Raw genomic sequence first — 121,896 nt, forward strand, 5'->3', positions numbered from 1 at the left:
ACATTTGTCCACACCACTGCCACCTCCCCCCCCAAATAATCCACCTCCTGACCCACAAGTGTCACTGACTGACCAACTTCCTCCTCCTGACCCACAAGTGCCAGCTCCTGCCCCACAAGAGCCACTTCCTGCCCCACAAGAGCCACTTCCCTCCCAACAAGTTCCAATTTCCACCCCACAAGTGCCACCACCTGCCCCACAAGTGCCACCACCTGCCCCACAAGTGCCAGCTCCTGCCCCACAAGTGCCAGCTCCTGCCCCACAAGAGCCACTTCCCTCCCAACAAGTTCCAATTTCCGCCCCACAAGTGCCACCTCCTGCGCCACATCATCCACCTCCCGCCCCACAATTGCCACCTCCTGCCCCACAAGTGCCACCTCCCGCCCAACAATTGTGGCCACATGACAAACAAGTTCCACTTCCGCCCCACAAGTGCCACCTCCAGCCCAACAAGTGCCATTTCTTACCCCACAGTTTCCAAATCCTACCCCACTGGTGCCATTTCCTGCCCCACAAGTGCCATTTCCCCCCCCACATGTGCCAACTCCTGCCTTACAAGTTTCACCTACCACCCCACAAATTCCACCTCCCACCCCACAAGTTCCACCTCCTGCCCCAAAAGTGCCAATTCCTGCTTCACAAGTGCCAGCTCATGCTTCACAAATGCCAGCTCATGCCCCACATCATCAACTTCCTGCCCCACAAGTGCCACCTCTAACCCCACAAAGACAGCCTCCTGCCCCACATCATCCACCTCCTTCCCCACATCATCCACCTCCTCCCCCACAAGTGACAATACCTGTTAGACAAGTGCAACCTCCAGCCCCACAACTTCAACATCCCGCCACACAAGTGCCGACTCCTGGCAACGTGTGCCACATCCTGCCCCACAAGTGTCAACTCCTGCCCCACATCGTCCACCTCCCATCCAACAAGTGCCACCTCCTGCCCCACAAGTGCCAATTCCTGCCCCCCAAGTGCCAGCTCATGCTCCACAAGTGCCAGCTCCTGCCCCTCATCATCCACCTCCTGCCCCACAAGTGCCACCTCCTGACCCACAACATCAATCTCCAGCCCCACAAGAGCCGCCTCCTGCCCGACAAGTTACACCTGCTACAAGTTCCACAAGTGCCACCTCCCTGCTCACGAGTGCCACATCCCGCCCCACATGTACCACCTCCTGCATCACAACTTACACCTCCCGCCCCAAGAATGCCACACCCTGCCCCACAAGTGCCACCCCCCCCCACAAGTTCCACCTCCCGCCCCACAAGTGCCACCTCCCACGCACAAGTGCCACTAGTCCCTATGTGTCTCTATGGGTCTCACTGTCCCCCACTGTAATCCATGGGATCCCTATGTGTCCCAATGTCCCCCTATGGGTCACTATGTGTCCCTATGTGTCCCAATGTCCCCCCTATGGGTTTCTATGTGCCACTATGGGGTCTCTATAGGGTCTCATGGATATCTCTGGGCTCAAATGTCTTCTTATGGGTGACTATGGGTTTCAATGCAGTCCCTATGTGCCTCTATGGGGTCTCTTATGGGTCTCACCGAGGTCCCTATGTGTCTCTATGGGTCTCACTGTCCCCCACGGTAATCCATGGGGTCCCTCTGTGTCCCAATGTCCCCCTATTGGTCCCAGTGTCAGCCTCTGGGTCACAATGTGTCCCTATGTGTCCCAATGTCCCTCCTATGTGTTGCTAAGTGTCTCCATGGGGTCTCTTATGAGTATCTCTGGGCCAAAATATCTACCTATTGGTATCCATAGGTTACATTAGGTCCCTATGTGCCTCTATGGGGTCTCTTAAGGGTTACGGCGGAGTCCCTATGTGTCTCTATGGGTCTCACTGTCCCCCACTATGGTCCCTATGTGTCCCAATATACCCCTATGGGTCCCAGTGTCTCCCAATGGGTGACTATGTGTTCCTAAGTGCCGAATGTCCCCCCTATGTGTCCCAATGGCCTCCTTTGGGGTTTCTATGGGGACTCTTATTGGTATCTCTGGGCCCAAATGTCTACCTATGGGTATCTATGGGTTTCAATGAGGTCCCTATGTGCCTCTATGGGGTCTCTTATGGGTATCAGTGGAGCCCCTATGTGTCTCTACAGGTCTCACTGTTCCCCACTGTAATCCATGGGGTCCCTATGTGTCCCAATGTCCACACTATGGGTTGCTATGTACCTCTATGGGGTCTCTATGTGGTCTCTTATTTGTATCTATGGGCTTAAATGTCCTCCTATGGGTATCTATGGGTTTCAATGTGGTCCCTATGTGCCTCTATGGGGCCTCTTATGGGTCTCAGCAGAGTCTCTATGTGTCTCTACGGGTATCACTGTCTTCCACTGTAATCCATGTTGTCCCTATGTGTCCCAATGTCACCCTATGGGTCACTATGTGTCCCTATGTGTCCCCATGTCCCCCCTATGGGTTGCTATGTGCCTCTATGGGTTCTCTATGGGGCTGTATGGTGTGCCTATGGAGCTCTATGGGGCGTTCTGAGGTTTCTATGGGGTGTCTATGGAACGCTATGGTGTGTCTATGTGGCAAAATGAGTTTCTATGGGTGGCTATGGGAGCTCTATGGGGCACAATGGGTTGCCTACGGGGCTCTATGGGATGTCTATGGGGTTCTATGGCGCGGCTATATGTCCTTATGTGGTGTCTATGTGGCACTATGTTGTGCTATGGGGTGCTCTGAGGCACTATGGGGTGCTATGGGGCTCTATGGAGCAGTATAGGGTGTCTATGGGTCTCTATGGGGTGCAATGGGGCGCTGTGGGGCACAAGAGAGTGTCTATGAGGCTCCATGGGCTGCTATGGGGCACTGGGGAGGAGCTATGGGATGATTTGGGGTCTCTTTGTACCCCTATGGGTCACTATGTGGTGTCTATGGGGCTCTATGGGGTATCTTTGTGTTCCTATGGGGCGCTATGGGTGACTATGGGGTTGCTATGGGTTTCTTTGAGGCACTATGGGTCTCAATGGGGTCTCTATGGGTCTCAATTTATCCTTATGGCTCCCAATGACTGTCTATGGGTCTCTATGTGTCCCTATGGGTCCCAGTGTCTCTCTATGTGTCCCTATGGGTCCCAGTGTCTCTCTATGGGTCCCAATGTCTTCCTCTGGATCTCTATGGGTCCCTATGGGTCCCAGCGTCTCTCTATGTCCCCCTGTCTAGGTGGTAACTATACAGATGGTAACAAAGATGGTAACAAATGTACAGAGGTTCTAAGCGAGAGAGAAACTCACCAGTGGTGATGCCTTCGCTGAGGAAGCTGGGGCGGTCTTCACTGCAGAGCGATGTCCAAGAGATGCTGCCTCACAGAATCACAGAATTCTCAAGGTTGGAAAAGGGCTGCCAGCTTTTGTAGGAGAATAGCATGGGAGACAGTTGTGAAGGCTTTGCTGAAGTCCAAGTAGAGCACATCAACAGCCTTTCTTTCTTTCCTTCATCCATCAGATGGGTCACAGGATCGTAGAAGGAGATCAGATTGGTCAAGCAGGAGCTGCCCTTCACGAACCCATGCTGGCTAGGTCTGATCTCCTGCTCATCCCACACCTGCCGCATCTGTCATCTCCCTCAAGACAATTCGTTCCATTCCCTTCCCTGGCACCGAGGTCAGGCTAACAGGCCTGGAGTTGCCCGCATCCTCCTGACAACCTTGCTTGGAAATGGGAGTCACGTTGGCAAGCCTCCAGTCTTCTGGGACCTCACCCGGTAACAGGGAGCTCGGAAAGATAATGGAAAGCGGCTCGAGTGAGGGTCAGCCCTTAAATGAGGTCTCAGAGGAGGTGGAGTCGAGCTCCAGCCCTCCCGGGAGCACAGCTCCATTACTCTCACCTGTGCTCCCGCAGCTGACCCCACACTTGCCTCAGCTGATTAATCAGAGGTTCAGGCTGTGATTACCAATCTCCCATGCAGCCCCTATGGGTCCCAATGTTTCCCTATGGGTCTCTAGCTGTCCCTATAGGTCTCTATGGGGTTATTATGCCTCTAAATGGGTCCCTATGTGTCTCTATGTCTCTCTATGGGGTCCCTATGTGTCCCAATGTCCCCCTATGGATCTCTATGTATCCATATGGGTCCCAGTGACTCCCTTTGGGTCACTAATGAGTCACTATGTGTCCCAACATCTCCCCTATGGGTTGCTATGTGCCTCAATGGGCTCTCTTATGGGTGTCTCTGGACCCAAATGTATTCCTATGGGTACCTATGGGTTTCAATGTGGTCCCTATGTGCCTCTATGGGGTCTCTTATGGTTCTCAGCGAGGTCCCTATGTGTCTCTATCGGTCTCACTGTCCCCCACTATGTTCCATGGGGTCCCTATGTGTCCCAATATACCCCTATGGGTCCCAGTGTCTCCCTATGGGTCACTATGTGTTCCTCAGTGCCGAATGTCCCCCCTATGTGTCCCAATGGCCTCCTTTGGGGTTTCTATGGGGACTCTTATTGGTATCTCTGGGCCCAAATGTCTACCTATGGGTATCTATGGGTTTCAATGAGGTCCCTATGTGCCTCTATGGGGTCTCTTATGGGTATCAGTGGAGCCCCTATGTGTCTCTACAGGTCTCACTGTTCCCCACTGTAATCCATGGGGTCCCTATGTGTCCCAGTGTCCACACTATGGGTTGCTATGTACTTCTATGGGGTCTCTATGTAGTCTCTTATGGGTATCTCTGGGCCCAAATGTCTTCCTATGGGTATCTATGGGTTTCAATGTGGTCCCTATGTGTCTCTATGGGTCTCACTGTCCCCCACTGTAATTTATGGTGTCCCTATGTGTCCCAATGTCCCCCTAAGGGTCCCAGTGTCTCCCTATGGGTCACTATGTGTCCCTATGTGTCCCAATATCCCCCCTATGGGTAGCTATGTGCCTCTATGGGGTCTCTTATTTGTATCTATGGGCTTAAATGTCCTCCTATGGGTATCTATGGGTTTCTATGTCGTCCCTATGTGCCTCTATGGGGTCTCTTATGGGTCTCAGCAGAGTCTCTATGTGTCTCTACGGGTATCACTGTCCCCCACTGTAATCCATGGTGTCCCTATGTGTCCCAATGTCACCCTATGGGTCCCAGTGTCTCCCTATGTGTCACTATGTGTCCCTATGTGTCCCAATGTCCCCCCTATGGGTTGCTATGTGCCTCTATGGGTTCTCTATGGGGCTCTATGGGGTGCCTATGGGGCTCTATGGGGTTCTATGGGGCGTTCTGAGGTTTCTATGGGGTGTCTATGGAACGCTATGGTGTGTTTATGTGGCAAAATGATTTTCTATGGGTGGCTATGGCAGCTCTGTGGGGCACAATGGGTTGCCTACGGGGCTCTATGTGATGTCTATGGGGCTCTATGGCGCGGCTATATGTCCTTATGTGGTGTCTATGTGGCACTATGTTGTGCTATGGGGTGCTGTGAGGCACTATGGGGTGCTATGGGGCTCTATGGAGCAGTATAGGGTGTCTATGGGTCCCTATGGGGTGCAATGAGGCGCTGTGGGGCACAAGGGAGTGTCTATGAGGCTCCATGGGCTGCTATGGGGCACTGTGGAGTAGCTATGGGATGATTTGGGGTCTCTTTGTGCCCCTATGGGGCGCTATGGGTCACTATGTGGTGTCTATGGGGCTCTATGGGGTGGCTGTGCGGTGCTGTAGGGTGGCTATGGGGTGCTTTGGGGTATCCTTGGGTTCCTATGGGGCGCCATGGGTGACTATGGGGTGCTATGGTTTGCTATGGGGCTCTATGCGGAAGAATGGGGTCTCTATGGGGCGCTATGAGGTCCCTATGGGGAGTCTATGGGGTGTCTATGGGGATCTATGGGTTGTCTGTGGGGCTCTATATGGGGTTCAGTGGGTCTCTATGGGGCTCTATGGGGTGTCTACAGGCACTATGGGGCGATATGGGGTGTCTATGTGGTTCAATTGGGCTCTATGGTGTGGCTGTAGGTCCTTATGTGGTGTCTATGGGGCACTGTGGGCAGCTATGGGGTGCTGTGGGGAACTATGGGGTGTCTATGGGGCTCTATGGAGCAGTATGCTGTGTCTATGGGTCCCTATGGGGTGCAATGGGGTGCTCTGGGGCACAATGGAGTGTCTATGAGGCTCCATGGGCTGCTATGGGGCACTATGGAGTAGCTATGGGGTGCTATGTGGTCTCTTTGGGCCCCTATGGGTCACTATGGGGTGTCTATGGGGCTCTATGGGGTATCTTTGTGTTCCTATGGGGCGCTATGGGTGACTATGGGGTCGCTATGGGTTTCTTTGAGGCACTATGGGTCTCAATGGGGTCTCTATGGGTCTCAATTTATCCTTATGGCTCCCAATGACTGTCTATGGGTCTCTATGTGTCCCTATGGGTCCCAGTGTCTCTCTATGTGTCCCTATGGGTCCCAGTGTCTCTCTATGGGTCCCAATGTCTTCCTCTGGATCTCTATGGGTCCCTATGGGTCCCAGTGTCTCTCTATGTCCCCCTGTCTAGGTGGTAACTATACAGATGGTAACAAAGATGGTAACAAATGTACAGAGGTTCTAAGCGAGAGAGAAACTCACCAGTGGTGATGCCTTCGCTGAGGAAGCTGGGGCGGTCTTCACTGCAGAGCGATGTCCAAGAGATGCTGCCTCACAGAATCACAGAATTCTCAAGGTTGGAAAAGGGCTGCCAGCTTTTGTAGGAGAATAGCATGGGAGACAGTTGTGAAGGCTTTGCTGAAGTCCAAGTAGAGCACATCAACAGCCTTTCTTTCTTTCCTTCATCCATCAGATGGGTCACAGGATCGTAGAAGGAGATCAGATTGGTCAAGCAGGAGCTGCCCTTCACGAACCCATGCTGGCTAGGTCTGATCTCCTGCTCATCCCACACCTGCCGCATCTGTCATCTCCCTCAAGACAATTCGTTCCATTCCCTTCCCTGGCACCGAGGTCAGGCTAACAGGCCTGGAGTTGCCCGCATCCTCCTGACAACCTTGCTTGGAAATGGGAGTCACGTTGGCAAGCCTCCAGTCTTCTGGGACCTCACCCGGTAACAGGGAGCTCGGAAAGATAATGGAAAGCGGCTCGAGTGAGGGTCAGCCCTTAAATGAGGTCTCAGAGGAGGTGGAGTCGAGCTCCAGCCCTCCCGGGAGCACAGCTCCATTACTCTCACCTGTGCTCCCGCAGCTGACCCCACACTTGCCTCAGCTGATTAATCAGAGGTTCAGGCTGTGATTACCAATCTCCCACACAGCCCCTGTGGGTCCCAATGTTTCCCTATGGATCTCTGGCTGTCCCTATAGGACTCTATGGGGTTATTATGCCTCTAAATGGGTCCCTATGTGTCTCTATGTCTCTCTATGGGGTCCCTATGTGTCCCGATGTCCCCCTATGGATCTCTATGTATCCATATGGGTCCCAGTGACTTCCTTTGGGTCACTAATGAGTCACTATGTGTCCCAACGTCTCCCCTATGGGTTCCTATGTGCCTCTGTGGGGTCTCTTATGGGTATCTCTGGACCCAAATGTATTCCTATGGGTACCTATGGGTTTCAGTGTGGTCCCTATGTGCCTCTATGGGGTCTCTATGGGTCTCAGCAGTGTCCCTATGTGTCTCTATGGGTCTCACTGTCCCCCACTGTAATCCCTGGGGTCCCTTTGTGTCCCAGTGTCTCCTCATGGGTCACTATGTGTTCCTATGTGTCCCAATGTCCCCCCTATGGGTTGCTATGTGCACCTATGGGGTCTTTATGGGGTCTCTTATGGGTATCTCTGGACCCAAATGTCTTCCTATTGGTCTCTATGTGTTTCAAAGTGGTTCTATGTGTCCCTATGTGTCTATATGGGGTCTCTATAGGTCCCAATGGGTCTCTACGTGTTCCTATGTGTCTATATAAAGTCTCTATGTGGTTTCTATGGGTCCCAGTGTCTCTCTATGTGTCACTATGTGCCTCTATGGGGTCTCCATGGGTTTCTTTGGGTCTCTATGTCTGTCTATGGGTCCCTATTGGTACCAATGGGTCCCTATGAGTCTCTATGATGTCTCCCTTTGTCCCCATATGGGTCCCAGTTTCTTTCTATGGGTCTCTAATGTACTCAGTGTGTCCCTATGATGTTTCAATGGGTGTCTATGGAATTTCTATGGGTCCCAGTGTTCCCCTATGGAGTCTCTATTGGTCTCTATGTGGTCCATATGTCTGTCTATGGGTCTCTATGGGTCCCAGTGTCCCCCTCTTTGTCCCAATGTCTCCCTATGGGTGTCTATGTGCATCTATGGTGTCTCTATGGGGTGTCTATGGGGTGCTATGTGTCTTTATGGGTCCCTATGGGATGCTGTGGGTGTCTATGGTGCTCTATGGGGTAGTATGGGGTGCTGTGGACTGGCTATGGGGCACTGTAGGGTGCCTATGGGGCTCTATGGAGCAGAATGGGGTGTCTATGGGGCTCTATGAGGTCTGTATGGGGTTCAGTGGGGCACTGTGTGTCGATGTGGGGCACTATGGGGCTCTATGTGATGTCCGTGGGGCACTATGGAGTGGCTATTGGGTGCCTGTTGGGCTCTATGGTGTTCTGTGGGTGGCTATGGGTTCTCTATGGGGCTCTATGGGGTGCCTATGGAGCTCTATTAGGTTCTATGGGGCGTTCTGAGATTTCTATGGGTTGTCTATGGGGCGATATGGTGTGTCTATGGGGCTCTAAGGGGCACTATGCATGGATATGGTGTGTCTATGGGGCAAAATGATTTTCTATGGGTGACTATGGGATCTCTATGGGGCACAATGGGTTGCCTATGGCGTTCTATGGGATGTCTATGGGCACTATGGGTTGTCTATGGGGCTCTATGGCATTCTATGGTGTCTCTATGGGGCGGCTATGGGTCCTTATGTGGTGTCTATGTGGCACTATGTTGTGCTATGGGGTGCTGTGAGGCACTATGGGGTGCTATGGGGCTCTATGGAGCAGTATAGGGTGTCTATGGGTCCCTATGGGGTGCAATGGGGTGCTGTGGGGCACAAGGGAGTGTCAATGAGACTCCATGGGCTGCTATGGGGCACTGTGGAGTAGCTATGGGATGATTTGGGGTCTCTTTGTGCCCCTATGGGGCGCTATGGGTCACTATGTGGTGTCTATGGGGCTCTATGGGGTGGCTATGGGGTGCTGTAGGGTGGCTATGCGGTGCTTTGTGGTATCCTTGGGTTCCTATGGGGCGCTATGGGTGACTATGGGGTGCTATGGTGTGCTATGGGGTTCTATGCGGAAGAATGGGGTCTCTATGGGGATCTATGGGGTGCCTATGTGGCTCTATGGGGCACTGTGGGGTGTCTTTGGGGATTTATGGGTTGTCTGTGGGGCTCTATGGGGTCTGCATGGGGTCTGTATGGGGTTCAGTGGGTCTCTATGGGGCTCTATGGGGTGTCTACAGGCACTATGGGGCGATATGGGGTGTCTATGTGGTTCAATTGGGCTCTATGGGGTAGCTGTAGGGCCTTATGTGGTGTCTATGGGGCACTATGGGTGCTATGGGGAACTATGGGGTGTCTATGGGGCTCTATGGAGCAGTATGTTGTGTCTATGGGTCCCTATGGGGTGCAATGGGGTGCTGTGGGGCACAATGGAGTGTCTATGAGGCTCCATGGTGTTGGAAATATCCTCAATAATTTTTGGTCAGGACGGTATCTCTGATAAAAGCAGTTTTTATTCGCGATTGCAATGGCGGGCGCCCTGATGGCAGAAGAGCGCCTATGGACATGTGTCATGGTTTTGTAATTTTGTAATTTTGCTATCAGTATTCCACATCATAACATCATGTCAAGTATGGATACTTCTATTGAATGTGCAGTCCACAGAAGAAGACTACATATCCCAGAGAACAACAGGGTTAATGATAAGTCACGGGACCAGGACGCTGTATAATCTCGTTCCCAGGCTGGAGTGCCCTCCTTCTTCTCTCGAACTTCTCGGAGAGTGGGAAGCGTTCCAGCCGTGTCGCCTAGAGTTCACAGTAGGCCTCTCGGTTTTCGGGGACTCTCTCTGTTTCGTTCAATTTGTTAGCCTCAATTATATTATATTGTGTTATCTTGTATTTCGGTATCATATTTAGTAAAATAAGTTTTTCCTCCTTAGATTGTCGCTGTTTTATCCCACTCCCTTTTTCCCCCTCCTTTCCGGGCCCCGGGAGGGGGGGCCCACGGGGTGGCTTCCCCTGTCACGGGCATAGGTAAATCTAAGTAACCCGTGACAGATTTTTTGGTGGAGAATGGGGGCATAGAGCTTTTTAGCTTTTAGAACGACTCTCTCTTTACTCTTAAAGAGCTTCGTTAGGGGAGTGTTATCTTTTCGTAGCTGTTCACTGAGAACGTGACCTTGAAATACCAGACAAATTGTCAACATTAAGGGCTGCTGTACATTCTCAGCACTGCTATCTAACTTTTGTGTAGAAAACAAAGGGATTTCTTTCTCCCTTAGAGCAAAGCTAGCTAGCTCTGACTTTTACAGAGCCTGCCAGCTATGAATCCACTCTTCATCCCAGTTGCTCTGTTTAAGGGATTGAAAGCAATTATGATCTTCTTAAAGTATTGGTCAACTATTAACACCGTAATTTGGTGTTGTGGAATTGTGCAGGTATATAGCCTAATAAGGTGGATACTGATGGAGACACCTGCCTGGTACTTTTATGAGATGTGGTATGGTCAGAATTTTGGCACCTACATCCCAGATGGAATTGTGAATCTTACAAACACTTGCATCCCAGATGGAATTGCGAATCTTACAAGTACTTGCATCCCAGATGGAACAGGCAATTTTACAAACACCACCATGTTTAATTCATTGTACAGGCTAAAAAAACCCTTTTTATTTAGGTTGTATTCTCAGATTTCCACACGCCTTTCAATAACTGAGATAGGGTTCATACTTGCATCCATGTTATCACTATTAATGAATGCATATATGTTCCTATGCATTCGTTCTATGCGGAAGTCTCCTCCAGAACCAGAGAATGATGACTGGCAGGGAATATGGAAAGGTTTAGGAAAAGTCTTAGAAGCATGGGGACCCGCAGTGTCATGGGATTTCACTCTTGAACACCTAAGGGACCCTAAGACATTAAGTGAGTATTTGGGTCAGAGATCTAAGGAGGTAAACCTTATGTGGGGTTTGGCTTATGCATACCGTGCTTTGTATCATACTATTCTGGAGAGAGAGAGTTTCCGATCTGAGATTCAAGCCCAAGTTAATTCTGATCAGTCACAGGAGGCATCAGTAGCAATATCAGTTGCCCCTGTGGAAGGCAAGAAATGGAAACGGGTGTCCACGCGTCTAGAACGAAAAGAAGGAGAAGCACAGGGGGGGGCTGCAGAAGACCCATGTGCCGGGCATGGAGCAGTACCGAAAAAAGCAAAGGCAAAAACCAAGAGGCATGAAGAAGAGACTGATGATGAGGAAGAAATCACCTATTGTCGACCTCTGAAGCTGACTGAAATCCAAGGCTCAAGAAAGGAGTTCACACGGCGTCAAGATGAAGGTATCCTTGCTTGGTTGCTTCGCTGCTGGGACAACGGGGCCAACAGCTTGTCTCTAGATGGTAATGAAGCTTGCCAACTAGGAAGCATTGCCCAAGATGCAGGTATCGACAGAGGGATTAGCAGATGTTCGGATGGAGCTGCCACTCTCTGGTTGCGGCTGTTAGAAGCCGTGAGAGAAAGGTACCCCTATAAGGATGCTTTGAAGCCTAAATTTGATAGTTGGAATACCGTTCAAAAAGGTATTCAGCGCTTGAGGGAATTGGCCATGGCGAAAATGTTGTACAGCCCTGATCCAAGCGAACTTGACCCTGAGAGAGTGAGGGCCGATCCTGACATGTGGCAGAAAATCACAAGTACAGCACCAGAGAGAATGGCACAGTCATTGGTAACAGGTTCTAAAGGGTTCGTGGACAGATGGCCCCGAGTTGTTGAGCTGATTATAATGCTTCAAACCACCGATCAGCAGCTCCCTCAACTGCATGCCGCAGTTTCTGCCATCTCACGGCTAGAAAACCGAGTAGATGAAATGTGCAAGAAATTGTTTCCATCAACTAATTGCAATGATCCCGTAATAGTATCAGAAACAACTGATGAAGGTCAATCCTCGTACGGGCCACCAGGTCTAATGAAGGATCTGATCAAAGTATTCCAGTCCTACTCCTCACCTGCATCATCAAAAGTCTCAGCTGTTAAACGCACACGCTTCCCAGCTCGAGCAAAGAACAACAGTACGATTGCACCGCGTGTTTCCATGTGGCGCTACCTACGTGACCGTGGAGAAGACATGAGGAAGTGGCATGATCAGCCTACGTCTGCACTACGAGCACGGGTGAAAGAACTACTAGACATACCAACCACCAGTGGAGTTGCTCCAGTCATCACAGGTAACCAATAGAGGGGCCCTGCCCTCAGTCAGGGGAGGGAAAGGGATAATAGAGTTTATTGGACTGTGTGGATTCGATGGCCTGGCACATCAGAACCACAGGAATATAAGGCGCTGGTGGATACCGGTGCACAGTGCACCCTAATGCCCTCCAGTCATGAAGGGACAGAATCAATCCATATTTCTGGAGTGACTGGGGGCTCTCAAGAATTGACTGTGCTGGAGGCTGAAATAAGCCTCACTGGCAAAGACTGGCAAAAACATCCTATTGTGACTGGCCCAGGGGCTCCATGTATACTGGGTATTGATTACCTCAGAAGGGGGCATTTCAAGGATCCTAAGGGGTATCGATGGGCCTTTGGGATAGCTGCTGTAGATATGGACAACATTAAGCAGCTGTCTGTTTTGCCTGGCCTGTCAGAGGACCCGTCTGTTGTGGGGCTGCTACGAGTAAAAGAGCAGCAGGTACCGATTGCTACAAAGACAGTGCACAGATGGCAGTATCGCACCAACAGGGATTCCTTGCTCCCCATTCATGATTTGATTCGCCAGTTGGAGAATCAGGGAGTGATCAGTAAAACTCACTCACCTTTTAACAGTCCCATATGGCCAGTGCGTAAAGCCAGTGGAGAATGGAGGCTGACAGTAGACTACCGTGGCCTGAATGAGGTCACACCCCCATTGAGCGCTGCTGTGCCAGACATGTTGGAACTCCAGTACGAGCTGGAGTCAAAAGCAGCCAAATGGTATGCCACCATTGACATTGCCAATGCCTTCTTCTCTATTCCTTTGGCTGCAGAATGTAAGCCACAGTTTGCCTTCACCTGGAGGGACATTCAGTATACTTGGAACCGTTTGCCCCAGGGGTGGAAACACAGCCCAACCATTTGCCATGGGTTGGTCCAAACTGTACTGGAACAAGGTGGTGCTCCTGAACACCTGCAGTACATTGATGACATTGTTGTGTGGGGTGATACAGCAGAAGAGGTTTTCACAAAAGGAGAGCAGATCATCCAAATTCTTCTACAAGCCGGCTTTGCTATTAAGCGAAGCAAAGTAAAAGGACCTGCCCAGGAAATTCAGTTCTTAGGTATAAAGTGGCAGGATGGACGTCGTCACATCCCAACAGATGTGATCGACAAAATCACTGCCATGTCTCCACCAACTAGCAAGAAAGAGACACAATCTTTCCTGGGTGCAGTAGGCTTTTGGAGGATGCACATTCCAAACTACAGCCTCATTGTAAGCCCCCTTTATCAGGTGACGCGGAAGAAGAACGATTTTGCATGGGGCCCTGAGCAGCAGCAGGCTTTCGAACAGATTAAACAAGAGATAGCCCGAGCTGTAGCTCTGGGGCCAGTACGGACTGGACAGGATGTAAAGAACATCCTCTATACTGCTGCTGGAGAGAAAGGCCCCACTTGGAGTTTGTGGCAAAGAGCCTCAGGAGAGACCCGAGGCCAACCCCTGGGATTCTGGAGTCGATCATATAAGGGGTCTGAAGAGTGCTACACTCCAACTGAGAAGGAGATCTTAGCCGCGTATGAGGGGGTTCAGGCTGCTTCCGAAGTAGTCGGGACTGAAACACAGCTCCTTTTGGCACCTCGACTGCCAGTGCTGAACTGGATGTTCAAAGGACAGGTTCCCTCCACTCATCATGCTACCGATGTCACCTGGAGCAAGTGGATTACGCTGATTACACAGCGAGCGCGAATGGGAAACCTCAATCGTCCAGGAATCCTAGAGGTAATCATGGACTGGCCTGAAGATAAAAAGTTTGGAACATCACCAGCAGAAGAGGTATCACGTGCTAAAGAGGCCCCACCATACAACGAATTACCAGAAAATGAAAAGAAATATGCCCTATTCACAGACGGATCATGTCGCATTGTAGGGAAGCATCGCAAATGGAAAGCTGCTGTGTGGAGCCCCACACGACAGGTTGCAGAGGCCACCGAAGGTAAGGGAGAATCAAGTCAGTTTGCAGAGGTAAAAGCTGTCCAGCTGGCCTTAGATGTTGCTGAACGGGAGAGGTGGCCAATGCTGTATCTTTATACTGACTCATGGATGGTGGCAAATGCCTTATGGGGGTGGTTACAGAGGTGGGAACAAAACAACCGGCAACGGAAGGGTAAATCTGTTTGGGCCGCTGAATTATGGAAGGACATTGCTGCCCGAACAAAGAATATGGTTGTAAAGGTGCGTCATGTGGATGCACATGTGCCCAAAAGTCGGGCTACTGAAGAACAACAAAACAACCATCAGGTAGATAAAGCTGCCAAAATTGAGGTGGCTCAAATTGACTTGGACTGGCAGAATAAGGGTGAATTATTTCTAGCTCGATGGGCTCATGAGACCTCAGGTCATCAAGGAAGAGACGCAACATATAAGTGGGTCAGAGACCGAGGGGTGGACTTAACCATGGACGCTATTGCGCAGATTATTCATGATTGTGAAACATGTGCCATAATTAAACAAGCCAAAAGGATGAAACCTCTCTGGGAGGAAGGGCGGTGGCAAAAGTATAAATATGGGGAGGCATGGCAAGTTGATTATATCACCTTGCCACGATCTCGCAGTGGTAAGTGTTATGTACTCACCATGGTAGAGGCAACCACTGGGTGGCTTGAAACATACGCAGTACCCCATGCTACTGCTCGAAACACCATATTAGGTCTTGAGAAACAAGTCCTGTGGTGACATGGCACCCCAGAAAGAATTGAATCTGATAATGGGACACATTTTAAAAATTCCCTTATAAATACTTGGGCCAAGGATCATGGCATTGAGTGGATTTATCATATTCCCTACTATGCACCAGCTTCTGGTAAAATTGAACGATATAATGGGTTGTTGAAAATTATGTTGAAAGCAATGGGTGGTGGAACATTTAAGCACTGGGAGAAGAATCTGGCAGAAGCCACTTGGTTGGTGAATACTAGAGGATCTGTCAATCGTGATGGTCCTAGTCAATCTAGCCCCCTACACACTGTAGAAGGAGATAAGGTCCCTGTTGTACATGTAAAGAACATGTTGGGAAAAGCTGTTTGGGTCCTTCCAGCTTCTGGAAAGGGCAAACCTATCCGTGGAACTGTCTTTGCCCAGGGACCTTGGTGCACTTGGTGGGTAATGCAGAAGGATGGGGATGTTCAATGTGTGCCACAAGGGAATTTGATGCTGGGGGAGTGCAGTCAATAATTTTATGTATTTATATATATATGTTTGCATGTGTAGTGTATTTTAGTTATTATAGTTGTACATTTAGTTATGTTACATGTAATTCTACTGTTTAGCTATCATAATTTTACATACGTGTATATATATGTATATATATATTTACCATGATGTAATAATGTAGAATAAGGGGTGGAATGGCATGGTTTTGTAATTTTGTAATTTTGCTATCAGTATTCCACATCATAACATCATGTAAAGTATGGATACTTCTATTGAATGTGCAGTCCACAGAAGAAGACTACATATCCCAGAGAACAACAGGGTTAATGATAAGTCACGGGACCAGGACGCTGTATAATCTCGTTCCCAGGCTGGAGTGCCCTCCTTCTTCTCTCGAACTTCTCGGAGAGTGGGAAGCGTTCCAGCCGTGTCGCCTAGAGTTCACAGTAGGCCTCTCGGTTTTCGGGGACTCTCTCTGTTTCGTTCAATTTGTTAGCCTCAATTATAATATATTGTGTTATCTTGTATTTCGGTATCATATTTAGTAAAATAAGTTTTTCCTCCTTAGATTGTCGCTGTTTTATCCCACTCCCTTTTTCCCCCTCCTTTCCAGGCCCCGGGAGGGGGGGCCCACGGGGTGGCTTCCCCTGTCACGGGCATAGGTAAATCTAAGTAACCCGTGACAACATGTTGTTACAGTTTTTATACTTTTTCTCCCATATGTTTTCCCCTCCTGTTTCCCCTTTGGTTGGGTATTCCAGGTTACAATTTTACTCGAGATTTGCATTACATTCCGACATTTGTTGATTCCCGCGTTATCTTGTGATAGTCAGTCGCCATCCTGCTGTTTCTGTTTCCAAGATGTCTCGGTACTCTTATCGCATTGGTATGTTGATTTCCTTCAAAGCTTCTTTCATTCTGTCCCAGACACCATCGTTAAACAAAAAGCCTGGGGGGGGGGGTGATTCCAGTCCTTCCCATATCTCTCCAGGCACATCCTTAGGTATGGCATGACTTGTAGGTTTTACAGTGTATACAACAAAAAACGTTAAATCATATATTATTGCTAGTTTATACGGTTATATTGTTATTTTAACTTATCCTCTTTGGATCTTTTATCACTCAGGTCCTATTTGTCCAGCACCAAAAGTAGTTTTATTTCAGATAGCTGGACAGACAGGGGCTGCGGTCATTATAACTATGATTTTTACCTAATAACTACAAATTTCTTCACTTATATATTCATATTTTGTTCTAAATGCAGAAACAACATTTGATTCCCATAATCCCCCCTTTTCTTCTTTATACACTGTTGATTTCTGCAAGCTTTGCTTTTTCTTTAAGGTATTATCTTATAGAACTCTTCCTCTTCATCACTTCCTTCATTCCCCATCTCCTCTAATATCATTATTTTCATTACCCATCTCCTTTAATATTATCATTTTATCTGAGTATGGTGGTCGTTTCACTGGTGTTTGCTTAAATTATGCTGTTTCAATTGATCTCTGTACCAGGCCCCTTACACAGGGGATAATACAGCATCCTATGGCCACCAGGACTCCTGCTACTATCATCAAAGAAGTAAATATAGAAACAATCATCCCTTTCCATTTACCAAACCACGAGTCCATCCATCTAGTGATAGAGGTATCTGTTCCTGAATTTTCTGCCAATTCATTCGCAAGGGTAGTAAGTCCCTGCAATGCATGAATTATTGTGCCGTCTGGATCTGTGTTATTGGGGATGAAGGTACAACAGTGGGTTCCCAACATTGCACACACACACACAACTTTTCAGCTAGCATCATATCTAGAGCAATCCAATTTTCCCAGGCCATCCTACTCGTGGCATCTAGCTGTTCTGCAATTCCCTTAATTGCACCTTTTGTATCATTTATAAATCGCGGTTAATTATAATAGATGTAGTTAATCCAGACTACATTCTTGTTGATAGTCACCCACCAAAACAGTGACTCAAATCCTGCAGCATTTTGATTTCTTGCCTTAAGTTTATCAGGGACACCTCTAGGTACCTCAATTGAATCTATATATATATTGCATCATCAAATGATACCCCTAAACTCCTTTTGGTTCTTCCAGAATTTTTCATATTCCTTTTTCAAATGCCAGGGTGAATGGTATAACTGATTGAACAAGTGCACAGGTGCCTCCCCAGTTAGATGGTAGGGTGGACCATAAACCCTTTCCCCCACAGTACCACCAGAGATCTGCCCTGGAGATTCCCAGTCTTGAATAATTTCCTGCTGAATCCTCCATAACATTCAAGACCTCACTGCACAAGGAAAGGTTTCCCATAGGCCTGGTAGCCTTCACACCCTGCCATGAGAGGCAAGCTGTATGGTTACCTACCGCTGTAGAGACTGCAGGAGGGATCTTGACATCTGTATCAGGCATTGGAGGAGACAAGGGGGATAGAGATCTGCAGTCTCTGTTTCCCCAGGCAGTTTTCTCTTGGTACAGGGCAATCATGCATCACATTCTCTTGGGGTCCTTGGTCCATCCCAGCAGAATGGGCACCACCTGAGCTATGAGCCATCCGGATGCACAAGCATAGCAATTGCTATGGTTGAGACTCTGGACAGTATACTTAATCCATTCTACCCAGGCATTAATGTCCCCATATCCTGTTTTGATTTCAAATGTTTATCTAAGATCTTTTATCTCCTTAGCTGTCACAATTACAGGGTTTTTAGGAAGATTTTCTAAACCCCTTTTTAAGCTCTTCCCTAACCTGGACAATTTGGATATTTTCACAGTGTATCCCACACAGCTATCTGGAATCTCGCTGTTGAATCCTTTCCATGCATATCTACCCCAAGACCAAAAGTGGTATTAACAGTGCTATCAGTCTTGTTAATTTTACCGGGTTACACTACAACGGTTTGCAATCTCACTGGACAACTCCCTTATGTGCTCATGAAGTATCAAATATTCCAGGTGTATATGTCCAGCCTCAATAGGTAGTTGCCCACCATACATCATTCCATACACTACAAGAGAGTCCCTTATTCATATCAAAAACTACCAGTTGGTCCCTCCCCTGCATTATTGTCAAATTTTACATTTTCCAGAACAGGATAACGAATGGGATACACTCTGTTACAGCAGTAAAAACTTTTTGTTACAACATGGAAAACTTTTTCTGAGCATTAGTTCTATATAGGTTATAATATTCTCCCACTTACGTATATAATTTATTCACCTATTTGAGGAAAAGTTAAAGGTTAGTTAAAATAATGATTAAAAAATATATGCATATAAAAAAAACTTTTCATGATTTCCTTCTAATTCTTATCTTTTAAAGATTTTTCTGTGGCAACAGTTCCCACGCCTCAGGGCTAGTGGATGCCTTTACCAGTGTGTAGTGAGTCCATCCTTTCTCGTCTGTCCTCATAGCTGTTTCAGTCATTAAAAGTACTTGGAGTGGTCCTTCTCAGTCAGGCTGCAGCTTTGTCTCCTTCCCCGTCTGGATCAGGATCCAGTCCCCGGCTTAGAATTGGTGAACTGGAAGAATAGTCCTTTTATCCTGGTCAGTAGCAGTTACTGCATAACCTGCCTTACCTCCCTTGTAGCTGTTGGTAAAGCAGGCATCTTTTGCATCTTCTAAGGGCTTGTTCTTCAGGTCCAACTGACTGGCTGCAATATGCAGCTTCAGTTGTTTCAAAGCAGTCAGGAGATACTGGTTCTCCAGGAGTTCCGCTAAGGAAAGATACTGGGTTGACAATATTAGTTACAATTATTTCTACATCATCCTGCTCTATCAGGATGAGCCTGGTATTTTGGGAATCTTTGTGGTGAGATCCAATGTCCCCCTTTTGCCTCCAATACAGTAAACACTGTATGAGATATTAAAACTGATATCTTTTGGCCCAATGTAGATTTATGGGCTTCTTGAATATTGAGCACCAGTGCAGCCACCGCTCTCAGGCACCCTGGCCATCCCTTACTCACTTTATCAAGTTGTTTGGAGCTTTACGATCAGTCCATAGCTGTGTATCCACAGTCAGCACCATCCTGTCATTCCTGGGAACGTATGGAGTTCCTTGGCAGTTTGTGGCTCAGGGGTTTGGCAGATGGCTTCTTTCCTGGCAGTCCTTAAGGTCCAAAGTCCAGCTGTAATCTCCCGAATATGTCTCTTGCTGTTAGAGTTATTTGTATTTTCTGTAAACCAAGAAACTCAGCAAACTCACAGTCCATTATACAGTTCTCTTTTGTTGCTGTGGCATTCATGTGCTGCAGTAAAGTTCCACCCTGGGATGGAGGATCCCAGATCTCAGGCTCAGAGCTGACCAGTTCTCAAAAATCATTAAGCTGTTCTCACAACCCTGGGTAACACTGTCCTGGTTAACTGAGTCTCTTCTCCCCGTATTGGCCAAAGCAGGCAGAAGAAACATCCTTCAAATCCAGAAAGTAAACACCACCTATTTATTCCTTAACTGGGTTAATAAAGTGCATGGATTTGCCATCACTGAGTGTATGCATTCAACAATTCTATTACTTGCCCTCAAGTCTTGTACCAAACTATTGTACTTTCTATCAGAAAATTTTGCAAAATAGGAGTCCAAACTCCAAAAAGTTATCTATTATTTCTTCTATCCTTCTACAGTTACATATCCTTATAGGGCACCGCTTTACCCTGACTGGGCAATCTCTTGCTTTTAACTTCTATTCAGGGCTTCATGTGTGGCCCTGATGCCCACACCCCTAAGTGCATCATATTTGATATTGCTGTGACTCCTGGGGTACAACACTGTTTTTCCCCATTTGTGCTAAAGTCAGACTTACAGTTTTTAATCAGTCAATATTGTTGGACCCTTAGCTCCAGTTTTATTAAATTTCTTGCCAGAGCAACCTGGCAGGTACAAGAATTTCTGTATTCCTACTTAGTTTATATTTAATTAATCCAAAAAAAAACCGTAAACCTTTTCTTGTTGGGCTTCTATTGGGCTTCTATTTTCTTGTTGTAGCTTCTATTACTGTTACAAAACCATCTATGAGTAGTAAGAAGCACCCATATCCACCAGAAAATAAATCTCTTTATCCTGCTTCCCTAGGTGCAATTTCCCGTTGTAGTTTGCACACTGCTTTCCTTTCAGTGGGGCGGAGCCCTCCCTGGGCACTTCAAGCCCCCACTCCCCCCACCTCTCCCTGAGGGGATCTCTGGGTCCTACGGCCCTATTCTGGCACCACAACAGTAACAGCTGTTATTATCACCAATTCCCTTACTATCTGTTTGTCAATCAGTTTTGTTTTGTTTTCATATCATTCACCTCTTTTCAGTCCTGACATCAATGTTATACCTTGACAGTTCTTCCTCCTCCAGCCTGTGTCTGTCCCAAACTTTCTCACTTTCCAAACTCTCATCATTACATAAACTACTAACATCCTATTTCAGTTTCACCTCCTTCTCTCCAGATGTCCAGTGCTAACACTGGGATTTCAGGTTTCCTACATCTCTGCACATGAAGGCTATTCTCACTTCCATTGCCCCCTCCTCCCCACCTCCCCCTTTTGCTGCTTACAGCAACAGTCTCCGTACCCGGCTCTCTCTCACTCCAAGAGTTCTTGCAAAGGGGGGGGGGAAACAATACAGGGGGTTGCTCTCATACCAGCACAGATAAACTCACTTTCTCTTTAACCCTTTTTCCTTTGTACACGATTTCGCTATTTGTACCTTCAGTTACACTTTGACACACCCTCAATTATACTTCTGTATACCAATAGCAATTACACTTTCTTATACCATCAAAGCAGTTTGTCCCATTCCCTTCAAAACCTACATATCAAACAGTACAATTTTTCAGTTTCCACAAACACCCTTAATACCATATAACTTTCCCTTAGCAATCCATATCATTCAATTCCTTGGGCTGTTCCACCCTTATCTTTATGGCCTTATTTCATGTTTTTTTCTTGATTCCCAATTTCATCTTTATCCCTATCCTTTTTCCTGGTCTTGGAATCATTTTAACCCGTCCCCCAACTTAGACACTAACCACCAATTATTACATTATTTGATGAGGGTGTTCTTGCTTAGAGTCCCTCCCGGTTCCCCCGCAATATCCCTCCAATTTGCCAATATACATCCTAAGAGATTTTCTTAGGTATCTCTTTCCCTTATGTTCGTACACACACGAGGAGGGGGAACAATGGTTCAAAAACAAATTTCGTAAAGTTAACATGTTAAAGCGGAGGTAACACAACCCCATTGTTTCTCTAGTCTGGATCATTATCACATTTAAACCGCAGTATTTTCTACAACAAAAGCAACAGGTTCTCGATACTAATTGTGGTTTGCCTTTTGTGGGCTTTTTCCCCCACCCGACTCCATATGCACTTCACTAATATGTGTGTTACAATTGCCACAATACTAACAACAATTAATAAGACAAAAACATCGTAACAAATACAAAAACATCGTAACATATAGAACATAGAGGCCTTTCGCATCGTCCGTACCCGGCCGTTTCCCTCGCGGGAGGACGGAACCGCGGGTCGGGACTCCTCACTCGCCCCGCAGGCAGCATATTCTGATTCTTTCTTTGAAAAGGGGTTTTTGTTCTTTACACATAAATTCAAGATCTGACAGACCCAACCTTTATCAGATCCATATTTTGGCCAAAATATAGATTTTCCCTGTAGTGGCTCTCTAGGCCACATCTGTGCACAATATTTTAAACATCTTTTCCCTATCCTTGTCCATGGTTTTGGGATCATTTTTTTTTCAATTCTGTAGTATCTTTCCCAAGGGGCTATCTTTGGGCACAGTGTTAGGGACCTGTTATACAGAGCTCTTATTACCCATCCCTCCGGAGTGCTACACAGAAAATGATTTAGTTAGAATAACAAGGAATGGAGACAGTGGGTCTGGGAGAGCAGGAAGGATGAAGATTAAGGAGTGAGAACTCCCTGAGACACCTGGCGAGAAGGGGATTAGGTGTTGCAACTCCTCTTTTGATATTTGCATCTCCCTGACAAGATGGGCGATAACAAGAGGGGGTCTGCATGATAAAGAATGTGTATTAGAATTAAGGGATGCATGTTAGAATTACGGGAAATCATTGACTATGCATGAGGTGTACCTATATCTGTATCACGGTTTTACAAGTTGGTGTGCAAGTTTGGAGGAGCTATCCCCCTTGCACCCAGCGCTAGAATAAAACATACCTGCTTTATAACCCATCTCTGGATTATAGAGTTTGATTCCGCAAGTCACCAGGTTACAATTTTACTCAAGATTTGCATTACATTCCGACATTTGTTGATTCCCGCGTTATCTTGTGATAGTCAGTCGCCATCCTGCTGTTTCTGTTTCCAAGATGTCTCGGTACTCTTATCGCATTGATATGTTGATTTCCTTCAAAGCTTCTTTCATTCTGTCCCAGACACCATCATTAAACAAAAAGCCTGGGGGGGGGTGATTCCAGTCCTTCCCATATCTCCAGGCACATCCTTAGGTATGGCATGACTTGTAGGTTTTACAGTGTATACAACAAAAAACGTTAAATCATATATTATTGCTAGTTTATACGGTTATATTGTTATTTTAACTTCTCCTCTTTGGATCTTTTATCACTCAGGTCCTATTTGTCCAGCACCAAAAGTAGTTTTATTTCAGATAGCTGGACAGACAGGAGCTGCGGTCTTTATGATTTTTACCTAATAACTACAAATTTCTTCACTTATATATTCATATTTTGTTCTAAATGCAGAAACAACATTTGATTCCCACAATGGGCTGCTATGGGGCACTATGGAGTAGCTATGGGGTGCTATGTGGTCTCTTTGGGCCCCTATGGGTCACTATGAGGTGTCTATGGGGCTCTATGGGGTATCTTTGTGTTCCTATGGGGCGCTATGAGTGACTATGGGGTCGCTATGGGTTTCTTTGGGGCACTATGGGGCACTATGGGTCTCAATGGGGTCTCTATGGGTCTGAATTTATCCTTATGGCTCCCAATGACTGTCTATGGGTCTCTATGTGTCCCTATGGGTCCCAGTGTCTCTCTATGTGTCCCTATGGGTCCCAGCGTCTCTCTATGTCCCCCTGTCTAGGTGGTAACTATACAGATGGTAACAAAGATGGTAACAAATGTACAGAGGTTCTAAGCAAGAGAGAAACTCACCAGTGGTGATGCCTTCGCTGAGGAAGCTGGGGCGGTCTTCACTGCAGAGCGATCTCCAAGAGATGCTGCCTCACAGAATCACAGAATTCTCAAGGTTCAAGAGGTGTAAGAGGCCATGCTTTTTACATTACTGTCTCAAAGTTTGCTGAAATGGGCAAGTTCAGGCAAGTCCTGGCCAAGGTTGCAGGACTCCCTTTGTCTGATACACACAGGAACCAAGGTTCGAGAAATCCCTTTGTTTAAGAGATGGACAAGTCCGGGAGCTACGAAAGGGAGATAAGATGCTGATTAATGGCCCTAAAGTGGTCTTTTTGTGTGGGCCTATCTCAAGGAAGATGGCCATCTCCGAGGAATTCACGACTCTGACCCAAGCCTTCCAGAAATGTCACGAAGGCTGGGAAGAAGTAGGATAAAAAAAGCACGGACAAACCCCGAATTTAGGTTTTCTGACACCAGATGAGTCACTACGGAAACAAGGAGCTTTTCTGTCATCAGATGCCTCTCTACGTGAACGCCTGCATGCTGAAGAAGATGCCTGCATGCTGAAGAACCGTTTAGGTAACTGACCTCAGATTCCTCCACCGTTGTCCTACTGCTGCCTACTGTCTCTCCTGGGATTGCTGCTCGAGACTCTGCTCCGTGAGACCTCGCTGCCCGACACTCCGCTTCTAGAGCCCACGGTACTCTGACCGCCTGCTCTGTGCTGCACCAATCTGCTGCTTGTGGCCTGCTACTCTGCTGCTGCTCTCCCCTACCAACGTAACAATGTACTACGGGTCGCTGCTGCATCCAGGAGGTGACTATTCCCCGCTTTTAAGCAATTCTTGCCTCTTTTCTACCTTTTCTATCGCCTACTTTTCCGTCCCCATCACACTAATTTTGGTATTCGTCGCTCTCCCTTCCCCATCCCCTCAGTTGTCTATCATTTCTAATAAACTGGTCGGATCAACATTTGAATGCTCTTCTTAATCTCACGCCAGGCATAACAGATCAAAAGAACCTTTGCCTCACTCCTAAATTTTTTATTGGCGTAGTCGGCAGGATACTCGTCGTGAGAGTGTTGTCCTTCCAGTTTCTCTAAAACTTTTCTGTTTCTCCTGGAGTTGCAAGGAGCGATTGTTTTGATAACTTCATTTAACTTCATTTTCCAGGAAGACCGCTCCACATTCTGAAACTTTCTCTCTTACGTGTCTACCTCTCGGGGACGTATGAATTGGACTGTTTGCTTTTGTTTTACACCTGTGTGCCTCCCTGGGGAGACTATTTTGCATTGTGGTGGTTTTAAGAATCTTGTGACGTACCTTTGATTTTAAAAAGTTTTGTGTGTGCGCTTCTTGGGGAAGTGGTGTCTGCATCTCCAAGAAGTTTATTACTTTTGAGAAACTTAGAAGTTATTTCTGTGGGAATCAAATGTTGTTTCTGCATTTAGAATAAGATAAAAATATTTTATTTCAATGTCTTGTTGGAAATATCCTCAATAATTTTTGGTCAGGACGGTATCTCTGATAAAAGCAGTTTTTATTCGCGATTGCAATGGCGGGCGCCCGGATGGCAGAAGCGCGCCTATGGACATGTTGTTACAGTTTTTATACTTTTTCTCCCATATGTTTTCCCCTCCTGTTTCCCCTTTGGTTGGGTATTCCAGGTTGCAATTTTACTCGAGATTTGCATTACATTCCGACATTTGTTGATTCCCGCGTTATCTTGTGATAGTCAGTCGCCATCCCGCTGGTTTTGTTTCCAAGATGTCTCGGTACTCTTATCGCATTGATATGTTGATTTCCTTCAAAGCTTCTTTCATTCTGTCCCAGAGACCGTCCTTAAACAAAAAGCCTGGGGGGGGGTGATTCCAGTCCTTCCCATATCTCTCCAGGCACATCCTTAGGTATGGCATAACTTGTAGGTTTTACAGTGTATACAACAAAAATGTTAAATCATATATTATTGCTAGTTTATACGGTTATATTGTTATTTTAACTTCTCCTCTTTGGATCTTTTATCACTCAGGTCCTATTTGTCCAGCACCAAAAAGTAGTTTTATTTCAGATAGCTGGACAGACAGGAGCTGCGGTCTTTATAACTATGATTTTTACCTAATAACTACAAATTTCTTCACTTATATATTCATATTTTGTTCTAAATGCAGAAACAACATTTGTTTCCCACAGTCTCATTATATAAGTGAAGCAATTTGTAGTTATTAGGTAGAAGTCACAGGTACAAAGACTGCAGCTCCTGTCTGTCCAGCTGTCTGAAATAGAACTACTGGTTTTTGGTGCTGGACAAATAAGACCTGAGTAATAAAGGATCCAAAGAGAAGTTAAAATAATTAACAATATGCCTGTATAAACTAGCAACAATGTATGTTTTAGTGTTTTGTTGTACGCATTGTAAAAATACCTAAGGATGTGCCTGAAGAGATATCGGGAAGGACTGGAATCACCCCCCCCCCCGGGCTCTTTGTTTAACAAAGGCCTCTAGGAGAGAATGGAAGAAGCTTTGAAGGGAATCAACATATCAGTACGATAAGATACCGAGACATCTTGGAAACAGAAACAGCAGGATGGCGACTGACAAGATAGCAAGTGAACTAACAAATTTCAGAATGTAATTAACAAATGCAAACCTCGGGTAAAATTGTAAACTGTAATACCCAACCAAAGGGGAGAGGGCAGGGGAAAACATATGGGAGAAGAGGTATAAAAACTGTAACAACATGTCCATAGGCGCGCTTCTGCTATCCGGGCGCCCGCCATTGCAATCGCGAATAAAAACTGCTTTTATCAGAGATACCATCCTGACCAAAAATTATTGAGGATATTTCCAACATTTCTAACTTTTGTTGCTCGAAGGTTGAAGTTTTTCGTTGTGGCTTGCCAGGATAGCCAGGACCGATTGAGGTGTTTACACTTTCTCTGGAAGTGTTGAGTCGTTTGGTCTTTTGTGTAAAGGAGTGTTTTGAGCAGTTGTTGGTTTTGTTCAGTGTTTGCCTCTCTGAGGAGATAAGGAATCACCTCCTCCTCCCTCAGCGCAGATTTCGTTGCCTGTAGATTTTGTTGTGAGTAAAATTACATTTGCTATGGAAGGTGAAAATATGTTGTTTGATATCCTTGAAAAGCACGCGCCTCGGCCATTGTCATCAGGGATGGACTGGGCACGTGAAAATTGGTATAACTTGCAGGCTGTTTCTGACCGCATTTGCGTTTTACAACATGGGGCTCGTACCCGAGCCGGGAAAGGCAAATCATTTATTTGTGCGGTACTCGGTGCTGCTTTAAAAGCAGCCGTGGAGTTCGGAGACCAGCAGTTTGAGGCGGAAAACCAGACTACACAGTCGTTACAAGAAACAGTTAAAACAACCCAGGAACTCGTGAAAGCCTTGCAAAACCAAATTGGAAATCTAGAAATACAATTGGAAAGAGAGAGACATCATTCGGCCTTGTTACAGATGGCTTTTAAGGAAATGTTAACATATAAAGATACGGGTGACACTGATATTCATGGTGCACCACAAGAAAAACTGGATCCTCAGGAAGAACTGAAAGAAACGAAAGGAAGTTTTGATAAGACTGAAACCCCAATAGCCCCTTTGCGCCCTCTAATAAAAACAGAAGATACATTTGATAATGGTGAGGACCTGGATCCTCAAATGAATGTTAAAGAAATTCCCTTTTCTGCCACTGAATTAGCAAAACTGAGAAAAGATTTTAGCCGCTCTCCAAAGGAATCGGAAACAGAATATGTGTGGAGAGTCAGTCTAACTGGTGGAGACCAAATACTGTCAACTGAAAAGGAAGCTGAAGGTTATTGGGGGCCAGGAGTATTTTTAACTACTGGTAATAACCGTGTTCCCTGGTCCCTAACACAAAGGGCTGCCTATTGGGCAGGTGGTCTTAACCCTTTAGAAAGGGGAGACCCTCTTGCCATTACTGGGACAACTGATCAATTGGTTGAGTGTGTTCAAAAGGCTGCTTGTCCGTAAATGATGTATGATAGAAAGCTGCAACCACATCATGAATCACCTATGATGGTGCCTGTTGATCCTGAAAGGATGACTCCTTTAATCAGGGGGCTTCCAGAATCACTGAAACCTATAGGCATACAACTACAAGGAAAGATACAAGCTGTGCCTCAGGGAGAAAGAACCCGGCCAGCATTAGAAGGAACTGGCACCTCCGGCCATTTGCAGTCAGGGTACAATGTATGGACATGGGGGGAGGTTGCCCAAGAGTTGATTAATTATGAAAGGAAGTATGGGCCTGTGGCTTCTTCCAGTAAATCTGAGCCAAGGGAATTAAGGCTCGCAGCAACCACCCTTGCTCCTAGGCCACCTAGCCCAAACCTCAGTGGAACTGGAAGGGTCTCATTGCCAGTAAGAACAAGTAGGAGAAATATTGATCATAAACGTAATTGTCTCTGGACACTGGGCTGGCAAAAGGGTGTTCCACGAGATTTGATGAATGGATTACCCACAGTCAGGCTAGAGAAATTAGTTAACTTGTGGCCAGAACAAAAGCCCAAGGAAAGTTGATACTTTCGCCCCCCTCCAGATGGGGGGGGGGGAAGGTAGTGAAGGGTGGTTGTGTTAGAAAGCTCACAACAAAAGGAGAAGATAATTGTATTAATAAAGCCCCCAAAGGGCGAGTTGTCTTGTTTTATTTTACAGAAGATCCCCATAGGACCTTCATGGAACAGAATGACTTGTAGCTGATTTGAACCATTTGTGTTTTGTGACAGAAAAATTGAAGATGTGATCACGCTAGAATACTGATATACCTCTTTATTACATATTTGGTTGCAATAGTATTATGTTTTTGTTTGCTGTAGTTGTGAGTTGTGATTGATATCAGTCTTTGGATCTGTTTAAACTTCACAATTGGGTTCAGAGGTTTTTTTTCAGGTCATCCAGGCTTTCTGGTCCTCTTTGTACAGTGATAATCATTCCTTTTGACCCCTTCTTTCATCTCTTTTGGTCTAACTTGATTGTGATTTGCATGTCACTCCATGGTTTTCCAAATTCCTAATGAATTGGGAAATGAGCAATGGGACCTATCTAATATCTGTTAGATGTGGTCACTAAAGTGAAATTTCTCATCAAACACTTTGCACTGATGCTTTCCAGTGTCTCATCAGTCCAGGAGTTCCATCCAAAACACGGTTGTTGGAAAGTGTCTGAGTTTTTTATAAGAGATGTGTATGTTTCTAAGATTGCTCCCTATGATTTAAATTGTGGGGTATCCTACACTATGTTGTGACTATAACAGTTCTTAAACCTGCCACACTAGTATTTATATCTCTCAACAATTGAACTGCTTTGGAAATGCTCAAGTGGAAAGCTGTCCTGATACAGATATCCCTATTTTACTTGTTTATTTATTACTATTGGTTATTGTTAAATGTATGGTTGTTTTCAGTGTAAGGCTGTTCCTTATCACTTTCTACCTTTAATTCAATATGAAATATTTGTGTCACCCCTCCTGAAGAACCACAGGTTGGTGTCTGTAGCAAATTCAATGATTCCACCTGGTCAGATCAACATTTGAATGCTCTACTTCCTAATCTCACGCCGGGCATAACACATCAAAAGAACCTTTGCCTCACTCCTAAATTGGAGCAAGACAACAACTTCCACCTCCTGCCCCACAAGTGCCATTTCGTGCCCTACAAGTTCCACCTCCTGCCCCTCAAGTTCCACCTCCTGCCCCAGAAGTGCCACCAACTGCCCTACAAATTCCACCACTTGCGACACAATTACCAACTTCTGCCCCACAAGTGCCACCTCCTGCCCCTCAATTGCCAAGTCCTTCCCCACAATTGCCACCTCCTGCTCCACAAATTCTACCTCCCGCCCCACAACTTACATCTCTTGCCACCACCCGCCCCACAACTTACATCTCTTGCCACCTCCCGCCCCACAAATTCCACCTCTTGCTTCAAAAGTGGCACCTCCTGCCCCACAACGGCCACATCCTGCCACGATTTACACTTCCTGCCCCACAAGTGACATTTCCTGCCCCACAAGTCTATTTCTTGTCCCACAATTGCCACCTCCTGCCCCACAAATGCCACCTGCTGCCCACAAGAGCCACCTCCTACCTCAGAAGTGCCACCTCCTGCCCACAAAGTGCCACATCCTGCCCCACAACTTCCACCTCCCGCCCTACAACTACCAACTCCTGCCCCACACGTGCCACATCCTGCCCCACAACTTCCACATACAACCCCACAAATTCCACCTCCTGCCCCACAAATAACAACTCCCACCCCACAAGTGCAAACACCAGCCAAACAAGTGCCAACTCCTGCCCCACAACTTCCACCTCCTACCCCACAACTGCCTCCTCCTACCCCATAATACCAACTCCCGTCCCAGAACTTCCACCTCCTGCCCCAGAACTTCCACCTCCTGCCCCACAGATGACAACTCCCGCCCCACAAGTGCAAAGTCCTGCCAAACAATGCCAACTCCTCCCCACAAGTGCCACCTCCTGACCCACAACTTCAACCTCCAGCCCCACTAGTGCCAACTACTGCCTCACAACTTCCAACTCCTCCCCACAAGTGCCACCCCCCGCCCCACAAGTGCCACATCCTGCCCCATAAGTGCCACCTCCTGCCCCACAACTTCCACCTCCATCCCCAAAACTACCTGCCCCACAAGTGCCACCTCCCTCCCCACAGCTTCCCACTCCTGCCCAACAAGTTCCACCTCCAGCCCCACAATTTCCACCTTCTGCACAAGTACACACTCCCACCCCACAAGTGTAACCTCCCGCCCCACAAGTTCCACCTCTGGCCCCACAAGTGCCACCTCCTGCCCCACAACTTCCACCTTCTGCCCCACAAGTGCCACCACCCGCCCCACAAGTGCCACCTCCCGCCCTACAAGTGCTACCTCCTGCCCCACAAGTGCCACCTATTGCCCCAAAAGTTCAACTTCCTACCCCAAAATTACCACCTCCTGCCCCACAACTGCCACCTCCTGCCCCACAAGTGCCACCTCCCGCCCCACAACTTCCAACACCTGCCCCACAAGTGCCACCTCCTGCCCCAACACTTCCACCTCCTGCCCCAACACTTCCACCTCCTGCCCCAACACTTCCACCTCCTGCCCCACAACTTCCACCTCCTGCCCCAACACTTCCACCTCCTGCCCCAACACTTCCACCTCCTGCCCCAACACTTCCACCTCCTGCCCCAACACTTCCACCTCCTGCCCCACAACTTCCACCTCCTGCCCCACAAGTTCCAACTCCTGCCCCACAAGTTCCAACTCCTGCCCCACAAGTTCCAACTCCTGCCCCGCAAGTTCCAACTCCTGCCCCGCAAGTTCCACCTCCTGCCCCACAAATTCCACTTCCTGCCCCACAACTTCCACCTCCTGCCCCAGAAGTACCACCTCCCACCCCACAACTTCCAACTCCTGCCACACAAGTTCCACTTCCCGCCCCAGAACTTCCAACTTCTGCACCACATGTTCCAACTCCCACCCCACAAGTGTCACCTCCCGCTAAACAACTTCCACCTCTGGCCCCACAAGTGCCACCTCCTTCCCCACTACTTCCACCTCCCTCCCAACAACTTCCACCTCCTGCCCCACAAATGACAACTCCAGCCCCACAACTACCAGCTCCTGCCAAACAAGTGCCACCTTCTGACTCACTAGTGCCACCTCCTGCCCCACAACTTCCATCACTAGCCCTACAACTACCAACTCTTGCCCCACAATTACCACCTCCTGACCCACTGTCACGGAGTTCTCTCTAGAGCTCACTCCGGGACAGTGGGCACAAACCCGGGGCAGCAGGAACAAAAGCCCCCCCCCCCCCCCCTTTTCTCTAGCGGCAATGCGGCGCGGCCCGGCCCGGCCACGTGTGTTTAGGGAGACGGGGAAGGGAAGGGAGATTGCGATTAGGTCTAACAAAAAATGAGGGAGAAAAAAGGTGATCTGAGAACGAATGGCAGTTTAATAACCTAATAACACTAAACAACAACAAGAGAGTTTCAACAAAGAGAATACCAAGTCCCCAATCTCACCGATGGAGCTGTGGAAGGCAGGAAGCTCTGACCATGTTGTCTCCTCGCAGGGAGCCGGTCCAGCAACGCCGTCCCCTTCCTCACTTCCCTTCCGGTGCCCCTCCCCACATGCCCATTAAGGCAGTTACAGAAAAAAAACTTGTCCCCTTTACTCCCATTATTAGGCATGGTGTTCTGATGTGGAATACCAACACCAACCAAATTGCAAAACCATAACACCCACAAGTGCCAACTCCCACCCCACAAGTGCCACCTCCTGCCCCACACGTGCCATCTCCTGCCCAACCACTTCCACTTCCAGCCCCACAACTTCCATCACCTAACCCACAACTTCCACCTTACGCCTTACAACTACCAACTCCTGCCCCACAATTACCACCTCCTGACCCACAAGTGCCACATCCTGCCCAACAGCTTCAACCTCCTGCCCCACAAGTGCCAACTCGTGCCCAACAAATTACACCTCCCGCCCCACAATTTCTACCTCCTGCTTCACAAGTGCCACCTCCTGCCCCACAACTTCCATCTCCTATCCCACAAGTGCCTTCTCCTGCCTCACAACTTCCACCTCCTGCACCGCAGCTTTCACCTCCCGGCCCACAAGTGCCACCTCCTGCCCCACAACTTCCACCTTCTGCCACACAAGTGCCACCTCCTGACCAACAAGTGCCACCTTGTGCCCCAAACTTCCACCCTCTGTCCCAGAGGTTCCACCTCCTGCCCCAACCACAAGTGCCACCTCCTGCCCTACAACTTCCTCCTCCCGCCCCACAAGTGCCACCTCCCGCCCCACATCATCCACCTCCTGCTTCACATGTGCAATCTTCTGCCCCACAAATGCTACCTCCCGCACCACAACTTCTACCTCCCTCCCCACAAGTGCCACCTCTGGCCCCACATCATCCATCTCCTGCCCCACTAGTGCCACCTCCCGTCCCTCAATGCCACCTTCCACCCCACAACTTCCACCTCCCCCCAACAACTTCCATCTCTTGCCCTACAATTGCCACCTCCTAACTCAGAAGTTCCACCTCCTGCCCCACAAGTGCCACCTAATGCCTTACATGTGCCACCACCTGCCCCAAAATTCCCACCTCCTGCCCCACAAGTGTCACCTCCTGCCCCACAAGTGCCACCTCCTGCCCCACAAGTGCCACCTCCTGCCCCACAAGTGCCACCTCCTGCCTCACAAGCGCCATCTCCCACACCTCAAATGCCACATCCCACCCCACAACTTCCAACTCTTGCCTTACAACTGCCAACTCCAGCCCCACAAGTGCCACCTCCCGCCCCACAATTGCCACCTCCTGACCCACAAGTTCCAACTCCTGCCTTACAATTGCCAACTCCCGCCCCACAAATTCTACCTCCTGCCCCACAAGATCCACTTCCTGCCCCACATCATCCACCTCCTGCCCCACAAGTGCCACCTCCAGCCCCACATGTTCCAACTCCCGCCCCACAACTTCCACTTCCAGCCCCTCAAGTGGTACCTCCTTCCCCACAAGTGCCACAAGTTCCACCTCCTGTCCCTCAAGTGATACCTCCTCCCCCACAAGTGCCACCTCCTGCCCCACAAATGCCACCTCCTGCCCCACAACTTCCACCTCCTGCCCCAAAAGTGCCACCACCTGCCCCAAAACTTCTACATCCTGCCCCACAAGTGCCATGTCTACATCCGGGTAACTATAGGCCAGTCAGCCTCACCTCTGTTCCAGGGAAGGTGATGGAACAGCTTGTGCTGGATGCCATCTCCAGACAACTGGGTGATAAGGAGGTTATCATAAGTACTCAGCATGGGTTTACCAAGGGGAGGTCATGCTCCACCAACCTGGTGGCCTTTTATGAAGATGTCACTAGCTGGGTGGACAGGGGGAGGGCGGTAGATGTAGTCTACCTTGATTTCAGTAAGGCTTTTGATACTGACATCCTTATAACAAAGCTGAGGAAGTATGGGATAGATGAGTGGATGGTGAAGTGGGTTGAGAATTGGCTGACTGGCAGAGAGCAGAGGGTTGTCGTTGGCGGTGCAGTGTCTGCCTGGAGGCCTGTAACTAGTGGCGTCCCCCAGGGGTCTGTGCTGGGTCCGGTCTTGTTCAACATCTTCATCAACGACCTTGATGAGGGAATAGTGACCACCCTCAGCAAGTTTGCTGATGACACGAAGTTGGGAGGATTGGCTGATACACCTGAAGGCTGTGCTGCCATTCAGCGAGACCTGGACAGGCTGGAGAGCTGGGCAGTAAGAAACCGGATGAGGTTTAACAAAAGCAAGTGTAGAGTCTTGCACCTGGGTAGAAATAATTGCATGCACCAGTACAGGCTGGGGGAAGAGCTGCTGGAGAGGAGCTCTGCTGAGAGGGACCTGGGCGCCCTGGTGGACGACGCATTGGCCATGAGCCAGCAGTGTGCCCTTGTAGCCAAAAAAGCCAATGGCATCCTGGGGTGTATTAAAAAGAGCGTGTCCAGCAGGTCGAAGGAGGTGATCCTCCCCCTCTACTCTGCCCTGGTGAGGCCTCATCTGGAATACTGTGTCCAGTTCTGGGCTCCCCAGTACAAAAATGACAGGGATCTCTTGGAAAAAGTCCAGCAGAGGGCCACTAAGATGGTGAAGGGTCTGGAGCATCTCCCCTATGAGGAGAGACTTAGGGAACTGGGTCTGTTTAGCCTTGAGAAAAGAAGGCTGAGAGGGGACTTGATCCAGGTTTATAAATACCTGAGGTGTGGGAGCCATAGTGGTGAGTCTGGTCTCTTTTCAGTAGTGCGTGGGGATAGGACTAGGGGTAATGGGATGAACCTACAGCATAGGAAGTTCCACACGAATGTGCGGAAGAACTTCTTTACAGTGAGGGTGACGGAGCACTGGAACAGGCTGCCCAGGGAGGTGGTGGAGTCTCCTTCTCTGGAGATATTTAAGACCCCCCTGGATGCTGAGCTGTGTGACATGGTGTAGGGAGCCTGCTTTGGCAGGGGGGTTGGACTCGATGATCTCTAGAGGTCCCTTCCAACCCCTACAGTTCTGTGATTCTGTGCGATTCTGTGATGTCCTGCCACACAACTTCGACATCCTGCCCTTGAAGTGCCACATCCTGCCCCACAAGTGCCACCTTCTTCCCCACAACTTCCACTTCCCACCCCACAAGTGCCACCTCCTTTACCTAAACTTCCACCTCCTGCCCCACAAGTGCCACTTCCTACCCCAAAAGTGCCACCTCCTGCCTCACAAGTGCCAACCCCTGCCAAAAACTTCCACATCCTGCCCCAAAACTGCCACCTCCTGCCCCACATGATCTACCTCCTTCCCCACAACTACCACCTCCAGCCCCACAAGTGCCACCTCCTGCCCCACAAGTGCCACCTCCTGCCCCACAAGTGCCACCTCCTGCCCCACAAGTGCCACCTCCTGCCCCAAAATTGCCATCTCCTGCCCAAAAGTTCCACCTGAGGCCCACAATTGCCATCTCCTGCCCAAAAGTTCCACCTGAGGCCCACAATTGCCATCTCCTGCCCAAAAGTTCCACCTCCTGCCCCACAATTGCCACCTCCTGCCCCACAACTTCCACCTCCTGCCCCACAACTTCCACCTCCTGCCCCACAACTTCCACCTCCTGCCCCACAACTTCCACCTCCTGCCCCACAACTTCCACCTCCTGCCCCACAACTTCTACCTCCCGCCCCACAACTACCAACTCCCGCCCCACAACTACCAACTCCCGCCCCACAAGTGCCACCTCCTGCCCCCACAAGTACCACCTTCTGCCCCACAAATTCTACCTCGTGCCCAACATGTGCCACATTTTGCCCCACAACTTCACAAACTTTTTACTGGAGGTAAAAAACAGCTGGGACTCAGATCAGCAGCACTGCTCTTACCAGCCTTCCTTCCCAGCAAAGCCAGCGTGATGGTGTTCTCCCTCCTCACCCTTTCTTTCCTCCTTTCTCCCACCCTCCTCCCACAGCCTGGCGTAGGAAGACGGCGAGCAACACTCCTAGCTAAATCAGATTAATGATCACAAAACTGACTCAAACTGGGAGGCTGAAAGAACTGACAGCAGACTTCTGCCTCAACAACTGAGGGCCACTTGAGCATGTGCCTAAAAACAAAGTATGACAGTGAGTCAATCATCTTAACACCAAAACAGAGCAGCACAAGCACCTCTTAAGCTCTCCTGCACAGCAGCAGGCTGCAGGACAAGCTCTCCCCTTGAGCAGGGATGCCTCTTGAGGTCACACCTACACAGAGATCCTTTCTAACTTGATATCAAGATACCTCGCTGATATGGATCCTTAGCAAGCAACTAACAGCTTGGTTTGAGCTTTCTTAGCTTTGCTAAGGTTCTATCTTTGTGCACACAGGATCTCTTAGACGCAAATTCTTGAACGCGTCTGGGACTAGGAGCGGATTCAGCTGTGCTGAGGATCCTTACCTCTGTGGTTTGAAGAGGTCAGACGGCAATGGGGTCTGCTCTCATCCTCATGACACAGCAGGAGAGTGAACTGTAGGTGACTGTTTAACCCAGCCCCCTATGTGGGAAAATAACCAAGCGTATCCTGCCATCTCCAGTCTTGTTATATCACCCTTATATACTGAAGTACAGTATAGCTACCTAACATCAATAAGCACATTCCTACTTCCCCCTTAGGAGTGTGCATTGTAGCTGTATCCAAAACGACAGAACTTACAAACACAGGAGCTAACATCCTCATAGAATCCGCAGACTTTAGAATCCTAGACTCTAATAACCTTGTAGTAACGCTACAGTATTGAATCGCCACATTTCGTTTCCTCACTCCCACAAAGGGAAGCCTCTGAAGGAGCATACTCACAATTGATGGTATCAGTCAGCATCACCCAGCACCCCTCACGGAACAGCTTATCTAGAATATCAAAACACTGACAGTTGCAAGTGCTCAGAGATTCTTCCTCAAAAGATGAATACCATTTAATACCATTTTTCATTCTGGTTTGGACACAGGAAGGGAACTGAGGTCTAGAATCCTTACAAAAGGAATCTAACACCTCAGTGCCCTTCATGAAACCTCTTCCCTTTGCCACAACACAGGGGAATGAGGAAAGTGAACCTTCATCCTGGTTTTCCACTACCCCTCAGGTCAGTCCCTGGGGACATCTGGGACCCTCCTGGAGACACCAGGACCCTCACTGGGCCCGCCCCAGGCATTTTGATGCCACAAGCCCACTAGCACCCAGGGTGTATCTCTAGTATCCCACAGAGGGTGAGAGCCCAGGCAGGATGCAGTGTGATAGACCCACGTGGCTCCATTGTGCGTCATGTGTGCTTCTCACTGTTCCTGGTTGAAGTTCTCAGAGGGGCACACAGAGCTAATAGCAGGCTGAGGACATGGCCAAGGGGCACTCAGGGTGACAGGATGTAGCCACAGCTTGGGGACAGTGGTCAGGTGCCGGGGACATTCATACGGCAGGAAAAGACACAGCCACAGCTTGGGGACATGGGGGGCAACAAAAGGGACCTTGCTCTGACCACTGGGAGCACAGTGCCATGGGTGAACACACTGCCTCCCACCTAGTGAAAGTCACGTCCTTATTGCAGCTGTGTCTCCAAAGGGCTTTATTCAGTGCCACAACCCACAGATCCCCTGAACAGGCAAAAACCACAGAATTCTGGACCAAGCAATTGTCAGGAGCTTCCATTCGGTGACAGCGTTACAGTGAGGCCAAGGTCCCCACAGGCCAGGAGACACAGGAACACTGCTGAGACACTGAGTGATCAGTAGCGGTGCTGCTGATGGCAGCATCAACTCAAGGGGACACTGCGCCGGAAAGGCAGCGACAATAAGAACGCCATCAGTGACAACCACAACCCTCAAGTCCACCGGACACAGCGCTGGAGGTTACCGGCAGTAACACTGCGACAACGAAGCCAGGAGCTCCCCACGGCTGCCAGCACTGCCCCACCGGGGTCCTCACTCTCACAGCACCCCACAGATGTCAGGCAGCAGGCGGCAGGTGGTGACGGTGGCTACGGTGGCAGCCACAGCACGCAGATCACGGCGCACCAGGCACAGGCAGTGTGCGGTAGCAGCTGCCCCAGCTTGAGCTTGGCCCAGGGGTCCCCCGAGGCCTTCCAGCAGCCGCGCAGCCCCACTGAAACCGCGTCCCAGCGCCTCAGCCATCGCACCCCGCAGCCGCCCCTCTCCCGCCCCCAGCCGCTGCTGCAGCAGTGAGGTGCCCCCCCGGGACACCCCCGGCAGTGGCACTCGGGACACGCCGTCCTCTTCCTCCTCCTCCTCAGTCTCCGACGCCTCCCCAGGAACCTTCAGCCCCACCGCACGGGTCCCGGCTGCGGTCCCCCCCGGCTCCGGCTCCGAGTCGCTCTCCGAGGCCTCGCCCAGCACCAACGCGGGGGACAGAGGGGCAGCCATGGTCTGCAAGAGCAGAACGAAAGGGAGGAGGGGGAATCGCAGGGAGAACAGCCCCGTCGGGCACGGAGACCCCCGGCCCCTTCTCCCGAGTCTCAGGGGAATACCCCGCATAACAGCCCCGCATAACAGCCCCGCGCTCCCCCGGCCTCACGAGACCCCCCGCTTCCCCGCCCCCCTCCCAGCCCCACGCGGACCCCAAACACGTCCAGGCACCCGCAGCTCCATCGGAACGCCTCGCAGTCCCTTCCCAGCCCTACGGGACCCCCCACGCCCCGTAACGCACCGCCAGCCCCGCAACCACTCACTCCCCTCAGCCCCGCACCGCCGCGGCCCCGGGTCACGTGACGCTCACCCCCATCCACTGCGCGTCGCGTCGAGTGACGTCACGCCTCCACGCGCCCGGATGAAGGGCGCGTCAATAATAGGCAGCAGTGAAAACCAATAAGATGGCCGAACGGGGAAGGGCTGGCCAATAGGAGGGGCGGAGGGGAGGGGCGTGCAGGAGGCCGTGCAGGGCCGGAGCCTGTTCCTGCTGCGCGTTCGTGTGGTCCGGCGGTGCCGCCCGGTGTCCGCTGCTGCTCGGGGCGGCGTGTGCCAGGGCCCTCGTCGGGAAACACTGCGTCCTTCTATGGAAGCCGCCGAGCGCCTCGGCCTGCACTCTGTACATAAGGACGCGGCGATGACCGACTTGGTGTGCGCAGGGCGACGAGTCCGCTGCTGGGACACTGTCAGGGCGCGTAAGAAGTCGCGGTCCCTCCGTGTGTGAGCTCCCTCCGAGGACGAGAAGGCCGCCATCAGGTCTCCCCAGAGCCTTCTCCGGGCCGCACGAGCACAGCCATCTCAGCCCTTCCTGTCGGGAGAGGCTGTTCCTGGGCAATGGGGCGCAAAGCCAGGAGTCGGATGCAACGGGGGCATCCCCTGATGTTCCGATCCATCGCCCCGTGCTACCCAGAAGCGAGCAGGGACGAGGGAAGGGGAGAGCCTCCACTTCTTGTCTGAGGAGAAGAGGTGCACCGAGAGGCCTGAGAGAAGGGGGAGAATGTGGGGTGCGGGAGTTGCACCGCCACAGTTGACGCAGGCACTCCAGGCTTTAGGTGACGACTGCCCGAGACATCCAAACACCAAACCTTCCTTCCAAATGAGCCCCACGCTGAGTTTTACCAAGCAGAGCGAGGAAGGAAGAAGCATGACATTTGGGCCTTGCAGGTGGGCATCTTTCTGTGCCAGAAGTTCTTTGTCCTCTTAATAGTGAAGGGAGTGATGTGCGGAATCAAACTCTCTAACCCGCGTAATCTTATAAAGCAGCTATGCTCGTCATGGCGCCAGATGCGAGGGGGATATCTCCTCCTCCAAGAGGACTCGCACTCCAAGAAAAGCTCTAGGTACATATTTACAGACAGAACATTTACATATTCATTACGTTTCACAGAAATGGGCCGGAATTCTGAGAAATTATTAACATATTGTCCGACTTTCTTGAACATGCGTCCTAAAAATGGGGTGGGGGTCTCCGGTGGTCATTGGATGAAGGCTAGTAGTCTACCCCGCTGTGAACTTCCAACCTTTTAGTGGGGGGTAGTCCAAACCAGCTCGTACTGGTGTTTTGTTGAGCTGAGGCATCTGTTTCACTCTCCCATCTTCTACAACAGGAGTCCATTCTTCTTTCTTATTGTTGATGGGCAGCAAGTTTCCGTGGACTCTGCATTCTGTTCTTCAGCTTACGTGCCCGCAAGCGTCTTGTCCTTCAGCGTGGACCCACTCCAGCTCTGTGAAAAGGCTGTTCTCACAATTTGGAAAGGCTGTTCTCATGGTTCGGGAGACAGCCAGAGCTGGGGAATGGATGCATGGCACCCTAACTCTGACCAGCAAGGGAACGAGAATGGAAATGCAGACACTGCCAACTTCTACCAGTTTAAATCTGCTTCCAAACTGTTGTGGTTTGGTAATTTGCTTGGTGTTGCTATTCCACATCAGAACATCATGTGGGATAACGGGAGTAAAGGACACAAGTTTTTTATTTCTTTCTTTTCTTTTTCTGTGGACAGCCTTAAATGGGCGTGGGGGGAGGGAAGCGGCAGTGGAGGGGAGGCCACCCCGCCCCATACATGCCCCACCACGCCATAACTCCCCCCACCCCACATATGGCCAACCCTCCACGCCATAGAAGCTCCCCCTGCCCCACAGAAGGCCCCCTGCCCCATATAAGCACACCCCACCCCACATATGGCTGCCAGCCCGACCCACAGAAACCCCATAACCCGACCCACCCCATAACCCACCCCCACCCCATAGAAGCCCCCCCACCCCACATAGGGCTGCCCCCCCACCCCATAGAAGTCCCCCCTTGCCCCATATAGGACCTCCCTCCCCCTATAACCACCCTGCCCCATAGAAGCCCCCCCTGCCCCACATAGGGCCACCCCCTCTGCCCCATAGAAGCCCTCCTCTCCCCATAGAAGCCCCACAGAAGCCCCCCTCCCCATAGAGCCCCATGAACCGCCCTGCCCCATAACCCCCACGCCCCATAGAGCCCCATAGAAACCCCACAGAAGCCCCATAACCCCCCCATAGGCCCCCTGCCCCACATATGGCTGTTTCCCCCTGCCCCATAGAGCCCCATAGAACCCCCACCCCATAACTCCCCCCACCCCACATCTGGCTGCCCCCCCACCCCATAGAGCCCGATAGAAGCTCCCACTTGCCCTATAAGCCCCATAACCCTACCCACCCCATAACCCACCCCCGCCCCACAGAAGCCCCGCCCCCTGCCCCATAGAGCCCCATAGAAACCCCACAGAAGCCCCATAACCCCCCCATAGGCCCCCTGCCCCACATATGGCTGTTTCCCCCTGCCCCATAGAGCCCCATAGAACCCCCACCCCATAACTCCCCCCACCCCACATCTGGCTGCCCCCCCACCCCATAGAGCCCGATAGAAGCTCCCACTTGCCCTATAAGCCCCATAACCCTACCCACCCCATAACCCACCCCCGCCCCACAGAAGCCCCGCCCCCTGCCCCATAGAGCCCCATAGAAACCCCACAGAAGCCCCATAACCCCCCCATAGGCCCCCTGCCCCACATATGGCTGTTTCCCCTGCCCCATAGAACACCCACCCCTTAACTCCCCCGAACCCACATCTGGCCGCCCCCCCACTCCATAGAGCCCGATAGAAGCTCCCCCTTGCCCCATAGAAGCCCTATAACCCACCCCCGCCCCATAGAAGCCCCCCCTCTCCCCATAGAACCCCCCCCGCCCCCTAGAGCTCCATAGAAGCCCTGCCCCATAGAAGCCCCCCCCGCCCCCTAGAGCTCCATAGAAGCCCCATAACCCCCCTCAGCGCACCGAGAGACGCCCCCCCGACCCCATAGAGCCCCATAGAAACCCCATAGAAGCCCCATAACCCCCCTGCCCCAATGAGCCCCATAGAACCCCCCCCGCCCCATAATTCCCCCCGCCCCACATATGGCCGCCCCCCCCCCGCACCCTAGAGCCCCATAACCCCCCAGCTTGTGCTTTACAGCATCAGAGAGGAGGTCGGGAAGGGGATGGGGTTTTGCCCGGTTCCCTGCGTGGAGGCAGCGTGGTTGGAACTTCCCGCCTCCCACAGCCCGCCGGTGAGATTTGGACTTGTTTTTCTCCTTGTTGAAACACTCTCGTTGTTGTTTAGTGTCCCTGGGTTCGTTAAACTGCCGTTCGTTCTCAGATCGTTGGGTTTTTTTCATTTTTTCCCTCCTAGACCCATTCACAATCTCCCTTCCCCTCTCGGCCGCGCCGCACCGCGCTGTTAGAGAGGGGAGGTGCTTTGTTCCTTCTCTCCCCGGGTTTGTTCCCGCTGTCACCGAGTGAGCTCTAGAGAGAACTCCGTGACACAAACTCATTGCAAAGTCTAAGCTAGAAGAAGCGTCACCTCAGTGTATCCCAGAAAAAGAACAGCGTTGAGATTTTAATTGGTTTTGGTTTTTTTGTTTTATTGAGGGTGGGGATGTTTTTTGTTGGTTTTTTAGGGATTTTTTTTTTGGTTTTTTTGTCTTTTTTTTGGGGGGGGGGTGTGGGGGGGTGGGAAGGGAGGGGAGGGGGAGGGGACAGTTGTTTGGTTGTTTTTAATATCCAATAAAACTATGCAGTTCCGCTGCCAGTCGCCTCAGAGACTTCCCGAAGGAGCTCAGCCACATTATGCTCAACATCGAGTGGAGCAATGGTAGTCTTGCAGATGGAGCAATGCAGGAATTCTGACAGGATCTCCAGGTGTATCCAGTTCATCATCTGAAAGCTCCGCAACCAAATTGGAAGGGACCAGTCCTCTTGTGCCAACTGTCAGCTCTCCCTGAAACCAGCCATTCTCACCCACATCTCCAAAGACATTACGTTTTGTCCGGCAGTCAGAGGAAGCTCGTTTTCTGGGTCCTCATTAGGACCCTCAACAGGAATGTAGCTGTGTCGAGCTAAGAATCTTCAAACTGCTGGTGATACCTGTCCTGGAGTATGCAGGATGAAGGACAAAAGCTCTGCTCTCACATTCAGGGCCGTCCTCTGACAGAAGGCAGCACTCAGGACTGTTCCCAAGGATCTCTTTCATGGCTTTCAGTTCAAGCTCCTGGTCTTCCAGATGACCTTGAAGACTTTGGACCTCTTCAATGGCAGAATGGAACGGACTGGAGCTATTACGGAGATTCTTGTTTGATTGGGTCAGAGTCTGTCTCGTTGCCTTCCCCAGCTCCATCTGCTTCTTCTGCTGCTCTCTTTCCCCTCTTGCGCGCTCTGTGAGAATGAGTTTCAGAAAGCACTACTCACTGACAGGAAATAAGGGGAAACTTGAAAGACTTTGCAACCTAAGTCCTGGCAGTGTACTGCCAGCGGCTGATTTGGCCGTCCAGGATCCTGGCACCACAAATGCTTCATTGCCAAATGCAGCAATAAGGTGTTCTGGGGAAAGGCCAACTCACAGGTAGTTTTTGAGCACCCATATCACAACACCAACGGCCAGCACCAGCGCAGGCAGCAGCATCGCTGAGACCGTCACCGGAATGTGGCGCTTCCGCACAGATGTGTGAGCAGCATCCTCTGTGCTTTTGCCTGTGTTCATCCCTGGAAGAAATGAGACAATGTCCCACGTTACCTTCAGCTGCGCTACAGATAATCTCTCAGTGTGCTTCATGGACCCAAGAGGTCATTTTGTCAGTGGGTGCCTCCGTCTCTGGTGCCGAAGCACCGGAGGACAAGAAGGATTGCTTCCACCTCTCGTTGGGTACGGAGAGGCTGCACAGGCACTACCCGTGTCCTCCTCTGGGCCGAGAGCTGGGGCTGTACTCTGGGGTCTGGGCTTGGTCCGTGGGGAGAGCTACAGAGCAGAATCCCTCACGCCTTTCCCGGCATGCGTGTCCTGAGCTCTCCTGTGGGATGCCCCCCAGGCTGAAGGTCAGGCTTCAGCCAGCACAGGGCACAGCCAGAGCCAGCCCAGGGGAGAAACACTCCTGCAGGCTCCTACCACGCAAGACCCTGCTCATCACCCTCAGGTGGCTTCGTTCCAAAAGGGCAAACTCTGGGATCCGGGAGCGGTGGGAGCTGAGCAGGGTCACAGAGGTCTGCAAGTACCTTCTCTGGCACATTGCTGGAACAACTCTCCACACCCCACGAAGGCCAGCCATTTTCAGAGAGCCACCCCTGGCTTCTTTTACATGTACTCTATGCTCACACGCTCAAGTCTGGCTGCTGACCTGGTATGCAAGAGCTGGCAGCAAGAGCCTGCAGGCACACAGTGACTCTGGTTCGTGACACCGTATGATCATGGGACAGAAATTACCTGGCATGCCGGTTGGTGCTGCCTGCATTCCTCTGTCCGGGACGGGCAGTGTGGGATATCCGCCTTCCTGCAGCGCATCCAGGACCGGCAGTGTGGGATATCCACCTTCCTGGAACGCATCCCGCTCACTTTGTTGGTCCGTTCCTTTAGAAAGAAAGCGGGGCAGTAGGATTGGGATGTCACGTGCCCTCATCAAAAACTGAGTTTCTCCAATCCTGAGCTCAGGTAAAGTATAGCCCCCCCCCACCCCAGTACACTGTGAGCCCCTCTGTTACCCAAGGGCATTTGGGCACTCCCAGCTATTGGACAATGCTGACTCCCTCACACCTCTTGAGGAATCAGCTCCTGTGCAAGGCCCTCACATTCTGTGCTGTCACCAGCCCGTCACAGCCAGGTAGCTGCAGGCTGAAATCCAAGCTCTAACACACAGTCCAAGCCTTCAGAATTAGCATCTCCACCTCATTTCCAGCATTAGCAAAGGCAGCCAACCCTGCTCAGGATGCTCCTCCTGCCTTGAACTTGCTCAGCTGCACGGAGGGCTTTGGATGAACAGAAGCACAGCGCTTGCCACTTGCTGCCATCTGGGTGCCAACGACTGCACAAAGCAGTTCGGACAAGTAACGGTTGTGCTGGGGGAGCAGCTGCCTCTGGGTCTTGGCTGGATGCAGACCATCTGGCAGCAGACCAGCTCTGGTGCTTGACAGCACCTGCAAGGTGATACATGGAACACGGCTGCAGCACGGCTCTGACCCATCCCTTCCTGCTGTGCAGGCTACAGCCTGCCCACACCTCTATATCACACCACAGCTTCCCAGGTCCCACAGTGAACAGACTGAAGTATACCCACCACGCTCTGCCTTCTCCATTTCCTTCAGCAGTCGCTTCAGGAGACGGGATGAGCCCTGAGAGTATTTTCCTCGTTTGGATTCATCCTCTTCTCTTTCTGGACCTTAACAGAATGTATTAAGTTAAATATCACGTGCATGAAGTTTTGAAGATCAGCGGCGAGTCAGCCAAGTCAGTGAAGACAGAGTACTCACTGCTGGGATTCCAGCTGGGCTCCAGCACAGGAGGAAACCGATGACCGGGCAAGGCCCACACTGGGGGCACTTCTGCAACCAAAGACCCATGAAAAGTTTCAGTCACACACTACAGCATCAACTGAGTAGCAGAGCGTACAGGGGACTGTGCCATGAAATGGCACTGAAACGGGCAGCAAAAGCTCTCTAAAGAATTTCAAAGCTATGACATACCTGCGCGATCCGACAGAGTTTCAGTTCCAGATCTCAGAGAGGAAGCTGGATCAACTCCTCTAGTCAAATCTGCAAACGAACGCAGGACAGAGCAACTGCTACTGAGCATCCTTTCAGCCACAAGGTCGCAGGATGCAATTAAAGCCAGGGATTCCTTCACAACACTATTCTCTCCCTTCCACACAGGAGCGCCTCGGAAACAGTTCCGGGCTGCCTACAGGGGCCTCACCATCGTGCTTAACTAATCCTGTGTGGAACTGCCCAGAGGAACGCCCTACTGGAGTTCACCCCAGCTCTAAACTCAACTGCATGGAGTGGGGTAAACCTCAGCTTTGGTAAGCCACTTCCTGGAGACACAGCTGTCATCACGGATAGAGGAGAAATGTTCCCATTGCATGTGCCCATCTCTCTTTTCCTTAGTGAGCTGCAGTGGTGGAAGTGGCTCAGGTAATGTCACGGGGGGGAAATTCCAAAGCTGCACAGAGGCCAGAGGCGACCTGCTGGCTGGTATTCCACAGCTTTCCAAATACTTTCTCCAGGCTGTGGGAAACAATTCTCAGGGACCTCGTGGAAGAACACTTGGCCCCTTGAAAGTTTCTTACTGGGAGACCTCGTAGATACAAAGACAAAGCCAACACAATGCTGACAGCACGGAGCTCCCAAGAAACGATGACCATCCATGCTTCTCGGGGAGAAGAACCCTCTGGCCGGTTAAACGCAGAATCCTCGATGAACCGTCCCAGCCAAATACGAACAAATATCAAGGAAATGAAGCCTGCTGATTTACCTCCAGTCTCGCCCTCGGGATCATAGGCAGGATTCAGTTCTGCAGATTCACCGGCAGGGCCTGCAGACACAAGTGTGATCAGACACAGGTGAGGAGAGCTTACGGCACATGTGGGGGCCTCCTTTTCCCTGAGTGACCTGTAGGGTCTGGCGGTGGTTGGCGAATGCCACAGCCCGAATACAAAGGTCTGGGCTCCCTCAGCTGCAGAGCGGCAGCGGTAACCTTCCCACTGAAACGTGGCAGCTCTCCGAGAGAAAAAATACTCATGGCTCATCTGTGCAAACCCTTCCAGGCACAAACAGACTTGGAAGACCTGGAGAGGATCTCCAGTAAAATTGCACCCAGGTAAACCATGAGAGCATGAACGTTTCAGCCTCCAAGGAAACAGACACTCACAACTTACCCCTGGGTTGTCCCCCAGGCACAGGCATGAAGTCCGGATCCAAAGGAGCATCCGGAAAGGGAGCACCAAGCTCATCATCTAGAATCAAGAACAGATGAGAGACGTTCCCACTATATGCACTATATGGTGTGATCTCCTTCTCCCTCAGTAACTGGATGTGGGGCATGGGAGAATAACTCAGGTCATGATTTCCAAAGTTGCAGGGTGGACGGGATGACCCGTAGGCTGGCACCTGGCAGCGTATGCAGTGCTCTCTCCTGGCCACGTGCCACATCTCTCACAGATTACATGGAAGAAGATGCAGCCCCCCAGGGCTTTCTTACTGGGAGGCCTCTGATGGACAGGAAGGTCACACTGAGGCACTGGAGGAAAGCACACCTGTCTCTTCCCCTGGGCTGTGGACTGGGGCTCTGGCTTGGAAACTGGGGAGTGCCATGAGCCTGAAGCAGAAATGCTCATGCACGCCCAGCACGCCTCTTCTGAACTCTCCCTGGGTATCTCCCAGGACGAATGCTGTGCTCCAGCCAGCAATTAGCAGAGCCACAGCCTGGCATGGCTGGAGCCAGCCCTGGGGAGCAGCGCAGCCACGGGCTCTTGCCCGGCTCCTGCAGTGCTGCCCATCACCCCCTACCCAGCAACACCCCCACAGAAGGCAGGCCCCAGGCAAGTGTGATCAGGAAAGCCAAGGCACAGGCAGAACTGAACCTGGAGAGGGATGTGAAAAACAATAAGAAGACATTCTACAGTTACATTGACCAGAAGAGACAGGCCAAAATGGGTATGCCTTCTTGGTAAATTTAAAAGGAGAGCTGGCTTCAACAGATGAAGAGAAAGCTGAGGTACTGAATGAGTTCTTTGCCTCAGTCTTCACTGGTGGACAGGATTCTAGTCTTTCTCATGTCCCTGAGCCCTGCACCCCCAAACCTCTATGTGGGGACCAGGGAGGTAAATCCCTCCCCACTGTAAGGCAGAGTAAGTCCGAGAGTGCCTCCTTAGACTAAATGAGTACAAGTCCATGGGGCCAGATGGCGTGCATCCCAGGGTTTTGAAGGAGCTGGCTGGGGTGGTTGCTGAGCTGCTTTCCATCACATTTGAGAAGTCGTGGCTGTCAGGAGAGGTCCCAGATGACTGGAGGAAGGGTCACGTCACGCCCATATACAAGAAGGGGAGCAGGGAGGACCCGGGGAACTACAGGCCGACGAATCTCACCTCTGTGCCTGGGTGTCAAGGTGTTATCTAGATCAATCTATGTCTGTGACGGAGGGGGGGGGGGCAGTAGGCCTGTGGACCTCCCAGCCCCCGACAACTCTTATGAAACCCAAGAACAAGTCCAAATATAAAAACTGCCCATTGTGACTTCAGTGCTTCAAGAATGAGGGGATCATTCTGAAAAACAAGACTGTTCACATACCAAGAAAAGCTAAGCTGTAAAAAATTATAACACTTATTAATTCCTTTTTGCAAAACTAACATACTGGTCCTTATGCTGATATATTGATCTCTATTGCTAAGCCAACCTCTACCAGTGCTACAAGATATTGGTAGATTTGCAGATGTTGGAAACATTTTGGAAATGTTAAATACCATTTGGATTTCCCTTCTCTACTTCTTAGTTTCTTTTTAAAAAACTGTAAGAATTGACAGATTTTGTCCACCCAGCTATATTCAGCTTATTAGTATAGCCATCATTATTGAATTTTTGGTATTACTTGCTCTGGTTAATGTTCTCTGAAGTGCTGCATGCATATAGACTGGCATATGAGCATTAAGCCCCTTCCCTGGTATGTGGGTCTGTGGGTGCCTCCAGCCCATCAGTCTCAGTTCTAGGCTGAACCAGGCTGGAACCTTGACATACATACACACAGCTCTTGAGAAACATACTGGGTTAAAGTGATTGGACAACTCAAGAAATTACAGCCAAGTGACTTGCTTTCTAATCTCTAGGGTTTGCTACATGGTGGTCATAGTAATGAAATAATTGTAATAGCCAAAGGCAACTGTAGTAATTTAGATCCTTATGGGGAGGAAGCCATTAGTATGGGTTTGATGCAAGTTCACACTGGACTCCACACAGCTCAGAAAACACCACATCCTGGGACATGCACCGTTCCCAGCAGTGACTAACTCTGCTCTGTCAGAGCAGATGAGAAGAAAGACATAATCGTTTTTGCTGCAGCAGAAGAGACTGAAGAGGGTTTAAGAGAATACTTCACATTACAGTACGTACAAGTTTTGGCTCAACACTATCATAGCTGACTTGTAGCAACTCATCAAACCCTGATGTCTTAGATCTGCTGCAGAACTCTGCAGATACATCCTTACTTCGTGGCTGAGTCAAACTCCCCTGCAGATACTTTTAATCAAAACTTTCTTTGCTCGCAAGCATTGTTACCTGACAGAGTTACATAGGGCAAGTGTATTGTAGTTCTGCAGTGTGGCCTCTCATGCACAAGCAAATCCACGTGCTAAGTACCTCACACAGAAAAGATAACTGTATGTAGTTTACTGTTGTAAACAGTTGTTAATGCTTTTTCCAAATGCTCTGTATTTGTGGTGCTATTAAAAAAATTACCATTTTTGTTAAGACAATTATAATGCTCACGTACTGCTAGCTTCTTAGTCACGACCTCGTATAGCAGGCAGGAAATTCTGAGAGATTCTGGAGACCTCTGCCTCAGAAACACAGGCTTGATCCCATGCAAATGTTAGTTTCAGCATGGTAAGAGAGAAAAGCCAAAAGCCTTTATCTGCAGCACTTTCAGAATAGTATAAACCTGACAATAGAAGGAGCAAAATCACAGTGATTTTAGTGCTGTATTACTAGGTTTTCCCTCAAAGAATGTATCTTAATAAAGATCTTCAGGAAGTATCCTCTAGACAACATGATGTGCATTCAGTGTAGAGGAATGGATGAACTGAGCTCCACTGACTTCATGACATGAAATTCCTGGATTTCCTCTGAAGTGTGATAGTGAGGGGAGCTGTGAGCTTCCTTCCAACTCTCAACAGACTGCAGCTGCCAACACAGTAGATGAGTTTCCTTGGTTTGATGCCTTCATAGACAAACAAACAAACAAAGTGGTAAAGGGCAAATATCTGATTTCTCTGGCTGCAGGAGGCTCTTTTCAGGCAACACAGCAGTACCCTGTTGGGATAGAGTGAGGAAGCTTGCAGTGACCCCACACTTTAAAAATTCACTTTAAAAATGTTACATGTCAGGATTCTGTTGCCTCCCCAGCTCATCCCATCTCAGAGAAATGTTCAAATAGAATTATAGAATCACCAAGGTTGGAAAAAACCTAAAAGATCATCTGGTCCAACCATTCACCTATTACCAATAGCTCCCACTAAACCATGTCCCTCAACACAACATCCAGTCTTTCCTTGAATACCCCTAGGGTCGGTGACTCCACCACCTCCCTGGGCAGTCCATTCCAGTGCCTGGCCACCCTTTCTGAGAAGCAATATTTCCTAATGTCCAGCCTGAACCTCCCCTGCCGCAGCTTGAAACCATTCCCTCTGGTCCTGTCAAAAACAAAACAAGAGGCCAACCCCCAGGTCACTACAACCTCCCTTCAGGAAGTTATAGAGAGCTATAAGGTCTCCCCTGAGCCTCCTCTTCTCTAGGCTGAACATTCCCAGCTCCTTCAGCCTAATCTTAATATGAGCTTATATCTTAAAATCCCCTTCAGCCATATCTTAATATTAGCTACAATTTTGCTTTTCTCTAGGAGGAGGAAGTGTGTATCTAATGAGCAGTAGGATTTCTTGGGATGTGGTGTCTGGTCACAGCTGTTAGAGGAGACACAGCAACAGGGAATCATTGTGGCTACAGAAAGAATAGCTTGTTGGACCTCTGGCTTCTCAAAACAGAGTAAGAGACACTGGCCTGGTTCCTAAGCAGAAAGAAAAAAAAAATAATAATAATAAGACAAATAAGGAACAGCATACTGCTTGGTATTCTTTGCAGTCCTGAAAAACAGTTATTTCTCCACCTTTACTAATAAGCACCTCCTGAACAATTTCTACTGCACTTGAACTGGATTTTTCTCAGTATTGCACGTAACAAAATCTTGATTCCAGAAATCAAGAGGGTTTGCCTTTCAAGTTAAATCATCAAAATGTACCTTTTTATTCTAAATGAAAGAGCAACCATTTCCATTTCAATTAAGCGCGGGGAAAGTGTAGAGTTTTTGAGAAGCAAACATGATAGGGCTGGATCAGAAGTGCAGATGTCTATGCCAGTACAGCTCTCTGCTTCAAGTGTGAAAGCAGTATGTGGACTGTGGGACTGGGGAAGAAGGAGATACCATCTGACCTTGCTCACGTTTCTTCATGAGGAATCCTAGCAAACAAGTACAAATACATTTCAAATCTAAATTTCAAGTAATCAATGTCCTGTGGCTGATAGATGTAAGAAACTGTTTTTGACAGATGAACAAGTGCAGGCAATTCTTGGAGAAGTCTAAGACAGCCTGCACCTTTGTTTCAAAACTTGCTTTTGGACAACTTCAACAGATGGACAAGTCCAAGAAATCTTGTGTTTGAAGACTTGCAGGCCAGGAGCAACCAGATATAAGCAGCCTCTAGGGACAAGAAGCTGCTATATGGCCGATGAGCAGCCTTTTCTGTGCACATCTCAAGGGAGGTAACCATCCAGAGAACCTGCATACCCACAGGTGCTACACATGACTCTGACCTAAGTCCATGCTGGGAGCTGCTGTCTCCATACCAAAAAGATGGATCTTTAAGCTGTCACTTAACCTGTTATTCAATACATGCACCAACTATACTCATCTCCTTTCCCACAATGCTCAAGACAACCAAGGACTAATTGAATAAATTCAAAATGGAACAGCATGAGCTTCACACGACCCCTGACCACACGTAGCTTTCCTCCACTGCCAAGAACCTCTCAGCTCTTACTGAGTTGCTGAAGGGTTTGCTTTCTCCTGGCATAAGAACAGCCCTGAGGAGAAAGATTTGGGGGTGTCAGTTAGTGGGAGCAAGACCAGCAGGGTGACATGGGTGGCTCTGCCCCTCTACTCTGCTCCCGTGAGACCCCATCCAGAGCACTGCATCCAGTTCTGAGGCCTCCAACACAAGGAGGACATGGAGTTGTTAGAGTGGGTCCAAAGTAGGGCCACGAGGGCGGTCAGAGGGCTGAGCACCTCCCCTACAGGGACAAGCCCAAAGAGCTGGGGCTCTGCAGCCTGGAGAAGACTCCAGGGGGACCTTACAGCAGCCTTCCAGTACCCTGCTGGAAAGCTGGGGAGGTACAGAGCATGTAGCGGAAATGGATTTAAACTCTCTTTAAAGAGGATTTAAACTCTCTTTAAAGAGAGCACAGATTAGATATTAGATAGATAGACATGATAGATTTGATATTAGACTAGATATAAGAGAGAAATTTTTTACTGTTATGATGGTGAGACACTGGAACAGGCTGAGAACGTTCCCTCTGTGGAAGCATTCAAAGCCAGGTCAAATGGGGCTGTGAGCAACCTGGCCTGCGGGAGGGCATGGGAACCAGAGGGTCTTAAAGGCCCCTTGCAGTCCAAACCATTTTATAACTCTATGATAAGAAACGAGGAATGCCCAAAAATGAGCACTGCTGTAGGGTTTGCTGCACAGTGTACTTCTGTGATTTACAAAAGCTTTTTCGGCTTGGGGCACTGCCTCTTCTATCCCCATGTAAGTAGGACGAGACCAGCAACAAGAAAGAACAGAGTTCTGATTCTACGCTGAAATCGCTGGCTTTGGCCACTCATTTTTCTTAGAAGCTCAACAGAGCAGCCTGAGGGCTCTCATCGAGCTGCTGCATCGCCTTCGCGCTACGCAACCTCTGCGAACGTAACCGCAGCCTGCTCAGCAGCACGCAACAGCCCCAACCCACGGGACCCGCAGGGACACGTTCGGGACTCACCAACGCGGCCGCCGCAGCGAGCTCCGCGCGGGACGGGGCGGCTCCGCAGCCGTAGCAGCACCGAAGATTCACCACCAGCTCCTCGGCGACCGCTTCCATCGGGACGGCGGGAGGTGGCGGCAGCCGCGGCGTCTGCGAGGGCGGCGACGGCCGGGACCGAGCGGGAGAGCCGAAACGGCGTCGCATGAGAAGCGAACGCGGGCCGGGAACGCCGCCCATCGCCGCCGGGGCGCTGCAGACCGGCAGGCGCTGCGATCCGCCGCTACTCGCGGTCCTTCGCGCAGCTCCCCCTGCCGGCCGCTGCCGAGACGGCGGGAGAGCGGGGCGGGCGCGACCCGGGCCCCGCTGTGGGGACCGCCAGCAGTCCGGGCTGCGCTCGGGCACCCGACGTGGGACGGCGCCGTGGGCTCCGCCGAGCGGTAACACCTCGTCGCACGCGACAGCCTCGGGCCACGTCCGCTTCTTTAGAAAACGTCCCGTTCGGACTTCCCCCCCTCCCGCCCCACCGCGGTCCGTCCCAGCCCGCGGTCACAGCTGCTCGCTACGTCCAAGGCAAGCGGTTGCAATGCAGCACCAAGCCCAGCAGCCAGTAGGACACGAAGTAGCCCAGGACGCACCGCCCGACGGCGGTCATGGAGCGGTAGCTCAGCAGCAACCTGAGCAGGGGGTGTCCCTCCGCTGGGCCCTTCCCGCAGGAACCGGGCGCTGCACCCAGAATACTCCTCTCGCGGACGCGCGCTGCGCTTTGCCCATCGACCCCCTCCTTCCAGAGCCAGGTCTCGTGTCCTTGGAGCAGGTGGGCGGAGAACCAGTACAGCACGGGGCTGGAGGAGCCGAGGAACCGGGTCAGCACCTGGAAGCAACAGGCAAAAGAATCGCCGCCGGTCGGGCTCTGGGCAACCCCGAGCTGCTGGCACACGGGTGGCACACGGAACGGCACACGGCATGGCACGCAGCCCCACCTCGCGGTGCTGGAGTTTATTACACGTGGAGCGAAACGCCTCAGCTCTGCGCCGCCGCGTTTCCGCACGCGGCCGGGGGCACCACGGAATATGGGAAAACGCAGCGACTGCCACTGCGGTCCTCGTCACAGTCCCAGCCGGGAACTCTGACAAAAGGTACCGGGGAGGATCTGAATCTCACTGTTCATAAACCCCAACACTAAAAAGCACCCAAAAGCACTTTCAAGGGGCCAGGACGGGCTTTGGAACCCCACCACCCCTAACGCAGCCCAACATCATGGGACGTGACTTTATCTGCACCCTCTGGCGAACACCACTTAATAAGCTGACATGAGAACACCTCAGTCCCAGCTGTCTGACCACAGCGAGCAACTCGCAGCCTCTCTGGGAACTCTCCAGCAGAGATGAGGCTGTGGAAAGCTACAGTGGAAGTGGCACCACGAGAGGCAAAGCCTTGGTTCTGCACAGCCCCATGCCGGCCCTGCAGCTGTCACAGCCTCAGGCTGTGACTGTCACCAAACCACCTCAGCCACCACCCTGCATTCCGTATAACAAATCACTTCTGGGTACTGCCATGAACATCTTACCTGAACATGCATGCAGAAGAACCCCAGCACCAGCATGGCTGTAGCATGGACCACATACACGAAGACAGCGGGGCAGCAAAACCCAGCTCTGGGTTCACCCTGTTTCTTCTTTCTTCTCTCTAGCCCCAGGGTCAGGCAGTGCCGTGGGTTTGCAACAGCAAAGGTCCAGGCAGCCCACGAGCCCAAAAGCGAGACAGGCAAAGCAAGCAAGAAATTTGGTATTTGTCTGAGCTCAAAATACCTCAGAAAGCCCACATTCCAGTAAACATCTTGAATATAAGAGTAGGCCACAGGGAATCGCTGGGAGCACCAAGGGGGTTTAACCCCATTGGGGGACACCAGGCGATAGCCTTTGTCCAAAGCCAGCTTCTGCAGCGGCTTGGGAACAGCCAGCTCCAAGCCAGGACCACAGAACCTCACATAGGCATAATACTGAAATAAAGCAAAAGGCAGACAAATCCCAGCACATGTCAGAAGCATGGAAGATGCCATGCTGAGGAGCTGCCTCCATAACAGAGAGAGCTTCCTTACTGAGCCTGAACCCACTTGGAGCTGGAGGGCAAAGGATTTACTGTGGGAGTAGAGAAAGAAACCCGCATTCACAAGCCCATTGGCACGCACACCAGTGGCAAGGGAGAAGAGCAGTGTGCTGAGCCAGCTCTGCCCCTTCTCCAGTTGCCACATGGCACTGAAGGCCAGGAAGGCGAACATGCTCTCCGAGTAAGCAGCTGCCATGAAGACGCTGGCAGGGCTGATACAAAAGAGAAGGGCAGCGAGGAAGGCTGTCCTGCGGCAATGCAGCACAGCACAGCCCAGCTTGTACAGGGCAGCAGCTGCCAGCACAGAAAAGACAGAATTAAGGAGGACAGCCGACAGCAGCAGGCGGCTCCGCAAACACAACAGCTGCCACAGGGGCCACAGAGCACCATCGGCCACAGCTCGCAAGCTCAGAGGGTAAAGCGGGAAGAAGGCGCAGTTGTGCTCATACAGGTAACCCCGCTCTGCAATGAAGAGGAAGTGCTCTGCATCCCAGTGCGCCAGGCCCCCCAGCAGCTGCTCCAGCAGCAGGTCGTATGCTCCAGGCTCGAGCAGACGAGGTGGGGAGAAGGCATCCGCTGTGTGATCTGGGATCAGCAGGTCAAACACGGCCTAGAAGGAGGAGGAGAGAGAACTGAACAACAGCAGACATGCTCTTGGATCCTACTGAGAGCACTGGGCTGGAAGAGCATTTCTGGGATTCAAAGAAGGGGATGAGCAGCACAGAAGACAGGCTAATGGGATCTCCAGCAAGAATGGCTATAAAACTGGGAAAACAGACGCACAGTGTTTTGGGGCATTTATAGCAGAACACAACTGTGACAATATCCAGCATGCATCCCCATGGAACTGGACAGGGAAAGGTGGCTCAGCTCCCTGCTCAGGCACATCTAACTGCGTACACTCACACCAGGTGCCACTACAGTGCTGGTAAGCTGCCTCTACTACTGAATTTGGTGTTCCCATCCCAGCTGACATGCAAGAGAGGAGACAAAACGAGAGAAAAGATATTCCCAGAGAAAACTGATGCAGAAGACAAACAAAAGGGTGTTTTTCTTAAAAAACAAACAAACCCTCCAAACAGTACTTTTTGTAGCTTTCTATGGGGAGATTGGGATGAGTCCCTGGCCAGGAATTCAGCACTGACATAGACAAGAGGCCATACCAAACAAACTGGGACTAAAAGATTCACAAGCTGATGTTTTGCAAAAAAAAGCACACATCCGGACTAATTTGCAGTACACAGCCTTTTGTCTCCACTGATTGTCCCACTCAGCCCCAACTAGCAGTCACAAGGCTGCTGGGTCTATCCCTGCTGCTGGAGATGTGCCTCAGGCTGCTCTGGCTTCAGGAACTACAGCTGGGCTCTGCTGCCTTGGCACACACAGGCAGCACAGAATGGACCAATAGCATCCTTCTGCACTTAGAGAAGGATGTCTCAGCAAGTGAGACCTGGGAGGAATGTGCAGCAGGTGATTACTGTTCCTGCTCTGTGGATAAACAGACGTTTCAGACTCACAGGCTGCCAAACCCATCGCTTGCAACAGCAGCATTAAACACGATAAGCTATGCAGAAACATGTAATTTTATGGCATCCTGCCCCCCCGGATGCAGCTGGTCTCCTGGTCCTCCAAAGGAGAGAAGGGGATTTCCCAACCACACAGAACCAGCCTGTGGTGCAACAGGCAGAATCAAAGAGAAACATCTTGGAGCACAGAACAACAGATGCTGCAGCACCTGTGGTTCAGGAACAGAAGACTTGCCTGCAGCAGGAGCGTCAGGACTCTGCAGCACACTGCAGTGTGCACAACCACTCGCAAATAAGGATCCTGCTTGCTCAGCAGCTCCATCCCAAGCTTGAAAGCTGCTTCAGTCACTGATGCTGGGGAAATTCACCCTCCGGTTTTGGAATCCTGAATCGATCAACAGAGAGCAGAGACACCAAGAGATATTTCTGGATTCAGACATGTTTGCACATTATGCACCTTTATTTGCTACCAGGGAGTTCAGAGGGATGCAAATCTCTACGAACAAGAAAGTCATGCACGAAAGAGATCAAGGAGCCAGGAGAGGCGGAGATGTCACAGGAAAAAATCATTGATACTGTTCCTATTAAAAAAGAAAAACTTCCCTGACTTATCAACTTTGGTTAGGATGCAGAGGAGGAGAGGCTGCGACACATTCTCATCCCATTTCTGACTAGGCCAATATAAATACCTGCAGCAGTGCTACACTGGCCTCTTTACTGGCTGCCTCAGCAGAAATACCACTGGCTCCAGCCATGACTCAGCCAAGCAACTACACACACGTTCAAGTTCCAATGCATTCAGTGACACTTAAACCTTTTTTTGGACTAGAAGCACAACTAAAATATGGAACCCGAGTGTAACATCTGTGTAAGCCCTTTACCAACAGGCTGTGGCTTGGCCAGGCACAGTCAGGCACCTTCTGCTCTTGCCTGCTCTCTGTCCAGCGTTTGTTCCTGGGAAGCAGAAAACTGCAGTATCAAGGGCTGTCCTATCTGCACAGCATGGCTCTGCAGGCTCCTCTGGGGCAAAGTTAATGCTCCTCAGACACAGCGGCTTCCCTCCACCACAGATAGCCCCTCTGGGACATGACACTTGCATAACAACGCTCTCTCCACCTGCATTCTTCCCTCCTTTAGCAGGGCACCTGCTCTCCAGAGGGAGGGCATCTGCCTGCCAAGCAAACTACACATGCTACAGTGGCTCTCTTCCATCTCTTCCCTTGAATCCTTACCTGTGATATTTAAAGTACTTTGCAGAGTCAAACTGCTTTCTTTTCTGTGTATTCTGGATTGACATTCTGCGACCAGCTATGAAAACCGCTGGCCTTAAGCCACACAGACAGGCAGTATCTGTTCTGCAGCTTTTTAAGATAACATATTTCTTCCGTTAGTTCCCCAGCCACCAACGGCTTTTCAGTTTGACAAAGAGGAGACCCGCAGATCTCTGGGCTCCAGCACCACATCCTGCACCACTTCCCACCTTCCTAATCCAGCCTGCGACAGTGCACGAAGATCCCCAAAATGCTCAGCTACTAACCTGACCAGTCTCAGAGGTTTTCCTATTGCCAGTTTACTGACAGAGAAAAATCAGACAGGTTAAAAGCTGCACACAAGAGCAAAAACTAAGGCAAAGCAAAAAGCAACACCCAAATGCATTCACTTATACTCCCAGCCATGAGCCACAGTTCTGCTTCTTCCTCTTTTGCCACGTTCTGAAGTTTTGGTTCTGCTCATATTCTCCTCTTGCTCAGCAGTATTCACAGCTACAGAGCGATGAGCGGGAGGCACATCATCCCGAATCACAAAGCTGCAATGTTATTTTAAGGGGGGATATTTCAGCTGCAAATTCCATCAAAGCACATTCACAACTACTATTCACAAATCCTATTAAAGATCACAGCCCCAAATCGTCCAAGTACTTCTTCTTAAAGGAGAGAGAAGGTCAGCACGAATGTGCTAAAAAAGTGGGGCTTTGCAACACACCCGTCCCACTGCAGCACACCTTGTCACAAAGCTGCAGCTTGCACGGCGCTGCCCCACACGGTGCTACCTCAAAGCGTGCTTTGCACGGCCAGGAGAGGCAGCAGCGCACTACACTTAGAGCGGCACAAAACAGCGCCAGTTCTGAACTAAAGACACATTTCTGTGCTCCTCGTGTTTCTACTCAGCGCTCTGGAAGTTACGCCAATGGAAGGACACGACCCTGCCGGGAGCAGCCGCTGGACGCACAGTGTGTGCAGCACTACAGCACTGCAGCACTGCAACACTACAGCACTGCAACACTACAGCACTGCAGCACTACAGGACTGCAACACTACAGCACTGCAACACTACAGCACTGCAACACTACAGCACTGCAACACTGCAACACTACAGCACTGCAACACTACAGCACTGCAACACTACAGCACTGCAACACTACAGCACTGCAGCACTGCAGCACTACAGCACTGCAGCACTACAGCATTGCAACACTACAGCACTGCATCACTGCAGCGCTGCAACACTACAGCACTGCAACACTGCAGCACTGCAACACTGCAACACTGCAGCACTACAGCACTGCAACACTGCAGCACTGCAACACTACAGCACTGCAACACTGCAGCACTGCAACACTACAGCACTGCAACACTGCAGCACTACAGCACTGCAGCACTACAGCACTGCATCACTGCAACACTACAGCACTACAGCACTGCAACGCTACAGCACTGCACCACTGCAACACTACAGCACTGCAACACTACAGCACTGCAACACTACAGCACTGCAACGCTACAGCATTGCAGCGCTACAGCATTGCAGCGCTACAGCATTGCAGCACTGCAACACTACAGCACTGCAGCACTACAGCACTGCAACACTACAGCACTGCAGCACTACAACACTGCAACACTGCATCACTACAGCACTGCAGCACTACAGCACTGCAGCACTACAGCACTGCAACGCTACAGCACTGCAGCACTGCAGCGCTACAGCACTGCAGCGCTACAGCACTGCAGCACTGCAACACTACAGCACTACAGCACTACAGCACTGCAGCACTGCAACACTGCAACACTGCAACACTACAGCACTGCAACACTACAGCACTGCAACACAACAGCACTGCAACACTACAGCACTGCAACACTACAGCACTGCAACACTACATCACTGCAGCGCTACAGCATTGCAGCGCTACAGCATTGCAGCACTGCAACACTACAGCACTGCAGCACTACAGCACTGCAGCACTGCAACACTACAGCACTGCAGCACTACAACACTGCAACACTGCATCACTACAGCACTGCAGCACTGCAGCACTACAGCACTGCAACACTGCAACACTACAGCACTGCAACACAACAGCACTGCAGCACTGCAACACTGCAGCACTGCAACACTGCAACACTACAGCACTGCAACACAACAGCACTGCAACACTACAGCACTGCAGCACTGCAACACTACAGCACTGCAACACTACAGCACTGCAACACTACAGCATTGCAGCACTGCAACACTACAGCACTGCAACACTACAGCACTGCAGCACTACAGCACTACAGCACTGCAGCACTGCAATACTACAGCAGTCCAACACTACAGCACTGCAGCACTACAGCACTGCAACGCTACAGCACTGCAACGCTACAGCTCTACAGCACTGCCACACTGCAACACTGCATCACTACAGCACTGCAGCACTACAGCACTGCAGCACTGCAACACTACAGCACTGCGTCACTGCAACACTACAGCACTGCGTCACTGCAAACAGCACTGCGTCACTGCAACACTACAGCACTGCAGCACTACAGCACTGCAACACTGCGTCACTGCAACACTACAGCACTGCAGCACTGCAACACTACAGCACTGCGTCACTGCAACACTACAGCACTGTGTCACTGCAACACTACAGCACTGCAACACTACAGCACTGTGTCACTGCAACACTACAGCACTGCAGCACTGCAACACTACAGCATTGCAGCACTGCAACACTACAGCACTGCAGCACTACAGCATTGCAGCACTGCAACACTACAGCACTGCAACACTACAGCACTGCAGCACTGCAACACTACAGCACTGCAGCACTGCAACACTACAGCACTACAGCACTGCAATACTACAGCAGTCCAACACTACAGCATTGCAGCACTGCAGCACTACAGCGTTGCGGCGTTGCAGCGCGTTGCCCACGCGGGGGCAGCAGCGCTCCAGAGGAGCCGTTTGTCTCCCGGCAACCTGCGGGGCTCCAAACACGACAGACGAGAATCGTGCGGCTGCCCGCGATGGGGGCACGGAGCGGCGGGCGGGGCTCCGTCCGGCACCGCTCTCGCTCCGTGACGGCAGGCGGCGCTCAGCCTCGTGGGGCCGCAGCGCGGACATTCGCTCCCGCGTCCCGCGACCCGAGGGTGGGTCGGATCTGCGGCCCCTCCGGGCGCTGCGGGCGGCCCCGCTGCCGTGCGGTGCGGGGGGGCGGCCCCAAGCGCAGCCCCCGCCCCGCTCCCGCCCGGCCCCTCCCCCACCTGAGCGCTGCCGCGCGCCGCTCCCGCTCCGGAATCAACCCGACGGTCACCGCGACGTGCGGCCCTACGCAACGCTACTTCTGGGGACGTCACTTCCGGCCCCACGCACGCTTCCGGAGAGGCGCGTCACGTGGTGGGACCCAATTATTGCCGGGCGCTGCCGGGGCGGGGGGCGATGGCTCCGCCCGAGGTGGAGGACGGGCCCGATGGGGATTCGGAGCTGACGGCCCGGCCCGTGCCGCCTCCCCCGCCCAGGGCCCGGAGCTGCCGTGGGCGGCGCAGCGGCGCCGAGTTCGCTACGCGGCGGCTCGAGCGGCTCAAACCGGGCGGGCGGGGCTCCCTGAGCGCCCCGGGCACGTGCTGCCGGACGCGGCCGGTCCTTCCCGTCACGCGGCGCGGGACGAGCCGTGGCTGCGAATGGCGGGAGAGCGCGGAGCGGCGTCGGGCCGCGCACAGACTGCAGCCGTGGAGCAGCTCAGAGCAGCCCCGAGTTCCCGCTGTGACGGCGCGTCCCCACCGCGCTCATTTCCTATTGATTCCGTTTGTCTTTAACCGCGGCACGAACATGTGGCTCCTTCAGGCGCTCGTGGAGCAGAATCGCTCCCTCAGCGCGTTGGTACCACGTACAACCTCCTTCACGCCCGAGGGGAGCGTTCGCTCATGACCAAATTCACCAAAACGTAACACAGAGGATGTGCAGAAGCTGCTGCCGTCACCTCCTGCAGCTGCTCAGCTCCTCTGATGAAACGTTAAACTCTTCTGTAGTTTTTAATTCAGGCTGATTAAACAAAGCTCCTGGAATACAGAACTCAGTTATCAGAGAAGTGGGTTTCAAACCAAGAGTCACATCACAGATGGCAAACACCAACAAACTCCATCACACCACTTGTTTTTCCAGAGGAGAGAGAGGCTTTTCTGTCTCACCGCCTTTTTCCCCCCAGCCCCCTCCTCCGAAGCTCGCAGTTCCCTCAGCCCTTCACTGTACTCCTGACGTTCAGATTTCTGTGAGGAATAATGCCTGAATCAAACAGACTTTCTTCTGAAGTGTTTACCAGCCGAAACTGCAGGAGCTCCTCGCCTCTGGCTTGTCTGGGAGAGTCCTTAAAATGGAATTCCTAAGAGGAAAGGAATCCATGCCAAGCCTCTCTCTCCTCTGACACTTTTGCTTAAGTGAGCTCAGTGCAGTTCTAGTTGGCCAGCTGCTATTGTCATTGGAGGATGAAAAAATATCCATTTACTAACCATGAAAACGTGCAGGCCTCCACACGGAGAGCCTGAACTCTGGCCATGTGCTGAAGGGCATCAGATCTACTGGAAAACCCCATCCTTGGAAGATGCCCAAGTCCACATCACAATTCCAAAACTGAGTGAAAAATGCAAGGGGAGTGAAAACTGTCCATTTTAGAGAGCTGACAGGGAAATGTGCCTCCCTTCAGAGCAATTCCCTTCTCCACCCTGAGAGCCATATGTCTGTTCTTCCACGCCAGAGCTTCACCTCACACAGCAGATCCACCCTCCTGGAGCATACATGATGCAAGCCCAGCAGAGAAGGAAAGCCAGACCACACAGCACTGGCAACTCAGGGCAAGGTGCTGCTCTGTTGCCTGGCTGTGCTGACAAACAAGATGCTGTACTGGAGCTTTGAGGCCTCCTTCCTGCATGGTAACAAAACTGACCTTCAACACCACACCTATAGGGCCCAACAGCAACAAGGTCAGCCCTGTGCTCTGCTAATAAAGAAAACCCTTACAAACATCTTACCAAGATTTAATGTACATTTATTCTTAACACGTGGAACATATAGTATAAAGATTTCATACTGAATAAATGATATTCATTAAGCCAAAAAAGGAAAAAAGGGAGGAATTTACATCAAGTTTTTAGCTACATCGTCTGAAATACAAATATGCAGAAGTCATCACTGAAAAAATCTCAATTGTGTTTCTTCATCAGGAACTTCAACTGAACCTAGAACTTTTTCACACCTCGATTAGAAAGAAAACAAAAACAGGAAAAATAAAGTATAAGTTGATTGGCTGCTGAGACAGCAATGACTTTATACATGGAGACCTGTACAGCATCCTCCAGGGAGGGATGTCTGGCAAGAGATTAAATAATTGTGTCTCGCTTTTGCAGGTCATCAACTCGTTAACTCGTCATACTAGAAAGGGGTGGGAAAAGGCAAACAAAACTGCAAGGATTCTTAGGGTATGTGCAATGTACAACGTCATAGATATATACACACGTGGCAGCATTCAGGCTGCAGCTAAAGGTTAAAACCAGTTCTAAGAGGTGATCTCAGGGTTATTCATACAATCAAGGAGGAAGAGAGAAAGAGGTCAGGGTGTTGTAGGTTCACACATGATACTTTGGGGGAAAAGCCTTTTTTCTTCTCAACATTAACTAAAAACATTTTTAAAAACTACAGCTTGCTGCTGATCCAGCGTTTTTTTCTTTTTCCTTGTGAGACGGTATTACAGTATGTTTACAGTTTAAGGTGTACAGTACATGAAGTTCTACACGCTACTGCACAGGCCTCCCTTGGACAAGGTCTGTTCACAATTGGTAACTTCTTGGTTCCTGCAAGATTGTGAATATACAATGATAAACCACAGAGTTCAGCAGTCACTTTTGTCCTTCAGAGTTTACCATTAAAAACAGTTATGAAAGTGGAGCCTGTCAATGTGATAACACGGCAAGTCATTCTCCCCAAACTCACTGTAAACGACAGTAACTTTGGTTAAAATAAAAAAAACAACAAAAAAAAGTCTTCTATGTAGACAGAACTTTGTCTCCTTTAATAAGGGATTCAGGACAAATCTGAAGGGCAGGGGAAGGGGAAAGGGTATGGGGACATCTTTGCCCCCGGGAGAAGCAGGACAGCGCAGGGCAGACAGTGGATTCTGAGGTGGTTTTGCATAAATAAAGGGCAACAGTCAGTTTCTAAGTTTTCCACGCACGCACACGCACACAGGGTCTCGGATCCCACAGCTGTCATGACTGGCCAATTAAAAATAGTACATCACAAATAACTTGTGAAACCAAAGAGTTCATCAAAGGCGACACGGAGATGTCCAACAGCCGCGACTCGTACAACGTGAACTCTGAGTGGTTCTCGTCCACCTTGGCCAGGGCGAGCAGTGCCCGAGCAGCTCGGCGCATCATGTCCACACTTGTCGACTCAAAGGGCGCATTCTGCATGTGCATCAGGCTGGCCTGGCTCTGCTGGAACTGCGTGGCAGCCAGGCTGTCCTCCAAGAAACCCAGCAAGTTGCCAATGCTCCCCTTCTGCACAGCAATTGCTCTTGCTGCCAGGCTGTCCCCTTGTGCCAAGTTGGCCAGTAGTACCACAGCCATTTCTCGACACACTGGGTTCTTTCTGTCACTTAGGAAACGCACCAGGGTGCTGTACAGCTTCTCCAAGCGACTGAAAGGGGGAGTTGCAAGAATCAAATCCACGTTGTTGTCCTGGATGCTGAGTTTGCTGAGTGTTTCCAAAACCAGTCTCTGAGGGGAGAGGACCGCATTTGGCCCCAGCGTTGGAAAGGGGTCCTGAGCCTCTGCTGATGGACAAACTGCCCAGTGGAGGAGTCCATCCAGGATAGGCAAACAGATGCTTTCTGGGTAAGGGGAAAGGTCCAGCTGGCCAGAAACATTGGCCAGCGTGACCAGCGTATTTTCACGCAGCACCTCCAGGCAGTCCCACCACCACTCCACCTTGTTGCAGCTCACCCCTTGGTCCTGCTCCTCCTCCTTCTCATAGGTCAGAGGTGCCTGCTTGCGCTCCGGGTGCTTGTGGTGTAAGAGAATCAGTTTCCCTAGAATCAGCAGCAGCCCAGGATGTTTGGACATTTCAAAGTCATTGCCCGGCACAAACGACAAACTCCTGATGATGTTGGAGACACAAATGCAGCGCTTCGCCAGAGAGTCCTGCCAGTCTTGGATAGTACAGAGGGGCGTCTCATCTTTACTGTGAGGTTCATCCTCCAGAATTTTTATATTTCTGTGACTCTGTGCTGGACTAATGCCAAATGGAAACTTACTTTCCTTCTCTGTTTCAGAAGCTTTGGCCTCTTCCTCCTCGCCTGATAATGAGCTTGGACATGCTGAAATCATGTCATCCATGGTGGCAGTTATTCTCTTCTCCGAGGAGCTGTCAGATGGAAAAGCTTCTTCCCTAGTGCTTGGATTGCTCTCAGCTGTTGCGCGTTTCCTTGAGACAGAATCGCAAGGTGCTCGTTTGTGAATCATAGGCAGTTCCATCTTGCTCTCAAAGTGGGTCTGAATGTGCTCAGTAGTGTCACCACCACCAATCCGCCAGTGCAGCAGGCCACTCTCAAACTCCTGCACTCGTCCCAGCTTGTCTGAATAATCAACCACAAACGGGTCATTCTTCTGCACAATCTTGATCGGAAGCTTGTCAAATTTACTAACTAATTTCTCCTCGCTGCACTCTAGAGGTGCTTTGTCCTTGCTTGAAAATGCAGCCTCCTCCTCTTCCTCATCTTCTTCTTCCTCCTCATACTTCAGGCTCCGTGGTTCCTCATCCTCCTCCCCTTTCTCATGAGAAGAAGCTGAAGATCGGCAGAACCTCTGGGGATCCAATAGTGTTCTTTGCCCTGGGTCTCCCACCTCATATTCCTTCAGGATTCCAAAGATCTCGATCAGGCAGCGCCGGAAATACTCCACCAGGAGTTCCAGCAGGCCTGGCAACTATGGGGGAGGAGAAAAAACAGGAGGAGAAGGAAGGAAGAAAGGAAACAGTGATCATAAAGCAACTTAGGCCACTGTACAACTGGAAAAATACTGCATTAAGGGCAGAGATCTTAAGTAATGCTGTTCATTAATGAGATCTGTTCATGCTGGCAATAAGCTGTTAGCAGAAGAGAGCTTTCTGTCCTCTGAGAACAGAAACAAGGGGAAAACAGACCCTGACTGCCAGGATCCAACACCAGCACAGTCTACACATGCATACCTGCGCAAACACAGACACTCTTGGTTTCATCTCCTCTTTGATTAACACACAGAAAGGAGCAGGGCAATGCACAGTATTGTGGAACAGCTTTGACAACAGCCATGCAGGCACAAGGTAACTCACAGACATAGGCTGGCCCTCAGAATAGCACCCAAACCACACTGTACACTGACCCATGGGGAAAGACAGAGCTAGAGGTGAATGCCATTGCATCAGGCTAGGCAAGCAGCGTTCAATCCTTCACACCACTCTGCTGCAAAACCCCTCTTGGCCTCCCCACCATGATTCTCTTTCTAAGTCCCACCAGAGAGACTGTACACATGCATACCAACAAAATGGAAATCCAAGGGTCAACAAGCACTCAGTGCAGCTCCCCAGACCCAGCATGCTTTTCAGACCAGACACACTCCACAGGTACAGGGACACCTGGCAGTATAGCTCTACAAGGGCACAAGCTGCTTCTTACTATTGTGCTGACAGAAATCTGTACACACCTAGCACTTCAAAGACCTGCATCAGAGAGCATCTGCACCCACCTGGCTGAGGCTGAAGGTCATTATGCTGTTGTCATCATAGAGCAGGATGTTTATGGTATCTAAGGCCCATGTACTTTCAGCTAGCAGCCCAGACTTCAGAGACATCATCACTCTCCAAGCTTCAGGAGTTCCTAGAACATAAAGACATGATACTTCCAGCTTCTGGAGTTTAAAAACAAAAATGAGATACTTTATACTGCTTTCTGGTCCCACAAAGAGCACGGACAATTTAACATGTTGTGCAGACTTTATGCAAAAGCCATCTCTACACAGACAATGCCCAGCACGAACATTATACCTGATATCACAACTAACTTGGGAGAGTTCTTAAAAGCTGGCAAAACCCTTCAATTTGGCAGTGCTATTCCAAAGAGAAATGGTAACACCCAGCCTCTTGATGTGCACAAGCAGAAAAGCAGGAGTTTCCTCTTACCAATATCTTTTGCTGTCAGCCGCCTCCTTTGCTTTAATACAGGTTGAGTAGCTTCTACTGATCCTGGTGGGAAGGTGATGTCTCTTCGTATCATGGGAGGCTGTACAGCTGCTGGTGTGATGTGCGAGGCGGGGACTGGTGGTCCTGCCTTCTGCATTTTCATCCCCGAGTGCAGAAATGGAGATTTACTGGGAGAAGTGCGATTCTCCAGAGGTCTGGGCAGAGGTGCTGGGCTGGATACCTGAGGAATGTGATTTTGCATGCTAGGAGGGGTCTGATAGTTAGACTGAGGTGGCCTAGTCATTGGGGGAACAGGGGCAGAGGGGCCATACGGAGGCTGCCGATTCCCATGGGAAGGCCATGGTCCCTCATGGTTTACCCTCTGTTCTGAATGCAGTATATCATCTGTTCGAGTCACTCCATGATAAGCAGGCCCCTGGGGTGCAGAGCCAGTGCTCTGCCGATTTGGATAGCTGTACCCTATTTCATTGCGCCCTTGCCACATGGCACTTTGCTGGGGGCCTTCTGGAGTAGACTGGATGGGACCCCCCATCATCTGAGGAGGCATGTTTTGCTGAGCATTGGAGCCTGGGGGAGCCGAGACCCTGTCTCTGCCAAATTGGAATGGGAACTGGTTCTGCGGCCCTCCGGCAGATCGGCGGTCAGCAGCAGGGTATGTGCTCCCATACTGGTTATACAGGTCCTGCTGTGGAGAAGGCTGTGCAGCCTGCTGCTGGCTCGGTTGCTGAGTCTGTGCTGGAGGCAGCTGCTGCTGCGTCTGCCCCTGCCCAGTGCTGTATGGGACATTGTACATCTCCCCTTCATGCCGCTTGGCAGGTGGGCCATAGCTGCCATCCATCGGTCGCTTGTAATTCTAAATGGAAAATAAAGGCATTGATAACGTAAGATTGTCAAACCAGAAACAGGAAACCTAGACACAGTAGAAACATTCGGAGCCTGAGGACAACACTCTTTGTAAGAGCGAAAGACTGCTTTCCGAGTTAGCCATATCCAATGTGATTTGGATCAAGGTTTCGGTTTCACAAGCCAAGAGCAACTCCTTGCAGCTGGCTGCATACTTTCCTTGCATGGATTCTGCAAGAATGCTTTAAGGACAGAAATCCGCTTGCAGAAAGGACTTTCCTGTAGAAAAGACTCAGCTCTACTGTACGTTCACCACAATTCATATTTGTGTGCAGGAACTTCTTTCCTTCCAAGTCCAGGAATTTCATCAGACCCTATCTCTATTTTCTTAGAAAGCACAGGTTTTTGCTCACGTATCAAACAAAATGTGTTGAAAACTGTTGTACTTTTTGCTTCTTCCTTTCCTGTAGATTCCAATACACATCAGTGAAAGGAGCAAGAACTATTTTTCCCCATACTTCTTTGAAGTGCAGGAAAAAACTCTCAATTGCTAAAACAAAATTAAAATCCAAGACCTCTCTACCCCCAAGGGTCTGTGCTCTGGCTGTTACACAGTCAACTCAGAAGCCCTACTGTCATGACTGGCTTCAGATGGAGCTCTAGGGCTTCAAAGATGACAAGTACCAGAGAAACTCAAACTCTTGGCTCACAGCCCTGTGGCTCTGGTTACAGAGCCAAACTGCAGAGCAGTTGAAATTAATTCTTAGTACAGATCTGACAGTGCCCTCTCCATACAATCCTCAACTAGAGGGCTCAAAATTATCACGAAAACAGTATGCATCTTGGCACTGATACAAAGAGCAAGTCATACGTAAGGATTATGGAAGGAGATATACGTTCATTCAAACTCTGCTCTGAAAGAAAGTTGACAGAAAGCAGTAGGGCAATGTAGGTGTGGAAGCAGTTTGGAAGACTTTGCCTGTGGGCTCACTAAGGCACACACATATTGATTCACCTGAAATGCTTCCCCAGAACAATGAAAGACGTCTTCCAAACAAGCTCATGTCATCACTCAGATCCAAAGTGTTACAGAAACAGGATGGGATTCAGAAAGTTCCAGAGGAGCAAAAAAGTCCAAGAATGCGTCCTGACCTTCTGCTCCCTGCCCAGCTCATGCTGGTTTGGAAACTACATACGCTGTTTTCTCCAAACGTTGTGTTTTTCTAGCACAACACTGGAAATGCTAATTAAAACTTCTGTTGCCTATGTCAAGAAAGCCTCCTGTAAAACGTATTTGATTTTGTTCAACACCTACACACAGAGCAAACACACATTCCAGAGTTTTCAACACTCCTCTTTACACATTTGGCACAGATATAACTCCTTGTTCTGATACTTTCTGATAACCTACCTGCTGTTGCTGTTGATACATGGTAGTTTGCTGGCTAGGGAAGGGGCTGCCAGAGGATGTGCCTTGAGTGGAGAACTGATTGCCATAGGAATCATGTCTGGAGAAGAAACACAAGCATCACTTTTCCATCAGATACATTTCTTTATCACAGTACTTCTCTCAACTGGAAAGAGCTCTCTGTGGCAACGCCCCACACAAACCTTTGCTGCTGCTGCTGCTGCTGAGGGTAGCGGCTGGGAGAGTACATCCCTGATTCCGAAGTGGAAGGCATGATGTTTGGCTGTGGAGTTCCAGCTGCTAAGTTGCCCTCTGGTCCCATGCCTGGCTCCGTCCTACATGGAAATAAGTGACAAATTCTGTGACATTCCCTCAATGCTCAAATGAAAAGCAAAAAGCAGCGACTGAACAAGTCAAAGCAATCGGCTCAGTTGAAACAAGCAAGTCTGGAAAATCAGTGTGGCTAGAGCACCCACCTCACTCTGTCGTAAGGACCACCATAGGGATACTGTGGCCGCTGTCCCATGGCCATGTTACCCATCCCTGGACCTGCAGCACGATTGTAAGGGTCACCCATACCACTGTTGGGGCCCTGCCCTGAGGACATGAAGGGATCACTTCCTGGAGCTAAAAGAAGGAAAGAAGGATCAGTAAACACATCTATCTCTGCATTAAAAAGAAACATCCCTTCTTTTGTGAAAGAAGGACAAGCATGTCTCCTACAGCACAGCACATTCCAGCATTCATCCAGATACACTGACAGTGCTCCTGGAGAAAAGGGAGAGGAGTACATACAGACTTTCTCACCTTTCCTCATACTACCATAAGGATCCTTATTTGGCTCATAAGACATGCGACCCATCATGTCGGAGGTATTCATGCTGGGCTGGTACCCTGGATTCGGAGTCATGGAGTTCCGCTTCTGGAACGTGGGATCACTGCCATCTGTAAAGGTATCTTGAAGGCCCACTGAGTTACTCCTGATTTAAAAACAAAACAACCCCACAGATTTTTAGAGGCCCACAGTGCTCCTCAAGATTCTTCACCCCACATATTCCCTCTCAGATATTGCTACCTCCTAGAAGGGCCAGAACCATGCTTCTCCAAAGGAGGCAAGAACTACCCTTCTACAATACTATCCTTACCAAATCCCAAAAGCAGTGGTTATTCACACACAGAGACACAGGGTCAACAGGGTCACTGTGAGCTACTAACAAAGTAGCAAAGCCAAGAGTCTATCAAAACAGGTACTTAAAGTCTCCAGCCAGCTGTGGGAACAACTTCTGGCAACCTCACAATCACAACTTACATCCAGTATGGTGGAAGAGAGTGCAACATTTACATACCTGATGCCTGGCAAAGGAGGCATCTGACTGTGTGGTGTAGATGCTGGAGTTGGAGGCTTCAGGTCTCCTCCTTCTGCCATAGAGCTGCTGGTGGACTGAGGTGTCTGAGGCCCCTGCATCGAGCCTGAACCCGCTGCAAGAACACAACTGTGGCGTGAGCAGCTTTGCATCCTACAGATGTAACCCAGAACCTCCCGAAGCACCAGCCTCTATAACAGACAGTGATCAGTCTCTGAACAAAGAGATGGGTGAAATACAGACAAAACAGTACAAGGAGTGCAATGCCTCCAAGCACATACTGGACCAGACTCCCCAGAAGAACCCTGTAGAGTAAGGTGAAGCTGAAAGGAAGTGTTCATTTTTATTACAACTTAACCACCTTCCTTTCTACTCATGGTACCAACCACTATAGCACCCTGTTGAGCTGCCCAAGCTATCCAGTCCTAGAGGTCAGTGCTCCACAGTGGACCACGCGGTAGGGAATACATTTCTTTCTGCCAAATGACAACCTCTGACACACTGTCCTCACATCCTAATTCTGCCCAGAAGGGTTTAAACTGTCTCCCAGAAGCTTTACAATCTTTCCAACTGATGGCAACTCTGGGACTTTTTCTGCAGTCACTGGGTAACTCTGAACAAGGCTCCACTGTCTTCTCTGCCCTTCAAGTGGGGTTAATTCACACAGGTGAATTCAGGCACCACTCCCAAGAATTCCTGGAACAAGGAATGCCAGAGATGCAGGATCTTTCACAGAACAACAAAACCTGTCCAGCAAGTTCCCTGACTCTGCACAAGTTGTTTTACACCACACTAAGCCTTCATCAAAAAAATACAAGGCCATCAGGTGTGATCCAGCTGTGCTGCGATCTGTGAAAGTCTGCCCCTGGATCACTGTGACAGTGTCAGCTCTCAGGTTTATATGCTCTTCGCAGCTGGCAGAAGCTGAACTCTTAATTAACGTTTCCATTAGTTACCATCCCCAGCACCCGATATCCCTCAGCTTCAACCCTGCTGGTTGATGAGTCATTTCAGCTATTCATTAAAATCCTCCGAGGTCACGTCCAGGGCATGTTTGTTTACACCCCACCTTCCTGGCATCCTGTCCTTCTCTCTGTGACTCCCTCCCAGCCCAGGGAGCTCTCGGCAGAAGGAAGGGCAGAGACAGCTCAGCAGGGAGTTTCATTCATGAACCCTTCCTGCAGCTCTCCTTCCCTTCTCAGCAGCAGTTTGGTTCCACTTGCTTCCCCAGGAATTTGCAGTTCGTCTATGTGCTTACAAATGCTGGCAGCGGCATGAAGAGGCCTTGAGACATTCCCCACGTGGCTGCCATTTGGTGTTTGTCCCCACCCCCTGCTGTCCCTCCCACTCACAAATTTACACACAGTTGGAGCCAGGCCAGTTCCATGCTCTGGGAATTAAAACCAACAGTAGGCTGATTATGGCTCCCCAGGCACGTGCTACAGTTTGCAAGCGGGAACCCAAGACAGTCTGCAGCAAACCCATGCTGAGTGCCCACAAGGCAATCCCCAGCCCGCTTCAGAGGATGTTCTGTAAACAGTTTTGCTTTTTGAGGGTGAATAAGACACAATATATGGAAAGTATCTTCAACACCAAGAGCTCTTCTCTGACCACTGCCCTCTAAGGCTTTTACATCCCCTGGGGCCACACACAGTGGGTAATGCTGAACCGTGCAGTGTGACCTCTATCGCTGATAAAGCACTGAAAAGTTAATTTTGACAGAGCAGGCTGAAATTACACATAAGCCAACATCAACAAGTTACAGAGTCTACAAGGACAGCAAATCACATACATCCATATGGGATGAGAGTCCTTTCCCCATACAATGGGATTCCAGAACCCTCCGCTGTTGCCTGCTCTGTTTTCCATTAGGACAGTTATGCTCCAGAAGGGTGACTCCCTGGTAAACAGGCTCACAACCCTTAAAGATGCTACTAAAATGAGCCTCAGCTACCCTGGAACAGCTGTGTCCCCTGGGACTCTACAGCTCTGAAGTGCTGAGAGCACACTTTGTGCTGTGCGCCGTGCCCTCACCCCTGCTAATGCAGGGGAGCAGGAGAGAGGAAGAAAACAAAAATGAAAGAGGAGCACAAACATGCTGAGTGATAAGGCCAAAAGGATCACTGCAACCAACCATGATTCAGTGCAGGTGCCTGGAGTAAGACAAGCAGAGAGCAGTTTAAGTAGGAAATAGAGAACAGTCCTCAGATAGCAGCAACCACACTGATGGACGACGCCAACAGAGCTGCACAAACCTGTGGTTTGTGATAGCACCCTGCCAATTCCAACCACCGATGTGCTGAGGCACAAGATCAGTTGCAGCACAGCCCTAAAAGGCAAACCTGGGACCTTCACACACCACATTTGCTAAAATAACAGAAAACCTGACGTATCATCTAATCAATTCCGACAGGTATCTACTGCTACAATAAGTTTTAAGTGGTTTCCCAAATATCTCAACCCTCTCCAAATAAACTCAAAATGCTCTCAGCTTCTTTGTTCCATTGCATGCTATCTCAGGGGGAAAGAAAGATGTTTTGGAAAGAAAGTGAAGAGGGATTCATGATCAAGTTTAAGAACTTAGGAACAACAGTACACAGAAGTTTGTTATAACGAAACAAAAGTCATTTTCTCTTCACCAAGGTGAATCTATGCTGGGACAGGTTTCCTGACAGGTAGAAAGGTGTTTTTCTGTTCTTTAAGAGAAACTGAGAGAATAGATAAATGTAGTTGTTAACAGTATATCTGGACAAGAACACTTTCAGTCGAGGGCTTAGCAAGGCTGAGAGACAACAGCAGTACAATCAAATAAAGAGTTCATTATTCCATCCTCAGGAGCCAGGCACAGATGACACCAAGTTTCAGTAAGAAGAAGGCTTTTTTGTGTGGTTTTTTTCCCCAAACATTACAAGAACTTTGAAGTGTCACAGTTCTTATTTCACCTACACAAACAAGCTCCTGACCAGAAACAGCACCTGAGGGTTTTCCTTATAAGACAAGCTGGAAAGCTGACAAGCTCAGCTGCATTTCAAGTGGCAAACTCAATGCAGATTAGACAGAAACTATCAGACCTTTTAAAGACTGAAGAGGGCAGCAAGCACTGCTAGCCCAACTGCTTTGTTTGTTATTTTTTCCTTTTTTTTTTTTTTTTTTTTTTTTTTTTTTTTAGTTCTTAGTTTATTTTAACAAATCTGAATTGAACTCTATGATTAAGTCTTCAGAAACTGGAGCACTCCATCAAATCTGAAACAACGTTACAAAGATTCATGAATTACAAACTTTTTAGAAGTTTATTTTAAATGTTCTAGAACTGAAGCCCTTTAACTCATAATAGGCTTAATAGGCTTGCAAAGCTCTCCAGACACAAAGTCTCAAAGTACGCACTTGCTAAAGACAAAAAGGATTAGCTCACAGGAAGGTGAGTGCAAATGTACACCAACCATTTGTTCCTATAAGGAAGAAACTGCACAGTCAGAACAAGTACAACTTTTCTAGAAAGTTTCAAAAGATCAAGCAGTAACGACAGGAGATGTTGTTCCAATGGGCAGAGAACATCTTGACAGTCTAAATCCAAGCTTATCGCTCTCAAATTCTCATCAGGCATCCAAGGAATGGTAAGCATTGAGGCATACATACACAAGTATATATATTTTATACTTAGTTACAGAAGTTACACACAAGAGCACAACTATCCCAAAAGTCTTGACCGTTATGTTGCCATTACAATCTATACGAAATTTCCAGTATCATTCACATCCATATTATCAAACTAATCCACAAACCACAGATATCTAATTAAAGACAGACAGGGGCTTTGGGGAAGTCTGGAGCCAGTCTGGCCCACAGCACATGCAGTCATGCACTCTGTGCTAGATGGTCCTCTGGTTCAACCATTCACTGCACACCTTAACTAGTGTCAACACTCACCTGGAGATGGAGGCTGTATCTTAGTCTGAGACTTCTTTGAATCAGCAGCTGCAAAGATATCTGGAGGGGGGTCTTCACCTCGCTCAATCTTGCACTCAAAGGCATAGAGACACTGGATGTACTGCTTCTTCAAAGAACTAGCTGCGCTGCTGGATGTGCCCACATTGAGATTTGTGGCTAACTCGCGCCATTTCTTGTTTTTGTTGACCTGCACAACCAAACATGAGACTCTAAATCCCACCTATGTCTCCTCCAAAAAGAATCACTTCCCAGCTAAAACAAAGGATGCAATAAGGGCTAAGCAGAGCAGATACAGTTGTGTTCAAGAACTAGTAAAACCTTTTCCTCACCAACAGAAAAATTTTCAAAGAGGCACAGATAACACCACACAGCAAATAAAATCAGCCATGAGGTCAGCTAACAGCCAGATGTAAAGGCAAAGACAGTGTCACCAATCTTTGCCATGGACAAACAAAGGAAAAAAACCTTTGCACTAAATCTCAAGACATGCTGTTCCCAAGCAGACAATGAGAAAGCAGGTTAGCTAGAAGTATCCTGGGTTTTATAAGCATTATTAAAAATAATAATAATAAACAGTTAAATAGAAAGTCAAAGTTTCCACCTAGCCACAATGCCGACACTGAATTCTGTTGCCTACTGATGCATGACTTGACAGACATTGGGCAGCCCTGAGCACAAACATTCAGTCACCACAGCAGTCGCTCTACACTCACCTGAGTCAATCCTCCAATCTCCTTCACTGAGATGTAGAGCCGGTAAAGGTCCAAAGGTTTTCTGCCAACTGCTGGGAGGTTTGTCATGCCCATGGCCTTCTCTTCAGTAAAGGCCAGGTAACGATCTACCCAGATCTTCCTCTCAGGCTCACCGCCCAGCTCATAGAGTTTGGTGATCTTCTCATTGGTTGTAGTAGAGGAACTGGACTTCTAGGAAAAGGAAACATATCAGTACTGAGCAACACAAAAACACCTAGCACACATCCAAGATGGCTTCAAACAGCAGTCAGAGCTCAAGGTACTGCTGTTATATTGAGATCAGCTTTGTACTAGACCCACACATGAGGGTCTAAAAGAGAAGTATGACTCGAAGGTATCAAGAAAACAGTCTGTACGCACAGGATATGTATTTTTAAAAAGAAAAAGGTTTCATGAATGCTAGTGAAACCAATCAAACCAAATCAAGGACACATTGCAGAACCGCCTCTCTGAGAGACCCTCTATGGGCTCAATTGCTAAATTTATCAAGAAGCACTTCAGCCAACTGCAAATGTTCACTCCCCCCCAAATCTACACAGTCCTTACTTTTCTGAGACCACCTGTGATGCAAGCAGCAGTATCATTAACTATATACTGCAACTGGAGACTTGGAAAAACTGACCCCCTACAGGGGCATCTGTTCTGGCACATTCCCTGCAAGACCAGCCCAGAAATGACATGGGGACAGACCAAACTCCAGTGAGAGGCAGGAGGACAGCAGTCATACAGTTTGCTCATACCTAACAGGAGATGCCAGCATACGCCACTATCCAAAAGATAATACATCCCAGCAGAGGGTACCTCGCTCACTGCCACACTGCAGAGTTAAAACCATGCTCACACAGCAGCAACATCACATACTGCATAAACAGCCACAGTAATGGCCAGTCTGCTCATGGTAGATGGCAATTCACATTGGGTTTCTCTTGGGAGTAGATACAATATGCTGTGTCGTTAAATATATATATATTTATGTGTGTATATATATACACATACACACACACACACCGCTTAAAAAAAGTTTTACCTTTGACTTGGATTCTGCTTTTGGGGTCCCATCAGCCTTATTGTTCATTTTTGTCGCAGGAGTTAATTTCACATCCGCAAGACCCATCATTTCAGGACTTGCTGCCATCCCTAGGAAGTTACAAGAATCTATGACAATGCTTTTCATTCCAGACCCATTAAGTCACCCAATGCCCAGCACTCAGCAGTGCCTTACCTGCAGAGTTATTAGCCATATTTCCACCCATGGGATAAGGTGGGCCCTGGGGGTTGATCATGCCAGCCATGCTGTTAATTCCCTGTCCATAAGGAGGTCCAGTGCCCATCATTCCCCCTTGGTTCATGCTGGGGTAACCAGGAGGCCTAGAAAAGGCAAGGAAGAAACAGACATTTACTCCAAATACAAAGTATTCACATTGCACCTGCTAACAAAACAGACTGACTAGAAGAAACCTTCTACTACAAAAGGTCTGTTGCTCTTTGAAAGCTTACCCACTGCAAAACCTAAGACTCAAAAGCACAACTCAAAAGCAAAGGAGACGCAACCCATTAGGAAAGACAGACTTCAGCACCCAACAGTCTGACCTCTTATCTTCATCCCCAAACTGAACTTGGTTTCAGGTCCTAAGTCACCTTCACAGGAAAGAACTCATCTACAAATACTGCAGCATTTAAGCATTTCTACAGATGCACAGCACAGCACTCCCCGTATTTAATGGCTTTCCTCTCTTTACTTTTTTACATTCACAGAAGGTACATGACTGCACATGTGTCAGAAAACCCCACACACAACTTTCCCTCAGACACATTAATCGAAAGGATACACTTTGATGCCTTGATTGACCTCTTAGCAGTATCAGACAGAAGATTGCAGAAATAAGCTTTAAAGCAGGATAACGAGTAAGATAAAACAGGGTAAAGAGTACAATGCCACGTCAGACCACAAATGCATGTAAATCTAACAGCTTCACTGGGGGAACCTAATTTATAAGCAAGTTTGTGGCTCTCGTGGCATTCTGGTAGGCCACGTAACAACTGCTCTGAAATGCGCAATTAAAGCAAAATAAAACACAGGAAACAGCTGTGAAGTTCAGCGCTGAATTCCAGCTCATTTCCCATAGTCGCCCATCAAAGACCTAAAAGGAAGTTTGACACAGTGGAAAAGCAATGTCTTGGTCCAGACAAATGCATCTGGATAGATGGATGCTGCATGCTAGATTTATGGGCTTTACCACACACACAGCAGTTTTAAAATCACCCACACCACAGAGAAGACCAGAAAGCCAAAACAACCTATGAAAACACCAAGTTAAACAGATTTCATCCATCAGCATTAAAAATTCCCTAAGCAGGTCATTAACAACATATTAAATTACACTACTTATTCAAGCTTTGAAAAAAAAAGAAAAAAGAAAAGAAAAGAAGCAGCTAAGATAGAGGAAGAAGACTTCAACAAGGTAAATCTCTAAGGAAGCATGTGTTACTTGTGTTCTCTATCACCCCAACTTTGGGTAACTGCATGCATGGCTTTCAAACCTAGAGACAACACAGGGAATGTATTGAATGTGTTCAGACCAACAGCATTTTCATGCCTCACCTGTTCTGGATGGAGTTAGCAGCAGCATGCATGGCAGCAGCAGCTGCTTCTTGTGCTTTGCGATTCATGCTCCCTGGTGGGGGGCACATTCCTGTCCCCACCTGAGGAGGCATATTTGCCATGTTAGGTCCATAAGGTCTGTTCCCCATGGCTGCGTGGCTCATCCTCCCAGGAGGAAGCCCACTGTATGGAGGCACACCAGTCTGCCCATGCATCTGGCTCCCTGCTGCCATTGGGTTCATGCTTCCTCCCATCCCAGGACTGGGATAGTTGGCATTGGACAGAGCATTGTAGTTTGGCTGCCTGGGATAACCTCCTGAAGAGATAAAACAAGGGGAAGACAACATTGTTCAACTACTTAGTTCATGAATCACCATACAAATCTTCTATCAGCAAATATTTAAAGATCACTAACGGAGATGAGGGGGTGTCTTAACACCTCTACAAAAAGTCAAAGCACTTGGATAGAAGCCATGAAACATGTGTTTTGACACAGCTAAGATACAACATTGATTCTAAAGCTGACTGATGCTCCCCCAAACCTCAGCCAACCACACTGAGCTAAACAGTCCAAGACAGGATGTAAATAAATTCACTTAACCCTTTCCAAAACACATAGCACACAATTTCCTTCCCCTCTGAAGTTAACTGGCTTTTCTCTAGCACACTGGAGGTGCTGCCTATATCCTTCTAAGAGAGGGGAGATCCTACATTTGCAAGTCCAGCTAGCACTCAAATAACATCTTTCATGAATCTCAGTACAGTACTCAAAGCACAAGCTGAACCACCCCATAGGGAGTGGACTGTTTTGAATCACCCATGGATTAAGAGGACACCACTCAAAACACATTCTCCAAAGACAAGGTGTTGCCACCAACAGAGGCCTTTCCCATTCTCTGTGCTTGGTTCCCCCTTGAGAAGCTTCTCATGCCTCACCTTGAGGTCCGTACTGCCCAGCCTGGGGTCCATAGCTTCCCATGGAGTTCTGCTGGTATGACCCCATTCCGGCATGCATCTGTCCTCCAGAAGACTGACGGGGAGATAAGGCTGAGCCGGGCTGGGGAGAGCTGTACTGGGGCATCTGAGGATTCCTCTGCAAGTAACCTGGTCACCCAGGGAAGGGAGCAGACAGTGAGCAAAGTACCCAGAGGTGCCACTGGACACGTGTCTTAAGCAACAACTGTTCACAGGAACCCCTAACAGAACTGTGCCAGCACCAACTGAGGCATATTTTACAGTCATTGCTAGTAGGGTGCCTGCATTACCCACTGAGATAACAACTCTTTCAGCAATAGCCAAGGGACATTTTACAGTTGCTGCTGGTAGTCCTAGCTACCAAGAACATATCCAATTTCCTGTTTTAAACAAGGAAAAAAAAAAAAAACTTAGCATTACAGGTACTGGCAAATTTTGGGGACTTTTTGTTATTTTCAGAGTGTTTTTTAGTTTGTCTGCTTGTTTATTTTCTCTGGGTGACATCAACATACTTTCGGACTGACATTATACATTTATTTTCTCCTGTTCTCATATGAGGAAATGCCACCCAGTACTGTTATGACCACCCCTTACTTTGAATCTTACAGTCACAGAACTTAAGCAACTAACATTTGTGGAAAAGATCTGGAAAAGCCAAACAACGAGCCTGCATCAAACATTCAGAGACCAAAGGGCCAGTGACAGTTGAATACGATGCCAGAAGCCAAAACACTTGCAGTTATAATGCTGGCACAGCCTTTAGATGCTGTCTCACCACAGAATTCATATTATCAGGACAGGTAATTTTTAGCTACGCATCTAGCTCTACAAACAGATTTGTACCATTAGAACTTCTCTAAGCCAAATCACATACCTCGATCTTGAGCTATGCTTGACTGGCTCATGGAAGGATGCATGATACTGTCTGACTGGCCACTGGGTGGTCGCGGCGGCATCTGATTGCCTGCACCACAAAAAGGAGAATGGTTAATCACAAGAATTGCTCACCACAAAATCAAAGATGCAACAGTGTTAAAAACCAGAACTACAAACAGTTGCACAAGGGCATTTTAGCCACAGTGAAGGAAAAAAAAGAGCAAGATCAACCACACTAACCCAGGAAAATGACACTGCTGGTTTGTCAGCTACCCCACCCACTGGACTGCATTCTGTACATGTTACAGGCATTTCAAAGGAAAAAAAAAAAAAGAAGATGGAAGAGATTGCAAGCTCTCAATAGCCACAAAATACTGACACTGGCCAGTTTCTCCCCACCAACAATTTTAACCAAAGGATCACTAGGTGCCAAGCTGTGTTACCTGGTACTGCAGCAGGTGAAAGTGGACCAGAGCGGGACTGAGCAACACTAGCTGGAGAACCAACAGGGGATGGGGAAGGTCCTCTGATGCCTGGCAGATGAGGAGAGGTATGTGGAGAGAAAGGAGACTGAGCTGGGTTACTCTGCTCTCCTTGACTGCTGGAAATCCCTGATGTGCTTACTCCAGGACTCAGGGCTCCTTCTGTACCCATGGGTAGATCATCTATTGAACCAGACAGGTCCTGCAATACATAAAGAAACAGATCAGCCATCAGCAAATAAAGAGACATGGGACTACTCTCTCATATACCACCCAGAAAGTGAATTTCACCCTTAGGCATACTACAAATTGAAATCAATCAACTTGGCTCATGTCATTGTCAGTAATAAAGGTTGTTGAAGACTGAGGTAACTGCTGAATGTGTTGTATCCTGCTACCTGCCCCTGAATCGAGCAGTTCCCTTGGTACTTTGATGAATGTCTGCTGATGGTCCTAACACCTACTTCTTTTAATTCAATTTAGAGGCAAGAAACTATATCAACAATACACATAAAGCTGCATATGGAGAAGGTACTCAGTGTGACTATGATTTGGAACAGAAACATGGCTCATCCTCTCAACAACAGAAAACTCCTGCCTCATTCACGAACCTCATGTGAGCTGGGAAACTACTCACTTGAGATGAATAAAAATAAATAAATAAAACCGTAGAACATTCCTCAGGGTTTCCACTTCCCTTTCTTCAAAGATAGCAAAATCTAGCATGTACAGTATTGACATTCAAAGTTTAGGACTTTTTTCTTTTCTCTTTCTTTTTTCCAGAGAATACCCTTCATGTTGCATATATTAAGCATGTAAAAGGAAAGTACCAAAAACCAGCATGGCTTCACCAAGGGCAGATCTTGCCTGACCAATCTGCTGGTGTTCTATGACGGAGTGATGGCATTGGGGGACAGGGGAAGATGACAGCCATCACCCTTCAGGTACTCTGCAAAGCCTTCAGCATGGTCCCTCACCACATCCTTCTCTCAGAATTGGAGAGGTATGGATTTGAAGGATGGACTGTTTGGCAGACTAAGAATTGGTTGGCTGGTTGCAGTCAAAAAGTTGTGATCAATGGCTCTGTGTCAGGGTGGAGGTCAGTCACAAGTGGTGTCCATCAGGGGTTGGTTTTGGGACCAGTGCCTTTCAACGCAATGGCACCGAGTGCAGTCTCATCAAGTCAGCAGACAACACCAAGCTGAGTGGTGCAGTCAATACACTGGAGGGAAGGGAAGCCATCCAGAGAGACCTGGACAGGCTGGAGAAGTGGAGCCATGAAAACCTAATGAGGTTCAACAAGGCCAAGTGCAGGATACTGCACCTGGGCTGGGGCAATCCCAGGTATTTATACAAGCCAGGGGAAGACCTCCTTGAGAGGAGCACTGCAAAGGACTTGAGGGTCCTAGCGGACAAAAAGCTGGACATGAGCAAGCAGTGTGCGCTTGCAGCCCAGAAGGACAACTGTGTTCCAGGCTCCATTAAAAGAGGAGTGGCCAGCAGGGAGAGGGAGGTCACTGTCCCCTCTACTTGACTCTTGTGAGGCTCCATCTGCAGTACTGCGTCCAGGCCCAAGCCCCCCAGTAAAAGGACATGGAGCTCTTGGAACAGGTTCAGAGGAGGAGCCACTAAGATGGTCAGAGGGCTGAAGCACATCTCCTATGAGGGAAAGATTTAGGGAACTGGGTTTGTTTAACTTGGAGAAGAGAAGGCTGTGGGGAGACCTCCTTATGGCCTTCCAGTACTTGAAGAGAAAGTATAAACAGGAGGGGGAACAGCTGTTTGCAAGGGAGGATAGTGACAGGACAAGGGGGAATGGTCTTAAACTGAGACAGGGGAGATTTAGGTTGTATATTAGGAAGAAGTTTTTCACCCAGAAGTTGGTGACACACTGGAACAGGTTGCCCAAGGAGGCTGTGGATGCCCCATCCCTGCAGGCATTCAAGGCCAGGCTGGATGTGGCTGTGGAGCGCCTGGGCTGCTGGTTGGCGACCCTGCACATAGCAGGGGGGTTGAAACTAGATGATCACTGTGGTCCTTTCCAACACAGGCTATTCTATAATTCCGTAATTCTATGAAAAACCTAAAAAAGTTGAAATCTTCTATTGCAACAACACTCACTGCAAAGCAACAGTGCCAAAAATCACTTGGCAAGTCTCAAAAATGGAGATATACTTGGGAATACTCCAAACACAACTGCACTGGCTGCTTGATGCTAAGCTGCATTGGCTACTCAGGGTCAACCTGGAGTAAGAGGGCAAGGAATAGTCCACAGCAGAGTAATACAGTCTGTTATGGCACATTTGAACACTGAAAAGTTGCTACTCCAGCAATTAGAGATTCAGAACATCACAGTAGGTTAAGAAATGGCAGACCAAAGCTTACTAGGCCCTTGTCTACCCTTTGCAAGTCTTCCAGAGCAATCAACCCTAGCTCAGAAGTGCTCTGGATTGAGCGCAGAAAGCCATTTTAGATAAGGTTCCTCTCAACACAATTCAGCTGATTAGCACAGAGCCAACCTCACTGAAAAAAAACATGCAGAAAGACTGGGAATCCTGAAAAGTCACTGAGATACCCTGGTCCCGTTTACACTGCCTGGACAATGCCTCGTTTAGCAGCAGTTCCAGGAACTCTCCTAACTCCCTGTGACACGCAAGGACCTCAGACGCAAGATACTGCAAGCGTATCAGCCTCCAGAAGCAAGTGCTTTGACCACACCTTAGAAAGCAGAAAACTGGGGTTACAGAAGATAAAATAACCTAAGAAATATCCAACAACCTCATCACACTTGTTGAACAGAGAGCAACACTCAAAACGACAAAGGGGAGCGATGGGGATCAACTGCACCACTTTCAGTTGTCTGCTGTAGTAGGGCAATCTTGTCTGTTTTACAGTAGAACTGGTTAACAGTGTTTCTAGGAAATGCTGGAAAATGCTACATTTGAGCTGGAAATGCCAGTTACTTGATGGGAGAACTCTGTTTGTAGTATGTCCTTGTTCTCCTTCCACCACTACATCAGTCTGGGAGATAACTTCCTGCATGGCAGTCTCAGAGGTACATTTGTTTATTTATGATGTATTACCTCTCTGAAAGCAAACAAACACCACCTACTTTGTTTCTTTTCAATGAAAGTTAGAAGAAAAAAGAAAAAAAAGCAGAAAAAGCCTAAGAATAGCGCCTACTAGATTTTGCACTTTTCACTACCTTCCTAACCTAGCACCAGAGGCACTGCTCGCTTCTGCAGCTATGTTGCTTTTTACCTGGCCAGCTTCAAGAAACTGAGGAAGCTATCTCAAGTGGCACCAGATTCAACATTTTGCATTAACAGGCATCAACCAACACAGCCAAGAGCAGAACATTCTTCTCTTGTCTGCAATCCCTACCTACCACTCAAAGTACTCAGCCTGAACTTCAGTCACTGGTGTAAGGTCACATCTTCATTGTTCCATAGTCAGTGAGAGATCAGAACATACAGAAGCCGATCAGTTCAATCCAGAATTAGTTTCAGCAACCACTGACATTTCCTTCTCTTAAAGGCACTTTCAGGCTAAGTTAGCAAATGTATACAAACACTTTTCATCATCACTGAGATGGAACTGGAGGCCAAAACCTGATACAGCTTTCAAATCCACAGCACTTCAGAGTAGTTAAATCTTCAGACCAGGCAGGCAGAGTACACAGCTACCTAAATGAGAGATTTGCAGGTTCAAAGCACACCACAACGTACACTTGAGTTGGCGTACAAGTACAAAAGAACAGGCACAGGGAGCTATGCAAGGTGAAGTATGGAGCTTTCCTTCCATTATGAGGAGTTGGGCAACACACTCCTCCCAGGGAAGGAGGAGTTTGCCTGCAGGACCAGAGAAGGTGACCGCTCCATGCTATCAGTGATATTCACACATGACCTGATCAGAATTAGAAGATGTACTTTGGCAAAGCCAGGCATGACAATTTCTGCAAGGCAGAAAATGAAGCAATGGGAAAAACTGGTGGAATACTAATTTCTAAGCAACCAGATAGCAATCTTCAAAGCTGATGTCTTCAACCTTGCCTGTGCATCAAAGTTTAACCTAAAGACTGCAAATCATATCAAAACATTTTGTTTTAATTAAGTGGGTAACAGGGTTGCTTCAGACATGCAAGTAAAGGCCTCTCTACATTGCTGACATATCATCCCGGACCTTGAATACACAAAAGGCTGGCCTTCCTTCCAGCTGTAAGGATTTAGGTCAGATGCTCAGATCATCAGCTTGCATTAGCTAAAAATGAAATTACATGTAAACTTTTCTTGGATGTTATGACACATATGAATGGAAAGAAAGCGGTATCTTACAAAATATTAACTCATTAAGTGAGCTTCAGCTTTTGAGATGTTTAAATTTTATGAACTGCAAAAATAAAGCCATCTCCCAGCAAAGCAGTGCTCAATCAGCACAGCAGCATCTTCTAAGTTAGCAGTTTTGAGTTTCTCAGAAGTGTGATTCCTGCATGTGGAAGGAGAGAAACAGAGACTGCAATGCTTACATGCAAGTGGCTCAGCAGCAGGAACTGCTTTCCACCTACCAAGTCATTTTCTCAGGATGCCAAACATCAAGGAACTTAGTTGTTTTCTAACTAAACCTAAAGACACCCTCCAGCTCTAACATCCCATTTATTTGAGTAAGTATTATTTTACTTAAGTCTCCCTGCAGACCACAGTCTCTTAGTGCACAGACAGTTAGAGCAAAGAAACCTCAAGAAGGGAAACCCTCATTGAAATAATGGAGACCTGTTGCTGTCACTGGGCTCTGGATCGAGCCAAAAGAGGAGAGGGGCAGCAAGGTTTTCTTTGCCTCCCTAAGAGCATCAGGGCAGGACTTGAAAGATGCAGCACCATGAAGAGGGCTCCTCCTCTCCTCCTGCAAGTGCAGCCAATGGAGCCCAGACAGGAGGTGAAAATCAGCAGCAGTAACTCTGCCAACTTGAAAGAAACGTCAGGGGCTGGAGAATTTCCTCACGTGTTTCCAATGTGGTTTTCATGCATTTTATTGCTCATCTGCCATGCAGATCAAAAACGCTGGCCTGATTCCAACCCTTTCACACACAATCTCACACTCCAAGCTGGCTCCAGCCCCAAAGCCTGAGTTTCTTCACTTGACATACTGCCCAGTGTTATTTTGGGATGTGACCTGGTAGTGGAATCCCACAGGGACTCTGAAACGATAACAGTTCCAGATGCAATTGGCTGCCCATTTCTCCCTGATGCCAGCATGGCTTTGTCAGCACTACTGACAAATAGGGATTCAGCAGCTCACACCTTCTTCACACACCACAACAAAACCATGCCTGAAATCACAGCAACTTGGTACCCAAAGGAGGGGGCAGGAGAGCTCAGCTATCTCAGGGAGAGGGCTGCAAACCTTGGCACAACCAGTTCAAGGGAGCTGCTTAGGTTATGCTGGATACTGTGAGATTTCTTTTACACAAAAGGGGGAACCACCACTGCACTATCTGATACGAGCTCATTTGTTAAACAAACATAAAGATTAAATAGTAAGAAATACTTAGGATTAAAGTAAACAAAACCTCAGGGGAGGCCAGATTCAAGGCTCCCTGGCTCATCCCTCCAAACTGTTAAAGGAGGAAGGACTGACCAGAAAGCAAACTGATATTCCCACTGATGCCTGTGAGCCTCCTACAGCGCTCCCCCACAACCTCCAGTACGCACATATGAAAGCGTGGGGGAAGAGGGAAGGAGTGCAGGCAGACTGACACGACTGCAGGCACTGTCAGATCACTAGATAGCACTCAAGGAAATCACGAGTTGGTGACAAGCATGTGGTGGAGCTTATAAAAATCTGTAAAACCAGTTGCTTCCATGAAGATGCTTACAAGACCAGAGAAAAATGGCTAAACTTATTCCCCAGTTCCTTCTGAAAGAGGAAAAGCTTCTTTGCTTGTGACTAATTGAAATACCCATTTTCTGTTACAATTTTATTCTCTCTGCAGTTTAGCTTCCACTCATGCAACACGTAACAACACTTAAAAATCACAAGCCTGTCCTCTCCTTCCCCTTTACTTCCATACCCAAAATACCTCAAACTTTTCTATCTCAAAAAAGACACAGCTAACTCGCAGACCAGAATCTCCCTGCTATTTTGGGGGAAACTGACAGATCAGTTCCCCCTTTTAGAGTACAACCAAATTAATTGTGCATCTTATGCCCCACAGAGCACTGCATGTCCAGGAGGCCACGCTGTGCACCGTCAACACCAGACTTAGAGGTCTGCACCACATCACAGAATCACAGAATGACCTGGGTTGGAAGAATCATGAAGTTCCAACCCTCTTGCCTGGCAGGGCCACCAAACTTCCACATTTACTAGATCAGGTTGCCCAGAGCCCCATCCAACCTGGTCTTGAACACCTCCAAGGACAGGGCATCCACAACTTCCCTGGGCAGCCTGTTCCAGGACCTCACCACTCTATTAGTGAAGAACTTCCCCCTACATCCAACCTAAATCTACCCTCTTTCAACTTAAATCCGTTTCCCCTTGTCCTGCTATTATCAGCCCTTTCAAAGAGTTTACTCCCCTCCTGGATATAGGTTCCCTTCAGGTATTGAAAGGCTGCAATGAGGTCACCCTGCAGACTTCTTTTCTCCAGGCTGAACAAGCCCAGCTCCCTCAGCCTGTCCTCATAGGGGAGGTGCTCCAGTCCCCTGATCATCTTCATGGCCCTCCTCTGGACCCTTTCCAACAGCTCCATGTCTTTCTTGTACTGAGGGCTCCACACCTGGACACAGTACTCCAGATGGGGCCTCACAAGAGCAGAGTAAAGAGGGAGAATCACTTCCCTGTCCCTGCTGGCCACCCCTCTCCTGATGGAGCCCAGGATACCGTTTGCCTTCCGAGCTGCAAGAACACACTGCTGGCTCACGTTAAGTTTCTCATCCATCAGGACCCCCAGGTCCTTCTCTGCCGAGCTGCTCTCAAATCCTTCAGGTACACAGGAGAAACAGAGTAGAGACCAAACAATATGCATCTTTAAGCTGCCAGTTTATTCACTATTGATTCGAGCTCATAAATGTGCACAAACTGCATATACACTTACCCCCTTTTCCAAGCTGCTCAAGACAACTAAGGACTAACTGAATAGATTCAAAATGGAGCAACATGAGCTTACACAATCCTTGACCACACACAGCTTTCCTCCATTGCCAGGCACCTCTCAGTTCTTAACTCTCTGAGCTGCTGAAGGGTTTGCTTTCAGTGTAAAAGACAAAGATGACTTCCACCTGGCATAAGAAATAGAGGATATCCAGAAAGATGAGCAATGCTGTCATGTGAGCTGCACAGCGCACTGCTGCAATTTATGAAAGCTTTTTCAGTTTGGGGCATTGCCTCTTCTATCCCCCTGCAAGCAGGATGAAAGCAGCAACAAGAAGGAACACAGAGTTCAAATTCTACACTAAAATTGCTGGCTTTGGCCCCACACCTTTTTCTTAGAAGTTCAAACTCTGACCTGAGCAGTCAGAGGGTTCTCAGGCTCTGCATCAAGGTGCTATGGAAAAAACCTAAGTTTCCAATTACAAAACTGAGTGCACATAAAAACATTCTGGTTCATTACACACTGGTTCCTCATCCAAGGAGGCCTTAAATAAATGAACCGTTAGACTTTCACTACTGCAGGAAAAAATCAACAGCCTGGTAAAACAAGGAACAGGAGGGTAACGCTACCAAGGCTTCAGCCTTTGCTCCATTGAGTCCATATTCCCTTTCCTTACGAGGACTTTAAGCTCCTCTCAGGTGCCACTGCTAACATTAACACACATAAGATGTAGACTAGAACAAGCAAGAGATATTGGTGCAGTTTCCTTGCTCAAAAAAGAAGTTGAGAAGATCCTTCTTCCAGGCTGCCTTTAGACAAACTGGTAGAAGCTGCTGGCTCTAGCTGCACTGCAGGAAAAAGCATTTGCAAAGGAGGCTGTCAGGAGGTGGGGCTCAGCATCACACAAGATATTTTTGCAAAAATAAGCTGCTGTTCTAATCCACCTTAGCACGCCCAGGTGAGTCAGGCCACTTGGCAAAAAGCAGGTCCAAAACCAAAAGGGAAGAAGACAGACGAAGTGCTGCTGGCTTTGTTTCATTCCTGCAATGGGAGACCTGCAGAACAGCTGCACTGCTACCACAGCAGCCATTGATTTTTCAGAGGTCAATACTCTACTCACACTGATCTGCTTGGCAGGAGCTTTAATCACATCTAGTGCTCCTACTCCAGGCCTGCTCTCCTACTCTTTCCCCCTCCAAATAAAATTTCTAAAAAGGGAAGGGGGGGGTATAACAAACTTAATTGTCTAAGAGGCAGCAGCTTCCCTCTGACTGCAGCCGTAAGGATATTCCAAACCCACAGAGTTCTCACACTGGAAGGCAATTTCCAGTCCCTGATGACTCCAATTTAAACTCCAAAGCATTCACAGACATCTCTGCATACAATGCCACCAGTGCCATCATGTCAATCACAGGAGTTTGGATGAGCAAAGGCAGCAGCAGAGGCACGAGTTTGGCTGCTGTATCTGTGGGGAGGCAGTACAAGAGTGGCTCCAGGGGCCACAGCCAACCCCCCAACCCAGTGAGCAGGGCAGAGCCAGAGAAAGCACCTCCATGGGCTGCAGAACCGCCCCACAGACCACTGACCCAGGCAGGACAGGGGAACTGAAGGCAAACTGCAGAAGAAATGAGGAAATTCCGCTCTGAGCAGCAAGTGTGCAAAGGAGGAGGTCAGCACAACCCTGGCAACCTGCACTGTGCCACTCACTGATGCACACTCACTACCACCACACGGCCAGGGGCTGCAAGTGCAGTCTATTCCTAAAGATGGCATCCCCTGGCAGTTCAGCAAATTCTGCTTTCTTTTCCTCAGTCAGACTTGATTTAAAACCACAATAAAACCATTACACAACTCCTCCTCTGATTACCATGCAGGCCTTGCCTGAAATCTCAGTGCCAAGCTTGCACCTATGAGAACAGTGGCGTGAGCCCAATCCAGAAGCACTGCCGCCACCGCAGCAGAGAATCAGGCTCAGCCCCAGGTTCATGCCATGCCCACATCCACACATTACCAGTTTTCTCTACTGCATTTATGGCTGTGTGCATCTCCAAAACAGGTCAATCCTAAATGTCAAAATGACGTCAGCAGGAAAATGAATCCTGTGAACTTCAGGTTCAGGTACAGGAGTGCTCACACAGAGTGCAGCACTGTCAGCACGAGTTAAATGCCTTCACTTATCCCTGCAGCCACTCCTCATAGTGCACAAGGTCAGCTCAGCACGGCCTGTCACTCCCTGCATGGTTTGGGACCTCCAGTGTGGTTCTGTTGCAATGCCAAGGGCAGATGGATGTGACTGCTGCTCCCAGTGGCAGGCTGACTGAGGCTCCCGTGCTTTTTAAAGGGTCACCAATAACACCAACTCAGCATCAAAAATGAAGTGAAAATCTATTTTCCTGCCCTACAAGAAGCATGTTGAAGTGTGTTTGAAAGCAGAGGTTCATCTTGCAAGGTACATGCTGCAGCAGTGATAGTGCAACGCATGCTACATTTCCAGGCTGCAGCACCACAGGGAATGCACGTGATTGAGAGCATGGACTATTTTCTAGGATCCAACATCAGAACTGCTCATCCTACAACGATTTCCTGATTTATGCTCCCCCTCATCACTCCAGCTGGGCCACAGCCTGCCTGCACTAGGAACACAGGGTGCTCAAATCCCAAGTTAGCTGTGGCTACCATCCTGCCTTCTATGAGACCACTGCTCTGCAGTTCAGCCTGCAACCGAAATCACTCCTAAGAAATCAAAAGGCTCTGAGCAGGGGAATCTGCACAAGGCGCACAGGCAGGAAGCAGAGCTGAGCTGCTGACGACGAGAATAGAAACAGGAAACAGCCCGGCATTGAGCACAGCGCAATCTGCTGCCAGCACCAGCTCCTGCAAAGCTGAGCCGCCCCAGCAGTGCTGTGGGGCTTCTGTGGGGACCCCTCCCTGAAGGCAGAGCGCTTGGGGTGGCCTGGAGCTGGCCCAGCTGCTGCACACAGCAGGGAGCTCCTCCAGGGTGCCTGGGTGAGTTTGGCTCAGACCCAGAGGAGCTGAGAGCAATTGCCAATGGACAAAGAGCGGAACAGACCTCAGAGGAGCTTGCCTGCAGCAGCTGGATGGTGGGGGTACCTCTGTGAGCAGCACTTGGCACTCTCCACACCTGTAAAGGCTGTGGGCAAAATTAGTTTTTAAAAAAGCAATGCCTTCTTAAGAAAGGACACAAAAATGATTGCCAAAATCATATACACTAAGAAAAGCCCAGGGAAGCCCTGGTCAGGACAAAAGAAGCATTTGAACTCCCCAGATCACCGTAACTTGGGACAGAAACCTTCCTACCAGCAGAAACTGGAACATACCAATCCTACAAACGCTGGTGCTCCAGATCCTGTGCTCCTTGGGGCAAGCCCCAGGTGCCCCGTGTGTCCGCTGATGCCCAGCCACCCTGCAGCTGCCCCACAGACATCACTAATGCCTCTCCTTAGGCAAGGAATATGCTCAGAACATCAAACACAACCCAAACATAAGCAGGAAGTCCCAGAGGGGAAAAGAAGGTGACTGAAGCCACTAAGAGATTCAACTATAAAGGTTTCTTCTCCCCTTCCCCAAAAGAAATAGCCAAAAGGAATGTTTTCCTAAAAATTCCTTGAGCTCTGCCATCCATAGCAGCTCTGAGGTAGTTTCTCTCCGCACATCAGGCTGCTGCCATGATTATTTCCAGGTCAGGGGATGCAGCTGTCATAGTCTGATTTTATCCCACACTTCAGGTACACACAGAGTGAGAGCTGGAATGACCTCCTTGTGAGACCCACAAACCCCTGCTACCCTTCCCAATGCCTCCACATTCAGAAAGAAAACAAACAACAAATATCCTACAACTGTGATACCTCTCCTCTCCCCACAAAATCTAACACTGTCAAATCCACACGACAAAGATCCAAGACCAGAATGCACATGCATGAGTTAAACACAGATCAGGAATTTGTTTGCAGTCAGGTGAATTCCCTCCTCCCATCACCAAGACACATTTCAGTCCTGAAGCCAGTGATGAACAAAGCTGAAATGCAGCTAAATGAGCAACAGTTTCCCAGTGGTAAAAACTACTGAGATAGAAATGATTTCCACTGCACGACATGATGGAAGTAAGACACTCAGGAAAGGAATGGAGATTCTCCCTCAAGCTACACAGTACATCAAACAAACAAACTAAAGACATCCCATGTTCTACTCCACATCTACTTCAGAGACACCAGAAACTTGCACTCAATGGTCCATAAGACAAAGACCAAGAAAACATAACAAACCTGATGTTTGTTCCATAACAAGAAAAAAAATTACTCTGAACAGCCCCAAAAATTCCCGAGATCTTTGCAGCAGAACTGACTTCAATTCAAACCCAAACTGACGTCCTCGCACCCTTTTGGCTTCCCCTATTCCCGTGCTGCCAGAATACCTTCCAAGTCTAAGCAGATGGTAACTAATAGCTGGAAATATTTGACTTCCACTGACTCAGTATCCAAGTTGCAAAGGTAGAGGCTCCAAATAAACTGGATACAACTTGCCAAGAAGAATTCTTTGCTGAAAAGACAAGACTAAGGAATCTCTTGGGAGAATAAGACTTATACTATGGATTACTATTCCTCTATTACACTCAGACACAAGAGACTACACTTTGCTTCTCCCATGCACAATAGGAATCTAAGTTTAGTTGAGTTGCAGTCCTGACAAGAAATTCCCGAGGGAAGCAGCAAATTCTTCAAAGAAATTCTTCATCCTGACTGCTGTAGGAAAAGAGTACCAGTCAGGACACTCTTGCAGATGCACTGCTCTCTAAAAGGCATCACTGATTTCAAGCTAGCAGCAGCCTTCTCCCTCAACACAGCAAGTACAACCTTCAGAAAGAGAATAGCTAACCCAGAAATATTTAGGCTAGGACAGAAATGAAAGACCAGGTATTTTGCTACTTAAAGATGTTCAGGCAAAGCACTAGAGAGACCAGTAGTTTGACTCTTAAGATATTCAAAGGAACATCATCAAGAAGTTTTAGTTAGTGACACAAAACTTATTGGAAGGAAGGGTATCTCGAAGACCCCCGGGCAGGGAGACCAATGTGACATTTCTCATTGTCAGGCAGGTCCTAACAAAGCCAGCAACATCTGACAGCAGTTCAGCAGCTTGACAATGTCACCAAACCAACGTTTCCATCTCTAGGACATCACAAAATGACAACTACGTCAGCCAAAGATACATTCCTGCCTTTGTTGCTTGAAATTTCAGCATTAATACTGGAGTATAGTATTAAATGGGTGACAGCCAAAGACTTGTAAAGGTGCTTGGTACCTATATTTAACACCTCACAAATACATACCGAAAAGCAGCAGCCTCTTTTTCCTACTGGAGTTGATCTGTGTTAGTTAAAGGTGATGCATCGTATAATTTGCCCAGACTCCAAGACACCCAGTGAGTGGTTCCCCACAATGCCCACTGAGGCCTGGAAGAGAACTTAACTCCACAAAAAAATTAAAAACCCACAAATTACGATGCTGTACGTTATACAGAATGGCAAAATAGGAGTCTAAGAATCCTCCCAAGTAGGATAAAAGTTTATAAAACAGACAGAATGAGCAATATGTAAGGAAGGTAGAAGAAATTGATAGCACCCTTCCATGTAGCTCCTCTGCTTCTAAGCACCTCCAGGCCAAGTTTCCTGCAAGACATCCATTACTGAAACCAAGAGCTGGTTTCTGTACACCTTAGAGGTCCTCTTTAAGCCATTCCACAACATCACTATCCAATGCATTCTCAGTTCACAGATAGGAGTGCTGGTCCTGACCTACAAGATCCTACCTGGAAGACAAAGAGTTGTGAAACACATGCATACATAAGTATCACTTAAAGTTTTTTGCTTACTGAAAAAGCCCAGAAGCACCTGGGGATTGGGTAAGCTGAACACTGCTTCATTTCTTAAAAGCTCATAATTTTGTGGTAAAGGTATAAAAACACTGTGAGTGTAAAGTCTGTTTAATACAGAAAATAAACGTGATAGATGGCAGATGCTAAAAGCTGAAGCAACTTTTGAGCCCTGGATTTCTCTTCAGAAAATCTGAGTCTCTGTTTAGAGATTCATTAGCATTACAAACTTTTAAACTGGGTAAGTTCCCTCACAGCAGAGATCATATCTTTTCTTAAACTACTTGGGAAAAAGGAAAGCCTGAAAGGAGCCAAACACATTGTACCACGGGGTATAAAACTCCTACTAGGTGCTGAGGAGCCACTTCTGCTAAGCACAGCAGCTAATTCCTATAATATGAGTCAGAAAGTGCTGATTGGTAGGATTCATGAAGGCTCTATCAACAATGCTACTAAACAGGACTTCCCACTGTTCAGAGCTAGAGCAATTTCTTCAATTACTTCAGTGGCTTCACTTTTCCTACAGTCTTTGCCAGAAGATGGCTCACATGGAAGAACTTGTGGAGAGGCAGAATGGAAAGGAACATGTTATTTAAAATGATTTTCCCCAGGCCTTAGAACAAATTAAACCTTTGTAATTAAGGTCCAAAAGTATGAAAATAAATAAATAAAGGAAAAACAACCCGAAGCTACTCCTTTGCATTTTGGGTGACAATTTGTCTATACACACAGCTCAGCTTCCTTAGACCAATCCAGCAGCAGCTTGGAAAACAGACTTATCCAGTGGCTAAACAAATTTGAAAAAAAAAAACCCAAACCTCACTCACTTCCTACTGGTTAGAAGTGAAAGTAACCAGCAAAATCAGAATTCAGCATCTCAATACTGTTCTTCCAAGTCAGAGGCACAGAGCAACTTGTACAAACTAATCTACACGTCTGACCCTCCTCCATTTCTTTCATGAAGACTGAAGTCAAAGTTAAACTCTTCTGGCCCAAATCTGCTAGAAAACTAGGCACTCATCTTATACCCAGCTGTACACTGTGCATACAGCGAGCAGATTTACATGGAGAATTACATTTTCTTTTGCACTGCCAGGGAAAGATCTGATCTTCCTCACTTCAGGTACTAATAAACTTGTCTTTTTTAATCAACTATTTGGTTGACCTTAGATCAGCAGCATGAGGTTCCAGTGACAGAATGGGAACAGTTCCAGAGCCAACAAACAACCCACACAACAGCGGGCTAAAGAAACAACAGAATAAAATAAAACAAGACACCTTTTTCTGAAGGTCAGAGCCTACTCTAACAGCAATCAGGTACTTCAGACACTATGAACAGAAACCACAAGAAATCTTTTGGCTAGAACATGCAGACCAGAGTACTTAGGGGTAAACTTTACTCTCAGATCCATTACTTTTGTAAATTACATTTAATCTCCAGTGGGAAGCCAGAAGCTAATGACTTAGTAAAAAGCACAGGCAGTCTCCATCATTCCCATTTCCACGTGGGATATCACCACTGCTAATTTATCCTGCTGTGCTTCTGATTGCTCTCGCCCCATTCACTTCTAGAACAGCTCACCACTCACCGGCAGGCTAGAAGGTCTGGACTGAAGATTCAAGTTCATATCCTCTTGCCCTTTACTGGAAGCCATTGAGGGAGCAGATGATGTCTGGGAGCCAAACGATTCTTGAGATAACTCCTGAAAAATTAAAAAAAAAAAACACCCCCCAAAAAATCACAAATGGGAATAAAATAAAGACTCGGCTGGAGTCACTCCAGTGTATTTTCACATCGTGGAAGAATTATGCACCCTCAGTGACATTTGCTTAAATCAGGAAATAGGACAGAGAAGAGCTGAAGCCAGCATGCCTCCTGCCCCAGACTGCTATCATGAGTGCTGGGTGTAGAACTCCAAATCACAACAAAATAGTAGTTCTTTGCCTTTTTCTTATTACTGATAGATCCCAATGACCAGAGACTGTCCTGGGAGATGGCCCACTCAGCTTCTTGATTTTCTAACATCTCACAACAGCTCTAAGTACCTCCTTGCACATATGCTGCAAGTCAATTAAACCTCCCTACTTTTAAAAAGCTATGTTTGATACTCAGCAAACACTGCAGTAAGTTCTCACTAGCTTTTCATGACTACTGGAATACTACTAAATATTGCTGAAAACAAACACAGAAAAAAAGTATCTGGCTCTTGATTTTATATTTGATTCCACACGCTTCGTGTTTTACCTCTCCTCCTTAAAGCAAGGCTTTACATTTAAGAGCAAACTCCCCCGACTATACGTCACTCTGAAAATTGTCTTTACTGGTTCCATCTCCACTTGTGCTGCCTTCTGTAAATGTCTATGAAAAAACTCCACTCAAGCAGCAATGAACCCACAGAGCACTCCCATGCTTGTTTCCTCTGTTTGATCAATACACCTCCTGAAGCCTTGGGATGAGATATAAAAGCACCAGGAAATAGGGTTGTTGTTTTTTTTTGAAGACTCAGAAGTGCTCTGCTATTGTGCTAAATTAAGTGACTCTGGAGACCACCTGGAGATCTTCCACAGACCACAGTGTGAAAACCACACCAGTACGAAATCTTTTAGACCAGTACTGCTGATGAACAGCATTTACTTGCAACCGGTCTTTAGAACTGCAGCATTACTGCAGCTCGGACTGTTACCAATGTAACATCTCTGTAAGAGATGCAGATCTACACACAACAGAGAAGCAGCACATCTATTATTGCAATCGTTCCAACCTGCTTGTCAATGTGTAGTTAGTACTACTGACTTAAACCCACAAAGAAAACCATTTGCCCAAGTTTCTTAAAAATGGCTCAGAGAAGGAAGCAAAGCAGGAGACAACCTACCTGAGGAGGGGGGAAGCGTTGCTGGGAATATGCAGACTGCTGCTGCTGCGGCTGTGACTGAGGGTATGAAGATGACTGCTGAGAAAGAGCTGAGGAAGCTGTCTGCTGAGTTTGCTGCTGCTGCTGCTGGTAGGGTGACTGTGACTGCTGCTGTGAGTAGGGAGGCTGATTCTGTTGGTGCTGCTGGGCTGTGGACTGCTGCTGAGGATATGGAGTTGGGGACTGCTGATGGGGCGGCTGGGACTGCTGCTGAGAATACGCAGGCTGCGATGTCTGAAGCTGAGGAGCTTGAGACTGAGGCTGTTGCTGCTGCTGATAAGAAGGCTGAGAATGAGGGGTCTGGGATGGAGTCTGCTGAGAATATGGAGGCTGCTGCTGTTGGGGATGAGGGCTTTGCTGGTTGTAATACGGAGTCTGACTTTGCTGCCCATATGCACTGGGACCCTGCTGTCCGTAAGGTGGAATCTACAGAAGAGGAGGGTAGAATCATACCAGTTAAGGAGTGATTTTACACACAGTCATATTATATTCAAGAAGAAACAATTCAGAGACCTGTGCAGAGTAGTTGACTGGGAAGGTACATGAAATGTCAGTACCTATGTAAGGAAACCTCCCAGACAGTATCAAAAGTCACTTGTGCATGATATTATTCTCAGCAGTAAGAAAATTCTAATAGGCACTATTACTAAATTTTTAGGGATCCCTGTCTGACCATGCTTCAATGACATTAACATCAAAAGGAAAGAAGGCTTGCTCCACAAAAAGGCAGCCTTTTGTATCTTGTTAACAGTACAGCAGGAAGTACTCAGTTCACATAGTGAGCCAGAACTGACCTGGAAGTCATTTCCACTGTAAGAAACAGTTCTGTCATTAACAGAATATGGTGGTGAGAATATCTCAGTTGCCTTGCTATTTATTTTTTCCCCTGGTTCTGACTCACTGCTCTGCTGCTGCCTCTTGTAGAAGGAAGGATTCCACAGATCCTCATACATCAATAACACCTGGATCCAGGTGTGGTTCCACATGCAGCCTAAAGAAACGCCATTTCACCTAACCAAACCATTCCACCCTGATGGAAGGTGGTTCCTTCAAAACATGCAGTACTTTCTTGCTCTTCTGCCTGCCCCCGCTGCAAACAGAGACTTACAGAAGCTTGGGTGCTCTACCTGCTGTGCATACGAGATGCTGCCCATTGTACTTTGTGTCCTGCTTTGCATTCCCATGGGATATCTCTGGGGAGTCTGTGGCCCATAGGGCTGTCCTGGATAGCCATGTCCTTGCTGCGGCACCGCCTGAGGTCCCTGCTGTTGTGTGTAGGGGTTGTTTCCTCCATACGGCTGAGGCCTCATCTTCCCCATCTGATCCATTGGGCTTGAAGGCTGCAAAGCAAATTGTGACACACAATATACACCCAGTTGCATACAGGAATTGTTCACAACTAAAACAAACTAACAAACAACAAGAACAAGAACAGAAGAAAACTTCACCAGGTTGGTGCAAAGCAGCAGAAGCCATCTGCCTCTTTGTGGGTGCTACAACCCACAGCTCTATTCTGAAGTACAGCATGGTTTCCTACACCCTTTCAAACACCAGACATTTCACACAGAACAAACACAATGAGACGCGGTCATAAAGCTAACATATCTCCTATGGCCAGAGGACAGGAAAGAAGGTTGGATGGACCATTAAGAAAGATGAATTATCAATGTCAGTGGCTTTTCTCCATAGTAGGCAGTAGTTTAATATCCAGATACTCCACAACAAGGTGAATTCACTCTGAAAACTCGAATATTCACAAGTAACACTTCTTCTTTCAAATATAACAAGGTCTCCCAAAACACTACAGGCTGTTAATTTACACCTATGCATTTCAATTAATTCGTACCAGTGTAGTAATACTGGCCAGCACTACTGTTGTTCAAAGACTGCAGTTCTATTTTTTATTATTATTATTTACATGTGGTCAGTGTCTGCTGCCTCTTGCAGAATACAGGATTCTAAATCAAATTTCTTTAGATGCAAGAAGTACTGGTCAGCCTTGAATGTCAAGTCCGTAAGTTTTAGAGTGGGCATCATGAGACACATGAGTAAATGCAACTGGAGTATGTCTGCCTCACATGCATTACCTCTGCCTGCAGCTGAAACGTAGGAACAGTCAACTGAATTTCCTGACAATACTTTAAGCCCCAAAACACAGCGTTGCTACCTAGGCAGAAGTATCGCTACACTAAAGCAAGACCTGCCATCAGCCTGCTTTGGCATAGTGACTGACCTCTAAATGAATCCCAGCTGCAGTCTTTAACCTCCATCACTCCGACTGCACAAGGAATTTCACTGATCTCCTGAAGACCTAACTAATATCAATTAGATGTTTTCCATCACATCACCATGACAATGGACTCTCTATTACATCGTTACTTCCTGCAACTAGCCCTAGGGTCGTATTTGCACAGATCCACCCTCTCTTGCTGAGATCAGGTGCCTGAGGAGTGGCACTACAGGCCTGCACAAGCAAACATCGCACAAAGACATCTCCTGCTGGAAGCATGAAGAGTCCCAGACACCAGAACAATATTTCAGTTATGTTTGCAGAACTCACCCTCCCAGGAAAAAGTTCATGCAGTATGTTGCACTTCAGAAAATCCTACCTCAACAGCCAGCACAGCTTGAAGCCCCAACACACAGATCCTGACAACATTTGTTTGACCAGCTGTCTGCTACTTCCAGCATGCCAGGCAAGCCCAGCTCCGAGCACACGCCAAAGAGAAGCAAGCCGGGGCACCACGGGAAGCTTGTGGCACACTTGTAGGACAGCAGGAGCTGGAATTCAGTGGAGGAAGTTTATTGGGGATGCAGGCAAAGCACCCCACAGTCGGTACAGCAGTGCCACCACCCAACCAAACCAGGCTCCCTTACAGCCATTTGCATCAATACGGCAGAACTCAATGAGGAACCAGATCTGAGTTCCCTCTAGTTTGGTCCCATACAGCCCTGCAGCACTGTGTTTGCCATCTTACTGAAGCCACTCCAGGACGACGACTGCATGCAGCACACCAGTATGACTCTAACAAGGCAGTTTTACAGAGATTTGACGCACCAAAATCCTTTGTGTTTTGTTTTTTCCATTTTAGTTCATATATTAATTCTGAAACAGCTCTGGAAAAGTTTTAATATTCAAGCTACCACAGCTGCTAGAGCTGATGAGCAGCATGGGCTGAGGCCGCACTGCCTCAGCAGATGGAGCCCCAGGAGGCCAGGATCACCCATGTCACCACCTCATAGCCAAACTCCACCTAGCACATCACCAGCACCTCCGTGGGTTTCATCTTTTCCCTCCCCACACTGTTTTCTCTGCTATCTTAAAGCAGCACTGAGGATTACCTCCTTGCCCCCAGAGCTCACTCTGTGAAGTACACTGCAGTTCTGCTGCTATCTGCTGGAGAGCAACTTTTGTTATTGACTGCACATTTCAGTATCTTTCCCCTTTGTTACTTGTTTCCCCCAGTTATTACCTCATCTTCACAGCCTGCTAGCAAGGACAGCTTCTCAAATACATCCCTGTTAATTCTGTTGTTGTTGCTGTTGTGTTTAAATGTGCACACCCCACATGCTGCCTCCTCTGCACAGATTTTCTTGTCTGTGGTCACCCACAAGGATAAGAAACAAGATGAAGATCCACTTTTCCATGGCTCTTACAGGAAACACGATGATTGTTAAAGAAAAAAACTTGAAGAAACTTTTTTTGCAGTTACAAAGAAATTAAAAAATGGCAACACAAAACCCAGATAATGTTTTGAGGATGTGACCAAATTATTGCCTTGATGGCTCAGCATGAATTGCAGGGTGTGCTTTGTTAACACCACAGCTTTCAGCTGTGGCCGTAGCACACAGAGATGCTAAAAGAAATGATGAAGTGCACCACTCCGAATTACAGCTTTACAGGTAAAATCCTCTAAAGCAGAGAAATGTAAATCCTGATTCATCTCTTTCAAGTGAAGGAACCATTCTGTACACACAGCCTGGACTTGCTGCTTACCAACAAGCTAACTGGTCAGGGCTGCCCTGGCCATTTCAGGCTGAAGTGCTTCATTTTTCCACTCCAAATCTCCAAATTAAAGACACATATCTATTTCACTGATGGAGCTTTAACTACACTTGTCTTAGCAGTGTTGTTCTGTCTTCAGGAGCATGCCATCAGGAAGGCCACTCCAATCTGCTGTCTTGGCCCTTGTTGGTAATTTAACCACGTGCGCCTCGAGAAAGGAACATCTGAAGTCAAAATACAAAAGTTGAAATCGATCCACAAGCTCTCATAAAGACTTTGGGAGTGGAGGTGGTGCAGAGTTGCTCTGCACACCAATGCGTGTGAGAGGGGAGAGACAAGAGGAAGCAAGCCCGCTCATGAGAACACTCCAGGATAAACAAGGAAATACCAAACCCTGGCTGCAAAAGGCTGGAGATGCTTCTCCGGACTGATACATGGGAAATCCTTTCAATAGGAAACCACAGGAGTAGATTACTGTGATTACACTTCAAAAGCAAAGGCCCTGCCACAGAGAGACATAATTGAGAGAAAGCGTTGCCCCTTGATCACTGAGTCCAGACCCCCTGCTTACACCTCCTTACATTCATAGAAATTGCCTCTATTCTCCCTTCATTCTCAGTACCTCTGCTGTTTTACAACACTGTTAGGCACCAAAACTTGGCAAAATACAGCCCCGTTCCCAGTCAAACTTTAAAAAGCTAAGTTGTTTTGTATGGTGTGAAATGAAAGCCACCAACAGCCATCGTTCCATACAAACTGCTGAGCTTTCAAGAAAATTTAAAATATTCCTAGAGTAAGAGCTTGTAGCAGCAAGCCCAAAGCAAGCCTCAATGGCTGAGCCAAAAAGCAATCTAAGCAGTAACTGCAATGCACAGCAAGTCAGCCCCAGTGCAACAGCACTGCAAAGACCCACAAAACATGCCAGGGTGCTGGGGCTGAGAACAGGGAGAGATGGGAAAGCACAGGGTGAGTCCTGAGCAGAGAAAGAGAACGGCAGCCAGCAGCCTGCACTGCACTGCACAAGGAGACAGGTGAAACTTTCTTTAAAAATAGTCAAACTGCACATAATAAATGAAAAAACTCTAAGCAGATGAGAATTTCACAACAAATTCTTCTTAGATGTTCTCCTGTAGAAGCAAAATTTGGCTCCTCCAAAGAGCAGTTTGCTTAACTTGGAAGGACTTGCCTTACAGCCCTAGCAGGAAAAGGAGTAAAGAGAAGAGGCAAGTCCCATTATGGGAGCAGGAGCCAAACCCTCCGCAGCCGTACGAAAAAAAGCAGCTCGGACTTTCTTCATTACCTTAGTACAACATGTTTGTATTTTATTAGGCCAGAGGAAGAAAAGGAAGGAGAACTCCTTACTGAACTCTCTGGTTTCAAATTAGAGTCACTCAGCTATTGGCCACAATTGGCTTCCTCAGCTGCCCCAAAATAAAAATAAAAAGGCCAAGAATGTAATTTAAAAGGCACCGAGCTCCCATCGCGGATCCAAAATCTTTTCCTGACCAGGTCTGTTATCCATTTTTTTGTGATGAAAAATAATAAAAAGCATTGCTGGCTGTTTAACCGAGAGAAGCCCTAATTGATTCCCACAGTAATTAACCTGCATTTTACCTCGGAGAGTGGTAGTTAAGGAAGTCGGCACTGCTATTTATAACTCATCTCAAATTGAGGGCAGACTGCCTAAAATCTAACACATCCCAGCTGTACTCCTGTTTGAACTGGGGCCAAGGGAATTTTTTAAAGCAATCTTGGCACCGAATGAATGACACCAACAGTATGAGCGCGCGTGTGGTTGTGTTGTGGTGACGTAGCACGGAGGTGGGATGGGAAGGGGGGCCAGCACACCGTAATCCCTCTCCCAAGCTCACTCACCACGCACGGCCCCAGCCAGGCCGTGCCGGAGACGCCCACCACAGCCAAACACAGGAAACATCTTTTCCTGGGGAACGCCTTGAACTGAGAAGCACATGGCTAATCTGCATAAAAGCAAAGCCACACACCCTGCCAGGAAGGTTAGTGCTTGTAATCTCTGGCCACGGAGCTGGCTGCCTGCAAGGACTTGGACCTGTGCCTGATAACCCAGAAAGAGTCAGGAACAGATGGGCAAGGACCCCGGCAGAAACAGCACAGCGCACGTGATTCACCACATGGCCATGAGCACAAACCATTGTTTGGATCCGAGGTACAAAGGAGCCGCCGGGCTCTGCCAGTGCTGCTGGAGGGGCAGCTGCTCCCGGACCATCCTCGGGCTGTTGGCACGGTGAGCCCTGAGGGCCTGCAAGGCACTGGGATGAATGGGAACTTATGGAAAGGAAGAACTTAGGTCCTGGAGAATAGCAGATGCTTTCCTCGTATCTCCAGCCCCTGGCTACCCAAATGTGAGGTTACGCCATCTCTGCATGCAGGGAGATTACAAAGTGGATTCCCACATAAGCTACAGAAAAGGCATCAGTGGTGGGCAATACTGTGAAAGAGGAGTCCTTTTCCTTATGAACATACCAGCTGGAACCACAGTTATATCAGACTTCTACATCATTTAAACAAGGGAAGAGAACCGATCCATTAATGCTCTCCAAACCTGTCTGCACCGTGCCAATCAAAATCAATCAGCTGTACAAGCAAGAGAAAAAAACAATGACACAAGCATTAACATAACAGATCAGTGACGCCTGTGACAGCTCATGGAAGACACCTGGGTCCCCACAAAGTAGTTCCCCTTGCCCTTTTTCCAGTACCTCAAGCTCCTACAACACAGACAGCTGGGAAAACTCCGTGTGAGTCACTAGCAAAAATACTGCCCTGATCTCAGGCTGCTGAGAGGATTCATCAACAGAGCAGTAAAACAACTTCTAAAAAACAACTCTAACAAAAAGGAAGAGCTTCCCCTGAACTTTGCTGTTTCCAAAATGTCCTTCGGAGCTACCAAGGGCTCTGGTTACCACGAGACACCAACAGTGCCAAAGTAACTGACCCCTGCTCAAGAATCTCAGCTCTGCAAACAGAGCAAGCCTGGTTTTGTTTCTTACTTTTTCCAGTAGGTCAGAGTTTGACCAAAGACTTTCTAGTTCTCTAGAACTTTTCTTTTTCTTTCTAGTTCTCTCAAACTGACACAGACCTCCAAACAAGCTACTGGAATCAGCACTGGACACAAAAGGAAACTAAAATATCTTCTAAACAGTTTCACCCACCTGCCTCTCACTGGGAGCCCCTGCTTGTTTACCATCAGCCCTGTTAGTGCTGCTCCTCTCCTTGCATGCAGACTTACAGCACAGGTTCCTCACAGGAGATCTTCCACAAACCCACAGTTCTACATCTTACCAGTGGAACCAAGATGAATATTTCCTCCAAACAGCTATTCTGTGAATGTACCTTCCTGGCTAAACATAATTCAGTAATTACCCTATTAACACTTTTCAGCAAGAGGCCAGTCCACACATCTCAGAGGACTTTCCCAAGCACCACTTTTACTAATACACTTCAAACTGATTAAAACTTACTAGAGTTTCAACACGAGACCTATTATTATGGACTGGTTTTCTCCCAGAAGAAGTAAATCAGAAGATCTGGCAAGGAACTGAATTCAAACAGTCATCAGAAAGAACCCAACAGGAGTCCAGTACTCATGCCCAGTTGCAGAGGAGAACCTGAGGCTTTCTTGTTTGTATTTGCATGTGCTTTCTGGTTTTGGTTTTCTGTTGTTTTTTTCTTCTTTTAAAGGCAGAGGGAAGGTGATCCACCTGCCTCTGCTTTAAACAAAGTGCAACTGTTGATCTCATCTTTCCCTCCTAGACTAACTTTAACCCATCCTTAGTAAATTCAACAAATCCAGATTATTGAGGCTCCAGATTTCTGTTACTTTCTTCAGTCCGTCATTCCTGACATACAGCCACACGGCTTATCACACGCCACATTATTCAGGCATCTCTCAGCACCCTCAATGCAATATTTCAACCACTACCTATCTGAAGATGACACATAGCTGGTTTTCTGCAATCTTCAGTATCTACTCAAAGACAGACGCAACTCACCATTAGCAGGACATCGTTCTGTAGTCCAAAGGGACCTGAAGTAAGATTTAGAGCGTAGGCTGAGCAAGGAGAAGGGCAAAGTCTCTTCTGTTTTTCTGCGAAAACCAGTGTTGGTAGGAGCTCCAGGCAGACAAGTCCAGCCTCGCCCAGGGGTCATACAACACTAGCACTCAAAAGATGCACCAGTCACACCAAGTTCCTCGGAGTCACCACTACTATCTACAGACTCAGAGCACAGCAGAGTACAGATCCTTGTGGAAATCGTGCAAGTGAGCCCCTGCTACACCAATGTTAGGCAAGAGCAACTAAAAGATTAACCTCCCTTGCCGTCCATCTCCATTCTGCCAGCACAACACTAGCGTCACAATTGAACAATGGAATCCAACGCCTGCACAGGAGTTCTGGCCTGCAGGGAAGAGGTGACCCAGCAGCCAACACAGAGCCTCCCGGCTCTCAGGGCACCTGCCTGCTCTGCAGCTGGCTGAGTAACATGTGTGCCAATGCATTGGCCAAGCAATTGGCTCCTTTTGCTCTCATCTCAATTCTGTTATTAGATACCGAGGTGGAAGCAGGAACTGACAGCTACCTACAGGGTTATTTTAACACGGCAGGAGATTCTGACAAGCACTATTTACCGAATTAAACACAGGCTAAATTAACAAAGAATTCAGATTCTTCTGCAGCTGCTGGAAACAAGTAAAGTTTTCAGACATTTCACAGGTAGATGTAGTCAGATTATCCACTTTGCTATTTAAAGGGGCACTGAAATCTTTAACACCTTCAATTACATCTGCATGCACAAGTACAGATTGAAAGTATTTCCTCTGATCCACATAATGAGGTAACCAGCTATCCCCTTGCTCTCTAACTCACTTAGAAGCACACACTATTCAGCCAACTCATCCCGAGAGTTCCAAAGTGCCTCTGTTCACTCCCCCCAAAATCTTCACCTCAGCTCCACAGGAGATGACCACAAGGACCATGTATGTGATAACGATGTGCTGTTCCTTTTAAGATGGAAAGAAATGTCCTTTCTGAATAATAAACCAGACTTAAGTTTAGCCTCCTATGTCCATTCTAGTGAACTGGAGCAAAGCCAACAAGAAGACAGTTAAGTGTCTTATCACAGCATTTTGATTCCAGGCCCACTTGTACATCAGGAGGAGCATGCAAGCTCCTGCTGTACCACAGCAATGGGCCCAGGCCAAGAGCGAGCCATAAAAGAGGAAGAGAAGGAAGGGCAAGGATGCAACAGCAAAATTACACTAAGTGTCACCACGGCTTAAGTGATCTGATTTCAGTCTGGAAGGGTGCAGCTGCTCCAGATCACCAAGACGCAAAATACTTGCCCTAAGCACCACTGAAAACCTGAAAGGCTCCTGATGCTCAGCAAACTCATTTGGACAACTGAGACCTGTGGCAGACGTCAGTCGTGCAGCTAATTCTCCATAACTCCCATTTCCCTTCTAACAAGCGATGCTAATCTCACAGACAGATGGCTTTTGGTACTCAATGCTGTGGATGTTTGTTTTCCAGAACTTGAGCTGAAGAAAGACCCAATGCAAGAGAGCTCACTACAGTTTATCTTCCAGGATAGTTAACGTCACCGACGGGTTCAAAGTCCTTCATGAACAGAAATCTGAGGGGTCCCAGGACACATCTTAGGAGGCACCTCCAGCACACCCTTCTGGCTTTCAAAGAATGCTTACTTGCCATGGAAAAGAACAACAAAATTTCTACAAGCTTTGAAAGACAAAAAGACATCAAGAATCAGCTGCTGGAGAGGTATTAAATTGGTTTCATATATGCAGATGTAAAGCATTTCATCATGGTGAGTAAAAGGCTGGAGAGGGCCTTCATGCATTTCCAGATTCTCTCCCACTCAAAAGCAACAAAACAGCAAAGCTGCAGACTTCCCAGGAAGAAGTTGAGGATAAGTCTGTCTAAAGACAGACCTTCCTACAATATTTAGGGAGGAAAAGAGAAAGACACTGTTAAACTGCAGAAGCCTACATTGACCATATCACCTCATGCGGCTTTCCTCATTTTTACTTACGCCTTAATTCTCCATACATACAATGGAAATAAATGTGGCACTGCGGGTTTCTACCCACTTGTGTCTGTCTGAAAGCTGAAAGTATATTTGAATATTTCAACTTTTTTTTTTTTTTTTTTTTTTTTTTAAATTTGTTTAATTTTACTCTGGAACAAAGGGTGGCTGACCAAACTCACCAGACAAGTAAATTCCCATGACCACTTAATATGTTAGGGTGGTAAAGGTGTACCCTAGGCACCTCAGCATCATGTCAGGGCTCTAACACATCACAGGTGGCCCAAACTTTCCTACTACACACAGCACTGTGATGGAGGAGAAGCAGCTCAGCTCATGGTAAGAGAAGTACGGCTGTCAGAGGCTACCTCATCCCAGCACACAAAGCTCCATCTTGTCCAGAGCAGCTGCTTGCTCTATTAAAAGCTGCGTGTCAGGGCCTGTAGATTATACAAACCACAATTTGGAATAACAGTCTCTCCCTTACTTCTGCGGAAGAACTGAGTTTGCTTAAAAAAGACGTATAACGCAACATAAAGGACTGCCCAAGTCATCCAAGTAGAAGCTGGGAACTGAACTATGGAAGAGACAATCTCAGCTTAAGTTAACGGGAATGAAAGACCAGTGCTGTACTAGCCCACCCCCCAGCCCTCCTCACCTCTGGCCCCACAAAGCCCAGCTCAGGCAGCCCCTGATGCTCTGCACCAGGGTGATGTGGGCCCAGCAGGCAGACTGCACACAGGTACAGCTCAGCTTCCCCAGGAGTGCTACTGCAACACTGCTAAAACACAAGCATCTCTAACACACCTCAGTTCCAGGCCAGCACCCAATGTTCACAGCACCCTTTGCACTGCAACATCAGCTGCCTATTGCCTTGTTAGAAAGCAGTTCGATTCCCCTTAAAGTCCATACATTTTAGAAAGCAGTTCGATTCCCCTTAAAGTCCATACATTCGCCGTGACCCCCTCCTATCTAAGGGATCCAAAGTAACAAAGCCATGTTATGCTAATAGGAAGAAACCAGATTTATTTCCCTTCTTTTTACATCAGTTGACAAATGTGGACGTTACTTTTGTGGGCTTTATTGAGCCTGGCATGAACCCCAGCTGCCCAGTTGCACAAGGTCATTGCTATTTTAAAAAATAAGAAATAAAAATTCACTAGCCCTGTGTAGCTGATTATAACAATTTTGAGGCCTGGGTCTACCACCCTATGCTTGCTTTTGTCCTTGGGCTTCTATTCCATCTATGCCTAGGAAAATCCAGCTTCTTTTAAAGCAGAATTAACAATGCAGGGAGTCGCTCAGAAGTTAAAGTGCATGCAGACAGCTGGTGAGGAGACACAGAAATGCCTCAGCATGCCAATGCCAAGGGGGAGGAGGATCAGACAACACTACTAAGTCTTCACTGGTTTCAGGAACAGGTATAACAAGAAACTGCAAGACAACTCATACAAGAACAGGAAGATGAGGCCTGACTGTACCTTGACAGCACTGACAACTCTGAACAGTTTATTGCCTTTTACAGAGTGATCAGATTTAAAGCTAACATTAATACACGTTCACCATTCAGTACAAGCAACAATGCTGCCTTGACACAACGCACTTTCAATATATTCCACACTCATCATTAGAGCCAGTAAATCTACACTCTGAAGCTCAGCAACAAATTATCCCCCAGTCTCTTAATACGATATGCCTAAGAAGTTATTCTCCTGAGTGTGTGGACAACAGATTTAGCACCTTGCACCAGAGAAGGAAAAGGAGGTGAGGGCTAAGTGCCAAGGAACAGCTGAAAGCCAACAAGAAACACGCTGAGATATTTCACAGAACACTAATTGCTTCATCTGATTTTAATTCCTGACACCGAATCAGTATAGAGCTTTTCAAAGGAAATCTTGTCCTAGATTGCAAAGTAATCAATCACAATTAACATAGAAACAAGCTTTTGCAATGCTGCCACGTCTTGTGTACCAAACAGGAAAGCCAACGAAGGCCTTTCGGAAATCTTCTTAAAGCACAGGCTGGTGGAATACTTCAGGATCGTCTGTCAGTCACTTCTGTGCATCCACCAGTATCTACTGCAAGGCAAACAGCAGCCAGGCATCCTGCCCCTCATCCAGAGCAGCAGCTCAGTGAGTGCTTCCCATGTCTTTTCTGTTCTAAACCCTCATCGGATCTAGGGTCAGCACAATTACCTGAAAACCATCCCCACACAAACACATCCTGCTCCAGGGGAGCCAAGTTCTGTCTATGGGCAATCAGAACTGACATTTCCAGCAAGATGATTTTTTGTAAGACCAAAGAAGAAAAGTGATCCAGGTGCAATGCCAAGCCCAGAGAGGAAGTCAGATCCAGCAGGTACCACACTAGACCTGGCCTGGAGCAAGACGCTCCAAAGTACCACCAAAGCTCCTTACAAACTTATTTGGTCACTACTACATATTTAAAAAAATAATCGTAAAGCAAAACACACCCACTCACCCAGCTGCCCCACGGGGTACCTGCCCTGCTCACACCGTGTACAGTTGGAACACAACCCACAGGCCATTCTGACCACCACGTGATTGTGCTCCATACGCTGCCCTTCAGTACAACGCCTTTTCCAGGGCCAGCAATGCCAGCTGTAAAGTCAGAGACACTTCATGCTGAGAAGAAAGATCAGGCTGCGCCTTATTCCAGTACTTCCACCATTTCAATGTACGTTGTGCAAAGAGGTAAAAGATTTTTTGTTCAAACCACGTCACAAGAAGTACCTTTGAGGAAAGACCACCTCTAGTCTGGCCCTGGTTTAATTATTTACGTACAGTTAATGAATACCAGATTCTTCTCCTAAACTTGCACAGGGTGCATAGTCCTACAGTCATTTGGACTTTAAATCCATCACCAGAGTGTTAAGAAGAATGAAACTCAGAACAAGACGGCAGGAAGGATCACATCCACGGAGGTACAGCAAACAGCTCTAGGACCCTAGAAGTGCAAGTGGTAACTCAGGACAGCTCGATCCCTTCCATGCGGTACCCAGCAAGCACAGTAATCTGGAAATAAAGGAAGACATTTTGCAACTTAACTAGCAACCTTGTCCTCGTGGAACCAGGGGAGGGGGGAAAGCCAGATGTTTGTAAGCCGGTTATCATATAGCTTTGCTCTGATCCCAATAACTAGAAAGATAAGAACAAGAAGAGATAATTAAGATTGTCTGAGTTAGAAAAACATTTTTTCTGATGTCCAGTTCTAAGGACAGTAAAGCACTGAAACAGATTGAGGAAGCCACATCCTTTCATCACTGTCTGTGCTGTTATTAGGTGTAGCTGATCCTACCCTAGAGCAGGACAGCAGGCTCCATGGCCTTTATCTGAATCCAGATACTGACCTCTGTTCAGCAAGAAATGCAGAGTCACCTACCAAAACAAAGGCAGTGAGCAGACAGCAATATTCTGCAGGCACCACAGACTGCTCTGCACAATCTCATCAGAACAGACCAAAACCAGCACCCTAAACCTAAAGCAGGATGGTCACTTCCAGGCACCCTGCCTCTTCCACGCCTGCTGCTCCTCGGTCTGCATTCACACCACTGCAACCACTGCTTCGGACACAGCATTAAGTACAACCCCACTGCCAGCAGTGGAAGTAGTAGTGTTACACATCGGTCCAAGTGCATCCCAGAGCTCAACCCCTGCTGGGGCACAACAGCTCTCCCACTGCGATGTCTGGAGATGCAGCTGCAGCTGTGGCCTGAGTTCGGGTTTTAAAGCATTCCTACTCAGTTATTCACAGGCAGGATGCCAGAACAGTGCTGACGTTAGAAGGGAAATGTTAATTTTCAGGGTTTCTCTAAGTCAAACCTGAAGGAAATCTCACAAGTCCAGGGGGGGAGGGGTGCCGGGGGAGTCAGGGGGGAAGTTCTTGTTTAACCCAGTAATTCTCCCCAGGGGAATTTCCAGAGTCATTCGAACTTCAAGAATTTCTATTCAAGAAGAATCACAGAATCTCTCAGATTGGAAGTCACAGCTTCTTTAGGCCACAGTCTGACACCAGCAACTGGCTGCTGCCATGAAACACTCTCTCCTCCTTGTCACACACCAGAAAAAATGTGGAAGTGTTCCTCAGTCCCCTCTGCTTTGCCACAGGGCCAAAACCACTCATGTCATACAGAACACGGGGCAAGCCCAGAGCAGAACACACAGCAGAGAGAGCACTACCTGCTCCAAAGGCACTCACAGATTCAGAAACTATTCCCCCCATCTAACATAAAGTTTCTTGGGACAGTTCAGGACTAATATTTGTTATCCCGGAGTAACAGAAAGTTACTCAAATTTAAAAGATAAAAAGGGGGGAAAAGAAGTTAGTAGCAATTTAGTAATGTCCTTGAAAACATTTCAATTGCTACAGGTAAGTGAAAGAAATAAAGACATTCTGGTTATCACATGAAATGCCAATAACTGTAACAGAGCAGCAGCTTTCCAGGGTTATTTACACAAACTGATTCTTCGTGGGAATTTCACAGGAATTAACACTCTCTCTGCACCAACACACTCCCCCATAAAGAAATTTCTTTACCAAAAGCATCCATGGAATAACCCAATCCTTTCCTTGACTTGTTCCTACCCACTTCTCCCCTCTTTTCCTCCCCAAAAACCAGAAAGAAACAAGATTAGGAATTAAATTCCAGCTATAGTAACCATTTTACACTGAACATACGAACAAACCAACAAAAAATACTTGCTGTGAAATTCTGAAGTAGTTTTTATTGAATTTACCTATCATTACGTAGCACCCTTTACATTTCACCATAAAGAATTCAGGCCTTCATTGTGGAAATACTTACTGAGCTGTGAATTAAGTGTCAGAAATACTCCAGAAAGAACACCATGGCAAAGTGGGGAATGCTCTTCTTGGCGTCTCCCAAAACAAAAAACTGAAAATGCTCAAGCTGCAGGATTGAACTGCTGAGTTACACACTGACAGTGCAGGTGCACAGAAGAGAAAGGGAACCCCTCCCTCATCCATATGCTAATACACATCATCGGCTGATTAAGACACTAGTAAAATATGTACATGAGCTCAGTCCTGAGAGAAGCACCTCCTCCTGTTCCTGTCCTGCTGCTTTCACTCTCCAAGCCTCTGAGCGTAGAACTCCACTAAAAGAGTCCAACCCAACGCAGCTAACCAAGCACTGGGGGAGGATAGATGGCTCGTGCTCACAGCACAAGATCCATATTTCATTCTTTGCCCTGTCCCAGCTTCCGTGCCCCACCGTGCAGCTTACCACATCCACATCTCAGCTTCTCCCACATAAGAACAGTCACTGTAAGAACTTCAGACCTTACACTCCTCTACATACCAGAGCAGAACTATTGCCTGCAGCCTACAGTTTCTACAGGATTTCAGCCTTGGAGAACACGCACACACTCAACATAGCAGAGATGACATTTAACTTATGATTGGAATGTTATTGGAATCAGTTTGTTAGCACACTGTGATCCTCCCAAGCCTGCAGAAAATACACATGGTTCCTCATCAGGTGACCAACTTCTCTGCTTTTTCAGTTGCTAAAACAGAAAAAGAGAAAGTTATCACCAACTTCCCTAACGTCACCCAGGAACAGGTGAATTGCAGGGACCCAGACAGAACACATCAGTTTTGGCCCAGTGTGCCAAAGAAAACTGCGTTTTTTCCTCCAGCCCCACCTGTCATCCACTCCTAGCTGGAAATTTACGGCTTTGGCTAACAACATCCAGTCTAGTTTTACCAGTGCATGTGCACAACCTCCTAATAAATACAGGCCTCAATCAGCCAAGGACAGAAGAACATTTTCCAAGATTTCTCCTCAATTACCTTTTCCCAAGAAATCCCCTTTGTTTTGTCCACCGGAAGAAAAGGGAAGATGTTACTCTGCATCCTTCACGATGCTTTATGGACCCTTTCAGAAGAAAAAGCAAGTGGCCATTGCAGCAACTTCAATACTGACGAGGTCATCTTTTCCCTTGTTGCTCCTGCACTTCTGCCTGCCTGCTTTCAGTTTCTGATGCTCGAGAGTTTCAAACATTCTTGGCAGGAATTGGGCAATGGAACACTGATGAGCTTTTTCCCAGAGCAAAACACCACACATGAGATGCAATTCAAAAAATAAATTAATTAATTAAAAAATAATAATAATAATAATTCAAAACCACAGAGTAAAAACTGGAAAGGGCATCTTTTCCCTCTTCTATTTTAATTACAGAGATCAGATTCAGACTCACAGGGTAGAAACTGGATTTCCAGGTTGGTAACATTCCCTTGGAAAGTACAAAAAGAAAAATGGTGGAAAAGTTGCATGTGTGGCAACAGGAATCTAAAACGAACACCTGAACAATTATTCAGCCTGCTCTCAAACTTTATTTCCTCTCCGAAGGAAAGCTGTGGTGGTTTTTTCGTTGTTTTTAGCCATTTTTGTTTTTTAAGATTCTTCATGTTAATATTTCTGCATGTATTGTATTGTATGTATATTATATTGTAATATATTATATTGTATGTATATGTATTGTATTGTATATGACGGTACTCATTATCCAGTCTTCTCAAATACAGCTAAAGTCAACACACGAGGAACACAGCAAGGTGCCTGTCCGTGTTTGATTCTCATGCTCCCCCCAAGCCCAGTTTTGCTGTCACTTAAGAACAGGAAGGGATGCAGCATATTTGCTGAGCACTCACCTCAGGAAACTAAACTTTCAGCACATAAAAGGAATTGAACTGGACTAATATCTTTAGGAAACTGGCAAGTACTCTTGCCAAAAAACTACGAGACAAAAGCCAAGCGTACAACCTTCCAGAAAGCACGTTTCTATTTTGAAAGCAATATGACTGCAAGAGATGTGTGTATAGAAATTCACCCTTAGCCCAGCTAATAAATAAGGACTGAAATAAGGACTGACTGAGCATTTAATTCACATTTAGCAAAATGCAGGTGCCAAGCCTTACTAACCCCATTTCGCTGAGAGGAGAAAGAAAAAGGAAAAGAAGGGAAAAGGAAAAAGAAAAAAAAAAAAAAAAGGAAAAAAAAGGGGAAAAAAGAAAAGAAGGGGAAAAAGAAAAGAAGGGGAAAAAGAAAAGAAGGGGAAAAAGAAAAGAAGGGGAAAAAGAAAAGAAGGGGAAAAAGAAAAGAAGGGGAAAAAGAAAAGAAGGGGAAAAAGAAAAGAAGGGGAAAAAGAAAAGAAGGGGAAAAAGAAAAGAAGGGGAAAAAGAAAAGAAGGGGAAAAAGAAAAGAAGGGGAAAAAGAAAAGAAGGGGAAAAAGAAAAGAAGGGGAAAAAGAAAAGAAGGGGAAAAAGAAAAGAAGGGGAAAAAGAAAAGAAGGGGAAAAAGAAAAGAAGGGGAAAAAGAAAAGAAGGGGAAAAAGAAAAGAAGGGGAAAAAGAAAAGAAGGGGAAAAAGAAAAGAAGGGGAAAAAGAAAAGAAGGGGAAAAAGAAAAGAAGGGGAAAAAGAAAAGAAGGGGAAAAAGAAAAGAAGGGGAAAAAGAAAAGAAGGGGAAAAAGAAAAGAAGGGGAAAAAGAAAAGAAGGGGAAAAAGAAAAGAAGGGGAAAAAGAAAAGAAGGGGAAAAAGAAAAGAAGGGGAAAAAGAAAAGAAGGGGAAAAAGAAAAGAAGGGGAAAAAGAAAAGAAGGGGAAAAAGAAAAGAAGGGGAAAAAGAAAAGAAGGGGAAAAAGAAAAGAAGGGGAAAAAGAAAAGAAGGGGAAAAAGAAAAGAAGGGGAAAAAGAAAAGAAGGGGAAAAAGAAAAGAAGGGGAAAAAGAAAAGAAGGGGAAAAAGAAAAGAAGGGGAAAAAGAAAAGAAGGGGAAAAAGAAAAGAAGGGGAAAAAGAAAAGAAGGGAAAAAAGAAAAGAAGGGAAAAAAGAAAAGAAGGGAAAAAAGAAAAGAAGGGAAAAAAGAAAAGAAGGGAAAAAAAAGAAGGGAAAAAAGAAAAGAAGGGAAAAAAGAAAAGAAGGGAAAAAAGAAAAGAAGGGAAAAAGAAAAGAAGGGAAAAAGAAAAGAAGGGAAAAAGAAAAGAAGGGAAAAAGAAAAGAAGGGAAAAAGAAAAGAAGGGAAAAAGAAAAGAAGGGGAAAAAAAAGAAGGGAAAAAAAAAGAAGGGAAAAAAAAAGAAGGGAAAAAAAAAGAAGGGAAAAAAAAAGAAGGGAAAAAAAAGAAGGGAAAAAAAAGAAGGGAAAAAAAAAGAAGGGAAAAAAAAGAAGGGAAAAAAAAAAAGAAGGGAAAAAAAAAAAAGGGAAAAAAAAAAGAAGGGAAAAAAAAAAGAAGGGAAAAAAAAAAGAAGGGGAAAAAAAAAAGAAGGGGAAAAAAAAGAAGGGGAAAAAAAAGAAGGGGAAAAAAAAGAAGGGGAAAAAAAAGAAGGGGAAAAAAAAGAAGGGGAAAAAAAAGAAGGGGAAAAAAAAGAAGGGGAAAAAAAAGAAGGGGAAAAAAAAGAAGGGGAAAAAAAAGAAGGGGAAAAAAAAGAAGGGGAAAAAAAAGAAGGGGAAAAAAAAGAAGGGGAAAAAAAAGAAGGGGAAAAAAAAGAAGGGGAAAAAAAAGAAGGGGAAAAAAAAGAAGGGGAAAAAAAAGAAGGGGAAAAAAATGAAGGGGAAAAAAATGAAGGGGAAAAATGAAGGGGAAAAATGAAGGGGAAAATGAAGGGGAAAAATGAAGGGGAAAATGAAGGGGAAAAATGAAGGGGAAAAATGAAGGGGAAAGAAAAAGGAAAACAAACAAAAAGGAAAACAAAAAGGAAAACAAAAAGGAAAACAAAAAGGAAAACAAAAAGGAAAACAAAAAGGAAAACAAAAAGGAAAACAAAAAGGAAAACAAAAAGGAAAACAAAAAGGAAAACAAAAAGGAAAACAAAAAGGAAAACAAAAAGGAAAACAAAAAGGAAAACAAAAAGGAAAACAAAAAGGAAAACAAAAAGGAAAACAAAAAGGAAAACAAAAAGGAAAACAAAAAGGAAAACAAAAAGGAAAACAAAAAGGGAAAAAAGGGAAAAAAAAGGGAAAAAAAAGGGAAAAAAAAGGGAAAAAAGGGAAAAAAAGGGAAAAAAAGGGAAAAAAAGGGAAAAAAAGGGAAAAAAAGGGAAAAAAAGGGAAAAAAAGGGAAAAAAAGGGAAAAAAAGGGAAAAAAAGGAAAAAAAGGGAAAAAAGGGAAAAAAGGGAAAAAAAAGGAAAAAAAGGGAAAAAAGGGAAAAAAAGGGAAAAAAAGGGAAAAAAAGGGAAAAAAAGGGAAAAAAAGGGAAAAAAAGGGAAAAAAAGGGAAAAAAAGGGAAAAAAAGGGAAAAAAAGGGAAAAAAAGGGAAAAAAAAGGGAAAAAAAGGGAAAAAAAGGGAAAAAAAGGGAAAAAAGGGAAAAAAAGGGAAAAAAAGGGAAAAAAAGGGAAAAAAAGGGAAAAAAAGGGAAAAAAGGGAAAAAAAGGGAAAAAAGAGGAAAGGGGGAAAAAAAGGGAAAAAAGGGAAAAAAGGGAAAAAAAGGGAAAAAAGGGAAAAAAGGGAAAAAAAGGGAAAAAAGGGAAAAAAGGGAAAAAAGGGAAAAAAAGGGAAAAAAGGGAAAAAAGGGAAAAAAAGGGAAAAAAGGGAAAAAAGGGAAAAAAAGGGAAAAAAAGGGAAAAAAAGGGAAAAAAAGGGGAAAAAAGGGGAAAAAAGGGGAAAAAGGGGGAAAAAAGGGGAAAAAAGGGGAAAAAAGGGAAAAAGGGGAAAAAAAGGGGAAAAAAGGGGAAAAAAAGGGGAAAAAAAAGGGGAAAAAAAGGGGAAAAAAAAGGGGAAAAAAAGGGGAAAAAAGGGGAAAAAAAGGGGAAAAAAAGGGGAAAAAAAGGGAAAAAAAGGGGGAAAAAAGGGAAAAAAGGGAAAAAAAGGGAAAAAAAGGGGAAAAAAGGGGAAAAAGGGAAAAAAAGGGAAAAAAAGGGAAAAAAGGGGAAAAAAAAGGGAAAAAAAGGGAAAAAAAAAGGGAAAAAAAGGGAAAAAAAAGGAAAAAAAAGGAAAAGAATGCATTCTGTCCTGAATCCTACTTTGGCCATGGCCTGCCTAGAAACAACAGCCACCTCACAGCCAAGCAGCAGGACAAAAACACTGGGGAAATCAAGGTATTTTACAAGAATCAGGCACCACATACTCCATCCTACTCCAAAAAGCATGCCAGGAAAACCTTCATTGTCCACATCTGAATTAACTAGATTGATCCTCGCAACATGAAGCTAATAGTTTTCTACCTATGCCAATGCAGAGAAAATCTAAAAACATTAATTCAGAAGCAAACCTTACATCAGAAAAAAAGGTGTTCCTCATTTTTATGGGAAAGATCCAGTGCATATGGCACCTTGCGAGCAGCTCCAGGCCTCCCAGCATTACAATGCTAAGCAAGGGAAAACGCTGTGACAGAAGACAACCGGAGCCAGGTCTCGATTTCAGATTCCAAGATCTCACAGCTCACTGGCAACTCAGAGTCATTTGGCGCCAATTTAGTTTAAAAAGCATATTTTCAACAACATTTTTCATGCCTCACTTGCTACTAAAGTTGAGATCTAAGTGAACAAAACACAACTATCGCACGGCAACGGGCCCAGAAAGCATTTCTCATTAACATACGATTTTTAAACTGATTTCACTGTACTTCTAGTGGAGGCCTGGAGATGTTAGTGCACCTACAAAGACATTATCCAACACGCTGATATTCAACGCAACCCAAAGGCATCTCCCATCTGCCACGGTGAAAGTGCATACGAAAGGAGCCCACCTCCTCAGGGAGGGAAGCACTTTCTCTTCAGCAGTTTCCTTCAAGTCTCCAGACACCAGGAAAACCAGCTGATTATTAACAACAGCTACACACGCTCTGAGGGGAAGTGGAAACAAATACATGATAAAGCTGTTAGTAAAACAGGAAAACCGAAAACTAAGATTCCAAGCCTGGTTTCTTAAGAACCATTCCCACAGAAAACCACAGATTTCCCATCCCACAGCCTGCAAAAAAGCATTCTGATCTCTTGACCCTACTTGCATTTCCCAGCTGTAAAGGCCATCCAAAAAACAACCAGTCCCTGCATCTCTACCCCAGTCCCCGCACACATCAGGCATCCTGCCCCTGCTCAGCACCATGCTCCTGTGCTCAGCCAAAAAGCAGAGGTCTGAGAGGGTTCCATACCACCTACGCTTGCAGTTATAGTCCTCATTTATTACCTGAACTATTCCCCCAAGACAACTTGCACTCCAGAAAACATACTGTCTTTCTTGATGAGCGATGCAATAAAACTCTCCATACAGCATCATTCATAAACCCTACCAAGTGTGGAGAACTAAGGGTGCTTCTGTGCACAGTTCTGTGCCCACCCCCAAAGCCCCAGGCTCACTGCCCCAGCAGTTTCTGACTGGAAGAACCCCAACCCCCCGCTCCTCACATCATCTTCTCCTGCACCAGGAGATGCTCCTAGTCCTAACGCTCAGCCAGGGGAGCTGTGTTCTGCCCTCACTGTCCAGCATTCCCTTGGGAAGTCACTCAGTGAGCACACACTCTGTTTGCCACTGTACAAAACAAAGGAAAAACACAAGCTTTAAATTCTGCCCAGTCCAGGGAATCTAGCAGAATACACAGTGGAAGGAGGTTACAATTTAGGACCAGAATATTGTTATTAATCAACCCTTTCTTGCGAGCAACAGAGAAGACACATGCAAGCTTTTTTCATCACACCAGGTAACCCTATTCAGTTTGGGGCTTGTGGTTTTAACAACAAGAAGAAGGTCAGCTTGAGTCCAACAATCCTTCACATGAATTAAAACTGGGGAGTTTTCTTTTTTCGTGTGGGGAAGTTACTTTTTATATGCACTATTTGAACTATTTAGAAGTTGAACTAATTCTCAAAGCAGCATTAATAATTCCAGTTAATGAGACTAGTTACTCAGCTATTATTAATACACAGCGTATCAAGAGATGAAGAATCAAGCTAAATTCACTTTCAAGAACAAAAACACAATCCAGAGACATCTCCTGTTCTGTCAGGACACAGACAGGAACATGTTCTTGTCAGATATGTAGCACAATAAAACACCTGCCTGAAAAGTTCAATCCAACACTATTTTAGCACACATTCTATCAAGATCCACGTAATCAGACCACAAAGAGTCAGTTCAAGTAGACACCCCAGCACCTGTGTCACCTGTCCTACGGGTACATGTGGACGCACCTCTGAGGACCTGCAGCCTTCACTCTGAACAATGGGATGCTCACTACCAGTTACCATCAGACACTCTGAAAACCACAGACTGGCTCTCTTAGAAAGCACTGTTTGACAGAAATGACAAGTAAGTAACTCAAGATGCTGAAGGAGACTGCCTTCAGGTAACCAAAGAACAAAAATTAAGCAGCTTTCACGTGGACACAAGCATTGAGAGAGAAAGGAAAGTCTGGAGACTGCATGTCACTCTGCGTGGGATCAAATGGCTCTAACCCAGGGCCTGAAGTCAGAGCAGAGCACATGGAACGAGGAGGGACATCTGTCAGGCTGCACAAGGCCACGACAGGCCGTGGGGACGTGTGTCTGAACACAGAGAGGAAGCTGGTTTTAGTCAAGTTTCCAGATATTAGAATCCCCGTATCTAAGATGTCTGATGCACACACTGTACTGCTTTCTCCTCGGCACGCTTCCTGCTCCTCCATATTTCCAGCAAATGGGTAAGTGTCCCCACACGATGATCATTCTGATGTGCAGGCTTGGATTTCCTATTCATACTCCTTCAGAAAGTGAAGTACTGTGACAAAGTGAGGACCTACAACACGTCCTTTAAATGCAGAGAGGGGACAGATGTTGTCAGTGCTCACTCAAAGTCAAAACATGCCCTGAGATGCACAACCAGAAGCCGAGGCCTGATCAATATTGAAGCTCCCCAATTAATTGAAGTAGGTAAATCATTTTCAATGCTTCCACCACAAAATTGGTTGCGACTGTTTGGTAGGGCTTTTTGTTTATTTGTAAGGCTGCAGAAACCCCCACACCTCCAGCTGAAAGAATCCAAACAGTCCCGGTCTTGAAAAGGGCCAAAATTAGTTGGGAACAAACGCACCCTCAGATCCATCAAAGAAATCATTTATACCGAAGGGAAAGTCACATAACCAAAATAAACAGCAAGCCCATTGTGCAGAGAAGACCTGCCACTGTTCTGACAACAGAGACTCTATTCCAGGCTGCATAAAACATCACAAGCAAAATAAACCCAAGGTACAAACAAAATGCCATCGCCTCTTCTTTTGTCTCGGGCACAAAGCAGCAGGGCAGGCAGGCCAGGGATCCGCTCCTGCAAGGCCGACTCTCCTCAAGGTCACAGCCAATTTCGGTGGGGGGCCGAGGAGGTGGCGAGCAGCAGGGCTGCTTTGGGTCCGAGCTGGCAGAAAAGCCGAGTGTAAAAGTTTATGAGCTCATCAGGATTGTTGTACCATTACATCAGAGGCAATTATAAATGGCCAAGAGCAGGAGATGGGGAGCCAATCAGATCACAGATAGGATGTCAACCTAAGACCAACTGTCTCCTGGCTTTGACAGAAGGATTTTACCTCCATAATTCAAATCCCAAACCAAAGCAATCTGCACTCACTGCTCCTATCGCCGAGCCGCTTACTAGCACTCCCGGCCACGGGCTCGGGCCGCCGGGCCTCCCGCGGGGGAAGATGGCCCCTCCGGGCCGGGCCGAGACGCGGCCACCCGGGCGGGCCCTGGGCGACCCCGGGCAGGGAGCGAAGCCCCCGGGGCGCGGAGCGGGGCAGCGGCGAGAAGGGGCAGCGGCACTGCCGGGGGGGGGACACCCCGCGTTGGACCAGGCGGGCCGCCCGCCGCCCGATCCCCGCCGCACCGCCTCCGCCGACCCCTTCGCGCCGGGCCCGGCCGCTCCCTGCCGGGGACGACCGCCGTTTCGCCCCCCCTTATCCCGGCGGAACGGAGGCCGCTCTCCGGGAGCCTCGCACAAAGGCTGGGGAAGGAGGAAGGAAAGGCAGAGAGGCAGCCATTTTAGAGCGAGAGCAGGCACAGACAATGGCAGCTCCCCAGCAGCGCCGACCCGGCGGGGAGAAGCCACGGGAGAGGGGCCGTCCCGTCCTCCCCCCCCCCGCCCCACACCACCACCCTCCTCAGGGCACCTCTCTCCCCCGCCGCCCCCATCCCCAGCCCGACGGCCGCGGCCTTCCGCCCCGTGTCCCCCCCCCCGGCGCGCCGTCCGCCTCACGCGGCCTCGCGGTTACCTGCTGGCTCCGGCCGAGGCTCTGTCCCCCGCCGCTGCTCCCGGGGCTCATGGGCGCGTGGTGACTCCTCGGCGGGGCCCCGCCGGGCGCTGCGGCCCAGCCCTGGCCGTTGCCCCCGCCGTACTGCGAGACCATGTCCGCGGCGCCCGGGCCCTTGCCGGCGGCTCCCCCGTCCTGCGGCCCGCCGCTATAGTCGCCCCCGGGGTAACCCTGATAGCCGCGGGCGGAGCTGGGGGAGGTGAGGAGCTGGTTGAGGGTGGGGGTGGCCGTGGGCTGCGGGGTGGCGCCCCCTCCTCCTGCTCCGCCGGCGGCCGAGGGCCCCATGACCCCGAAGCGCTGCTGCTGGAAGGCGGCGGCGGGGGACTTGGCGCCGGCGGCCGCCTGAGCGGAGCTCTGCGCGCTGCCCCGAGGGGAGCTCAGGGCGTAGGCCTGGGGGGGAGGCGGGTAGGAGCCGGCGCTGCGCCCGGCGCCGGCCGCGTAGTAGTTGTTGTACTGGTGGTTGGGGAAGCCGTGCTCGGCGCCGCCGTGCGAGTTCTGGGGAGGGGGCGGCCCCGCGGGGGCTCCCGCCGGCCCCGGGTAAGACTGCTCCAGGCCCCCGCTCTGCAGCGCTGCCATGCCAGGGCTTTGTTGTCCGCCATGTTGGTGGAAGGTAGCGGCGGCGGCCGCAGCGGCGGCGGCGGCGGCAGCAGCCTGGGCGCCCCGGCCGTAGGGCTGCCCGAAGCCGTAGGCTGGCGGGGGCAAGGCGGCCGGGTGGGAAGGGGGAGGCTGCTGCGGCGGCTGCTGCTGCTGCGGCGCCCCCACCCCGTCGCTGCTGCCGCCGCCGCCGCCACCGGGCGGCTCCGGGAGGTTATTGTTCAGGGTGGCGGCGGCGGGCCTGGGGCCCGGGTTCCCGTTCGAGCTCTTCAGGTCGGACTCGGCCCCTGCGCCCCCTCCGTTGCTCTCGGCCCCGTCCTGCAGCTCTTTCCCCGGGGGGCCCTCGCTCTCCGCCTGCTTCTCGCCGCCGCCGCCGCCTCGCTCCGCCGCCGCCGCCTCGCCCCCCGCCTCCTCCAGGGGACAATCCCGCTGCTGCGCCTCCGCTTTCTTCAGTTCGGCCGGAGCCGGGGCGCCCAGGCTGCTGGCGGCGGCGGCGGCGGCGGGGGCGACCTGAGCAGCCATGATCCCCCCCCTCCCCGCCCAGCCGCCCCCCCCCCCCCCCCGGACCGGTTCCCCCCCGAGCTGCTCCCTGCCTGGCCGACCGGCGTGAGGCCTCACTGCTCTGCTGCTCCCCGCTCAGGCGGCGGCGGGCTCTTCAGGGCAGCGGGGGCTCATTCCCCCCCAGCCTGGTTGGCGAGGCGGGGAGGGCTCCGCTGGGCTGGGCTTCCCGGGGCCTGGCCCCGCTGTACCTCCTCGGTTGCAGCCGGCAGAGAAAGGGGAGGAGGAGGAGAGAGTGGGGGGAAGGAGGAGGAGGAGGGGGGGACCCGGGACGGGGCTCCCGGTGCGGGAGAGGCGGGAGGGAGGGAAGGGGGAGGGGGGGGGGAACACGGCGAGCGGGCGGGCGGGCGCCGTCCCCGGAGCCGGGCCGAGCGGCGGTGGGGCCGGGCTGGGTGAGCCGCGCGGCAGCTCCCGACTCTGGTCCGCCGAGTGGGGCTCACTCCGACACGAGGCTCAGCACTGCCATTTTACCCAGCGCCGCGGCCGCCTGCCAAACCCGGAGCGGAGCGCGGCGCGGCCCGGACGGGAGCCTCCCCCCCTTCACAAAGGAGGAGCGGGCCGGCCCCGGCCGCTCGCGGCTCGGCGCGGCGGAGGCTGCCGCACGCAAAACCCGCAGCGGATCCGCGGAGCCGAGCCCGGCACCGAGAGCGGGGCGGTGCGGCGGAACCGGGGCCGGCGTGCGGGCGGTGCCGGGGCAGCGGGCGGCGGCACGACCCTGGCAGTACCGCCCGGCTCGGGGCGGGGGGTCAGGAGCCGTGACCTCGCTCGGAGCGGCCTTCCTTGCCTTCCTCACCTTCCCGGGGCACCTCCGGAGGCGGCGGGGGCGCAGGAGCCGCAGCCCAGTTTTGGGGGAAA

The 121,896-nt window shown here is 48.4% G+C and overlaps 5 protein-coding genes across 15 annotated transcripts; all 5 read right to left on the reverse strand.

The window, feature by feature from the left end:
* Nucleotides 1-31,642: 31,642 nt before the first annotated feature.
* LOC146758115 (uncharacterized) lies at nt 31,643-35,320 on the reverse strand. Its single transcript, XM_085517978.1, has 2 exons — nt 33,275-35,320; nt 31,643-33,223 (listed from the first exon to the last, which is right to left on the reverse strand). Exon 1 carries the CDS (start codon nt 34,462-34,464, stop codon nt 33,547-33,549), a length of 918 nt encoding a protein of 305 aa, XP_085374104.1. The 5' UTR covers nt 34,465-35,320; the 3' UTR covers nt 31,643-33,223; nt 33,275-33,546.
* A 1,981-nt stretch (nt 35,321-37,301) lies between these two features.
* LOC146758116 (uncharacterized) lies at nt 37,302-38,543 on the reverse strand. Of its 3 annotated transcripts, none has more exons than XM_085517982.1 (2): nt 38,485-38,543; nt 37,302-38,135 (listed from the first exon to the last, which is right to left on the reverse strand). In XM_085517982.1, exons 1-2 carry the CDS (start codon nt 38,488-38,490, stop codon nt 37,680-37,682), a joined length of 462 nt encoding a protein of 153 aa, XP_085374108.1. In that variant the 5' UTR covers nt 38,491-38,543; the 3' UTR covers nt 37,302-37,679. The 3 variants fall into 3 exon arrangements, with proteins under 3 accessions (XP_085374108.1, XP_085374110.1, XP_085374109.1); XM_085517984.1 differs by having other exon boundaries at nt 38,438-38,488; XM_085517983.1 differs by having other exon boundaries at nt 38,416-38,488.
* A 3,539-nt stretch (nt 38,544-42,082) lies between these two features.
* On the reverse strand, nt 42,083-46,366 carry LOC146758117 (uncharacterized). Of its 4 annotated transcripts, XR_014935128.1 has the most exons (8): nt 45,976-46,366; nt 45,189-45,257; nt 44,976-45,047; nt 44,783-44,884; nt 44,425-44,642; nt 43,936-44,079; nt 43,079-43,220; nt 42,083-42,893 (listed from the first exon to the last, which is right to left on the reverse strand). XR_014935128.1 is itself a non-coding variant. In XM_085517979.1 (7 exons), exons 1-7 carry the CDS (start codon nt 46,247-46,249, stop codon nt 42,797-42,799), a joined length of 900 nt encoding a protein of 299 aa, XP_085374105.1. In that variant the 5' UTR covers nt 46,250-46,364; the 3' UTR covers nt 42,083-42,796. The 4 variants fall into 4 exon arrangements, 3 of the variants coding, with proteins under 3 accessions (XP_085374105.1, XP_085374106.1, XP_085374107.1); XM_085517979.1 differs by lacking the exon at nt 44,425-44,642 and having other exon boundaries at nt 45,976-46,364; XM_085517980.1 differs by lacking the exons at nt 42,083-42,893; nt 43,079-43,220 and having other exon boundaries at nt 43,254-44,079.
* Nucleotides 46,367-47,833: 1,467 nt separating this feature from the next.
* On the reverse strand, nt 47,834-60,535 carry PIGV (phosphatidylinositol glycan anchor biosynthesis class V). 5 transcript variants are annotated; one of them, XM_032449042.2, is made up of 5 exons: nt 60,448-60,535; nt 57,579-57,725; nt 56,154-56,303; nt 53,854-55,002; nt 52,830-53,157 (listed from the first exon to the last, which is right to left on the reverse strand). In XM_032449042.2, exons 3-5 carry the CDS (start codon nt 56,238-56,240, stop codon nt 52,846-52,848), a joined length of 1,548 nt encoding a protein of 515 aa, XP_032304933.2. In that variant the 5' UTR covers nt 56,241-56,303; nt 57,579-57,725; nt 60,448-60,535; the 3' UTR covers nt 52,830-52,845. The 5 variants fall into 5 exon arrangements, 4 of the variants coding, with proteins under 4 accessions (XP_032304933.2, XP_032304934.2, XP_085374103.1 ...); XR_014935127.1 differs by lacking the exon at nt 60,448-60,535 and adding an exon at nt 47,834-50,274 and having other exon boundaries at nt 52,305-53,157; nt 56,154-58,244; XM_032449043.2 differs by lacking the exon at nt 57,579-57,725.
* A 1,669-nt stretch (nt 60,536-62,204) lies between these two features.
* On the reverse strand, nt 62,205-121,318 carry ARID1A (AT-rich interaction domain 1A). Of its 2 annotated transcripts, none has more exons than XM_085517976.1 (20): nt 119,851-121,318; nt 96,681-96,893; nt 95,515-95,979; nt 94,231-94,344; nt 79,624-79,864; nt 79,179-79,268; nt 78,266-78,433; nt 77,330-77,645; nt 75,950-76,095; nt 75,755-75,864; nt 74,689-74,895; nt 73,955-74,162; nt 70,010-70,142; nt 69,471-69,643; nt 69,140-69,290; nt 68,867-68,998; nt 68,667-68,763; nt 66,392-67,265; nt 65,959-66,089; nt 62,205-65,160 (listed from the first exon to the last, which is right to left on the reverse strand). In XM_085517976.1, the coding sequence occupies exons 1-20, from the start codon at nt 121,003-121,005 to the stop codon at nt 63,442-63,444; spliced, it is 6,843 nt and encodes a 2,280-aa protein (XP_085374102.1). In that variant the 5' UTR covers nt 121,006-121,318; the 3' UTR covers nt 62,205-63,441. The 2 variants fall into 2 exon arrangements, with proteins under 2 accessions (XP_085374102.1, XP_015738672.2); XM_015883186.2 differs by having other exon boundaries at nt 74,689-74,898.
* Nucleotides 121,319-121,896: the final 578 nt, after the last annotated feature.

Source organism: Coturnix japonica, chromosome 17 (assembly GCF_054131305.1).
Source record: "Coturnix japonica strain WE chromosome 17, WE-NBRP24, whole genome shotgun sequence".
NCBI lineage: Eukaryota > Metazoa > Chordata > Aves > Galliformes > Phasianidae > Coturnix > Coturnix japonica.

Bases quoted from the DNA above. Each gene is read 5' to 3' on its own strand.
- LOC146758117 (XM_085517979.1), bottom strand. From the start codon at position 46,249: ATGAGCCATGAGTATTTTTTCTCTCGGAGAGCTGCCACGTTTCAGTGG. The intron at 44,885-44,975 runs GTGAGTACTCTG...CATTCTGTTAAG, and splicing joins GCCCAGCTGGAATCCCAGCA to GTCCAGAAAGAGAAGAGGAT. The intron at 42,894-43,078 runs GTGAGTTGGCCT...TCATTCTCACAG, and splicing joins TGGGTGCTCAAAAACTACCT to AGCGCGCAAGAGGGGAAAGA.
- LOC146758115 (XM_085517978.1), bottom strand. From the start codon at position 34,464: ATGGCTCCCACACCTCAGGTATTTATAAACCTGGATCAAGTCCCCTCT.
- PIGV (XM_032449043.2), bottom strand. From the start codon at position 56,240: ATGGAGCTGCTGAGCAAGCAGGATCCTTATTTGCGAGTGGTTGTGCAC. The intron at 55,003-56,153 runs GCAAGTCTTCTG...TCCTCCTTCTAG, and splicing joins TCCTGACGCTCCTGCTGCAG to GCCGTGTTTGACCTGCTGAT. The intron at 53,158-53,853 runs GTAAGATGTTCA...TGTTGCTTCCAG, and splicing joins TCTTCTGCATGCATGTTCAG to GTGCTGACCCGGTTCCTCGG.
- ARID1A (XM_015883186.2), bottom strand. From the start codon at position 121,005: ATGGCTGCTCAGGTCGCCCCCGCCGCCGCCGCCGCCGCCAGCAGCCTG. The intron at 78,434-79,178 runs GTATGTGATTTG...CTGGGTGACCAG, and splicing joins AAGCATAGCTCAAGATCGAG to GTTACTTGCAGAGGAATCCT. The intron at 70,143-73,954 runs GTGAGTGTTGAC...GTGTTCTTGCAG, and splicing joins GATACAGCCTCCATCTCCAG to CGGGTTCAGGCTCGATGCAG.